This window comes from Hemiscyllium ocellatum, chromosome 39 (assembly GCF_020745735.1).
Source record: "Hemiscyllium ocellatum isolate sHemOce1 chromosome 39, sHemOce1.pat.X.cur, whole genome shotgun sequence".
Taxonomy (NCBI): domain Eukaryota; kingdom Metazoa; phylum Chordata; class Chondrichthyes; order Orectolobiformes; family Hemiscylliidae; genus Hemiscyllium; species Hemiscyllium ocellatum.
This window is the reverse complement of record NC_083439.1, coordinates 37,875,393-38,019,571: the sequence shown is the minus strand read 5'-3', so window position 1 is coordinate 38,019,571 and position 144,179 is coordinate 37,875,393. Positions and strand designations below refer to the sequence as shown.

The 144,179-nt window shown below is 41.7% G+C and overlaps 1 protein-coding gene across 1 annotated transcript; it reads left to right on the top strand.

The window, feature by feature from the left end:
* The first annotated feature begins 49,470 nt into the window (after positions 1-49,470).
* Positions 49,471-135,312, top strand: minar1 (membrane integral NOTCH2 associated receptor 1). Its single transcript, XM_060852892.1, has 3 exons — positions 49,471-51,645; positions 103,597-103,851; positions 135,115-135,312. The coding sequence occupies exons 1-3, from the start codon at positions 49,471-49,473 to the stop codon at positions 135,310-135,312; spliced, it is 2,628 nt and encodes an 875-aa protein (XP_060708875.1).
* Positions 135,313-144,179: the final 8,867 nt, after the last annotated feature.

The following is a 144,179-nucleotide window of genomic DNA, read 5'->3' as shown; positions in this document are numbered from 1 at the left end:
GTGCATCAGTCATTTCTAGATGTCTCATAGAGATGATCAAATTGGCTGAAGATCAGCATTTGGGATACATGCATATCACTCCAGGTAAGGATAGCAGATTTCTTTCCCTAATAGGCATTAGATGTACTGTTACAATAATTGATAATGCTTTTATGGCTAGCTTTTAATCATTACTACCATGTCCATGTCACCTCTATCTCTGGAATTTCCTCCTCACTGTTTCAATCTTGGAAAAGGGGGAATATTTTGGGTACTATAGGTTCACTTTAACTGGTGCTCCCCTCACATGAATCTGGGCTCAATGCAAGTGTTTAGTCACTCAGCTGCATATCTGGTCCTAGGCAGCATGTCACTGTAACTGGGGATAATGGAGTTTAGGTGCTAACTTGCATTACTTTGAAGAGGGACAGGTTGATTGTGCATTCCAATCATCCTGCCCGTTTGAAGGGGTTCTCAAAAATTTTGGCCGACTCAAGCAATAATAGCTCGTCGAATCTGAGTGCATTCTGTGAAATGTCAGGAGTGTGTAAATTTTCCAATTGGTTTTACTCTAATTTGTAGAAGCCAACAGAGACAGCCTGTGGCAATTGGTTTACTGTGATAATGCAGACAGTAGAACTGTGTGGTTGAAATGGGCTGTTAATTATATTGACCTGTGTGTGATTGTAGGAGGCAGTGGGACCAATTAGTGGGGTAAGATGGATTGCTTCTGGTCAACAGAGGTTAGGTGACACATGAAATATGACCCAAATAAAACCCATGTGGATTCAGGTCACATTGTAAGCCAGCATCAGGGCAAACTGCAGTCAAATAGACGATCTTATTATCAAGAAAAATTAAACCAGCCATTCCATCAAACAATTGCTTTCCAGCAGTAATGAGAATCTTTTATGATTTTGCAATTTCATGATATTTTTAATCCATACATAATCCTCGATTGAATTTAATTCCTTGATTTTATGGCTATATTAATTGCTTCTCTGACTGTCGGTTTTTATGACTGCTTTCTACTGCAAATAATGTCCCAACTTTTATCCCAAAGTGCTGTTTAGTTACATACAAGTAAATGGAAGTAAAAGGAAGTAAAATATAAATGACTTTACAAAGCAAAAGCCCACTATGAGTCACTGCATGAGTCAGTAACAACTGGGTAATTTAAAAAACAAGACGACAGACTGGGACAAAGAACCAGCAGCAATCACCAAATCTCTTTTTAACAATTTTGGGTGTACAGGGGATAAATTTCAATTCCAGCACCAGGTACAGAACACAATGCCCATCTATAATGACATTGGTGTTTTGGGGGGCTACACAATAGATACTTCATTGAGTTCACAATTGCAAGTCACTCCCATAGCTGGATCTAGTGTCCCTTATGATATAGATACTATTGCTTGCCAAATATCCAGCTAAATTTTGGCAAAAGTGAAATCATGGTTAACAAATTTATTAAAGTTCTTTGGGGAAGTTTGACAAACAATGGATAAAGGGGAACTAGTCAATGTAGTATATTTGGATTACCAAAAGGTGTTCAATAAGGGGTCACCTAAAATATTCCCACTCAAATTAAAAGTTCATGGTGTTGGGTGATACATCTGCATAGACAGAGAACTGGATTACTCACAGGAAACAGATGAATGGGTCATTTTCAACTTGGCAAACTGCAATTAGCGTATCAAAAGGATCTATGCTAGGACCTTAATTTATGATCTATATTAATGACTCGGATAAAGGGACAGACAAAAGTACAGACAAATTTGCAGACAATGCCAACATAGGGAGGACAGCAGGTTGTGAGAAGGATACAGATTTTGCAAATGAATGCAAATAGGTCAAATGAATGGGCAAGATATTGGCAAAGAATAATGTGGAAAAATGTAGGTGTCCACTTTGGGAGGAAAAATACACAAGCAGAATAATGGACAGACTGCAGAATGGAAGAAAGTGAGGACTGCAGATGCTGGAGATCAGAGTCAAGAATGTGGGGCTGGAAAAGCTCAGCAGATCAGGCAGCATCCGAGAAGCAGTGAATTGACGTTTCAGGCGTAAGACCTTCATTAGACTGCAGAATGTCACACTTTAGAGGAATCTGTGTATCCTTATACTCAAATCACAAAAAAGTGAGTAAGGAGGTTCAATTAGCAATTAGAATGGAAATAGAGTATTCACTTTTATTGCAAGAAGGATGGAGTTATAAAGTAAGGAAGTTTAACTATCACTGTGAATAGCTTTGGTGAGACTGCACATCCAATGCTGCTGATCTGATCTTATTTAATAAGGGACATAGTTGCATTTGGAAGCAGTTCAGAAGAAGCTGATTCTTGAGGAGGTCAGGTTGAGCAGGTTGGACCTTTACCCATTGGAGTTTAAAAATAAGGGTATTGAAATATAAAAGATTTGAGTTTAACAATTTTGGAACATGAACACCCTCCACTCTGTTCATTATCCACACCCATAGGTGCTGTTTTGTATAGGTTGTTCCCAGCACAGGAGAAAGTGAGGACCGAAGATGCTGGAGATCAGAGCTGAAAATGTGTCGCTGGAAAAGCGCAACATGTCAGGCATCATACAAGGAGCAGGAGAATCGACGTTTTGGGCATGAGCCCTTCTTTAAGACTGCAGTCCTCACTTTCTCCCAGAAGATTTTAAACTACTGTGAATCCTCTTGCAAGGATGCCTTCCTTGAAGAAGCTCTCTTGTTCCCAGCACAGCCAACCCATTTTCCACCATTTGCAATCTTGTTAGCACCCTACCCAGCACATGTCTCTCTCTTGGCTTATCATCAGCAATCCCTTTGTTTGCCTCTCCTATTTTTCTTTCTCTTGGCACTGCCTTATGTATTCTATTCACATTTTTAAAAATCCATTCACAGGATGAGGGTGTTGCAGGTTAGGCTAGCATTTATTGCCCATCCCTAATTGCCCAGAGGGCAGTTAAGAGTGTCATGTAGGCTGGACCAGGTAAGGATGGCAGTTTCCTTCCAGGTGGATTTTTCCTCAACAATTGAGAATGAATTCACGGTCATCAATAAACTTTCAATTCAAATTCAACCACCTGCCATGACCAGATTCAAACCTGGGTTCCCATTGCCTGGGTCACTGCATTAACAGTCCAGCAATAATGCCACCAGGCTATTGCCTCCCTTTATTCCCAACCATACTCTTTCCCAGCTGCTTTCAGTTCATCAGACTCAAAATCTTCATTCTGTTTATCTCTCCACAGATGCTGCCAGACTTGTTGAATTTCTCCAGTAATTTATTATTGCTCTTATTTCCAGCATCCACAGTTCTCTGTTTCCTTTTAGCGTTTAACTCACTGCCATATTTCTTCCAGGTAGGCTCACTTTGAAGCTGTTTTGTTCCTCTCCCCAACAGGTTTTTCCAATTGCATGGCTGTCATTATGGATTTCAGTTCAAGACATTTTTATTAAATTCAAATTTCACCATCTGCCATGTGGGATTCGTGCCCATATTTTCCGAAAATTGTCCTGGGGTTCTGTGTTACTCAGCCAGTGATACTACCCCTCCTCCACCACCTCCCTAATGACCCTCTAAGCTTGTTGTAAGTGCTTTTGTGTGGAGTCTGTGGCTACTATTGAACACCCCTATTGAACACAGTCTATTACTGTGAACCGCTAATATAATTCTGTAATATGTGCCATCTGCCCATTCAGCTGTCAATCATGGAGAACTTCAGTCCAACATGCATCCTGACAATTAATTAAAAATGTTCAGAAATAGTGGTTGATCAGACACTACTCCAAAGATCTATTTTAAGATTTATGATCATGCAGTTAGAATTTTAGCAGATTGTGTAGTACCCCACCCAAATTGAATAGAATGATGTCTTAAACAGGAAGCTAGACGTAATGAATAATTAAGATCATAAATAATGGTTTCCTTATGGAATCAGCTAATTAACATTTCAAACCATCATCAAGAGGCCATACAAAATGTACTGTTCTCCAACACTATTGTCTGATGGGAGCTGTTTGCTACTGTGATGACAATAATTTGAGTATTCTGGAAATGAATCGCAAAATATTCATTTTAGCAATGCAGAATTTATGTTAACAAAAGCAAACCAGAAACACTAACTCTGTTTCTCTCTGCACAGACCCAGTTTAACCTGCCTTTATATTAAAAAGTTTAACATTGACAAAATCAGTTTCACCGTTGACACATTGCATAGGAGTTTCTTCTAGGCTTTGGGACCCTGACAGCAGTCCTAAAGGGGGTGTCCGACCCCATATTTGGTGGGAGAAAAGTGCTGGTGTTATCTTCCCAAACATGGCCTCCGAATTGGCTACCTTGGTACTCACCATGACAGAGAGTAGACCTCATTGCCAATGGTACCAGGTCAATCAGAGACTGGCATCTCCAGACCTCCAGTAACCTTATTGAGAGATTGGAGTGCTTCTGAGGCAGGTAAAGACATCTCAAATCAGAGATGTCCTGGGAGGCCTAACTTTACAATAAAAATTCAGAAAGGACAAGTAGACAGGTGCCTTAGAGTAAAGAGGAAACACCTTCAGCTGTAGCATTGTGGGCTTTAGTGCAGCCTTTGTGCTGGCGAGTTCCATCTTCGAGAACCTACAAGACAGCCTGGTGTTGGCACATTGCCTGTAATGAGCTTCAGGCTTCCAATGTGATAAAGCCACCCTGGTACCAGCAACACTCCAATGGGCTCTCTATCCCCTTTATTTGAGGCTTTAATTATTGAAATATCTTGTGTTTCTCTATCAATTGATCACATCTCTGAGAAACCTTCCCTGTAGTAGGAATGAGCAGGAGATCCAAGCTGTTGCAGCTCCTTGATATTTTCCCAGTTCCTGCCTATAAAATCCACCATTCTGGGAATCATTGTCATTCGTATCTACCTTAATACTATGCTGTGATACAAATCAGGTTTGCTCACATCATAAGGTGTCTTTAGGTGAAAGCAACTCTAAGAAAGTCACATTATTATTCAGGATACACCCTGACCAGCGATATCTGATTCACTAATCTGTGTGCTCATGGTTTAGCAAATAACACATGGGTTTTCATACTAGTAGTGTTTCGTATCAGCAAGAGACATGTTCCGCCCCAAGGAGAGATGGTTTTGTGTGGTTAACATCTCAATGCTTGAGAAAGGATGCTGCTGTTGTAACATCTTTTTTCCCACTAGACGTTAAAGGACTCATGACCGCCTCACTGGCGCGTACTTTTCCAGTGCTTTGAGGTGCTTGCTATTTGTCCAATTCCCTGAAGCACATAGGACTGGACAGCTGATTCCAGAATTCCAAAATCACTGCTCAATTCAGAACTCGATCATGTAGCACACTTCCTTGTGAGGTGGCACAGTGGCTCAGTCGCTAGCTCTGCTCCCTCCCGATGCCAGGCCCTGGGTTCAATTCCACCCTCGAGTGATTGTATGGAATTTACACATTCTCACTACATCTGGATGGGTCTCCTCCAGGTACACCAGTTTCCTTCCACAGTCCAAAGATGTGTAGATTAGGTGGATTGGCTATGCTAAATTGCTCATAGTGTGCAGGTTAATTGGATTAGCCATGACAAAATATAGGATAGGGGGTTGGACCTGAGTAGAATACTCTTCAGGGGGTCAATGTGGACTCTGGGCCAAATGGCCTGCTTCCACACTATAGGAATTCAATAATTCTTCTTGCTTAGTAACATCAATCCATTCCCCTAGTGATCCTAAAATTTGTTATAACTTTACACCACATACGTAACGTGATATGAAACTGTGCAAATGGTTGATTCAATCCATCATGAATAATAATGATGTTTATTCTGTTACAATCCCTTCTCTGTTGGTTGGTTGCTCATACTCTCTCCCTGGTGTTCAACACTAGCAACTTGTGTAGTACATACCATTACTGAAGTTTTGACTTTGATTGTCCATTTGTCCATTCTCCTGCTGTTTCACTCCATTGTGGTCATTCTCAGTAATGTCGACATTTTAACGTACAATACAGCAGTGTTCTCAATCTCCTGCACATCAGTAAATTATTGATAATATTGCCTATCGTGTGGTGAGAATTAACTCAATAGAGCAAGATTTTGACCTTAATTTTCCTTCAGTAGTTTTGTTTTTTATCCAAACTCCTCACTTACTTTCTGCATTTGCTTGAGGACAGTGAGGTGACCTGGAAACATGAATGAAATCATTTTCACAAGCAAATCTCCTGAACTGCTCATTTGCGTTTTCCGGCTCAAGTGATTATTATTCTACCTGATATGAAACTGTGCAGACAATTGATTCAATCCATTTTAAATAATAATCTGTTGCAATAATGTAGATTTTTTTTCTCTTGATCTGAAATAAATCCATTTCCATGTGTTTCCATGGCCTTGATATGAAAGTTGAAGGTAACAATGATTACTTTTCTTCTGGCCATTTAAAACACAAGGAATGTAGTTAGCAATCATTTCTTTTTACTGTGTCTGTGATACCTGACCACCAGACCAATTTTCATGCCCTCATTTTGTTATCCCTAATTATCCTTGGTCAAATCTTTGAAAAATCTCAAATCAGGGAGATGTTGATTTTGTTAATCTCCCATTTGAGATTGCCAATTATCAATAATAGTGAGATGTTTGTGCTTTTCGCCCACTGTTGTAGTATGATATTGTTTATGTTCTGCCAGGGCCACTCAGCTCTTGACCTCATTACAACTTTGATTCAAACATGGAGAAAACAGCCACATTCCAGAGGTGAGGTGAGAGTGACAGCCCTTTGACATCAAGGCTACATTTGACTGAGTGTGGCATCAAGGAGCTCCCATATAACTGGAATCAATGGGTAACAGGGCAAACTCTCTGGTGGTTGGAGTCATGCCTGGCACATAAGATGATGGTTGTGATTGTTGTAGGTCAGTCATTTCAGCTCCAGTGCATCTCTGTATGGCTTCGTCAGGGTAGTGATCTCGGCCCAACCATTTTAAACTGCTTCATCAATGACCCTACCTCCATCATAAGGTGTTCCCCAAAGATTGCACTATGTTCAGCACCATTTGCAACTCCTTAGATACTGAAGCAGTCCATAATCAAATGCAACATGGCCTGAACAATATCCAGGCTTGGACTGACAAGTGACAAGTAACATTCATGTCCCACAAATGTCAAGCTATGACCATCTCTAATAAGAGACAATCCAACCACAGCCCCTTGACATTCAATGGTGTTACTATCACTGAAACTCCCCCCCCACCCCCCGTCACCCCCCGTCACCACCCCCCCCCCCCCCGTCACCCCCCTCCCCCCCCAAACTATCAACATATTGGAGGTTATCATTGATCAGAAACACAACTGGACTTGTTATATAAAGTGGAGTGGCTACAAGAGCAGGGCGGAGGCTTGGAATACTGCAAGGTGTAATACACCTCATGACTCCATCAACTACAAGACACAAGTCAGGGGTATGATGGAATACTTCCCACTTGCCTGGATTGGTGCAGCTCCAATATCCAAGATGTCTGACACCATTCGGGACAAAGCAGCACACTTGATTGGCACCTCATCTATAAACATTCACTCTCTCCACCACCAAAGCTCGTGACCAGCAGTGTGTACTATCTAGAAGATGCCCTGCACAAATTCAGCAAAGATCCTTAGAGAACACCCATTAAACTCATGACCATCTAGAAGTACAGGGCCCCTGCAAATACATGGCAACACCACCATCTGCAAATTCCCCTCCAAGCAAATCACCATGTAGACTTGGAAATATATTGCGTTTTTTTTAGAATTAGAATTCCCAGTGTGGAAACAGGCCGTTTGGCCCAATAAGTCCACATGACCGTCCGAAGAGTAACCAACCCAGACCCATTCCCCTACCCTATATTTACCCTGACATCTAATGTACTCATCCCTGAACACTATGGACAACTTAGCACAGCCAATTCATCTAACCTGGGACAAATGTCAAATTAACTCCCTAAAGGCATTGTCGATCTACCAAGGTCTCATGGACTGCAGTGGTTTAAGAAGGCAGCTCATTACCACTTCTCAAGGGCAACTAGGAATTGTAGGGTTCTGGTTTAAATGCAGTAATTTGCTGATTTTAGCTGATTTAAATCACCCCCAGATCACTGGTTCTAGATACTGGATTTATTTTAGGGAATGTGAAATGAAGAAGACAGTGGACAGATGTTTGAGGGCATAAGAATCTCCGTTTATTTAAATACAAAAAGGTAAGTATAATACAAGAAAGTAAAGATAAATGCAATAAACAGAAATTAACACTTAATTATACAGAGGGCAGTCATTGAATATACTATTAAATTAAAAATAGACTATTAGAACTTAAAGAAGCAGGTTTAATCACAGAAACTTTATCAGGCTTTCTATCCTTGGATTCCCCTGCCCTGTCATCTCCCACCTTCCCCTCCCCTGCTAGCTAGGTCTAAAACTTTGGGGTCTTGGGAGTTTAAGTTCACCACTGGGGAAAACATCATTTTGAAGAATAGGTGGCTGTTGAGGTTCTTGCCGTCCATTCGCTTGGTTCGGAATAGGCCTGTGTCTGGGAAGCTCTTGCTTGGATAGCACTTGGTTAACGTGTCCTTTCTCTCAGATGTCCTTTGTTGTAATGATGCCCTTGGTTTGGCTTCCTGATTCAGCTTCTCTGTTCGGCCTCTGTGGTTCTTGGTTCCGAAGCTGCTTGTTGTGGCTGGAAGCCTGTGGGGAAGCTGGTTACGCAGAAGCTTTTTGGTTGGAAAAGGCCCTCTCAGGTGAGATCAGGCTGGGTGGTTATATAGACTATGTACCCCATTATCTCCTCTCAATTCTGTGTTGTCCATTGTGTTTCTGGTGTTTCCTTCTGAAGTCAATTGGTTTCCCGATGATTAGAGTATGTGTGAATGGATTTTGATTGAGGTTAGAGGTCCAGTATCTCTGCAGGCTCCATATAAGCTGGAGAAAAGAGTCCCATGAAATCCGTGATTCCTGGTTTAACGGTGGTTCACTGCTGAGAAAGGAAATGAGTGAAGAAGCTACAGGAAGCTCCAGATGTGAGAATAATTTAAACCTGACCTGCGGAGCTTGATTCCTTGATACCACCATCTGACAGAATAAATGCAAGACTAACACAAGATAGAGGTGGTCAGTGAGACCACTTGGCCTGTGTCACACACAAACACACTTTACCAAGCATGCACACACACAGACTCTCACACACTCTTGCTCACGCATACATGCACACACACACATAAAAGTCTATGGGGTGAATTTGCAGCTTTATATTTGAAGATACATTCTATTTTGTTCAAAAAGTATGCAAATCTGTATACAGTCAGATCATATGACATTTTATAAATTCCTCCTTTGGAAATCGAATCAGTCTGACTCAAGGTTGGGATACAGACACACTCTAACCTTACACTGTCAGCATTGTCTGAGTTGAGATATCGCTTTCTTTAGTAAAATCTGAAGTTATCTCAGGATTGTGACTTGAAAGATGTTCTGGGATTTACAGATGAAGCAACCAAAACCTGCATCCCCATTCTAAGTGATTAAAGACTTAATAGCAATCTAGGTTTGTTGAAAACATTGTATGGCACTTTGATCTTTTACTATAAATTCTGTGTCCTATGATTCTGCTCCACTAGCTACCTGATAAAGGAAGAACTCTCTGCAAGCTCGTACTTCCAAATAAATCTGTTGGACTATAACCTAGTGTATATAACCTGGACTATAAGCATTCCTGAAGAAGGGCTCATGCCCGAATCATTGATTCTCCTGCTCCTTGGATGCTGCCTGACCTGCTGCGCTTTTCCAGCAACACATTTTCAGCTCTGATCTCCAGCATCTGAAGTCCTCACTTTCTCCCAGAAGATTATAACCTGGTGTTATGTGATTTTTAACTTTCCAAAAGAGATACCCAATTCGTCCCACTCCCCTTCTCTTTCCTCAAAATTCTGCAAAGTAATCTTTTAATGGTGTTATCATTTCGGATAGTGTGTTTTATGTGCATATCGCTGGATGTACCATCACTTATTCTCCTGAGCCCATATGCTCCTGCTCACCAAGCTAGCCATGTTCTTCTTTGTTCTTGATTTTGTTTGTTTCTTCATTTCTGTTTTGTATCAGAATTGACATTTTCTTTTTTTCTGCCACTGTGGTGCAGGAAGGCAGGTGTGATGACCAGCTGTGGCAGCAGCTTGGTGGGTCTGGATAGCTGTTGCTCGTGGTCATGGTAGCCATGGCTTGAGTGAAGACTTCATCATCAGTGACGTGGTGGGTCTGGTCGGTTCCTCCTGCCAACAGTGCAATGCTTTTAGCAGTGGCTGCAGTGGTGGTGTCGAGGTGGTTCTTGTTCATTCATCATGGCCGTGGCGGCAATGTAGCAGCTATAGCAGTGGCTAAAGTGGTGATGACTTGAGCAATCGTTTCATCATCAGGGACTTGGTGAGTCCAAACTGTTCCTCCTGGCAATGGCAGTAATACAGTACCTTCAGCAGTAGCAACATGGTGGGTCCAGTCCAGAAATCCTTGCTTTGGCGGTCTTTGGGCAGCTTTGCCAAAGTGACCCATAGCCACTTCAGAAACCCAGGAACCATGGAGGCAACAAAAAATTACCTTTGTCTTAACTTTGTTTTACAGGTTTTTCTGTATTTGGACATGGACTGCTTCAGTATCTGAGGAATTGCCAATGGTGCTTAACATTGTGAACATTCCTACTCTGACCTTATGATGGAGTGAAGTAGACCCATAATGCTGGTGTGAAGGGAATTCCAGTACTTTGACCCAGTGGCGGCAAAACATTTAGTGAGTGGCTTGTAGTGAGGGGAAAATGAAAAAAATGAGGAGGTGGAATAGGCATTTACCTGTATTCCAAAGGGACATTATTTCACAGGGACACAGGGAAAGGGTGTGAGTTTAATTTATTTACTACTGTAGACATCTGACTCATATACAGAGGGCCAAATAGCCTCTGTCTGAGCTGCTGTTACTCTGTGATTCTATGGTTGAACTGAAGTTTACTTATACCCAAATAACCAAATTTTCAGAAGATTCAAAGAAGAATTTTGAAGAGTATAGGAAGCAAATTCGCATCTTTCAATCAAAGGTCACGTGCAAATTATGTCACACACTGGGATATGAGCTCAACTCATAGTAAATGGGAGACAGAGAGTTGACTAAAAACCTGCATAAAGCACTATCAGGTATGTAGCTTTATGTATGGAGCTGAGGAAATTGAATGGTGTTGGAGGTAGTAGATTGTCATGGTTAGAGAATTGGCTAATAGACATGAAATAACAAATGAGGATAAGGGGTTCTTGTTCAGGTTGGCAACCCAGGAACAGTACTGGGACAACAACTGTTTACAATATATATCAATGTCTTAGGAAGTGAATGTAATTTAAGTAAATTTGCAGATGACACAAAACTAGGTGGAAAGGCAATTTGCGAAAGGAGTATAAACAGTTTACAAAGAGGTTGGATAGATTAAGTAAGTTAGTAAAATGCTGGCAAATGAAATACAATATGGGAAAAAGTGAGGTTGTTCATTTTAGAATTAAGAACAAAAGAACAGGGTATAATTTAAATGCAGCAAAATTGCAGAAAACTTCAATACAAAGGGATTTGGGGCACTGCATATGAAACACAGCTAGCACACCAGTGTAGTAGGTTATCAAGAAGGCCAATGGAATGTAGGCCTTTATTCAAGGGGATTGGCCTATAACAGCAGGGAAATCCCACTACAAGTGGTGAGGCCACATCCAGTGTACTGTGAGAAAATAAAATAAAGAACTACACATGCTGGAGATCTGAAACAAACAAAACATAAATTGCTGGAGAAACACAGTAGGTCTGGCAGCATCTGCAAAGAGAAAACATGATTCACCTCTTGAGTCAGTAACCCATCTTCAGACCTGAGTACTGGGAGCAGTGCTCTTGGTCCCCTTATTTAAAGAAAGATATTATTTCTTTGGAGGCAATTCAGGGAAGTTTCATTAGGATGATTCAGGTATGGGGCAGACTGTCTTATAAGCAAAGGCTGAACAGGTTGGGACTCTACTCACCGGAATTTAGAAGGATGAGAGGTGATCTCATTCAAACATACAGGATTTGTAAGGTCCTTGACAGGGCAAATGTTGAGCAGATTCATGGGAGAGTCTAGAACCAGAGGGCATCGTCTCAGAATAAAGGGTTTCCAATTTAAGACTGAGACAAGGAAGAATTTCTTCTCTCAGAGGGTTGTAAGTCTTTGGAACACCTTGCCACAGACAGATGTTGGGGCAGAATCCTTGTGTGTATTTAAGCCTGAGTTAGATTTAGGTCAGTTGGTGAATTAAGAGTTACAGAAAAAGGATGGGAAAATGTATGTGAGGAATGTTAGATCGCCATGATCCTATTTAGAGTCACAGAGTCATAGAGATATACAGCATGGAAACAGACCCTTCGATCCAACCCATCCATGCTGACCAGATATCCCAACCCAATCTAGTCCCACCTGCCAGCACCCAGCCCATATCCCTCCAAACCCTTCCTATTCATATACCCATCCAAATGCCTCTTAAATGTTGCAATTGTACCAACCTCCACCACATCCTCTGGCAGCTCATTCCATACACATACCACCCTCTGCGCGAAAATGTTGCCCCTTAGATCTCTTTTATATCTTTCCCCTCTCACCCTAAACCTATGCCCTCTAGTTCTGGACTCCCCGACTCCAGGGAAGAGACTTTGTCTATTTATCCTATCTGTGCCCCTCATAATTTTGAAAACCTTTATAAGGTCACCCCTCAGCCTCCGACGCTCCAGGGAAAACAGCCCCAGCCTGTTCAGCCTCTCCCTATAGCACAAAACCTCCAACCCTGGCAACATCCTTGTAAATCTTTTCTGAACCCTTTCAAGTTTCACAACATCTTTCCAATAGAAAAGAGACCAGAATTGCATGCAATATTCCAACAGTGGCCTAACCAATGTCCTGTACAGCCGCAACATGACCTCCCAAATCCCATACTCAGTACTTGGAACAATAAACGAAAGCATACCAGACGCCTTCTTCATTATCCCATCTACCTGCAACTCCACTTTCAAGGAGCTATGAACCTGCACTCCAAGATCTCTTTGTTCAGCAACACTCCCTAGGACCTTACCATTAAGTGTATAAGTCCTGCTAAGATTTGCTTTCCCAAAATGCAGCACCTCGCATTTATCTGAATTAAACTCCATCTGCCACTTCTCAGCCCATTGGTCCATCTGGTCCAGATCCTGTTGTAATCTGAGGTAACTCTCTTCGCTGTCCACTACATCTTCAATTTTGCTGTCATCTGCAAACTTACTAACTGTACCTCTTATGCTCACCTCCAAATCATTTATGTAATTGACAAAAAGTAGAGGGCCCAGCACCAATCCTTGTGGCACTCCACTGGTCACAGGCCTCCAGTCTGAAAAATAACCATCCACCACCACCCTCTATCTTCTATCTTTGAGTCAGTTCTGTATCCAAATGGCTAGTTCTCCCTGTATTCTATGTAATGTAACCTTGCTAACCAGTCTCTCATGGGGAACCTTGTTGAACGCCTTTCTGAGGTCAATACAGATCACATCTACTGCTCTGCCCAGCAGGCATTTGAGGGGCCGAATGGCCTGCTCCTGTTCCTATTTCTTCTGGTCTTGTGAAGCAGTAATGCTATTAGATTGACCACACACCCAGGTCTATAAAAGGGCAGTGGAATAATCAGGAGCGAAAACAAAAATTGCTGGGAAAACTCAGCAGATCTAGCGGTACCTTTGGAAAGCAAATACAGTTAATTCTTCTAATGAGGAGTTACCAGCACATTAACTCTGCTTCTTCCCATAAATGCTGCCACATCTGCTGAGTTTCACCAGCCATTTGTGTTTGTGTTTCAGACCCCCAGCATCCACAATTTTTCTTCATAGTGGAATAATCAGAATGTATTGGCTAGTTATGTATCAGCAAATTACTGAATATATCTGTAAATGTAAACTTTCTAACTGTACAACAATCTTCAACATTGAGCATAATTGATCTGATGTTAGTCTGATGCTCTTGTTCTGTTATTAAACTCTGTCCGCTCATAATATCTGGTTCTTCCAGTGTTTAACCTTTCCATTGTGGTAGAGAAATTGTCAGAGAAATGTGAGTGAAGCAGTGCTAGCTAATGCAGCTCTGTGTGTCTAGTTCAGGTATGACGAGTCTGGTAATGGATCATTTAGTTCAGTCATAACATGTTCCTACTATGATTGATGTGTTTGCTAAAGTATTCGACTGGGTAATGTAGCGCTATTCACTGGTATGTTTTACAATGACTGAAGACAAGGTAACAGTGCCACTTATCTGAAGTATGTTTTCAGAACACCTATTTTGGAATTGAGACTCAGAGCACTCAATCAATTCTTCATTCAAACAATCGGTAGATTTTTGAAATATCAAGGAGTTGCAGCTATGCAGGCTGGCACATAAGAGGGGTTTAGGCCTGGGGCAGATCAAACATGATCTCATTAAAAAGGGGCAGAATGGCCTACTCCAGCTCTTATTTCTAATGCTCTCATTCAGAGTAAAAGGAACAGGCAAGTTTCATTTTTAAAACATGGTGTCATACAACCAAGGAGGAGGATAGCAGAAGTCCAGGGATGGTATGTCCCTGTTAGGGTAAAGGTTGAGGAATCCCTGGCTGCTGAGAGGTATTGAGACTCTGGTCAGGAGAAAGAAGGCTGCATATATTGGGTTTAAGCTATAGGCTCCCTAGATGACCATAAGCGTGTCGGACCAAACTGAAGAGGGAAATCAGAAGAACAAAAAGAGGGTATGAGATGGATCTGATAGATAACGTTCAAGATAATCCCAAGAGATTCTATAGCTCTATTAAAAGTAAAAAGGGTGGCTAGGAAAAGAAAACTTGCTCTAAAAGAGCAACGTGGCCATCTGTATATGGAACCACAGGAAATGGGGGAGTTTTTTTTAATTAATATTTTCCCTCAGTGTTTACTGAGGAGAGAATCATGGATGCGAAGGAAATAAGGAAAACAAGTGGGGATGTTTTGGACTGTGTACTTATTATCAGGGATGAGGTATTTGCAGCCTTAAAATGCACTAAGGTGGATAAATCCTCTGGGCCTGATCTAGTCAATGTCAGGCCACTTTTGGTGAAAGTGAGGACTGCAGATGCAGGAGGTCAGAGTCAAGATTAGAGTGGTGCTGGAAAAGCACAGCAGGTCAGGCAGCATTCGAAGGGCAAGAAAATTGATGTTTCGGGCAAGAGCTCTTCATCAGGAATGGATTCGAAGTGCAGGAAAATGAATTTCTGATGAAGGGCTCCTGCCTCAAACGTCAATTTTCCTGCTCCTTGGATGCTGCCTAACCTGCTGTGCTTTTCCAGCACCACACTAATCTTGACAGTGATGAAGAAGGCATTTAGCATGCTGGCCTTCATCGGTCGAGGTGTTAAGCTTAGGAGTTGAGGCATTAGGTTACAGTTAAATAAGTTGCAAGTGAGGCTGCACTTGGAGTATTGTGTATTGGTTTGGTCATCCTGTTATAGGAAATGGATTTCTTACAGAAACTCAGCACCCATGGACCAGTTGAACCGGGAACATTCCTTGTCACAATGGACGTTTCCGCACTCTACACCAGCATCCCCCACAATGATGGCATTCCCCGCACCTCCACTACTTGCCTTTAAACAACCGCCAAGCCTCAAACAGATCGTTGTTTGTAGCAAACTGCCCGGCTCTCAGGACAACTCCATACAACCCTGTCACGGTAGGTGCTGTAAGACATGTCAGAGTGTGGACATAGATACCACCATTACGCATGGGAACACCTCCCACCTTGTACATGGCAGGTACTCAGGTGACTCAGCCAACGTTGTCCATCTTATATGTTGCAGGTAAGGATGCCCGGAGGCATGGTACATTGGGGAAGCCAAGCAAAGGCTATGACAACGGATGAATGGGCACCGTCCAACAATCAACAGACAGGAGGGTTCCCTCCCAGTTGGGAAACACTTCAGTGGTCCAGGACATTCGACCTCGGACCTTCGGGTGACCATCCTCCAAGGTGGACTTCGGGACAGGCAGCAGAGAAAAGTGGCCGAGCAGAGGCTGATAGCTAAGTTGGTACCCATAGGGAGGGCCTCAACTGGGACCTTGAGTTCATGTCACATTACAGGTGATCACCATTGCACTACACACACACGCAGATACTCCTACACACACACACTCTCACACACATACACACACTCCTATACACACATATACACGGACACACATACACACAGACGCGCACACAGATACCCACACACCCCCTTACAGACACACACACTCCCACACTCACACATGCACCCCCTCACAGACTTAAGACACTCTGCACTCACTACACACACACATACACTTTCTCATACTCACAACCCTCAACCCAGACAGACACACACACACACAGATAGAAAAAGACCCATATGCACACATATATTTTGTGGGGTGAATTTGTACTTGCACGGTTACATTGTACTTTGCTCAAAAACTGCATACATTCATGTAGAACTCTGAGCTCAAAATCTGCATGAATTCATGTAAAACTCTGTTATCTCACTTTTTAGATTAGAATCAATCTAAACATCATGGCATAGACAGAGAACACAGGGGGCCAACACCTTCAACAGATTCTCTAGCTATCACCATTGTTAACAGCTAACCCGAGAATGGAACTTTTTAAAAAAAGGTTTTGTGATTTACACATGAAAGAAGTGAAACTATCACTGTATTCTAACAGATGAAAGGCTTAACAGACAATCAATTTTTCAATGTATAATTTCAGTTACATCACACTGTAAATTTTTGCTATAAATTCTGTGTGTTATGATAGAGCCCTCCATTACCACCTGATGAAGGAGCGTCGCTCCGAAAGCTAGTGTGCTTCCAATTAAACCTAGGTAAAAACAATGTCTGCAGATGCTGGAAACCAGATTCTGGATTAATGGTGCTGGAAGAGCACAGCAGTTCAAGCAGCATACAGCTGTATTCCTGATGAAGGGCTTTTGCCCGAAACGTCGATTTTACTGCTCCTTAGATGCTGCCTGAACTGCTGTGCTCTTTCAGCATCACTAATCCAGAATTCCAATTAAACCTGTTGGACTATAACCTGGTGTTGTGTGATTTTTAACTCTGTTATAGGAAAGATTTGATTAAACTGGAAAGAGTACATAGAAGACTTACGAGGATGTTGCCAGGATGACTAGGCCTGAGTTATTAGATTACTTACAGCGTGGAAACAAACCCTTCAGCCCAACAAGTCCACACCGACCCGCCGAAGCGCAACCCACCCATTCCCCTACATTTACCCCTTTACCTAACACTAGGGGCAATTTAGCATAGCCAATTCACCTGACCTGCACATCTTTGGACTGTGGGAGGAAACCGTAGCACCCGGAGAAAACCCACACAGACACGGGGACAACGTGCAAACTCCACACAGTCAGTTGCCTGAGTCGGGAATTGAACCCGGGTCTCTGGCGCTGTGAGGCAGCAGCGCTAACACTGTGCCACCGTGCCGAAAGGTTGGCCAGAATAGGACTTTATTCCTTAGAATGTAGGAGAATGAGGGGTGACCTCACAGAGGTGTATAAAATCATGAGGGGCATGCATGAGATGAATGCTTGTAGTCTTTTTCCCAAGTATGGGATTTGAAAACTAGAGGGCATGGATTTAAGGTGAGAAGGGAGAGATTTAAGAAGGATCTGAGAGGCAACTTCTTCACGCAGAGAGTGGTGGCTTATATGGAATAGGCTGCCAGAGAAAGTGGTTGAGGCAGGTACAATAGCAACATTTATAAAACATTTGGATAGGTACATGGTTGGGAAGGGTTCAGAGGGAAATGGACCAAATGCAGACCAAATAAAGTTCCACATGGTAGGCTACTTTGGAAGGTTAGATCGCATGGAATCCAGGGGGAGGTGGCAAATCAGATACACAATAGGCTTGATGGTAAGAAGTATTTAAAAGATATTTCGACAAATACATAGATAGGAAAGGTTTAGAAGGATATGGGCCAAGTGCAGGCAAATGGGGTTAGCATGGATGGATATTTTGGTCAGCATGAACCAGTTTTTCCATGTTTTATTATTCTGCTACTCTATTAGTCTACATTCAGCCAACTGTATCAAAGGAATATCTTTGTAAGTCCTGTCCAGCTCGCCGCTCTCCCTTACTATTTCCCTGTAGCTCTGCCTAATAGAAGTGAGCATGGGCAGAAGTCTGAAACAGACTATCAACTGTAGTACCCATTATACATGATCTTACATGGCCAAAATCTATCCGCACTGCTGGTCCAGCCATGTCCCATATTGTTCACCCAACCAGCGCTCTGCTCCAAAATCATTTCATAAGGATGTAAGAACACTGGAACAAGGACCAGTAGTATTCAATTCAGCTCCTCAATCCTGCTCTGCCATTTAAACACATTCAGGGCTAATCTCATCTCAGCAACAATCCCATATTCCTGCCCACTTCCCACAACCTCTTAACCCATTACTAATTAAAAAGCTGTCTGTCTCCTCCTCAAACTTATTCCGTGCCTGGTATCCACCTCACTCTGTGATGGTGAAATCCATGGATTCACAGCCCTTTGAGAGCAACCATTTCAAAATAGTCTTTTACAAGAATTTGTTTCAAAAAACAATAACAGTCTGCAAAATAGTTCTTCTAAAAATACTAGATCTAAATTCTATACAGTCTTGGCAAACTTTAGAAAACTTATATTTATGATTTCCAGCATAGAACACTGAGATTTTACCATCACCCTCTTATAAACATGAACACATAGAGATCTGACTGGTAGAATTATGGACTGTCTGGAAGTCATGACAGGTGGGAGTTGGGTTTGATTCACAGTCCTGTTTTGATTTCTATTTTAGGTCTCTATGATGCTACCGTCAGGCACAAACCAAATGACGACAGCATGAAAATCACCCTATAGTATAACTCAAATATTGTGACTATCGTTGAAATATTCTGTTAACTCAGTAAACTAGTGCTAGCAAGATCCAAGAGAGAGTGAGTGCCACCTACTGGTTATCAGCATAAAGTAACTTAATCTACATCAATCACTTGAGCTCCACAAATAAGTTCCAATTGATTCAAAGAATGTAGACTATATTTCAACAATACCATTATATCTAAATATAACAAACATGAGAAGCACTGGTACTGATACATACAGCAAGCTCTTGCTGTTCTGCAATCTCTATAATTCCATACAGACAAAGTCTTTGATATTTATATAACCTTTCTTGGATATGGATTAAAAGGTAAAAGCTTGACTGTTTGAATTCTTTGTTTCAGCATACACTAGCCAATGCCTAATTTGTTTCATTTTGTCTTTTCAACATACAAGTAGGTGGGTGTATGTGAGCCTCACATGAACATCACCAGAGAATCCTTTAATAGTTTAATCATCATACAACTTGCTTAAATATACAGTTCATGAATGGTATTTATTCAATCATTCTAACTAACAAACTGCTTTGCAGTGTAAATTAATCTCTGGATAATAATCAATTCTGTAAATTATTATTTAATGAATATTTGCTTTCCACTATTGACTGACCTCCGAATTTGGTATTTTCCCATTGTTTTGTTTTCCCAATAATACAAGCACAGTAAAAAGCCCAGGATTTTACCAGAAAAATATCCCCCAAAATGGAAAAGATCATAACCTTACAGCCAAACTGTTATTTTACTATTGAATGCTACACTTGTTTTATGTAAAGTCAGACCAAGAAATCTTTCGACAACCGAAGACCAAGTCAGGTAAGTTTTATGAACCGATTTTCATTTGATTTTGACTTTTAGTCAATTGCCTGGGATTATGGTATTCCAAAAAAAGTGGGGAGGGGGCAACCATGGAGATTGACCTGGAAAGAGAAACCCCAATGACTCCATGTGATTTAGAGGGCCCTCAGTCCAATACACTTTTACCAGGCCAGATACAAGGGCACCAAAGTGAATCAGACCAGCAAAGTAGGCTGGGTGAAGGTATTGGATCAATCCTGAAGATTTATGAAGGAATTTTGTTCAATTTGTTTGAATAGTTATTTATCTAATTCCCCTTTGAAAGCTATAACCGTATCTGCTTTTGTCATTCTATCCACATCCTGACTACTCATGAAATTTGCTTTTCCTGTCCTCTCCCTGGATATTTTGCCAATTCTGTTTTTCAACTCGTCAGGCATTTACATGAGAGGATCCCAATTTTCATATTAAAATAGAGACATCACCTCAAACAGGCAGGTGATTTGGATACCCAGTGATGGGCCCCTTTCAAAATCCACATTGCCAGTGTTAAGGGAGTAGGAAGGCTCCAGATATCAACCTTAAAAAACTATGGTGAGGTGAGTGAAAGCTAACCACTTTGAGTCTTGCCATCACACTTCTGGTCCAGCCTGAGCTGTGTAATCCACTGTCCATTTGACTCACCCATTTACTGTACATTGCTGTTGATAAAGTACATCAAGTTCAGAGAGCTTGTCAAATTGGAGGTACTATCGTGCAGAATGAAATTTGTGAAATTTTCTGGTAAATTATGTTGGAAGTTCAAATAAGGATTTTACTTTGGTGAAAATATCAGTAAGTTGCAATATAAGGCCAAGTGTTTTGTCCCCTTTTCAAAGCAAATAGGGAATTTTCTCATAAGGGGCTACTTCTTAAAGGCTTCTTCAACTCCAACCAGAGGCACAGCTTAACATCCCATTCCCCATTTTCCAAAATCAGGATGCCCCTCCCCCCTCAAATCAATCACATTGCAGGCCAGTCTGTGGCCACATGTTTGGTTGCAATGCACTGTCCAAATGTCCTGACTACATAACAAGAATACAGGACTATCGTGTGAAGTCCACTCATGGGAAATCTTATCCCCATTGAACAACATCCTTACTTGGATATTACCACCACAGGTTTTTTCCCAGCAATGGTATCATGCCAGCTATCCTTGTTTATCATGTTTGGGCAGTGCTCTCAAAGAAGAGTTGATGAGTTCATGCCATGTATCTTGTAGATGGTAAACACAAAAGCAAGTGAGGACACAGGATGCCAATCAAGCTACCTACTTTGCAGATAGAATGTTAAGGTCGCCAAGTATTGACCAGGCAAGTGGAGAACATTTCATCACACTCTTGACTTGTGACTTGATCTACTTTGAGAAATTGAAAATTGGAAAACTCTACACAGACTACCAAGTTGTGCACTAAGCAATGCAAACATATAGATGTGGCATTTCGGCTTCTTGTTAACAGTGACCCTCCACCAGGTTGCTGATGGTAGGAACATCAGCAATGCTAATTATGTTAAATATCAAGAAGCAGCTGGTGAAAGGGTGGAAAATGGTGGGTGTTAGATCCTCACTTTTTGAAGATGATCATTGCCTGACTCCTGGTTACCACAGATATCATGCTAACATTGTTCAGATCTTGCTGCTTGATGACTTGGACTACTTACTTATGCAAGGAATACCAAATGACACCAAGCAGTACAATCCTCATTAAAACAGAAATTGCTTAATTCAGAGAAACTTAGTAGGTCTGGCAGCCCTGTGGACAGAAAGCAAAGTTAACATTTGTGTCCTTCTTCAGAACTTAGGTGACTAGACCTGCAATGTACCGTCGACTTTCTCTCTGCAAATGCTGTTGGACCTCCCAGTGCTTCTCCAGCAATTTCTGTTTTTGCATCTGCAGTTCTTTATTTTATTTTAATGTAATCCTCACATTCAGCCATTAAAGGGAAGAATATCATTCAGGAAAAAGCAGGCGATAGTTGAATCTGCCAACAGTGCTATGAGCTATCGTCAGCCTGAGTGGAAATGAATTCTTTGCTGAGAAAAAAAATGAATATTAAAATACCAAATAACAAGAAACAACTTATCTTCATCGGCATTTATTGCCCACCTATATTGCATTTGTTGCCCATCCCAAGTTGCTCTTGAGAAGATGGTGGTGAGCTGCCTTCTTGAACCGCATAGATATTGAGGAAGAAAGCTCTAAGATTTTGACCCACTGACAGTAAAGTAATGGCAATGTATTTTCAAGTCAGAATGGGAAGCGGTTTGGAGGTGGTGATGTTCCTGTGTAACTGCTGCCCTTGTTCTTCTGGATGGTAATGGTTTGGAAGGTGAGGTCTAAGGTATCTTGGAAAATTTCTGCAATGCATTGTGTAAATGGGACACATTGCTGGTACTGAAAATCAATGGTGGGAGGGATGGATGTTTATGGATGTTTTGGCAATCAGGCAGGTTGCTTTGTCCTGAATGGTGTCAAACGCCTTGATTGTTGTAGGAGCCACACCCATCCAGGCACAGTCCTGACTCGTCTCTCGTAGAGTATGGACAGGATTTGGAAAATCAGGAGGTGAGTTATTCACTGCAGAATTCCTAGCCTCTGAGCTGTTTTTGTAACTTCAGCATTTATATCTATAGTCCAGTTGCTGGTCAATTTAAAAGCTAGAATGTTCATGATTTGGAGATGCCGGTGTTGGACTGGAGTGTACAAAGTTAAAAATCACACAACACCAGGTTTTACTCCAACAGGTTTAATTGAAAGCACACTAGCTTTCGGAGTAACACTCCTTCATCAGGTGATAGTGCTTTGTAATGCCATTGAACATTGAGGGATGATGATTAGATTTTATCTTGTGGGGATGGTCAGTGCCTGCCATTTGTGAGGCGTGAATGTCACGAGCCTGGGTGTTGTCCAAATCTAGCTGAATTTGGACTGGATTGCTTCAGTATCTGAGGAGATGTGAATGGTGCTGAACAATTTGCAATCATTAGTGAACATACACATGTCTGACCTCATAATAGAGGGAAGATCATTGATGAAGCAATTGAAGATGGTTAGGCATAAGGCACTACCCTGAGGAACACCTGCAGGTATGTCCTGGAGTTGTGATGACTGACCTCCAACAACCACAACCATCTTCCTATGTGCCTTAGAGAGATGTCCCCAGATTAGCTGTGACTCTAATTTTGCTTGGGCTTCTTGATGCCAAACTCAGTCAACTGCAGCTTTGATGTCAAGGGCTGTCACTCTCAACTTTGGAATTTAGCTCTTTTGTCCATGTTTGAAGCAAGATTGTAATAAAGTCAGGAGCTGAGTGGCCCTGGAGGAACTCAAACTGGGCATCACTGAGCATGTTATTCTGAGCAGGTGCTGTTTGATCACTTCCATTACTTTATTAATGATTGAGAGTATACAATAGAGCAGTAATTGGCCGGGTTGGATATGTCCTGTCTTGTGTACAGTTCATACCTGGGTAATTTCCCACATTTTCGGCTAGATGCCAGTGTTGTAGATGTACTGATGTAGATGGCTAGGGGAGCAGCAAATTCTGGAGCATGTCTTCAGTACTATTGCAAGAATGTTCGCTGGCCCCATAGCCTTTGCATTTTCCGAAACCTTACATCATCCCTTGATTCCAGATGAAGTGAACTGATTTGATTGAAGATTGGCATCTGTGATGCTGGGCCTGTTCCTGAGTTTTGGAGTCATAGAGGTCCATAGCACAAAAAAAATGCACTGGTCAGAAACAACCACCTAACTATTTAAATCTCATTTTCTACCTCTTAGACCAAAGCAATATATGCTTTGACATCGCAAGTGTATATCTAAATGCTATTTAAATGTTCTAAGGCTTCTGCTTGTACCACCCTTACAGGAGGCTGAGATGGTCATCCACTCAGCACCTCTGGCTGAAGATGCTGTGAATACTTCAGCCTTATCTTTTGCACTGATGGGAAATTTTGTGGACCCTCCTCCTCCTCCAGCGAATTGTTTAATTGTCCATCACCATTCATGACTGAATGTGGCAGGATTGCAGATCCTGCCCCGAGCCATTCATTGTAGGATCTCTTAGCTCTGCCTAACATTTGTTGCTTACGCTGTTTGGCACACAAGCAGTCTTGTTTGGTAGCATCACTAGATTCACATCTCGTGTTTAAGTGTGCCTGGTGTGGCTCTTGACATGAAATGCAAGTAATATCTTGTTTCAAAAGTGTGTGTCTAGACCAGCTAAAATTACATTTTGTTTTTTTTTAATTGGTGTCAACATTTTGATCTATTTTTATACCTGGCACTTTCATGCTTCAGTGAAACAACATTGGATGAGGTTTGGGCAGGAACTAATTGAGACCAAATATCCTTGAAATGGTTATGAACCTCATTAAGTGCAGGTTTCACTGAAGTGTGTTTGCAGAATGATGTATGCTGATAAAAAAAATTGTTGTTTCATTTTTCCTTGTACTCTGACAGGAATAGTGTTAGCCGCTTAAAAGCGTGAAATTAAGCAGATCAGCCAAGGATGAAGAGCTGGTTAACTTTTTGCTGCAGGACACTCGGGCAACATAAGAGCTGCTATTTTTAAGATTCTAGGTATTGTTCATTTTTTTTCTCATGTGAGGTTCAGTTATGCTGAGCTAAATGAAAATGGATTAGGATTTGGGACCTTTATAAAACATGAGTTCAATTATACCATGTGGCCTTTAGAAATTAAATGATTTAGACTCTATTACTCATCACTGGTTCATTTCCTATGAGGCAATCAAGATGTAAATTCACCAAAGTGTAACTGGTTAGGGGAATCAGGTTTCAGCACATTGAGAAGGGCTCTTGTGGCATAGTGGTACTGTCCCTGAGGTCATCTCCTAACCTGCTCCAGAGGTGTGCATTCACACCCCTGAATAGATTGATTAGACAGTCTCTAACTGAGTTGAATCTCAAGTAAAAAAAATCCAGCTAGTTGAATCACAGACCCTGTCAATAAGGTGAAAAAACTCAAAAATTTCAGTTGTTCCTCAAAATTTGATACATAATCAAATATAATGAGATAAATAAAACTTTTTGCATTTAGGTAGGATTTTTCACAATCACCTGATGGTTCATTGCACTTTCCACTTAATGAAGTACTTTTGAAGTGCAATTTAGTTTTGTAATGGAGGAAAAGTGATTACTAATTTGTGCACAGCAAACTTTCACAGTTAACAATGTGGTAAATATAGGAACAAAAGAACAGGAGTATATCATTCAGTCCATCAAGTCTGCCATGCTATTCAATACCATCATGGCTGTTCGAATGTTTCATTGCTTTTTACCCACCTCATCTCAAAACCCTGTACACCACTGGGGATCAGAAATCTATCAATCCCTACCTTAAGAATTTCCCTGCCTTTCGATCAATGTAGCATCTGCTTTAGTTTTAAATGGTGTCCCCTGGTTCTAGATTTCCAACTAGGGGAAATATCTCACCTGCATCTACCATGTGCATCTCTTTAAATATTTTATAGTTTTCTTATTCTTTGAAACGCTAGAGAAAAGAAGCCCAGTTTGGCAATCTCCCTACAAAGGTCAGTCATGCCATCCCAGGAATACATCTGTTAACCCCTCTTTGGCAAAAATATTTTAGGTGCAGTCTAACAAAGCTCCAATACAATTAACCCAAGACTTTATTACTCCTGTACTCAAATCCTCTTGCAATAAAGGGTAACATTCCATTGTCCTTCCTAACTGCTTGCTCCACTCTTATGTCAGACTTCAGTGACTTATTAACAAAGGCATCTGGGTTTCTTTTTACATCGACATTTTCCAACCTCTTATCATATAAGAAATACTCTGCCCATCTATTTCTCGTACCAAAGTGGATACCTTCACATTTTTCCTTCTACCATACTCTTGCTCATTTGTTAATGTTGTCCAAATCCTCCCATGCTGCTTTTCATCTTCCTCACAATATTGATTTCCATTTGACCTGGAATCACTGACACATCTGGCAATATTTCATTTGGTCCTCACCTCCAAAACATTGAAAAATATTGTGAACAGCTAGAGCACAAGTACTGATCATTGTTGTACCTCACTAGTCACAGCCTTCCAGTGTAAGAAAGACCCATTTATTCCCAATTTCAGTTTTCTGGCTGTTAGCCAATTATTAATCCCGGATATTATTTTCTATCTCATAGCAACTAATCTTTTATCCAGCTTCCAATTTTGTTGATAACATCTTCAAAAAAAACTCCAACAGTTTTGTCAAATATCTTTTCCCATTCACAAATACATGTTGACGGATCAGTCCAATCAGGCATGTATCTATTTATCACAGTTTTAATAATAGATGCAAGCACTTTCTCTACTACTGATGTAAGGCTAACAAGTCTGTTGCTCCTTGTTTTCTCTCTCACCCCCCTCTTAAATAGTGGGGTAACATCTTGTATCTTCAAATCTGTGGTATTTTGGATAATAATCACCGATGCTTTAACTATCTTTATAGCCACCTCCATCAACACTCTGCAATATAGAATGTCAGGTTCTGCAGATTTATCATCTTTCAGCTCCATTAGTTTTTCCAAAACAATTTTCTTTCTGATATTAATTTCTTCCAACTCCTCACTCTCCATAGCCACTTGGATCTCTAGTTCTGGGAGATTTATTGTATCTTTCTCAGTGAAAGGATATTCAAAATAATAATTTAGATTCTCTGCCATTTCTCTGTTCTGCATGACAAATTGACCTCACTCTGCCTATAACAGACCCAAAAATGTTTTAACCAAACATTTCATTTTTATGTACCGATAGAAACTTTTACAGTCCTTTTCTTCGCTAGATTGTATTCTATTATCTCTTTCTTTATTAGTGTCTTGGTCCCCTTAGAGTCATAGAGTCAGATGGTATGAAAACAAATCCTTTGGTCCAACCAGTTCCCACTGACATTTTCCCAACTAAACTATCCCACCTGCCTGCTCTTGCCCATATCCCTCCAACCTTTCCTATTCATGAATTCATCCAAATGTCTTTTAAACATTGTAACAGTACCTCCATCTATCACATGTCTGGTTATTCATTGCACATGAACTCTCTGTATAAAAATGTTGTCCTTCATGTCATAGAGTCCTACAGCATGGAGACAGGTCCTTTGGCCCATTTCCTTGCACTTTGCTCATATCCTTCTAATCCGTTCCTATCCATGTATTCATCCAAATGCCTTTTAATGTTGTTAATCTATCTGCCTCAACCCCTCCAGCTGTCAGATCATTCCATATGCAGACCACCCACTGTGTAAAAACGTTCCCTTTTAATCTTTCCCCTCTAACCTTAAAATTATGCCCTTGAGTTCTCGATTCTCCAATCCTGGGAAAAGACCCAGTGTATTCATCCTATCCATGCCTCTCATGATCTTATATACCTCGATAAGTACCCCCCCCCCCCCCTTCAATCTCCTATGCTCTAAAGAAAAAAAGTCCTAGCTTGTCCAACTTGTCCCTAGAACTCAGACCCTCGAGCCCTTGCAACATCCTTGTAAATTTCCTCTGTCCTCTTTCCAGTTTAATAACATCCTTCCTATAACAAGGTGACCAAAGCTGAACACAATACTCAAGTGCAGCTTCACCAACATCATGTATAACTGCAACATAACTTCCCAACTTCTATACTCAGTGCACTGACTGATGAAGGCCTGCATGCCAAAAGTCTTCTTCACTGCCCTGTCTACCTGTGACTCCAGTTTCAGAGAGCTGTGCACCTGAACTCTAAGATCCCTCTGTTCCATTACACTCCTTAAGGCCGTACCATTCACCATGAAACTCCTACCTTGATTTGACTTTGCAAAGTGCAACATCTCATACTTATCTATACTAAACTCCATTTGCCATTTCTCAGCCCACTTCCTCAGCTGATCAAGGTCCTGCGGCAATTTCTGAGAACCTTCCTCACTGGCAACATTGCCGCTGATTTTAGTGTCATCAGCAAACGTACTAATCATGCTTTGTACATTCTCATCCAAATCATTGGGGGCCTATTTAGAAGGATATGAGCCAAGTGCAGGGAAATAGGGTTAATGTGGATGGACAATTTGGTCAGCATGGACCAGTTTGGACCAAAGGGCCTGTCCACTATACCTCAAATATTAGTGTCATCCACAAACTTACTATCCAAAAATGGCACTCCCCACCTCTCTTGCCACTCCTTCTATCCTTCTGATAACATCTAAAACCCAGAATACTGAGCTGCCAATCCTGTCCTTCCCGCAGCTAAGTTTCTCCACAACATCCCAGCCCCATGTTTCCATACATGCCCTCAGTTCCTCAGCCTTACCTGTAAGATCTCCTGCATTGTAATAAATGCAGTTTAATTCTTCAGTTACTTTGTTCTCTAACATGCTCTTGTGTATCTTTTCTAATTAACCTGCTCTTTTCTGATTCAGAACAATCCTCATTTTTCTTTCTATTTTCACTGTTAATTAGGAAGACCATTCACCGCTCGAAAAGCTTACAGGCTGTTGAAATAGAACAAGCTCTCCCCACCAGGATATTGGTCCCTTTCCAGTTCAGGTGAAACCCATACTTTTTGAACAGCTCTTTTCTGCCCCAGAAGAGATCCCAATGATTCTAAAAAATGAATAATTGCATATTGCACCACCTCTTCAGCTATTAATTTATCTCCCATAGCCTTTTATTTCTTCCCTCATCTGAACTTGGCACCAAGAGTAAGCCAGAGATTACTAATTTTGTTGCTTTTTTTAATCTTCTATTTAACCTGTTATATTCACTCTGCAAAGCCTTAACCCTCCCCATGCTACATCATTCTTATCAAAGTGTGGAACTAAACTTTTGGCTTCTCACTCCCCCCTTAGACAATATTCTTCAAATGTTTTGAGACACTCTTAAGCCTGGCACCAGGAAAGAAAGATCCTAGATACACACTCATTGCCGCAGAATCCCCTGAATGTGCCCCTGACAGGACAGTCCTCTATAACAATTATTCTTTTAAACTTTGACAAACTGTATTTAACGTAAGATTCAATTCTTAGTACTCAAGATCTGACTACCACTTCTACTTTCCTCTTTCAACAGTACCCAAAACAGAAGACCGGTTTCAGAGAGGAATAGCCACAGCAGACTTCTGAGCTACCTTCTTACCTTCCCAGATAGTCAATCACCTATCTGACTGATCCAATTATATAATCATTTCTCTAATACTAAGAGACATCACACTCTTTCGATGTATTCTAAAAATTCTCACTTCTCAGATTTACTGCTATTCATCTCAGCTGTGCAGGCTTTTTTCATTTTATGCATTCTCTAACTTCCTATGGTAAGATAGAACATAGAATATAGAACATTACAGTGCAGTACAGGCCCTTAGGCCCTTAATGTTGCACCGACCTGTGGAACCAATCTGAAGTCTATCTATCCTACACTATTCCATTTTCATCCATATATTCATCTAATGACCATTTAAATGTCCTTAAAATTGGTGTTGCAGGCAGGGCTTTCCATACCCCTACTACTCTCTGCGTAAAGAACTGCCTCTGACATCTGTCCTATAGCTATCACCCTTCAATTTAAAACTATGTCCCTTCGTGTTAGCCATCACCATCCAAAGAAAAAGGCTCTCACTGTCCACCTTATCTAACACTCTGACTCTGTTATATGTCTCAAATAAGTCATCTCTCAACCTTCTCTCGAATAAAAACAGCCTCAAGTACCTCAGCCTTTCCTCATAAGATCTTCCCTCCATACCTAGTAAATCACCTCTGAACCCTTTCCAAAGCTTCCACGTCCTTTGTATAAGGCAGTGACCAAAAATTGTTCTCAATGCTCCAAGTGCGGCCAAACCAGAGTTTTGTACAGCTCCAACATGACCTCGTGGCTCCGAAACTCAATGCCTCTACTAATAAAAGCTAACACACTGTATGCCTTCTTAACAATTCTATCAACTTGGGTGGCAACTTTCAGGGATCTATGTACATGGACACCGAGATCTTTTTACTCATCTACACTGCCAAGAATCTTACCACTAGCCCAGTACTCTTTATTCCTGTTTTCCTTCCAAAGTGAATCACCTCACACTATTCTGTATAAAACTCCATTTGCCACCTCAGAGCCCAGCTCTGCAGCTTATTATGCCCCTCTATAACCTGCAACATCCTTCCACAATTCTGTCACCATTATTTTCATCCTCAAATTTACTAGCCCGTTCTTTTACACCTGCATCCAGGTGATTTATAAAAATGACAAAACGCAATTGCCTCCAAAACAGATTCTTGCGGTACACCACTAGTAACTGAGCTCCAGGGTGAACATTTCCCATCAACCACTAACCTCTGTCTTCTTTCAGCTAGTCAATTTCTGATCAAAACTGCTAAATCACTCTCAATCCCATACCTCCGTATTTTGTGCAATAGCCTACTGTGGGAAACCTTATCAAACACCTTACTGAAATCCATATACACTATATCAAACACTTTACCTTCATCCACCTATTTGGTCACTACCTCAAAGAACTCAATAAGGCTAGTGAGGCACGACCTAACCTTCACAAAACTGTGTTGACCATCCCTAATCAACTTATCCCTTTCTAGATGATTATAAATCCTATCTCTTATAACCTTTTCCAACACTTTACCCACAACCAAAGTAAGGCTCACTGGTCTATAATTTCCAGGGTTGTCTCTACTCCCCTTCTTGAACAACGGGCTAACATTTGCTATCCTTGAGTCTTCTGACACTATTCCTGTAGACAATGACAACATAAAGATCAAAGCCAAAGGCTCTGCATTGTCCTCCCTGGCTTTCCAGAAAATCCTAGCATAAATCCCATACAGCCGAGGGGACTTATCTATTTATCTACCTCCTCAGACTTCCCACTACCATCCTTGATTGGCCCAAATCTCACTCTCATCGTTCTTTTATTCCTGATATAGAAAGTTTTGGGGTTTTCCTTGATCCTACCTGCCAATGACTTCTCATGTCCCCTCCTGGCTCTTATTATTTCTCAACTTAGGTCTTTCCTGGCGAGCTTGTAACTCTCAAGCGCCCTAACTGAGCCTTCATGTCTCATCCTAACCTAAGCCTCCTTCTTCTTCCCCTTGACGAGAGATTCAACTTCTTTAGTAACCACGGTTACCTCGCTTGACCACTTGCTCCCTGCCTGACTTGGCAGTAGCTATTGCTTGAATAAGGTCTACATTTCAATTGTGCCCATCCTTCCCCAGTTTCCTTCGCCATCCTATGCATCCTAAATCTTGCCTAATCACATCATAATTGCCTTTCCCCGAGTCATTAGATTTTGTCCTGTGGTGTATACCCGGCCCTTTTCCATCGCTAAAGTAAACATAACCAAATTGTAGTCATTATCACCAAAGTGTTCACCGATGTCCAAATCTAACACCTGGCTGGGTTTATTACCCACTGCGGTAATTACCCAATCCAATGTAGCTTTGAGTCTTGTTGACTTGTCTATGTACTGTGCCAGGAAAACCCTCCTGCACACATTGGACAAAAACTGAGCCAAAAAAGTACTCAAACTATAGTATTTCCAGTCAATATTTGGAACGTTAAAGACACCATAACAACCATGTTAGTTATGGTAGAGCGATCTTTTTTGAGTTTTGCATAATTACCAGAAAATTGGTTTGATTTATTATTGTTACATGTACCAAGGTACAGTAAAAAGTTTTGTTTTGTGTGCAGTACAGGCAGAGTATATCATACAAAGCTCATAAGTGTGATAGAACAGAGCAAGGAATACGAAGTCGTAGCTGCAAAAAAGGTGCACAAAAAGCAAGATCGGCATTAGATTTGAAATTTGAGAGGTCGATTCAAAAGTCTAATAACAACAGGGAAGAAGCTATTCTCGAACCTTTTGGTACATGTGTTTTCACTTTCGTATCTTCTACCTGATGGAAGAAGTTTAAAAGAGATTATAACTAGGATGGGAGGTGTCTTTCATGACATTGGCTGCCTTTCTGAGACAGTAAGAAGTGTGGATAAAGTCACGGGATGGAAGGTTGAAGGATGGACTGGACTGTGTTCACAACTCTCTGTATTTTCTTGCAGTCTTGGGAAGCTCAATTGCCATACCAAACCATGATGCAGCCAGATAGAATGCTTTCCATGCAGTATCTATAAAAGTTGGTGATTGTCCTTATACTGAATTTCCTGAGCCTCCTGAAGAAGAATATCCGCTTATTTGGTTGTTGGTTGAGATACAAATGTTGGCTATGTTCTTGAGGAAAACTGTTCTGTTCTTCTTCAAAATTCAACTGCACGAATTGGAGGCAGAGGTAAGCACCTTTCAGTCTTACTCTACCATTCAACAAATTCATGGCAAATTGGTTTGTTTTCCAAATTCCATGTTCTCATCTACCCCTGATAACCCTCCATTCCTCTGTATTATACAAATCTCTCCAATCTTGTCATAAAACAAAATACATTAGCTCTCCTCAACCAAAGTTCAAAGTTGAACACCTTCTGAGAGAAATAATTTTGCTTCATCTCTGACCTGAAAGCGAACCGCCAATTTTAAAACAATGTGTCCTATTTCTGGATTCAACCATAAAAGAAAACATCCTTTCCACATCGAACCTTTCCTGGTCATTCAGGATCTTATATATTTCAATCAAATCACTCTTTTCTCTTATGATTCTAATGTAACCAAACCCAGCCTGTCCAACTTATCCTCATAAGGCTACCAGCTATTTGACGGTATTAGGCAAGAACTTTCGTTTGACGGTATTAGGCAAGAACTTTCGAAAGCTGATTGGAAGCAGATGTTCGCAGGTAAAGGGACGGCTGGAAAATGGAAAGCCTTCAGAAATGAGATAACAAGAATCTAGAGAAAGTATATTCCTGTCAGGGTGAAAGGGAAGGCTGGTAGGTATAGGGAATGCTGGATGACTAAAGAAATTGAGGGTATGGTTAAGAAAAAGAAGGAAGCATATGTCAGGTATAGACAGGATAGATCGAGTGAATCCTTAGAAGAGTGTAAAGGAAGTAGGACTTTACTTAAGAGGGAAATCAGGAGGGCAAAGAGGGGACATGAGATAGCGTTGGCAAATAGAATTAAGGAGAATCCAAAGGGTTTTTACAAATATATTAAGGACAAAAGGGTAACTAGGGAGAGAATAGGGCTGAAAATGTGTTGCTGGAAAAGCGCAGCAGGTCAGGCAGCATCCAAGGAACAGGAGATTCGACGTTTCGGGCATAAGCCCTTCTTCAGGAATAGGGCCCCTCAAAGATCAGGAAGGCAGCCTTTGTGTGGAGCCACAGAATATGGGGGAGATACTAAATGAATATATTGCATCAGTATTGACTGTGGAAAAGGATATGGAAGATATAGTCTGTAGGGAAATAGATGGTGACATCTTTCAAAAGATCCAGATTACAGAGGTGGAAGTGCTGGATGTCTTGAAATGGTTAAAGGTGGATAAATCCCCAGGATTTGATCAGGTGTACCCAAGGACTCTGTGGGAAGCTAGAGAAGTGATTGATGGGCCTCTTGCTGAGATATTTGTATCATCGATAGTCACAGCTGAGGTGCTGGAAGACTGGAGGTTGGCAAATGTGGTGCCACTGTTTAAGAAGGGCGGTAAAGACAAGCCAGGGAACTAAAGACCAGTGAGCCTGACCTCAGTGATGGGCAAGTTGTTGGAGGGAATCCTGAGGGACAGGATGTACATGTATTTGGAAAGGCAAGGACAGATTCGAGATAGTCAACATGGTTTTGTGTGTGGGAAATCATGTCTCACAAACTTGATTGAGTTTTTTGAAGAAGTAACAAAGAAGATTGATGAGGGCAGAGCAGTAGATGTGATCTATATTGACTTCAGTAAGGCGTTCGACAAGGTTCCCCATGGGAGACTGATTAGCAAGGTTAGATCTCATGGAATACAGGGAGAACTAGCCATTTGGATACAGCACTGACTCGAAGCCAGAGGGTAGTGGTGGAGGGTTGTTTTTCAGACTGGAAGCCTGTGACCAGTGGAATGCCACAAGAATCGGTGCTGGGTCCACTACTTTTTGTCATTTACATAAATGATTTGGATGCGAGCATAAGAGGTACAGTTGGAGAGTTTGCAGATGACACCAAAATTGGAGGTGTAGTGGACAGCGAAGACGGTTACCTCAGATTACAACAGGATCTGGACCAGATGGGCCAATGGGCTGAGAAGTGGCAGATGGAGTTTAATTCAGATAAATGCGAGGTCCTGCATTTTGGGAAAGCAAATGTTAGCAGGACTTATACACTTAATGGTAAGGTCCTAGGGAGTGTTGCTGAACAAAGAGACCTTGGAGTGCAGGTTCATAGCTCCTTGAAAGTGGAGTTGCAGGTAGATAGGATAGTGAAGAAGGCGATTGGTATGCTTTCCTTTATTGGTCAGAGTATTGAGTACAGGAGTTGGGAGGTCATGTTGCGGCTGTACATGACATTGGTTAGCCCACTGTTGGAATATTCCGTGCAATTCTGGTCTCCTTTCTATTGGAAAGATGTTGTGAAACTTGAAAGGGTTCAGAAAAGATTTACAAGGATGTTGTCAGGGTTTGAGGTTTTGTGCTATAGGGAGAGGCTGAACAGGCTGGGGCTGTTTTCCCTGGAGCGTCGGAGGCTGAGGGGTGACCTTATAGAGGTTTACAAAATTATGAGGGGCATGGATAGGGTAAATAGGCAAAGTCTTTTCCCTGGGGTCGGGGAGTCCAGAACTAGAGGGCATAGTTTTAGGGTGAGAGGGGAAAGATATAAAAGAGACCTAAGGGGCAACTTTTTCACGCAGAGGATGGTACGATTATGGAATGAGCTGCCAGAAGATGTGGTGGAGGCTGGTACAATTGCAACACTTGAGGCATTTGCATGAGTATTATGAATAAAAAATGAGGTCTGCAGATGCTGGAGATCACAGCTGCAAATGTGTTGCTGGTGAAAGCACAGCAGGTTAGGCAGCATCCAAGGAACAGGAAATTCGATGTTTCGGGCATAAGCCCTTCATCAGGATGAAGGGCTTATGCCCGAAACGTCGAATTTCCTGTTCCTTGGATGCTGCCTAACCTGCTGTGCTTTAACCAGCAACACATTTTCAGCTGAGTATATGAATAGGAAGGGTTTGGAGGGAAAAGGACTGGGTGCTGGCAGGTGGGACTAGATTGGCTTGGGATATCTGGTCGGCGTGGACAGGTTAGACCGAAGGGTCTGTTTCCATGCTGTACATCTCTATGACTCTATGCTCTCATCAGTCTAGTAAATCTCGTCTGAACCACTTCCAATGCATTCATCCTTAAATCAGGAGACCAGAATTGCATGCAATACTCAAGATGTGGTCTCAGCAATGCACTGCATAACATCTTTACATTTATGTTCAAATCTTCTTGAAATAAAATATCACATTCCATTAGTCTTCATGACTACATGCTGTACTTGCATTTTAACCTTTGGTGACTCATGCAATAAAAAAAAACCTAGATCCTTCTGCACCTCAGAATTCGGAAATTCTTCTCCATTTAAGTAATACGCTGTTTTTTCAGTGTTCCTGACAAAGTAAACAACTTCATATTTTCCGCATTATATTCCATCTGACAATTCTTGACAACTCACTTATTAAATCTATCTATATTAATTAGATTCCTTGTTATGGTATATTTACAATGTACTTTCCTGTCTAGTTTTGTATCATCTGCAAATGTAGCCACCATGGCTTCAATTCCCTCACCTAAATCATTGATACAAATTATAAAACGTTGAGGGTACTGCACAGACTCTTGCAAAACCTCATTCATCACACTCTATCAATTTGAAAATGACCCATTAAGCATTTTTGGTCAGCCAGACAACCTTCCACTCAGGCTAATATATTAGTATACTAAGAGTTCCTACTTTAAGCAAAATATTTTATGTGGAAACTGATCAAAAGCCTTGCCAAAGTCCAAGTTCTACTATATAATTAGTTTCCTCTTTATTCACAGCATTTGTGACTTCTTCAAAGAATTTCAATAAATTGGTTAAACCTTAGCAAGTTTTGAGAAGATTTGTTGCTCAGGCCGAGGTTCTGGATGTAGGTTTGCTCACTGAGCTGGAAGGTTCATTTTCAGATATTTTGTCACCATACTATGTAACATCTTCAATGAGCCTCCAGATGAAGCACTGCTGATGATTCCTGCTTTCTATTTCTATGTTTGGGTTTCTTTATGTTGGTGATGTCATTTCCATTGGTGATGTCATTTCCTATGGTGATTTCATTTCCCGTTCTTTTCCTCAGGGAGTGGTAAATGAGGTCTAAGTCAATGTGTTTGCTGATAGAGTTCCGGTTGGAATGTCATGCTTCTAATAATTCCTGTGTGTGTCTCTGTTTGGCCAAACAGAGTTGACTCCTTTCCTTTCTTGTTACTTTGCTTGTTACTTTCTCTGTCACCATTTCCTCTCTCTTCTCTCTTCACCCAATGTGATTGTCTGTTCTTTCCAGTCTAGCAGTTATACAGACCATTACTCTGCCATTTTCACATTACAATCACTTAATCTAAACTATCAATATAGCACTCCAAGCATCATACCCTCTAACTATTTCATAAGTGCTATCCACTCCACATTTCACTTCAGCTCTGATGAAGAGTTATCTTGACTCAAAAAGTTAGCTTGCTTTCTCTCCATGGATGCTACCTGACCTGCTGTGTTTGCCAGCATTTTTTTGGTTTCAGTATAGATTCCAGCATCGGCAGTAATTTTCTCCTCAAATCAATGAGTATCGGAAGAAACCTTTCCACTGGTTGGAGTCATATCTGCCACATATGAGGTCAATCATCTCAGCTCAGCCTATCTCTGCAGGAGTTGCTCAGGGGAGCGTCCTAGGCTCAACCATCCTCAGCTGCTTCGTCTATGACCTTCCCTCTATCTTGAGGTCAGAAGTGGGGATGTTTGCTGATGATTGCAAAATGTTCAGCATCATTCATGATTCTTCAGATACTGAAGCAGTTCATCTTCAAATACAACAAAATCTGGACAATACCCATGCTTGGGTTTTACATTAGCAAATTATATTCATGCCACACAAATGCCAGCCAATGACCATCTCCAATAAGAAACACTATTCCTTGACATTCAATGGTGTCAACGTCACTAAATGCTCTACTATCAACATGCTTGAGGTTACCATTGACCAGAAACTCAAATGGACTCACCGCATAAAAACAGTAGTTAGAACACCAAGTCAGAGGTTCAGAATACTGTGGTAAATAATTCACCTCCTGATCCCCAAAGCCTATCCATCATCTGCAAGGCACAAGTCAGAAGTGCAATTCTACCAATACTCAATAAGCTTGACACCATCCAGAACAAGGCAGCCCAATTTATTGGCACCACATCCACTCCCTCCACCACTGACGCTAAGTAGCAGCAGTGTGTGCTAACTACAGGAAGCACTGCAGAAATTCCCCATGGCTCCTTAAACCTAGCTCCTCCCAAATCCATAAATACTTCCATCTAGAAGGACAAGGACAACAGATACCTGGGAACTTTATCACCTGTAAGTTTTCCTCCAAGCCACTCAGTATCCAGACTTGGAAAAACATTGCCATTTCTTCAGTGTTGTTGGATTAAAATTCTGGAATTCTCTCTCTGAGCGCATTGTGGGTGAACCTACAGCACATGGATGCAAATTGTTCAATAAGGAACTCACCACCACCTTCTCAAGAGTAGCTCATGACAGACAATAAATGCTGGTCCAGCCAATAATACCCTTGAATAAATTTTTAAAACCTTTATTATCAGCAATTAACTCCCCTTCTACATTCCAGAGATCCTACACTTAATTTACCTTTTTTATGATAATTATAGAAAATTGCATTATATGTTTTTGCATTTCTAGCTAACTTCTTCTCATACTGTAATTTATCAGTCCTGTTAACCTTTCAGCCATTTTCTGATGTTCTTTGTATTTTGACCAGTCATCTGTCCGGCCGCTGAGCTTTGCACACTTGTATACTTTCTCCTTAATTTTGATGCTATTTTAAAGTTATTTAGTTAAGGTGTGCCCTTCTATTTGGATATTTTCTTTAAAGTAGGCGTGTTTTTTCTTCAGTATCCTGAAATATCCCTTTAAGTTCCTGCCACTGCTTCAATATGGTGGCACAGAGGCTCATTACTTAGCAAAGATGTGCAGGTTATGTGAATTGGCCAAGTTATATTGCCCATAGTGTCCAGGGATTGCAGGCTAGGTAGACTTGTCATGGAAGATGCAAGGTTACAGGGATAGAGTAGGGGCTTGTATCTGAGTGGGATGCTCTTTGGAGTGCCAGTGTTGACTTGCTGTAAGGATTCTATAATATTGATTTATCCAATCGTCTAAAATCCAGTCCACCAGCTAGCTCAGATTTCATCACCATACAGATGACAATTTTCAACTTTAAAACATTGATCTTAGACCCACTCTTAACTTCCAACTAAGTATAAAATTTAATCATATCATGATCACTGCTATCTAAACTGACATCATTCTTTAACCTTGTCATATTGCACAATATAGTAGAGCTTGCTCTCTGATTGATTCCAGAATGTACTGCTCTAAGAAACTATCTTGAAGCTATTCTAAGACCTCCTCATTTAGATTACTATTACCAATCTTAGTCCACTTGTTTATATGTAGATTAAAATTACCCATCATTCTTACTGTCCCTTTACCATCAGCACAAATATTTCTTTATGTATGATTTGTTCTACATTATGGTTATTATTTGGGGGCCCGTAGGCCACTCCCTCTGGTGAACTCTTTCTACTATTATTCCTCACCTCCACCCCATCAAATTCTCTAACTAGTCTCCTTGATCAAATTCATTTTTAACTATTGCACTGATATCATCTTTGGTGAGGAGTATTGTCTTTACCCTATCTCCCAATTTTTTTGGATGTCATGCACCTCTCAATATTTGGAGCTCAACCTTGTCATGCTGCAGCCATGATGTCTATGAGATGATTTTGTTCACTTCAGTGTGAACTATCAATTCATTAACTGTGTGCATTCAGATATAGAGCTTTGAGTTTTTTCTTATTTTTGATATATCTAGCCTTGGCTCCTGATTTATTCCTAACATGGAGGTGCCAGCATTGGACTGGGGTGGACAAAGTTAAAAATCACACAACACCAGGTTATAGTCCAACAGATTTATTAGGAAGCACTAGTTTTCAGAGTGCCACTCCTTCATCAACCACCTGATGAAGGAGGAGAGAGTGAGGACTGCAGATGCTGGAGACCAGAGTTGAAAAATGTGGTGCTGGAAAAACACAGCAGGCCAGGAATTCAGGAATTCCTGAAGAAGGCCTTATGCCTGAAACATTGATTCTCCTGCTCCTCAGATGCTGCCTGGCCTGCTGTGTTTTTCCAGCACCACATTTTTCACCTGATGAAGGAGCAGAGCTCCAAAGGCTAGTGCTTCCAAAGAAACCTATTAGACTATAACCTGGTGTTGTGTGAATTTTAGATTTATTCTTAGGCTTTCTTATCTCTGTCCCTTCCTGCCATTCTTTGACCTTCATTTACCACATTCATATTTTGCTCTCTGGCCTCAACTCTATCCTTGATTTTTACAATTACTCATGCTTGATTCCTCAGCCTTCTTGCTTCATCTAAAGCCCTGTCTACTTCCTTAGTTATGCTTTCTGTGAGAATTCAGGTGTAGGAAGTCCCAATGGCACTGATCTCACTTTCCCCAGGGTACATTCAGTGACTCATGAACCAGAACCCACTTCTCCCACTCCAGCCTTTGAGCTACACATTCTCTTCTCTAATTTTACTCTTCCTATATTCATTTTCATGCAACTCAGACAGAAATTCAGAGTTTGTGACCTTTGTGGTTCTGTTTTTTAGTTTAGCATCCAACTTCAGCAGAAACTCTGCTGGACCACAACTACTAGATTCTTACCTTCCTATTGCAAGCAGTTATTTATTCCAGAGAAGATATTAAGAGGCTCTGGACTCGGAACATGAACTCTGTTTTCTCTCCACAGATGGTGCTAGACTTGCTGAGTTTCTCCAGCAATGTTTGTTTTTATTGCAGATATACACAATCCTAGCATCAGGCAGGCACTACTATCATCTACACTCTTGCTCTATACTGCAGTGAGCAATATCCCCCTCACAGTACCTTCCTCTACTAACAGTACATCCTTCTGCCCCCCACTTCCCTCCCCCTCTACTTGCATGGATAGCATCACAGAATTTTTTACACTCACCTTCGGTCAGATGTCATGTTTAATGTCTTATCAAAAACACAGCAAACAGAACTCAAAATTGAACCGGTCTCAGTGAGATTTGAATCCTCAGTCCCTGTGACCCCTCAGTTATGGAACCATTCTGTTGCACAAAGCTATTAAAATAACATCTAGAACCAATGGCAAACATGTTATAGACTTCATACTGAGTGTCACACAACATGTTCAAAATAGATGTCAAATCCTTGTTCCAGAAAAAAATAAATAGGATCTAAGATTTTATATCTTAATATTCATCCTTACAAGCTATTCTTTCTACACAAACGATCTTTGATAAAGGCTTGCAATAAACTCACATAAGGAATTGACAAACCTTACCATGAAATCTCTGGAATGCATAACATATCTATTATAGGTTTCTCTTATATGAAATAGCTCATGATTTATTTATCAGTTCTTATTGTTTCAGACTGAAGCTTGAAGAAAATTGCCTGAAAAATTAAATCATGTCCTGTTCAAATTTACTGGAAACAATAGTTTTGTTCTCATCACAAGTAACAGAGATGTTAAATGGGCAGCTTTCCTATGTTATGAATTTAATCTCCAATCATGTTCTTGATCTGATCTTGTCTCCTGCTGCAAATTGGTATGATTGTCATCACAAACATTGCAACTATGCTGCCTCCTTTTAATGTAACGATCTAAGCTTAAATTGTGCTCTGAGGTTAAGAAGATCACAGCATAAAGACAAGCAGAACCTCAGGAATTATTGGCAGTGGAATATGTTACAAACAAAAGACTTAGACTTAAAGGAAAATTATAATTAGATTCATCAAAACATAAGAACTGTTATGTTTTTATTCAGCAATTTATTCTGTGATTCAGTATTCTGTGTTAATCTAAGTCACCTGTTCCTGAAAGTACATGATGGTGACATTTTGACTGCAGCAGGATACTTTATCTAATGCAACAATGCTTATGTTATCTCCTGTAACTGGGTGTGGATGTTCTGGTTTTGATGAATCCAGCCAATGTTTATGATCTTTAGCTATTATCACAAAAGGAAGAATGTGCAAGGCCATTAGGCAGAGGCATAGGAATGACACTCTGAATTATTCTATGGGGAGCCAGCAAGGACATGATAGGCCAGATGTCCTGTTTTTGACCTTTAATCATTCTACTCTGTTATATTATGCTCTGTTCGTCATCACCAGCACTTAAAACTCATTCAAACATCCCACATTACCCTCGCACATACTTAATGATGTCAATCTCAACATCAACTCCTGCTGCATTCACATCCTTCCAGCTATTCAGCTTTTGCAGGCACATTTCTGAAAGATGGGTTATCAGTGATACTTTACTCCATTCCTTGCAAGACAACTTAACCCATAACTGCTGCCAAATGAGGGTAAGGAAAGCTACATTACCTGAACAAGGAGCTGGGCCTCTGTATGATATTGCTGGCTGTGACCTTCAACATTGCTGAGAGCGTGACTGCCATTCTCAACTCTTCCCTCACATTCATTGCGCTTTCCAGCATCCACCACTGATCACTTGCTTTCCACCCTTTCCACCTTCCCTCTCTCTAAACTTGCATTTTCAGGCACCCAAGCCTCCCAGCTACAACCAGGAAGATGAGCGATAAACAACACCACAGCTTAGATGGAGAGGCCACACCATTTCATGTGATAGTTGTAACCAATAGCTTCAATACTGGCAATACTTGTACTCTAGTGGGTAGAGCGACATTGGGTTTGCATGTCATGAATCATTGCTCAGGCACAGGCAGGCATGTAGGGGGAAAACTTGTGTGCCAGTTGTGACTGTGCTTCCCCTTTAACAAGGTTATGTTGACCTTTTTTTTCGAAAAGGATCGTAAAGGCAGAGATGCCAATTCGTCTGGAAATCGTTACTTTGAACAATGGCAGGAGAATGGATAGTTTTCCCAATTCAGGTTTTTTTTTCCTAGTTTGTCTTATTTTAGCAAGCAATCAGAAAATTGCTGGGGACCTAGAGAAGCAGTCACAGTGAAACGAGTTCCATGCTTCAACAGAGGTCCTGAACTTTCTTTCCGAAATGTTACTTGCCTGCAGAACCTGTGATTGAATTTATATTTTGCCAAGGGGTGTGTTTATGGGATGTTGCAGAGATTGGAACAGTTTGTTAAGTTGTAATATCGTGTCTGTTGGGTTATCAAATAAGTTGTTATTCTAAGTTCTGTTTTCTTTTGTTCATGTTTCATCTGTAATGTTTAAATACATTCTGATTTGTTTAAAGCTGAGTGGTTTGACCAGCTGCATTGCTCCTGAAATATCCACTGTACATCTGCCTTTACAAAAAATAAATTTAGGGTTTGGGCTACCTTCTTAAAATGTTTTGAGGGGGTGTGGCTGGGTCCATAACACAACCCACTGAAGGGTAAGGTCAGAGTTTGTTCTGCTTCTTAGGAGCTGCACATGCTGCCTCCACACCTACTGCAGCCTTCATCCTCTTCTCATCAATGCTGCCTTCCAAACTCAGCAACTCACCTCCAGAATACTTCAAAATACGCCCAAAAAACATTGCAGTAGCATAAAGTTGATCTAAATCATCTCCGAAAGTTAGGTGTCTTGTCATTTGAATATCACAAATGCTGAGTCCTTCCTGCAGTATGATCAATGTTTGGGAAGTGAATATAGCTTCATGGCTGTATTTGGAAGCTGCATGACAAATCAGTCAGTGCAGCTGTTTGACATTTGAATCCGGCCAGCTGGGAAGTTTCCAACATACATGCAGCCTATGCCAGTAAGAAGTGGCTGGAAACACTGTGTGCCCCGCTCTGAGGGCCTTTGTTTTCTCATGCTGTATGCACTCAATTGTTTTCAGCTAGTATCAATTCCTGTGTCCAAGTTAATAGTGGTATTGCAGATAAAGGTCCTCCTCATATGGATCCCTGCAAGATATCATTCCCACTTTTACCACTTTGGGACATTTCCTTTAATCTATTCTGATACCTGCCCCCATACTCCATAACCCTTGAACCTTGTCTTGAGTCTTTGTGGTGTCAATTTTTCAAAGACTCTGTTGAGTCAAAATAAACCACATCAACAACCTTGCCTTTGTCTAGCTTTTTTTTAAATCATTCTCATAAACCTTGAGAAATTGGTTAATCCAGTCTTCCTTTTAGAAATCCACACTCATTGTGTTGAGTAATGTTTTCCATTATCGAATTTTTTAGTAATGAATCCAGTGTATATCCTATCACTGAAGTAAACTTTGTCTCTTCCCTTTATTCATTCTGTCTCCCTCTTTGAAGGTTGGAAGTCCAGTCTCCCTGCACATTGTGCTTCACTATTGAATTCTTAGTTGCAGACAATAGTGTTATAAGCTATATTATAACTGCATGTTGTTGCAATATTGTTTACCCAGCTCCATGATCCGGCTATAACTCCACTGCATTTGCAATTCTTTCCTGTTTCACCTTATGATATTATGCCTCAACAATCCTAATTGGTCAAATAGCCATTACTCATTCTGTGACAAACAAACAAAAATATTCACTGAATATGAATATTTGTTTTTAAAATCATCATCATTATTATTATTATTATTATTATTCTGGATTATTTGCAAACATGTCCAAGAGTTTTATATTTCATTTCCAGGGACTCTAAGACACAAAGGTTTCTAAAAGAACATTGCTGAGTTTGCTATTGAAATATTGACCTCTTCACAGACGAAGTGTCCTCATTTGTACCAACCCAAGTGGTTAATAAGCAGCTTAAGATGAACAGAGCCTCTGTATTACAGCCACCTACAAGATCAGCTGGCTACTGTAAGTGTTTGCCTCGGTGATTTCTTTGTGAATTGAACAAATCTGCCTCAAGTTTGTCTAAAAACTGATAGGAAAATATAACCCATCAAATAACAAACACATTCAGATTTTTGTTATCCTCAGATTTGGAGAAATTTGAAGTCAAGATGCCCATGGAGTATGTCTCTTTAAATGCAAGATCTAACTGCAGTGCTTAGTCTGTCACTAACACAGCTTGGAATGTAAAACACACTGAAATGCATATCCCACTATCCCTCTTGAATAAATATTGAGCAGAGGTTCTGCCTGGACTGGGTGAAAATGTCACCACTGTATTGCGTATCTCATTTTGAATTTATATTGTAGCCTCAGTCTCACAGCAGCAGCTGCAGTGTCGAATGCAGGATTTTGTTTACACTCTGAGCGTTCACCTCAGGACATGGTCCTGTGCATGCCAGCTTAGACATTTACAATCATCATCTCCCAATGATTCAATAAATCCTAATAATTGTTGTGTTGCACTAGATAAACATTTGAATTCATTATATGTTTATTTAAAAATTCTCCTGAGATACATAATGCAATTCTGGTCAATTATCAGACCAAAGGAATGTCTAATCTTATTCTAAAATATTGAACATCATTCGCATTGAATCAGGACTGGCTCCTGTCCAGCTTTATGAAAGCAGTTTAGTATCAGTGTGAGGAGGAAACAATCATAGTATGTATCTAGTTAGGAACATTAGTACTGTGTGTTTTATACTGTTAATGCTACGCATCTAAATATTCTACTCATCTTCCTCTTTTTCTTAGGCAGTCACCTGAAGAAAGGGAGTGATTTGCTTCTACTCGGGGGGGGCGGGGGTGTGGTTGTAAGACAGCTGATAAGGCAAAGGCATGATCTGCTGACACTACCACATATGGGGCAACTGATACTTGAAGGGTTGGTAGATAGGTTTTTTGGAAGCTTGTGTGCACCTTCTGATGATACCTGCATTTTCCTGATTAAATTTTTGATGTAGTCAATGCTTTCCAAAGTCACTGTCTTTGGTCCCAGCCACAAACTTCAATCCTTAGTCATTGATTCCAGCTGTCTCCCTGGTAACTGTCTGAGGCTGTCTAAGGCTGAACCAAATGATTCACAACCTCAGTGTTTAACTGAGATGGTCTTCTGATCACAGATCTGTAGCATCACCAAGACCAACTGCTTCAATCTCTGAGATATCATCCACGTCTGCTCAAATGATTCTGAAACTTCTGATCTTCTGTTAACTCCAAACATGACTATTCAGGGACCTTAGAATTAACCCATCACTTTTTGCCATACATAAACTTTAGTTTGTCTAAAATACTGCCCATAGCTTGCCCACATCTCTGACATCACCCTTGTGCTGATTGACCTACATTGACTATCCAGCAATGCCTCAATTTTGCACTACCCATCCTAATTGTTAAATCCCTCTGAGATCTCATACACCTATAATCTCCTCCTCATTCCTGAAGAAGGGCTTATGCCTGAAACGTCGAGTCTCCTGTTCCTTGGATGCTGCCTGACCTGCTGCGCTTTTCCAGCAACACATTTTCAGCTCTGATCTCCAGCATCTGCAGACCTCACTTTCTCCTACAATCTCCTCCAGCCCTATCTGATATCTGAGATCTCTGTGCTTCTCTAGTTCTGGCCTGTTGCACATCTTTGACTGTAATTGATCCACTATTGGCAAATGTGCATTCAGCTGCCAAGGCCATAAGATCTGAAAGTCTTTCCCGACACAGGTACTCTGTACCTCTCCATCTCTCTCTCTCTCTCCTTTCAATAGATTTCCTAAAATTAACCGTCTTTTTCAGGCCATTGGTAACCGCCCTGACATCTCTTTATGTGACTCAATGTCAAAATCTGTTTCCTAATGCTCCATGAAGCATCTTGGGATATTGCACTCTACTCAAGATGTTGTATAAAAGCAAGTAATTTTTGCATACCTAGCTATGAACTATTAACAACGTGTACCTAGTGATAAATAATTAGAGTCGTACATGTCCTGAAAAGAGACTTGATTATGGTTTTCTAAATCATGAGGAGTCTGGATACAGTAGATAAGGGCAAACTATTCCCATTGGTGGAAAGATGAAGACCTTGATGGCACTCATCTCAGTTGATTGGTAAAACAGCTAGATGTGACATAAAGAAAAACATTTCACTCAACATGCAGTTCCAACCTGGAATGAACTGTGACACTGGCAGAGACAACCATGATTTTAAAAATGGAATTGTATAAATTCTGAAGAGAAAAAAAGGAGGGCTGTGGAGAAAGGGAAGAACTATCTGAGTAGCAATTATTAGAGAGACAGCATCAGCACAATGAGTCAAATTTCCTTTCCTTAGGTGTATGAAGTTCAAATAATTTTTGAACATTTCCATAACTCCCATCAAAAAGATCACCTACATCTCTGTAAAAGTGAGCTTTGAATAGTTTTTGAGTACTTAAGAATATTTTGTCTTCTATTCTTTCCAACAAAATGAATAATCGCACATTTTCTCACATTATTCTCTATATGCCACTTCCTCATCCATGAAGTTAACTCATGTTATATCACTTTGAAATCTCTTTGTGTCCTTCAATTTCACATCTAGCTTTATAACACCAGCAAACATATTATTTCTGGTTCATTAATTTAAGCCATCAATGTAACATTTTAAAATGGTTGAAACAGCACTGATCTATGTGATAGTTTACTCATGCCAATCCACTTCCCAAAAGTCACCATCCACTCCTATTCTGTTTTCGTTCCTTCAACCCAGCTTCTATCCATGTTAATTTATTACCATCAACTCTATTGGCCTTATCTTATGCAACAATCCCATATATGGCAACGTATTGACTGCCTTTTGAAAATCCAAAGATATAACATCTATTGGTTTCCTTTTCCAATATGGCTGATTACAACCACAAAAGACTATGGTAGATTCATCAATGTTGTGCTTTCATAAGATTATGTTAACACTGCCTGATGATATTATGAGTTTCTAAATGCCCCACTAATACCTCCTCATCTATTCTATCAAGTGTCCCCAAAACTGAAATCAGACTAAACTTTGCATTGCTGATGGCTCTTTAAATCACTCTGCCAATGATTAAGCATACATTTGTAATACATTTGTAAGGGAGATATTGTATCACAGTGAGTAGCATTCCTGCCTCTATGACAAAGCCTATGAGCTATTGTCCCACTTCAGAAGATATATTTATAATGCAGTCAAACAGGTTGAGTATCAACTTGTAAATCCTCCAACCTATGCCAATGTTATATACTAGGATCAGGAAAGATTCATGATCAGCCATGTTGTGCAAATAAATTGGAGCCTCTACCATCACTATCCCTGTCCCCAGGCTACATTGTAAAAGTGCAGATAGCCAAAAAACTAAGATTCCTTAGGAGCCACAGAGTCATACAACATGGAAACAGACTCTTCAATCCACCTCATCCATGTCAACCAACTATTCTAAACTAATACAGTCCCATTTGCCAGCATTTGCCCTTCTAAACTTTTCCTATTCATATACCCATCCAGATGCCTTTTAAATGCTGTAATTGTATCAACTTCCACCACTTCCTCTGACTGTTCATTCTGTACACGTGAAAAAGTTACCCCTTAAGTCCCTTTTAATTTTTTTCCCCTCTCACCTTAAACTTATGCCCGCTAGGTTTGGACCCACCTACCCTGGAGAACAACCTTGACTAATCACCCTATCCATGCCCCTCATAATTCTACAAACTTCTGTGAAGTCACTCCTAAGCCTCCGATGTTCCAGGGAAAATAGCTCCAGATTTGCATTGTTACAGGATTGTTGCAGCACAGCAGACACAATTCATTCCATCTGCTCTGATTCTTCATGGGCGCAATTCACATAGCATCATTTCTTCATTTTCTCCTCTGAGTCTGCACCTCTTTTCGTTCCCTCCTGAATGCCTCAATTTTAACCTGTCTTGACTACGCTATCAGGCAATAATTTCCAAATCCTTACCACTCACTGCATGAAAGGGTTTCTCATGTTGTTGCTGTGTTTGTTGACAATTACCTTGAATATGTGCATATCATGTTGATCCTTCCACAATTAGTAACTGAATAGAATTTTCTTGCTTCAAACAAACTTTCTCTCAAGCATCTGTTGTATGAAGAAAACAGTCCAATCTATGGAACTGAAGTTCCTCTAGAAGCACTCCTGTAATTCTTTTTTTCCTGAACATCTTTCCTCATGTGTGAAACCCAAAACCATAATATTTTAGTTGAGGCTAAATAGGTGTTTTATGCAAATTCAACATGATCTCATTGCTCTTGTAATCTAATTCCCTTTTGAAATGTATTATTGAACCTGCTTCCTTTATCTTTCCCTATCACCTTAACTCACTGGAAAAGAAAACATTCCCCTCAACTTGTCTCAGTCTTTTCTCAGTTACTTTAAATCTGTCTTCACTTTCTGGAAACTGGAAACAGCTTTAACCATCAAAACTCTTAACGATTCTGAACAGCTCTACTAAATCTTCACATAACCTGCCTTGTTCAGAGGAGAACTACTCAGCTTCTCCAATCTCTTAATGCAACTTATATCTCTTGTACTATTCTAGCAAATAAACTTAAGTGATGCAGCCTCGATGTTAAAATACTGATCAGCTGCAGTCTAATTAAATGGAGGATTAGTATTTGAATGCACTGACTGATATCCCCATTGTTTAGTCATTATTTCATTGCTGTTTGAGGAATCTTGCTGTGTGCAAATTATTGGCAGTGTTTCCCACATCAAGGCAGTGGCTGCACTTTAAAAAGTAATTCATTGATCGGAAAGCTCTTTCGGATGCCTCGGGGAATTACTCTATACAAATGTAAGTCTCCCATGCACCAAACAGTTATTTTATGATAATGTCACTCCATCTCACTACAAAAACTTCTAATTACACCCGGTTGGGCTTGTCCGGGAATCAGTAAAGTTTGATATAGCACACAGTTCCTCTCAGCTCGACACATTGAGCGCCTCTCGGTATGTTTCACCATGATGCTGATCCATTGGATTGAATGTTAATGACGTAATCTGGAGAAAAAACACGGTGGTGCCTAATCTTTCAGCACCTCAAGCCTGTGGACAGCTCCTTCCTTTCAACGCCTCACTCCCTCCAGCCTACGGAGAGCTTTCAGACCAGCTTCACTCCTACCAGTCCATGGACAGCTCCTCCCTCCAAAGTGCAACTGACCGACCATGGATTTTCAGCGGGGTTCGGCATTTTCGCTGCAGAACATGGTATATTTCAGCATTTGAAGTTTAAGAAAAAAAGACGAGGGGTTTAGAAAAACTGGCTGTTTTTTTTTCTGGGAGTTATTGGTCTGTTCGTATCTTTGGTTGCAAATCAATTGTTAACCGGGACTCCAGGCAGCTAAGCCACCTGCACACGGTATATACAGAGGATGTGTGGGATACATACAACAGTGGGCTCTTGGATTCAAAAGGTAACAGACCCTTCACACTCTCTTGGTCTATTTTGCGGCGACTTTAAGGAAAAGAACAATCGCTTCAAAATGTGTTTTAAGAAAAACACATGAGCTGGTTCCAAGCCAGAGTAACGTATTAGAATTAGATTTGCATTTCTTTAGAGGGAGGGTGGAAATCAATTTCTTTTCAATCGATAGAAATCGCGGACGAGGAAAATGGAAGCTGCCCCTGAATACTCGCTTTTTCTCGTCCGGATCTTGGAAGAACTGGATACGAATCACAGCACGGTTTCCTATCAGGATCTGTGTAAATTGCTTTGTGCTCGTTTTGATTTAACTCATTTGGCAAAGCTGAGGAGCCTTTTGTTTTACACTGCCTGCTTGGACCCGAATTTCCCAGCCACTCTTTTCAAAGAGAAATTGCGGTGCAATGTGGACAGCCCCCAGTCCAAAAAGATCATGATAGCCGCCGATATCGTCACCATGTTTAATCTAATTCAGATGAACGGGGGGATCGCGAAGGAGAAACTGCCTCACAGACACCAACACAAGGTGAGAAAAAACCAGCCTTTTGATTGCTGTCGATCAGATACAGAAATCTGTCGGGTTCGGTCCCCTGTATCCAGCCATGACTCAATGGACAGAGATGGTTGCAGTGAACACTCGGCAGCAGGAGGCTCGAATCTATGTCCTACAGCTGACTGTAAGGACTGCCAACGTCTCATTTGCACTTCAGATCCCAATTTTTTCCTCGGGATCAGAAATGAAGGGATAGAGGAGAATAAAGACAGGGCGGCCTCACTTGACCGACTCCAAGCATCGCCAACTTTTAACAGTATAGATCCTCAGGCATGTGTTATGCAGACAACATACTTCCCCATGGACCCCAGCCAGGATTCAAACTCAGATCAAGATTCCCCGAGCAGAAAAGCGGACAGGAATGGGACATTTGATTCCAGCGACGAAGCCTTCACTATCTCTCCCCCTGTACATGGCAGACCTATGTTCAATGGAGAGCTGCAGGACATGCTGCCTTGCATCGCCAAGTTCGTGCCAATGGACAAAGAGTCTGAGGATGAGGACAATGGCTCCCACCTTCGAAAAAGCGGGTCACGTTTCTCCACTTTTTTCAGTAACAGTTTTGAGATGCCTTACAACAATCCCTACTGTGACTCAATGCCGTTCACAAGTCAAGAGAAACGATACGTCAAACACGAAAGTTTAGATGACCTACAAGGAAGCACCTACTTTGGTCCCAGTACAATATCACAAGAGCCCAGGAAGCTCTCCTCTAAACCAAACAAGCCGGCGTCCTGGCTCCTAAAGAGCTGGAGTTTGAACAATGACACAGCTCAGGACAGTGAGCAGTATTTTGCTGGTGAGAAACCCAGCCCTCACCGTTATCAGGGCAATGTCAAGGAGGAGCTGCTGGCCGAGGCTCGCCAGAGGCAGGCGGCGGCAGCGGCGGATGCGATCAGCACCATGGACAGGGCACAGGCTTACTTCAAACAGGCGGCTGCAGGGGGCGACGAGTCGCTGGGCGCAGCAGGCAAACCATTCAGCTCAAAACTGGTGGCGTCCGGCCATTGTAACCCAAGGAAAGTGAAAGATAAGAGTGTGAACTGCACGTCGCAGGCGCAGAGCTTCGAGAAGACAACAAGCGTGGGCACCCAGACAGAACAGGCTGTCCGGGGCAAGGGGAAGGATGGTAATCATAGGCATCAACCCAAGTATGGAGACAAAGTGCCCCTGAAACATTCAGACGAGGATTCCGAGGGTCTCAGTGACGATATCAGTGATATATTTAGGTTCCTGGACGATATGAGTTTGAATGACTCCACTGGACTCTTGCAGTCCTGTTACAACAGCAGCGGTTCCCTGCCCCATCTGCCCAAATCAGACAGTGGCAGCCTGGAGCGGACCCCGGTGAATGCCAACGCCCCCCAGAAGGATCAGGGCAAAGGGCTTCTCTCCAACCAGCCCGGAGACGAGGAACTCAAGATGAGCGTCTGCAAACTGGTGCTGAGGATCGGCGAGATCGAGAAGAAATTGGAAAGTCTGTCTGGGGTTCGGGACGAGATCTCCCAGGTCCTGTCCAAACTCAATAAACTGGACCAGAAGATCCAGGAGCCGGCAGGAGAGAAATTGTCCCCTGCCAGCAACCAGGAGAGTCTCCGAGTCAAAGCCCTGAGAAAAAATTTGTTTGTCAGAAGATCTTCCAAGTCATTAACAGAGGAGAATAGCGCCACCGAGTCCAAGATTGCCAGTATTTCCAACTCTCCCCGGGACTGGAGGGTCGTGGGCAACAACAGCGAACCTGGCATCACCCTGGAGGAGGGCAAGCAGCAGGTGGTAACCGACAGCAAAGATTGGCAGCGCAAGACCAGAGAGGTATTTGCAATACTTTCTGACAAATTGGCATCTGTTTCTCACCTTGTTTCTGATAGAATCGTTTCATCTAAACCTGGTTATTTTGTCAACTGATAGCAAACCAATCACCTTAGCAGGAAAGAGAGTGAGTTTTAGAGAACTGGGGATGTTTGACTCTGATCCTGCAATCTAAAGTGAGTGATACTGCTCGCTAACTGAGCAACAGCAAAGTCAGATGGTTCAAAAACAATTAATGACTGTTCACTTGGAAATTTGAAAATTATGGGCAATATTTACAAAAACATTGGAGAAATGTGTGACAAGAGGTAAAGGTGACACATTCAGAAAACACTTGGTAAACACAAAACAACAATCCCTATATTACAGTAAATGATAGGTGCAGCTGAGGCCAGAGTCCGGTATAGAGCATTGAATGGCACACTGCCCTTCCCACAATCCCATTACTCATGATATTGTCGACGATAAGATTATAGTGAGCCTCAAAGAGCAGTGCCATGGGCAGTCTGTTTACCACTAAACCAGTAATCCAAAGATCCAGGTAATGTTCAAATCCCACCATGGCAGATGGTAGAATTTGAATTTAATAAGTAGAAAATAAATGCCAAATGTCAGTGAAATCCCATCCGGTTCAGTAATGCCCTTTAGGGAAGGAAACTGCCCTCCTTAATCTGGCCTACACATGTCTTCAGATCCATTGCAATGTGAGTGAAGTTTGCAGATGACAGCAAAATTGGAGATGTAGTGAACAGCGAAGAAGGTAACCTCAGATTACAATGGGATCTTGGTCAGATGGATCAATGGGCTGAGGAAAGGCAAATGGAGTTGAATTTAGATAAGTGTGAGGTACTGCATTTTGGAAAGGCAAATCAGGGATGGACATGTACACTTAATAGTAAGATGGTGGGAAGTGTTGCTGAACAAAGACATCTTGGAGTGCAGATTCATAGTCCCTTAAAAGTGGAGTTGCAGGTAGATAGGATAATGAAGAAGGCGTTTGGTATGCTTTCCTTTACTAGTCAGCAGATTGAGTACAGGAGTTGAGAAGTCATGTTAACAGCTATACAGGACATTGGTTAGGACATTATTGGAATACTGATCTCCCTCCCATAGGAAGGATGTTGGAAAACCTGAAAGGGTCTAGAAAATATTTACAAAGATGTTGCCAGGATTAGAGGGTTTGACCTATAAGGAGAGGCTGAATAGACTGGGGTAATTTTCCCTGGAGTGTCGGAGGTGAACTTATAGGGGTTTATAAAATCATGGAGGGCATGGATATGGTAAACAGACAAGGCATTTTCCCTGGGGTGGGGGAATCCAAAACTAGAGGGCGTATGTCTAAGGTGAGATAGGAAAGATTTAAAAGGGACCCAGGGGACAACTTTTTCATGCAGTGGTGGTGCATGTACGGAATGAACTGTCAGAGGAAGTGGTGGATGCTGGTACAATTACAACATTTGAAAGTCATTGGGATGACTTAATGAATAGAAAGGGTTTAGAGGGATATGGGCCAAATGCTGACAAATGGGACTAGATTTATTTGGGATATCTAGTCGACATGGATCAGTTGAACCGACAGGTCTGTTTCCATGCTGTATGACTCATAACTGCCTTTTGGACAATTAGGGATAGACCAGCTGGCCCAGGCAGCAATGTCCATATTTCATGAATGAAAATAAAAAGCTATACAAGATTTTGTAACAATGGCATGGCAGAAATTGGCATCAGAGGCAAGCAATGACTTGCTGATGGGTGCTAAATATGTGTTGAATAAATCAGAAATTAAAATTCCACCTGACTCAAGAGGGAAACATAAGAACTAGAAGCAGGAGTAAGCAATTCAGCCCCTCAAGCTTGCTCTGCCATTTGATATGATCATGGCCAATTTCACCTTGGCCATAGTTCCATTTTTCTGCCAACTCTCCATAATCTTTCAATTCATTACTAATTGAATAATCTGCCTACATCATTAAGTTTACTCAATGTCCCAGCTTCTGCCCAGCTCAGGAGGTAATGAATTCCACAGATTCATGGCACTTTGAGAAAGTTGATTTCTCCTCATCTCTCTTACAAATCCAATTATCCTAAAACTATGACCTTTCATTCTGGGTTGCCCCAAATAAGGAAGCATCCTGTCTTAAGCATTCTGTACACCTCCATTGGATCCCACTTTAGTCTTCTAAACTCCAGAGAGTATAGGACTAAACTGCTCAATCATTCTCCATAAGAAAAAAATCTTCATTGAACTTGTCTCCTCCCCGCAATCAATTCTAACTCATAATTTATACACATGCATTTAGTTCACTTAGATCGCTATACGTAAATATTAATGCTTATAGCATAAATACAATCAAAAAAATCCTTCCTTTAAATGGAATTGTGCAGATAATGTTTGAGGAGAAAGTGAGGACTGCAGATGCTGGAGATCAGAGCTGAAAATGTGTTGCTGGGAAAGCGCAGCAAGTCAGGCAGAATCCAAGGAACAGGAGAATCGACTTACTGCAAGTTCCTCATTCCTGAAGAAGGGCTCATGCCCGAAACGTCGATTCTCCTGCTACTTGGATACATATAATGTTTGAACCATCTACCAGTGATTTATTAAGTTAAAAGATGATTGAAACATTGTTTCCATTGTGGGTGAAATGTTTTATGGTAGACATAGTGCTACTGACACAATCATATCATTCTTACTATTGTCAACTGAGAATTTTCCAGCTGTGCATCAAACTCTTACAAAACATTTATGTTCAGGTTGAAAAAGTTGACTTTTAACAACTGCAATTACTCTGGAGTCAACATGAAACTGATTCAACATTAGTCTCTACAAGATTTATCCACGTGCAATACAAAATACAGGCCATAGATTCCTGCTGAGGGCTCCTTGCAGTGATGCGAAAGGTGTATTATAATAGAATCTGGGGGATATTTGGAAGCTTGAACCAGGCTGAGGAAAGAAGAGATAAATGATGAAACATGATTTCTAGATGGGCATCGTTTATCTTTGACATGAATTAACACTTGGACATGAAGTGTTGCAGTTTCAAATCATTCTTCTTTGCTAGTTGCTGTTACATGTACAAATTGATGTTAGATCTCAAAATATAATCCTTCTAGTTGGTCTGTAAATAAACTAGTCACTGTAGTCTCAACATGCCCTTATTTTCAATCATGAAAAATACCAGTATAAGTTTAAAACAGTAAGCAATGATATATGAAAGGGAGATCTTCAGAAAGATGTTTCTCTATGAACTGAAGATTAGGCTCTCTGGACACCAGTTATAGAAACAAAATTACCATCAATACATTGTTCTGAACAAATAATACATTACATATAGATATTTTGTGGGACATAGATATCACTCAACCGTTTTGTTCAATTCCCTAGCCAAAGAGAAAATGTAGCAACTCAACAAGGCAAGGAGGCATGGCCTGAATCCAGCCCAACTAGAATGAGGACTGAACCCATGCTGTTAGCACCAATCTCATCTTGTTCAGCCACCTGAGTTAACTGGCCCCCTAAACAATCCATGCTGTGATGGTGACACTTTTACCTGCTGCAGTTCGGAGCTACAGATAGTGATGGTGGAAGCTCCAATTTATTTATATTATATGGCTGATCACGAATCTCTCCTCCTCTTATTACCTGCTATTAGTATGTATATAAGGGATTTATAAATTGATACTCAATTTGTTTGTCCATATTTCAAATGCACCTTCCTTGACCATCAGGTTTTGGGATTAGCTTCTTCCTCAGAGAAGCTGACCCTTGCATGATAGGACCTGTATTTATCATTGAATGATACATTTAAAATGGGAGAGCTTGAAGGGCAGCCTGGACAAAGCAGGTTAATGTGATGGATTGGTTGCTCGTTTCAAGAGCTAAAGAAGCATGATGGGTCAAATGGTCAAATGCTCTTCATCCATGCTGTACGATTGTATAACTGCATGATATTGGATATCATGGTCCCAAAGTTGTTACAATTTCATTTTACATGTTTGGTAGTGTATGATATGCTCATGCATGACTCTTTGTGAACTCCACATTGCTCCATTGTCAACTCTGACATGCCCCTCCTTTCGTGTAATGCATTCCCTGTCATTCAGTCTCATGAAATAAAGATGCACCATAAGAGGTTACTGTGCCACATAAAATCAAAAGGAGCCTGAATAAAGGTGATAGGTATAGGTGATAGGTATAGGTGATAGGTATAGTGAAAGTAGGTCAAAATCCTGGAGCTCCCTCTCTTACAGCATTGTTGGTCCACCAAGAGCACATAGATTGCAGCAGTTCAAGAAACAGCTCACTACCACCTTCTCAATGGCAAAGAGGGATGACAAGTAAATGCTGGCCCAGCCACTGACGTCCATGTCCCATGAATGAATAAAAATAAAATCAGCATAGTGTGATGGCATATTTTACTATAATTAAAATATGGGATGGCTTGGCTGATCCTTACTAATTTGTACTTTCCTATTATTTTGGGCGGCACGGTGGCACAGTGGTTAGCACTGCTGCCTCACAGCGCCTGTAGACCCGGGTTCAATTCCCGACTCAGGCGACTGACTGTGTGGAGTTTGCACGTTCTCCCCGTGTCTGCGTGGGTTTCCTCCGGGTGCTCCGGTTTCCTCCCACAGTCACAAAGATGTGCGGGTCAGGTGAATTGGCCAAGCTAAATTGCCCGTAGTGTTAGGTAAGGGGTAAATGTAGGGGTATGGGTGGGTTGCGCTTCGGCGGGTCGGTGTGGACTTGTTGGGCCGAAGGGCCTGTTTCCACACTGTAAGTCTAATCTAATTAGTTAAGAAAATACATCAGATGCTAACAGTAATGATAGTAGGGGTCTTGAAATTATAATATATAAATTCACCCCATTAGTGAAAACTCATCTGGGTGTGTGATCTATTAGATTGGACAGCAACATGACTGCTACTAACTCTGTTTCCTTGTTGAGTAGATTCAAGAATACAGGAGGGTTGATGTTCTTGAAGTCCATAAATCAAAGTATTCCCAAAGGAGAATACTCAGTGTCAGCCTTGGTGGCCAGTAAACTGTATTTTGTGATTAATAGGCCACACAGCTCCATTCCATCCTTTAAATATATTGCTGATGAAAATAAGTATATTTTAATATCAAAGATAAATCATGGTAGTTCTGTCTTCTGTAGCACAAAACGTTCAATTAGACCAAATCCATCTAGGTGACACTACTAGAGTTATAGATCCACTCACCATGAAACTTCAAAACAAAATATTGAGCATCAGCAACTTTTTTAACAGAACAGACAAGTAGCTTATATATTGGATAACAGCAAATGGTGTCAGATTCAGTCTGCTTCTTTATTGAGGCTCTTTAAATTGCTGGTATCACATCTTAACTCTCAAGTCATGTATCATGTTTACAAGGCCACATCTATTGCTGATGCATAGTTTGGAACTCTGGAGCTGTTGTATCTCTCCTTGAGCTACTGTAGTCTACATATTGATGGGAGTCACACAATGGAGTTAAATAATGAATACCTGGCAATTGATTCAGCAGCAATAACCTAACATTGATACATGATCCAAGCCAAGAAGTTGTGAGCCTTAGAAGAAAACCCAGAAGTGGTGGTGTTTCCAGAACATTTCTGCACAAATTTATCTTGCTATCAAAAGGTTAAATGAAAAGGGAAGAGGCTGTTAGATGAATCCAGATGAGATATCACAATGGTTCTTGTAGATCATGCATTCTGCAGACACAGTGATGCACAAAGTGCACCAGTCAAGAAAATGGATCTATTCTTTATAATACTGAGATTCTTAAATGTTGCTGTTGTTGCACCACTCAGGGAAATAATTAGTGTTCTAAATTCCTAGCTAATGCAATAGATAATGGTGAGTCTTTAAAAAGTCAGAAGATGTGTAGAGTCTGCCATTTCTACCTAATTTCTGTAACATTTGAATTAGGAGGAGCAGAAGTCGACTATTCAGCTCCTAAAACTGTTCCACCATTTAATGAATCATCGCTGATCTGAATGTGACAATGAAGCCACATTCCTATCTATATCCCTCTTACACTCTTGTCAGTCAATAATCTATCTCCTTCTGCCTTAGAAGTATCTGCCTTTCAAGATGCATGATGGACATGATTTTCAGTGCATGACAAATCCAAAAAGAGTATATGCGACAGCACCAACCTTTGGATATGGCCTACTTTGATCTCAGAAGGGCCTTCAACACTAATAACCATGAAGGATTGTGGAATATTCTCCTCAAATTCGGCTGCCTGCTGAAAGCCATCCCCATTCTCTGTCCATGTTACAATGGCATGATCCTCACAGATGGAGGTGCTACAGATCCATTAGAAGTGCAAACTGTGGCCAAGAAGGAAAAAACTGCAACATCTCACCAATGATCTTCTCACCTTCCTCATTGTAATACTTCACCTCAACCCCATGAAGCTTACTGCTGGAGTGGAGCTAACCTACAGGATGAGCAAGAAACTGTCCAACTTTGACATTTCCAGGCTGAAACCCAGACCAAGCTAACTTCTGTCATTGAGGTGCAGCACACAGACAGCACGTGCATGTGCACACACTCAGAGGTCAAGATACACATTGTTGACATATTCACCAAGTAGCTCGAGAGAATGTGTCTCAGACTAAAGAATTGGAAAACAAAGACCAGCCCCTTCCTGTTGCATAGCACTGCCCCAACCCTAAAAGTCCATGGTGAGCTCCTAGATAATATGGATCATTTTCCAGACTTTGAAAACCTCCTCTTGATGTGAGCAGACATTGAAGATGAAATCCAACATCAACTCGAATGCAACAGTCCAACGTTTGGACACCTGAGCCATAGGATGTTCAAAGTCCAAGAATTCAAACTGTGCACCAAACCCAAGGCCTACAGAGCAACTGTGGTCCCCACCCTCCTGTAGGCAACCAGAAACATGGTCCCATATACTGCAGACACCTCAAATCCCTGGTGAGTTATCATCAACATTACCTTCACAAAATCTTACAAATCCACTGGTAGAATAAGCATACCAATGTGACTGTTCTCTCCCAAACCAATATCCCAAATATTGAGACACTGGTCATGCACGACCAACTGTGATGGATGAGCCACATTGTCCACATGCCCAACACAAGACCATAAACAAGTGGCTTACTCTAAACTCTACAATGGTAAGTGAGCACTTGAAGTGGCCTCCCTAAACAACTGCAACATTCCACTGATGCATGGGAATCACTTGTCTTAGAATTCACAAACTGAAACAAAAGCATTTGTGAAGGTGCCAACTACTTTGGGTGTCACCAAGTTAAGCACATGGAGGCCAAGTGTGAGCAGCAGTAAGAGGGTACAGAATCCACAATACCCCATCCATCTATCTGCCTCCTGGCCTGCTATCTGGCCTACCTGTGGCAGAGTCTGCCACTCCAGAAGTGTCCATAGGTACACCATTACCCCACACTGGGGTGGAAGCAATTCGTCCTTGCCCTTGAGGGTCTGCCAGGAACAACTATTCAACTATTCCACACACCCCCATTACTTTCTGAATACGATAATTCCATCGGCTCATGAACTTCTGAGAGAAAACATTCCTCCTCATCTCCATCTTAAATGAGAGCCTCCTTATTTAGAAATTGGGTCCCCTGGTTCTTGTCTCTTTCACAAGTGAGAGGCCTTTTCCAACATCCACACTATCAAATCCTCTAGGGACCTTACATGTTTTGGTAAGATCACCTCACATCCTTTTAAACTCTAATAATGTATACTCTAATAATAATAATAATATAGTACTAATAATAAAATACCTTGCAAGAACTGTAACAAACAGGCAGAAAACTAGCCACCAGGATACATGAACATCAACTAGCCACAAAAAGACTGACCCAATTCCACTAGTATCTTTACATACAAATGAAAAAGGACACCACTTTGATTGGGATAGCATATCCATCCTAGGACAAGCCAAACAGAGAGATGCGCAAGAATTTCTAGAAGCATAGCACTCCAACCAGAACTCAATCAACAAACACATCGACTTGGATACCATTTACCACCCCCTGAGAAAAACAACAGGAAATTACATCACCACAGGAAATGCCATAATCACAGGAAATGACATCACTAACCCAAGGAAACCTAAACACATAAATAAAAAGTGGGTCATACCATTATTGCTTCACTGGAGGCTCACTGATGATATTACCTAGTATGGTGCTGAAACGTCTGAAAAAGAACCTTCCGGCTTAGCGAGCAAACTTACATTGAGAATAATGAACTCTTCATAATATTAACCTCCCACCCACTCCAATTCCAGGTATCAGTCTAATGAAACTTCTCTAAACTGCATGTAACGTATTCACTTTCTTTTTCAAATAAGGAGACCAAAATTGTTCTTAGTTTTCCAGGTGTGACCTCGCCAGAGCCAAATTCAACTATCATAAAACATTCCTATGTTTATATTCCATTCCTCTTACAATAAACAATAACATCCCATTCATTTTCCTAATCACTTACTGTACCTGTATACTAACTTTAAGATTCATGTACCATGACACTCAAGTCCCACTGTGCTCCAGGGACCTGCTGTCTCTCCATTTCAGTAAAGTGCTGTTTTTCTATTCATTCTGCCAAAGGGGGCATGCTTGCATTTGGAACATTATTTGGTGTGAATAATTCAGCTCTGCTCCTGGTCAATGGTACCTCCCCAGTTATAAGTATTGGAAACTCAGTGTTGGTAGGAAACATGAGCCTGAGAGGAGTTATACTGCATAATTATGGAACAACAGTGGGATTTAAATTGTTATATTAAGAGGACCAGTTGTTTAAACTTGACTCATATTCCTTATGTTTAGAGGGTTGAGGGGTAACTTATTTTACATGATGGAGGAACTTGGAAGTATAGTTGTCGAGAAACAAATTCAGGTAGGGGAATCCTGAACAAAGAGGCAAATGGTGAGAATTTGACCTGAATCATTTTTTTGTTTCAATAGTTATCCTGGAAATCAGGAATCCTCTTCATAAGCCTATGGATGCTGGGGTTCACTAGGTTGGAAATGGGTAGTTGAGTTTTCAAGATAAAGATAACTTAATCATTGTCACATAAAGATATTGGGATAGGAAGAAAAGATAAGCAAATGGAGTTGAGAAATAGAACATCTAAATTAACCGAAGAACTGCCTCAAGAGGTTGAATAATTAATTCTTAATCAAACATTTTTATATTATTTTATATTTTGGTCTCCTTATTTGAAAAAGGGAAGGAATACATTACATACAGTTCAGAGAAGTTTCATTAGACTGATGAATCAGGTGGATGGGAGGTTTCTATATTGAGGATCCAGAGAAGGTGTCTGGACTCTTTCAAAGTAGGAGTGCTCCTTGCTGGAAAGTAAGTAATGCAAATATTGCCTGCTGATTACCAGCCCAGATTATCCAGGTCCTGCTGCAGTTGCTTTGATTTTTGAAGAGGTTATGGTTTTCTTTTCAAATTACATTTTTCTAGATTTGTAGGCAACATTATCAGGGACATATGAAGTGTCCTAATCACTAATCACTCATTCATGTCATGCAGAAAGAACTAATTTGGGTGGGCACTATTAAAATGGGGATTTTTAGGAAGAGACAGAGGAGCAATTTGTACATTTTTAGTTTTGACTAAACAAAATAAATTTATTTTAATATTGGAGTAAAAATTGCACTGGTTCCTGAGCTTGTTCCCTTCCCACTATTGATAACAATGCAGTCATTCCTTGCACAGCTTCCCTGTCATAAGTACATGGTCATGAGTTCAATGTGTGCTAACTTTCATTACCAGTGCAACCCACAAATCTATATCAGGGAATATTGCAATTTTCCTGTTTCCACACTCAGCACATACACTGCTGAAAACATATTATTTTCCTTTTTTTCACTCTGCATGTCAAAATTAGAGTCATAGAGTTATAAATAAATAGCTGCAGGGTGGTGTTGGGAACACAACCCTGTGAAAGTTCCAAACACTTTTCTTTCAATCTACCTAACAGTTTCTTAGAACGTGCCCCTTTCTTTATGAAACTATGAGATAGCTGACTGCTACTTTCCACCAATTTTCAATTTGGAGATTTCCAAATTATCCAGCATCTCTTCTAAAATTGCCATATTGTTCACACGTTTTGTTGAATGTAACTATTTCACTGGGATGTATTACTGATGTTACAATAAATAGCTATTGCTATTAAGTCCCTTTGGGGAATATATTTTCTCCTATAAAAATACCAAACCAAATCAAAAGCAAGTGTCTCAGCTGATAAGGTACTTTTTAGCATTTTACTGATCTCTCAAGCTAAAATGCAAGATTTAGAACATAGAACATAGAACATAGAACAATACAGCACAGAACAGGCCCTTCGGCCCACGATGTTGAGCCGAACATCTATCCTAGATTAAGCACCCATCCATGTACCTATCCAATTGCCGCTTAAAGGTCGCCAATGATTCTGACTCTACCACTCCCACGGGCAGCGCATTCCATGCCCCCACCACTCTCTGGGTAAAGAACCCACCCCTGACATCTCCCCTATACCTTCCACCCTTCACCTTAAATTTATCTCCCTTTCCCACAGCCTAGAGAATCCATCAGAGATTTTCATAAGAAACATCACTAAAAACAACTTTTTTAAAGTTCCAGGATCACCCAATGATGATCATTTAGAAACACAAATTCCATTTTAAATTTGTTTCAATGTTTTATTTGTCTGAATAATATTTTTCACTTTGGAAGTTTTCATTGTTGTACTCAACACTAATAGATCAAGAAGGCACCTAGTCAATTCAGCTAGTCATTTAGACTTTGCAATTCCTCCATTTCAGTTTTGGAGGATATTGTATCTTTATGTGAGATCCTAAGTGTAATCATGCCGACCTTTTCGAAATAAGATTGCTGAAGCAAAGCCACACTTGATCCATTCTATCTGACTTATAATCCAATGCATTTATAAGTCCAGAATCCTGACTTCTAATTTTGAATTCTGCTTTAAGTAGATCTCTGACAAAATTTTCAAGTTCACTGCTCTCATCCAACAAAAAAACATCTACTTGCATCACAAAGATGAGTGGAAGCTACACTCAATGGTGCTCAGTAAAAATGGCAGGATCTGCTTTTAACTGAAGAAAACTTAATTTTATTAAGAAATATCTTGTTGAGAGATACATATGTGAATGTATTATTTAGACTAAATACACATTCATTTAATTTTCAAATCTCCATGCCCTGCCCTACCCCTCACCCTGGGATCCCCATCACATTTGGTACCTCTTTGCAAAGCAAAGAAACACTTTCCTCTCAAACTGATCTACCTGCAGAAATGCAGCTTTAGTATCTACTGATCAATGCTCCAAAGCATTTATTCTTGCCAAAGCACAAAAGATTTTCAAAATTGTTTTTCTTGCCATCAGTCAATCTACTCTTATATCTTGATTCCCCAATTTTTCCTCAAAATCTCTTGCCATTAGTTTTCCTGTAGCCTTAGGAGTACCATTAGGAGATTACTTTTCCTTGCATCTCTACCTATGTGATAGGACCAGATGTCCTCTTTTTGGCACCTCTGTATTCAAAACAAATTCTCCCAGCTTTATAGCTTTTATTGTTTTCATCCTTTATTAAATTGTCTTTTGGTTTGTTTATTGGCACGTAGACTTCTAATCACATGGGCATCTATTCCTGATGGTGTTTGTACTATATTTATTATACTTATTAAGCAACACTTCTATCTTGCCTTCTGGTTCTTTCTGGATTGCAACTATTTTAACTCCCTCCCGATATTAATACAATATCATTCACCATTTCATGACTTCATCCTGGGGACAGGCAAGCCAACCTTCCATCCACTGACCCCATCTATACTTCTTGTGTCCAACATGATCAAAGACCTTCCCACCCCAGTTATACTCTCTTCCGGCCTCTTCCATTGGGCATAAGGTACAAAAGCTGAAACACCCATCCCAACAGATTCAAGAAGAACTTCCTCCCTGCTGTTAGTAGACTTCTTAATAGACCTCTCAAATTTTAAAATTTAATATTGCTGTATAATTATTACTTTTTAATCTTTAACAATAACCTTTTGCAGGCCCATCCATTCTCAAAGCCCCACTTCCTTTGTGCACCTTCTCTGCAGCTGTAATGTTGCATTCTTCATTCTGTTCTGTTACCCGGATTCATTTGTGATCTACCTGTACTGCACACAAAACGAAACTTTTCACTGTATCTAGGTACATGTGACAATAATAAATCAAATCAAATCAAAGATCCTCACAGGCAAGTTTCTGTTGCATTTTCTTACTTTTCATCTTTGTATTTTATGATCCCAATCAATGGGCCTAACTTCCTGCCCCTCATCTTGTACATTTATCCAGCTGTTGTATTTTCCAGCGGTCTTCCCTTCACTACTTACAATAGTTCAAGTTCTCCATTGACTATCCCCTTCTGTAAGTATTTCGTCAGTGTCCTTTCATCAGAAAAACTATTAATTGAGGCAAATTAATCCTTAGAGCTATGAAAATTTGGATGAGAGGTCCTGTTTCTTCATTATTTTCTACAGTCCTTTCAGAATCTGCAAATTTGTAATCGTTATCAAGCAATCTGGAATTGTATATTTGAACAGTCTGTTTCCCATTCCGTACAATTATTACTTTCTCATCTTTAACAATAACCTTTCTCAGGCCCATCCATTCTCTTAAACTAAACCATATTGCTATGATTGAAACTGGTTTCCACTGGCCTTTCCTCTTTACCTAAGGACTCTGTGAATTCTTTATGAAACTTTGGTTGAGTGAAAGTCTTTCTTCCTGCCTGCAGTGGATTCAAATATTCTGAAAAAAATACAACTAATTGTAGACCTTTCCCAATCTTGTAACAATGCAGTAGATAAAGACTCACCTTGGAGGATGAATAGCTGCTAATGGGAACTATTAGTAGCTGAAAATGTGCTATGTGTGGTAGTAGCCCATGTGATGATAAGGCTTGATGTGTGAGGCTGAGAGAAAGCATGGCAAAAGGTAGTCAAGTCCTAAAAATGTGGAACTTGATATGTGGAACAAAATGATTCAGAAAATTTTGACAGATTAGCCAAATTGTACATTATTGTCAGAACTAGTGAGAGCAGTCTTTGCTAAGAATTAATGGCAGATTCTACAGATTTTGGCGAGACTTTATTAAAGGATATAGTTCATACCAATTAATCTTTGATGGAAACCATAATGTCTGGGGACCTTGGACAGTAAGGAGGGAGGGTGTTAACAGCTAGTGTTACACATTTTGCGATTGCATGAGGAGGTGCCATGGTGGTGTGGGGAGGTGATGGTACTGGCAGAGGACTGGACCAGGGTGTCCTAGAGAGAATAGCCTCTCCAAAATGTTGACAAAGGAGGTGAGGGGAATATTTATCTGATGGTGGCTGGAGGTGGTGAAAATGGCGGCTTATGATCCTTTGGTTGTGGTTCCTAGCCCAGTGGGAACTGAGGACCAGGAGAACCCCATCAGTGTTGTGGGAGGGAGGAGAAAGGATAAGGACGGATGTGCCATAATTGGACTGGACACAGCTAAGAACCCTGCCATCCCCAGTAGTGGGGAAACCTCGGTTAAGGAGCAAGATGAATACTTCTGAGGCCCCCTGTAGAAGATGACATCATCAAAACAAATTTGAAGGATCTGGAAAAACTGGAAGAATGGGATGGAGTCTTTACAGGAAGCAGGGTGTGAAGATGAACAGTCCAGGTAAATGTGGGAGTCAGTGGGTTTGCTATAGATATCGGTGGTCAGCCTATCCCCAGAAATAGAAACAGAGGAGTGTGAGGAGTCAGAGTTGGGCAGGTGAAGGTGAAAGCAGGGTAGAAATTGGAAGCAAAATTGATAAGATTTTCCTATTCAATTCTTGTTGAAGAGGGGTCACTGGACTCAAAACATTATCTTTGTTTTCTCTCCATAGATACTGCCAGACCTGCTGAGTTTCAGGTTTTGTTTCATACTTTGAGCATTCACAGTTCTGTGTTGTATGTAAAAGAAAGCATCTATTATGGAATAATCATAGCCAGGAGACAAAAGGTGTGTCCGGCAGCAAGGTCCAGACAGAGATTAGTGACAACTGTTTGCAGTATGTATTGCACAATTAAGCTCTTGTGGAACATGGTAGTGTCCTGACTTCCAGGTCTAGAAGCTTGGGTTAAAGGTTAACTTGTCTCGTAAAGGCTGATTAAAAAAAACACCTCTAAGGTAGAAGGCCGCCTGAGGTGTGTAATAATGTCTCTGAGCAGTTTAATTTAAACTAAAGAAAACTGCAAAATGTTTAGGAAAGCATCTGGAGTTAAATTCTCCCTGAGTTTTGACAAAAAAACATGAAACTCATGAAAGAAACCATCTAACTAATCGTTAAGATCTTGAATATTATGTTCGGGGAAGAGCAGTTCCAAATATTGATCAGTAAATCAGAGAGATAACAAGAACACAGCCTGAAAAATAATATATTTAAAATGTTTCAAAGCTCTCTTGATCCACTGAACAGTTGAAATTAGCAGGGTGTTCCCCGTCAGCCTCTAACATTGCATTAATGGAAGTTGCTGACTCTTCAAACCATTATATCACTTGCACCAGATGAGAAGCTCTGTCTCTATTGCTCAAACACAGGATCTATACATCTCAACAACAGCATTGGGCCCTTGAAATCTTGTGATCTCAGGAAATATCACGTGAGATTACAGAGTATTAGGAGAGGTGGTTAGGGGGTCAGTCAGTCTTTTGTGTTTATTCATGATCTCACTCATCTCTTCTCTTACACAATGTGATCTTTGACAGAATGTAGGTGTGTCCCACTTCCAGCAGTGACTCAGCTTCCCCATGATGCTTGCATTGCTACTTACTTTAGCTGATTGAGTGTGATCATTAAAACTTTCCTAACATTGAATATTCTTGCGTTGTGAGGTCGTCCCCAACAGTACCACCTTCTGCCAAACTGTTCACGTAATCCTTTTGTAAAGAATAATGCCACAGGCCTGAGGAAGCCTTGATCTGTTGTTCTATATCTTGATTACAACTTCTTCAGGTCTTGATCACATCAGATCTCCCAGATGGTACTCTTCCTTCTGCAATTATTTCTGAAAGTCAGTCTTCCCTCAGCTTCTCTCTTTCTAATTGACCAGCCTTGTTTCCAGCCAATTCAAATGCAGTAGTAGAACCTGATCAGGTCCAGGCATCTCTGCAATACTATCCCGCATATCCATTCAGGCTCCACCAAATTGGAAAAATGCAATCGTGCATTGGGAGTTTGGGTCCTGAATTGTACAATGATCAGGCTTTACTTTCCAAACTAGGAAGCTTCTCTGGTCACTTAGCGATAGGCTTTCTAATCAGCAGCAGCTGCAGCAAGCAGGCAAACAGGACTAAGTAACACTACATCAATGTAATTGTCTTATTGCCCTCTTTGCCCTGGTCTGGGCACATTAACTTAGGTGCAGGTGCATGGCAGCCGTACAACTGTCCCACCTCTCACATCAACATTTTTTAAAATATGAGTTTTTAGAACATAGAAAGATACAGCGCAGTACAGGCCCTTTGACCCTTGATGTTACGCCGATCCAAGCCCACCTAACCTACACTAGCCCACTATTTTCCATATGCCCTATCCAATGCCCGTTTAAATGCCCATAAAGAGGGAGCGTCCACCACTGCTACTGGCAGGGCATTCCATGAACTCACGACTTGCTGAGGAAAGAATCTACCCCTAACATCTGTCCTATACCTACCACCCCTTAATTTAAAGCTATGCCCCCTCGTAATAGCTGACTCATATGTGGAAAAAGGTTCTCATGGTCAACCCTATCTAAACCCCTAATCATCTTGTACTCAACCCTATCTAAACCCCTAATCATCTTGTACTCAACCCTATCTAAATCCCTAATCATCTTGTACAAAAGCAATGACTTTTTCTTAAATCTATTCTTTTCTGGGATGTATTGCTGGCAAGGTCAACATCTAATGTCCATCTTTAATTGTCTTTCAGCCAAATGGCTTGCTTGACTACTGCAGAGGTGGTTACGAATCAGTCAGATTGTTATATGTCTGGGATTTCTTGTCAGACAACTGGGGTAGGACAGCAAATTTCCACCCCTAAAGGCCAAAAGTGAGTTAGATGGATTTTTGTAACTATCAATGATAGTTGTCATAGGGGCCATGACTGAAATGAGTTTTTATCAAATTGAACAAGAACAAAGCCAAAGAGCAAAAGCACAGGAAGAGGTCAGTAGGCCCTCAAAACCTTCCATAGTAAAAACAGGATAGGTATCCCTCTATTCCCTTCTTATTCATGAATTTGTTCAGGTGCTTCTTGAATGCTGCTATTGTGTTTGTTTCCACCACCTCCTCTAATAGCATGTTCCAGATGCTCACCACCCTTTTTGTGAAAACACTGCTTTGCACATCTCTTTTCAACACACACCCTCCACTCCCACCCTGCACCTTGAAACTGTGTCCTCGATGGTAGAGGTTGTGAGAATACTAGCGGCCTTTCCTTGAAAGTGGGCCTGGTAGATGGATTCTATAGATGGGAGGTTGGCCTTTGTGATTGTCTGGGCTGAGTTCATCACTCTCAGTCACCGTCCTTAATTTTGAATGGTACAGTTGCCATACCAGGTGGTGATACATCCAGACAGAACACTGAACCCTTCATATTGGGAAAAGCCTCACACTTTATGCTCTATACATGTCATTCAGAATCTTATAAACTTCTATCAGGTCACTCCCCAACCACTACATTCCATTGAAAACAAACCCAGTCTATCCAACCTTTCTTCATTGCTAAAATCCCCCATACCAGGCAACATCCTGGCAACCTTTTCTGTACACTCTCCAAAGCATCTACATCCTTCTGGCAGTATGGTAACTAGAACAGTACACCAATTGAATTTAAATGATAGAATTTGAATCCATGTCCCCAGACCATTAGTCCTAGGTCTCTGGCTTACTCGATAAGTGGCATTGAATTGAATTGAATTGAATTGACTTGAATTGAATTGAATTTATTGTCACATGTACCGAGGCACAGTGAAAAGTTTTGTCTTGCGAGCAATCCAGGCAGATCCCAGAGTTAAATAGCAGAGATAGGTAAATAATAGGTAAACAGCGGCAAAAACAAAAACACAGGTACAGGCGAATGTTAAGAGTTTGAGTCTTTTCAGTATTCCATCAACAGTAAGGTAGAAACTTGCATGTGTTTAGGCTTCTGTACCTTCTCCTCGATAGTAGAGGTTGTGAGAATACTGGCGGCTTTTCCTTGACAATGGGCCTGGTAGATGGATTCTATAGATCGGAGGTTGGCCTTTGTGATTGTCTGGGCTGCGTTCACCACTCTCTGTAACCGTCTCCGATCTTGAATGGTACAGTTGCCATACCAGGTAGTGATACATTCAGACAGAATGCTCTCGAAGGTGCACCTATAAAAGTTGGCAAGGATACTCACCGTCATGCCAAATTTCCTCAGCTGCCTGAGGAAGAAATGACATTGGGCTTTTGTAACCAGTGCATCCACATGAAGAGTCCAAGAAAGTTTGTTGTGCATGACCACTCCCAGGAACTTGACACTCTCCACTCGTTCCACCTCTGTGTTGTTAATGTGTAAGGGGGCATGAGTAACTCCTGCCGGAAGTCAATAATAAGTTCCTTGGTTTTGCCAGCATTGAGAGCTAGGTTGTTTTCAGTGTACCATTTTTCCAGGTTTTCCACTTCCCATCTGTAGTCTGTTTCATCACCAACTGCGATTTGACCGACTATGATGGTGTCATCAGGAAACTTGCAAATGGCATTAGTCTGGTATTTGGCGACACAGTCATGGGTATACAGAGAGTACAGTCGGGAACTGAGTATGCACAACTGGGAGGCTCCAGTGTTGAGTGTTAGTGACAATGAAATATTGTCCCCAATCTTCACTGATTGTGGCCTGTGGGTCAGGAAACTAAGAATCCAGTTACAGTGAATGGGACTGAGTCTGAGATCACTAAATTTAGTAATCAGTCTCAAGGGGAGAATAGTGTTGAAGACTGAACTGTAGTCAATGAGTAGGATTCTTACAAAGCTGTTCTTTGTGTCAAGGTGTTCGAGGGAGGAGGAACGGGCAAGTGATATGGCATCTAGCGTGGATTTGTTGGTCTGATAGGCGAATTGGAGTGGGTCAAAAGTAGTGGGGAGGCTGGAGTTGATTAATGCCATGACCAGCCTTTCAAAGCACTTCATGACCACCGAAGTTAAGGCCACTGGGCGGTAGTTATTGAGCCTTGCTGCATGAGCCTTCTTATGCACAGAAATGATTTTGGCCGACTTGAAACAATGGCCTGCTGCAGGGAGAGGTTGAAAATGTCCAAGAAGACCTCTGCCAGTTGATCTGCACTTGCTCTGAGTGCACAGCCTGGTACTCCATCTGGACCCATCACTTTCCTTAGATTCACATGAAGGAAACTGATCTAACCTCTGATGCAGTGACTGTTGGGATAGGTTCATCAGGACTTGTCAGAAAAGGTGTAAAGCGAGCACAGAAGGTGTTGAGATGATCTGGGAGAGATGTGTCATTGCCTGCTATCTTGCATTACCATTTCATCACAGTCTACTGAAATAAGAAGTTGGAGTCAAGGGTTGGAGTCAATGCAAAGATTGTTTACATGGCAGCCTCGGAGCACCAGATTGGTCAATGCCATTTCTTCCTGGGTTTATTCTTTGCTTGTTTGTGAAAGATTTAAACAGGCAACTCTAGAGGTAGGTTTGTCAACCCTGTCTGGACTTAATCCTGAAGGATTCATCGCAATGACCCCCATCCCTCCACCCCCATCCCATGCTCCCTTGCCTTTGATCACTGAATCTGTCTATTCATGTGGCACCAAACCTCAATAATGAGTATACCATTTTGGATACAGTTGGGGGCACTGAGCCTGGCTCTGTGGCTCAGAAGGGAAGCGAGGACAATAGGGGACCTTTAGTGATAGGACATTCAATTGTAAGAGGAACAGACAGGTGTTTCTGTGGTCGCGAGTGTGATCCCAGATGGCATGTTGCCTCCTGAGTGCCAGGGTCAGGGATGTCTTGGATCGCGTCTACAGGATTTTTAAGGGGGAGGGAGAGCAGCCAGAAGTCGTAGTACACATCGCTACCAATGACATACCTAGGAAAAAGAAGGGGGACCTAAAAATGAATATAGGGAATTAGGTTGGAAGCTAAAAAGCAGATGATCACAGTTGTGATCTTAGTATTGCTATTGATGTCACGGGCTAGTAAGGCTAGAAACAGAGAGCAAGTGTAGCTGAACGCATGGCTTCAGACATGTTGATCATTAGGATACCTTCTGGGGAGATTGGGACCTGTACAAGAAGGACAGGTTGCACCTGAACTGGAGGGGCACCAATATCCTGGGCAGAAGGTTTGCTAGAGCTCATTGGGAGGGTTTAAACTAGGTTGGCAGGGGAATGGGAAACAGGCCTATGGATTAGATGATGGAGTAGGTAGTGAACAGCCAGATACAGTGTGCAGGGAGTCTGTGAGGAGGGATAGGCACTTGATAGAGAAAAAGTGCAGAAAGTGCAATGGGTTGAAGTGTGCCTATTTTAATGCAAGAAGTATCAGGAATAAGGATGATGAACTTAGGGCATGGATCAGTATTTGGAACTATGATGTTGTGGCCATTATGGAGACTTGGATGTCACAGGGGCAGGAATGGTTGTTGGATGTTCCAGGGTTTATATGTTTCAAAAGGAATAGAGGTTGGAGGAGTGGCATTGCTAATCAGGGATGGTATCACAGCTACCGAAAGGGAGGTCAATGAAGATGGTTTGTCTACAGAATCAGTATGAGAGGAAGTCAGAAACAGGAAAGGAGCAGTCATTTTGTTGAGGGTTTTGGACAGCCCCCACCCCCAAACCCAATACAAAAGAGGAGCAGATTGGGAGGCACATTTTGGAAAGTTGCAGAAGTAGCACAATTGTTGTCATGGGTGACTTCAACTTCCCTAATATTAATTGGAACCTCATTACTTCAAATAGTTTGGGTGGAGCAGCTTTGTTAGGTGTGTCCAGGAAAGGTTCCTGATTCAATATGTAGATAGGCCGATAGAGGGGAGGCCGTACTGGATTTGGTGCTTGGCAATGAACCAGGCAAAATTTCAGATCTCTTGGTAGGAGAGCATTTCGGTGATTGTGATCACCAGTCCCTGACCTTTGCTATACTCATGGAGAAGGATAGGAGCAGGCAGTTTGGGAAAGGATTTATTTAGGGGAAGGGGAATTACAATGCTATTAAGCAGGAATTGGGGCACCTAAATTGGGAACAGATGTTCTCATGGAAATACATGGCAGAGATGTGGAGTTTGTTTAGGGAGCACTTGCTGATAGTGCTGGATAGGCTTGCTCCACTGAGGTAAGGAAGGAAGCTTACTTAAGGTTGAAGAGGCAAGGATCAGACAGGACTCTAGTGAGTTGCAAGGTAGCCAGGAAGGAACTGAAGAATGAACTTCAGTGAGCTAGAAGGGGACATGAAAAAGTTTTAGTGGGTAGGATTAAGGAAAATCCTAAGGCATTCTACACTTATGTGAGCAACAAGAGGATAGCCAGAGTGAGGGTAAGGCCGGTCCGGGATAGTGGAGGGAACTTGTGCCTGGAGCCAGAAGAAGTAAAGGAGGTCCTTAATGAATACTTTGCTTCAGTATTCATTACTGAGACAGACGTTGATGTTTCTGAGGACAACGTGAAACAGACTGATATGCTCGAACAGGTTGATGTTGAGAATAAGGTTATGCTGAAAAATTTGAACAACATACGGATAGATAAATCCCCTGGGTCAAGTGGGATATACCCTTGGTGACTACAGAAAGCAAGGGAAGAGATTGCTGAGCTTTTGGCAAAGATCTTGCCATCCTCATTGTTGTCTCGAGTAGTGCTAGATGATTGAACAGTGGTAAATGTTATTTGCTTGTTCAAGAAAGGGAAGAGAGATAACCCTGGGAATTACATACCAGTCAGCCTCAAGTCTGCGGTGGGCAAAGTAATGGAGAAGATTCTGAGAAACAGGAATTATAATTACTTGGAAAACCATAGTTTGATTAGAGATAGTCAGCATGGCTTTGTGAGGAGTAGGCCATGCCTCACAAAACTTCTTGAATTATTTGAGGATGTAACAAAACACATTGATGAAGGGATGTGGTGTACATGGATTTTAGCATGGCATTTGATAAGGTTCCCCATGGCAGGCTCATTCAGAAAGTAAGGAGGCACGGGATACAAGGAAACTTAGCTCTCTGAATACAGAATTGGCTGGCCTATAGAAGATAGAGGGTGGTAGTAGTTGGAAGTATTCAGCATGGATCTCAGTGACCAGTAGTGTTCCACGGAGGTATGTTCTGGGACCTTTGCTCGTTATGATTTTTATAAATGACTTGGATGAGGAAGTGGAAGGGTGGGTTCGTAAGTTTGCCAATGATACCAAGTTTTGTGGTAGATAGTGTGGAGGGCTGTTTAAGGTTCCAACAGGACATTGACAGGATGCAGAGCTGTTTCATAAGTGGAAGATGGAATTTAACCTGGAAAAGTATGAAGTGATTAATTTTGGAAGGTCGAATTTGAATGTAGGTTATAGGCTTAAAGGCAGGATTCTTGGCAGTGTGGAGGAACAGAGGCATCTTGGGGTTTACATCCATAGATCTATCAAAGTTGCCACCCTAGTTGACAGGGTTGTTAAGCAGGCATATAGTGTGTTGACTTTTATTATCGAGGCGGGTTGTGTTTAAGAGCTACGAGGTTATGCTGCAGCTGTATAGAGCCGTGGTTCAACCATACTTGGAATATTGTGTTCAGCTCTTGGTCACCTCATCATAGTAAAGGTGTGGAAGCTTTAGAGACAGTGCGGAAGAGATTTACCCTCAGTGTGGACTTGAGGGCATGTCTTATGAAGAAAGGTTGAGGCTTTTCTCATTGGAGAGGAGAAGGATGAGAGGTGACTTGATGGAGGTATACAAAATGATGAGAGGCATCAATAGAGTGGATGGGCAAAGACCATTTCCCAGGGCAGAAATGTCCATTATGAGGGATATAATTTTAAGGTGATTGGAGGATGGTTTAGGGGAGATGTCAGAGGTCGGTTCTTTACATAGGGAGCGGTGGGTGTGTGGAATGCACTGCCATGGAGCGCAGTGGAGGACAGGATGTTAAATGTCTTCAAGGCAGAGATTGATAAATTCTTAATCTCGCAAGAAATTAAGGGATACGGGGAGAGTGTGGGTAAGTGGCATTGAAATGCCCATCAGCCATGATTGAATGGAGAAGTAGACTCAATGGGCTGAATGGCCTTACTTCCATTCCTATTTCTTATGGTCTTATTAGGGACAGTTAAGCGATTCTTGGATAGTTCCATGGAAGATAGTAAAATGAAGTAATTTAATCTGTTCTTAGAGTAGTATAAAAGGCTGGCACAGCATCGAAGGCCGAAGGACCTGTACAGTGCTGTACTTTTTATGTTCTACGTTCTATATTCTAAACAACTCCATGATAAAACTCCATGATCTGATTTGATGATTTGGAGGTTTACATCAAGCAATGTTTTCTTTCCCACGATCAATCTTTTTCTAGCTAACCAAAAAAAAAGTCAAAAGGAAATGTTTTGTTTGAAATGTCTCTATTCTTCTTGTCCCAGGGAATAATCTCTAGTTTCTAGAAATGCCAAAGCAATTCCATAAATCTTATTGGACACTCAACTAAAACAAATCTCTCCAGTATATCTGTTGGAAGGAAGACCCTGCATTTATACAACACTTTTCACATCCTCAGCACTTTGCGTCTAATCAATTATGACTGTACTGTTGTTATTATGTGGCCAAACATGAAATTCACTCAGAAAACAGGGGTGAATTTGAACCAAGGACAGAAAATAACTGAAGCATTGGCATTCATGCTGATGCAAAGCCCATGTTCCAGTCCAAATGCAAACTCACTGGTGAAATATGAGCATGCAACAAGCACTCTGGCACAACTTGCCAATTACAGCAGAGCAGGGAACTGGCTGTGCCTGCAAGGAATCATCCGACATTCACAGGGCAGGGGTGAATTCAAGGTGGAAGGGGATTGGGATTCGAGTTATCAAATGAAGATTGGCATCAGATCTGCCAGTGCTAGATGTTTTTAACAAATACTTGTCTTCACAAAAGCCAATGTCAATGCAGATATTGTGTTAAGAAGATGGACTGTGCAATGTTGAATATAGAAAAGAAACATTAAGTGTTTTAGCATCTTCTGGGGTGGAAAATCAACAGCACACAACTAAATGTATTCCAGAATGTGAAGACCAAAAAGGGAGGTCAAGGCCTTTATTTTTCAATCTCTCTCTCAGCAGGCACGGGGATGGACAATTGTTGTTTTCACATCATTGTTTCAAAAGAGTTGAAGGGTTAGCCAGTGTAATTACAGGCCATTCAGCCGTACCTCAGCAGTGAGCAAATCAGTAGAGAATATTCTATGAGATTGTATCCAATATTTATAATGGCGTGGATTAATCAAGGACAATCAGAACAGACTTGTTAAACTAAGGTCATGTCTGGCTCAATTGGATTTTATGAGCAGGGAACTATCAATGAGGTTGGTGAACTTGATGTAGGCTACATGGATTATAGCAAGACTCATGATCAGGTCTCACATTCAGATTGATCTCAAAATTGAAAGCTCATACACTCCAAGGGTAAATAGATAAACTGTGAAAACAATGCTTGACATCTTATTTTTTGTTACAAAATCTCCCCCGGGATGGCAGTAAGTCTTTTTAATGGCTGCGTATGAATAAGCATTGTCAACAACCTAACAGTCATCCCCTTGATGCTGTGATAATTTATTCAGAACATCTTGTCAAAGAGTTGAAGTTGTAGATGAAGCAATGTAAAATGATGAACTGGTGCAGAACTGCAATGAGCAACTCTCAGTATTAAGTCAAACCAAAAAGCTTCCTCTGGGTTTCACAATTTAAAAAAAAATCAAACAATTTAGATGATAGCTTCAGGTTGAGCAAGAGTCAATTCACCTTGAAATACATGACAGCATGTTACATTCACAAACTTACAAGGGCGAATGGAAGAGAACAATATGCTTATAAGATGCAATGAAGTGGAGTTGGTTTATATTCACATATAAACACCAGCACAGACAAGGTGGGTGACATGGTTTGTTACATTGCTCCGTTATGATATAATTCTAAGTAATGTATAAGATTTACAGGTAAATAAATGTAATCTGTGTTTTATCATCTTAGTTATAACACATTAGAAGCTTCCTCATCATTTTAGTTTTGTCACCAAGCTTAACTTCAGCTAATTCGCAGTTGGATCTTAGACATATTTACAGAATACATTTTTATACTAAAATTCCACTCCATTCAATGAGTGAGCAGTGTCTGCATAGCTGAGAGACAGGGAGCAATAAATAGATTAGGATAGTTCCATGTAAAATTGTTCAAAAAGTACATGGGTTGATTTGATGTTCAGGATCTTTTTGTTTGAATAGCAGTGATTAAAGGGGGAATAGATGGTTAGATCAATATTGTTTAAACTATGAGGAGATAGAATAGATGCGATAGGTGGAAGGAGGTTAAGGTGAGGGAGATAGGCCAGAGAGGGGGTGGAAGCAGAGAGGTCGGGAAGAAGATTGCAGGTCAAGAAGGTGGTGCTGAGTCCGAGTGTTGGGACTGAGATAAGGTGGGGAGAGGGGAAATGAGGAAACTGGAGAAATCTGCAGTCATCCCTTGTGGTTGGAGGGTTCCTAGGTGGAAGATGAGGCGCTCCTCCTCCAGGTGTCGTGTTGCCATGGTCTGGTGATGGAGAAGGCCAAGGACCTGCATGTCCTTGGCGGAGTGGGAGGGAGAGTTAAAGTGCTCAGCCATGGGGTGGTTGGGTTGGTTGGTGCGGGTGTCCCAGAGGTGTTCTCTGAAACGTTCCGCAAGTAGGTGGCCTGTCTCCCCAACGTAGAGGAGGCCACATTGGGTGCAGCGGATGCAGTAAATGATGTGTGTGAAGTTGCAGGTGAATTTATGACGGATATGGAAGGATCCCTTGGGGCCTTGGAGGGAAGTGAGGGGGGAGGTGTGGGCGCAAGTTTTGCATTTCTTGTGGTTGCAGGGGAAGGTGCCGGGAGTGGAGTTTGGGTTGATGGGGGTGTGGACTTGACGGAGGGAGTCGCAGAGGGAGTGGTCTTTCCGGAATGCTGATAGGGGAAGGGAGGGAAATGTATGGAAAAATATGGTGGTGGGGTCGGTTTGGAGGTGGCGGAAATGACTTAGGATGATACGGTGTATCTGGAGGTTGGTGGGGTGGTAGGTGAGGACCAGTGGGGTTCTGTCCTGGTGGCGATTGGAGGGGCGGAGTTCAAGGTCGGAGGAGCAGAAAGTGGAGAAGATGCGACGGAGAGCATCGTCAACCATGTCTGAGGGAAAATTGTGGTCTTAGAAGAAGGAGGCCATCTGGGTTGTTCGGTATTGGAACTGGTCCTCCTGGGAACAGATGTGGCTGAGGCGAAGGAATTGGGAATATGGGATGGCGTTTTTACAGGGAGTGGGATGGGAAGAGGTGTAATCTAGGTAGCTGTGGGAGTCAGTCGGTTTATAGTAAATGTCCATGTTGATTCGGTCGCCCGAGATAGAAATGGAGAGTTCTAGGAAGGGGAGAGAGGAGTCTGAGACGGTCCAGATAAATTTGAGGTCGGGGTGGAAGGTGCTAGTAAAGTGGATGAACTGTTCAACCTGCTCGTGGGAGCACGAAGTAGTGCCGATACAGTCATTGATGTAGCAGAGGAAGAGGTAGGGGGTGGTGCTGCGGAAGATGGACTGTTCCACATATCCTAAAAAGAGGCAGGCATAGCTGGGGCCCATGCAGGTGCCCATGGTTACTCCTTTGGTTTGGAGGAAGTGGGAGGAGTGGAAAGAGAAGAGACCTCTCCATTTCTATCTCGGGCGACCGACTCAACACGGACATTTACTACAAACCGACCGACTCCCACAGCTACCTAGATTACACCTCCTCCCATCCTGCCTCCTGTAAAAACGCCATCCCATATTCCCAATTCCTTCGCCTCTGCTGCATCTGCTCCCAGGAGTACCAATTCCAATACCGAACAACCCAGATGGCCTCCTTCAAAGACCGCAATTTCCCCTCCGAGGTGGTTGACGATGCTCTCCACCGCATCTCCTCCACTTCCCGCTCCTCCGCCCTTGAACCCCACCCCTCCAATCGCCACCAGGACAGAACCCCACTGGTCCTCACCTACCACCCCACCAACCTCCAGATACGCCGTATCATCCTTAGTCATTACCGCCACCTCCAAACAGACCCCACCACCAGTGATATATTTCCCTCCCCTCCCCTATCAGTGTTCCGGAAAGACCACTCCCTCCGTAACTCCCTCCTCATGTCCACACCCCCCACCAACCCAATCTCCACTTCCAGCACCTTCCCCTGCAACCGCAAGAAATGCAAAACTTGCACCCACACCTCCCCCCTCACTTCCCCCCAAGGCCCCAAGGGATCCTTCCATATATGTCACAAATTCACCTGCAACTCCACACACATCATTTACTTCTTCCGCTGCACCCAATGTGGCCTCCTCTACGTTGGGGAGACAGGCCGCCTACTTGCGGAACGTTTCAGAGAACACCTCTGGGACACCCGCACTAACCAACCCAACCACCCCATGGCTGAGCACTTTAACGTCCCCTCCCACTCCGCCAAGGACATGCAGGTCCTTGGCCTTCTCCATCACCAGACCATGGCAACACGACGCCTGGAGGAGGAGCGCCTCATCTTCCACCTAGGAACCCTCCAACCACAAGGGATGACTGCAGATTTCTCCAGTTTCCTCATTTCCCCTCTCCCCACCCTCGGACTCAGCATCGCCTTCTTGACCTGCAATCTTCTTCTCGACCTCTCCGCCCCCACCCCACTCCGGTCTATCACCCTCACCTTAACCTCCTTCCACCTATCACATTCCCAACGCCTCTCCCCCAAGTCCCTCCTCCCTACCTTTTATCTTAGCCTGCTTGGCACACCTCCCTCATTCCTGAAGAAGGGCTTATGCCCTAAACATCGATTCTCCTCGATGCTGCTTGACCTGCTGCATTTTTCCAGCAACATATTTTTCAGCTATCAATAAATAAACCTTTGGTAGTTTACATAACTTCATGAACATGATTGAAATTCAAATTAAACAAAGATGAGAGTTAGCTGAAGTGAAACTTTATAATTAAATTGAAACTGGGCAAGTTGTAATGGGGTTCTAATAGTGTATTGAAATTTAAAACCAAATCTAATTATTGCTATTTAAACTTCACACTTAATTATTGCTGTAATCAGGAATGCACTGTCAATAATGTTGGTGGAAACAAATTCAACAAGAGCTTTCTTAGAGACTTGACTTAAAAAGGAAACATTCCAAAGTTATGGGGAGAAGCAAGGAAGTAAGAAATGAAATAATTTCACAGAGGCCAGTATTCCATCTCCAAGTCATTCTTTTTTTATACATACATCGTATTTCACCTTGTTGTAATCACAACAACCCTCCCCTTCTAAGCCTGAGGACAAAGGCCTGTTTGTTTTCTAGTAGCCTCTTGCTGGGATGTTTTCGAGCCAGGTCCAGTTCCTCCAGTTTAGCCTTGGATACAGGCAACAGGTAACGGACCATAGCCTACCTTTTATATTTGATGCAACTCGGAAGAAATTCATCCTTTTCTTCAGGTGGTAAAGGCATTCAGCTTGCAGTGTCCACCGTGTCCATCCCAGACACCAAGGTTTCTTCAATACGCGACAGAGAGGATGAACCCATATGTTCTGACGGCCTTTGCAGCTGATCTAAGGGGCTGAGTATGTTTTGCATTGGCCATATTTGTGAGTTTACAGCTTTCGTGCAGTCTATATGCTTGTTCAGGACTGTCTCACTTACCTGGACTCTGCGTGTCATTTGACCTGACCTCCCATCAACCATGCCTTTACTCATACAGGGCTGTGGTTTCAGCAACAAATTTTGTCCCCTGAAGTAAACTGTCTCTCTCACTTAGAGCAACCTTCTACCCAGCATTGGCAATACTGGTGCCATTTCACCATTCCCTGTGGGTCCAGGGAGATCAGATCTAACCGTTGTGGAGTCTTCTACCCATTAACAACTCTGCAGGAGTTATCCCTGTAGCGGCATGAAATGTGGTCCAATAGTCAAATAGGAACCAGGACAGCTTGGTATTGAGTGAGGTTGTAGGCTGTTTATCAAAACCTGCCTTCGAAGTTTGGACTGCTCTTTATGCCAGACCATTGGAAGATGGATGGTATGGAACTGTCCTTATATGCCGAATGCCATTCAACTTCAGGAATTATTCAAAATCTCTGCTAGTAAATGATGTTCCATTGTCTGTGATCAACGTTTTGCAGGAGCTCATGTGCTGCAAAAGATGCACGCAGCTTTTCTATCATCATTCCTGTGTTTAACGAATTAATTATATGGGTATCCAGCCACTATGAATGGACATCCACAATAACTAAGCACAGTGAGCTCATGGAAGGGCCAACATAGTCAATGTGTGACTGAGTTCAGAGTTTACCTGACCGTTCCCATGAATGTGGAGGACTGCCAGTGGTATTTTTTTGTCCTTGTTAGCACTCTGGGCATTAGCGACAAATGTGGCTATGTCTGCAACCAATCCTTAGTGCCAAACATAACTTCTCACCAACATCTTCATTTTGGACAGCCCGGATGAACCTGACAGAGTTCAGCCAGTACCCGGCTGTGACCTTTGCTCAGGACAACCACCTTTGCTCCCAATAATAAAATGCCATTCTCTGCAGTGATATTGTCTGACTGGATCCAGAAAGGTTTCAATTCTGGTTATGATGGTCCTTTTGTTATCTCCATCGCCACCGACTGTTTAAGTTTTGCCAGGACCGGATCTTTCTGCATCCATAGTCTGGTATTGTCAGCTGTGCCCTGAAGCGTGACCAGAAAGTTTAAAACCAGAACAGTCTCTTGCAGGGGAGGCACCACCAGTGGTGTATCTGCCAGTGAGAGGTGGCATCTGCATTCGCTACATGGACTCCTGAACAGTGTTCCGACTTGTAATTGTACACACTTGGAATGCAACTCAGGTCTACTGGGGCTCTTTTGCTGTCTCAGGTCCATATACTGGGAGCAATTACAAATGCTTGTCAACCTGGAAGAAAATTTTAACCATTTGGCCGAGGTTTGACTTTGTTTTGGGGTTTTGCTGTGAGCTGATCTCGAGGCCTTCTGTTCAGGATATGCCCAGAGTGAAACTATGCAATTGCCTTCACTCAAGTGGTGTCCCCCAATCACAGTCAGCCTCATGAGAGTGCCCACTTCCATTGCCATGGCCTGTAATTCACATGCTCCACGTGTCGCATTCTCTAATGTCTAAGCCAATTGTAATGCCTGTTTGAAGTCCAATTGGCCTTCAGCTAATAGGCATTTTTGTGTTTACATCATTAATCCAACGCACCAATGATCTCTCAGCATCTAATTAAGGGTTAAACCAAAGTCAGATGCCTCTGCCAGTCGTCATAACCTCGTCAAAAATCTTGACGAATTCCCCTGGTTCTCGAACTGCTGAGTAAGAGCAACAGCAACTAAGAATTAGAGGTGGTTTCAGGTTGTATTGTTCCTTCACTAAATCCATGAGCTCTTGAAAGGTTTAGCATCTTGTACCCCAGGAAATGTTAGACTCCTAATGACCAAAAAAGCTATAGGTCTACAAACTTTCAGGAGAATTATTTGTTGCTTTTCATCTGCCCCAATATCATTTGCCTGGAAAAATAACACAACCTTTCCACACACTGGGTCCAGTCTTCAACAGCAAGACTTAATGAGTCAAGCTTCCCCAGCAAATAATGCTTGCCCAACTCAAAGACTGTTGTTATGAGCTATTTTCTTCAGGAGCATTTTGTTTCTCTTCTCACACTGAAATGACTCCACAGAGGCCAGTTTTCGTCACCTAGTCATCCTCTATTTGCACTTGCATTGTCTTTGGGCCAGGTCTCAGAGTGAGCAGAACTTTGGACACTCCTGCTTTTGTCTGTCAGCCAGGGCTCCCTCATTGGACCAAATTAACAGCCCCTATGAGGAAGCTCATAGTCTCTGAGGTCGACCTGGCTGACCTCATTACAATCATTACAGGGAGGATTGGATAGCCCTTTTAAAGAGCCAGCACTAGTCAGAGGAGCTGAATGGCCTCCTTTACTACTGTATTAATCAATTTATGACCATATATGCTAACGACAAATTGGGAGCAGGGGTAGGACATTCAGCCCATCTAGTTTGCTCTGTCATTTAAGAAGACTAAATTGATTTACTTCACATTCGCACTTATAACTTCTCAAAAATCTGCTGCAAAATATTCAAAGTCTTTGTTTCCACCATATTTTGAGGAAGAGAGTCCCAAAGATTTTCAAATGTCTGTGAGAAAACAGTCTTCTTTGTCTCTGCCTTCAATTGTTAACGCAGTAACCCCTAGCTCCAGATTCTCCCATAACGAGAGAAACCTTTCCACATGCACACTGTCAGGATATTCACAGTGAAAGATACCAGCAGCATACCAGAACTTTGAGAGGTAAGTGTAGTGGCCATCACTATGGAAAAGGTGGTGAGGAAGATGAAAGGTCTGAAGATGGATAAATCACCTAACAGGATAGATAACATCACAGGGTTCTGAAGGAGATAGCTGAAGAGATTGTAGATGCGTTGGTGGTGATCTTTCAAGAATCACTGGACTCAGGGAGGGTCCCAGAGGATTGGAAAATGGCTAATGTAACAGACCTGTTTAAGAGGGGAGGGAGGCAGAAGACTGGAAATTATAGGTTAGTCAGCCTGACCTCAGAGTGTATTATTAAGGGCGAAATGCAGAGTACTAGGAAGGCTAGTAAAATAGCGCAGAGTCAACACAGCTTAATCAGAATTAAAAATCACACAACACCAGGTTATAGTCCAACAGGTTTAGTTGGAAGCACTAGCTTTTGGAGCCCTGCCCCTTCATCAGGTGGTTGTGGAGTACACAATTGTAAGACACAGAATTTATAGGAAAATTTTACAGTGTGATGTAACTGAAATTATACATTGAAAAATACCTTGATTGTTTGTTAAGTCTCTCATCTGTTAGAATGACCATGATAGTTTCACTTCTTTCAAATGTAAATCACAAAACTTGTTTTGAAAAGTTACATTCTCAAGTTAACTGGTGTCAGCCCAGATAATGTAATGAAGTTGTTAGCCCCCTGCGCGCTGCTGTCTGTGCCATAATGTTTAGACTGATTCTAACCTAAAAATGAATTAACAGAATCTTACATGGTTTCATGCAGTTTTTGAGCAAAGTACAATGTAACTCTGTAAGTACAAATTCACCACAAAAACGCATGTGTGCGTGTGTGTGTGTGTGTGTGTGTGGCGCTGGGAGTTGTGGGGGGGGGAAGGTTGGGTTTGTGAGTATCTATGAGAGAGAGTGTGTGTGTGTATAAGTGTAAAAGGGTCTAAGTCTGTGAGAGGATGCATGTGTAAGTGTGGGAGTATGTGTGTATAGACGTGTCTGTGTCTGTGTGTGTCTAGGAGTGCCTGTGTCTGTGTGTGTGTGTGTGTGTCTGTCTGTCTGCGTGTATGTAGGCATGCCTGTGTGCATGTGTGTGTTTGTTATATCCAAGTATCCAAATGACAGCTTAATCAGGATATGGTCATACTTGTCCAATCAGTTAGAATTCTTTAAAGAGGTAACAAACCCAGGTAAACAACAGAGAGCCAGTGAACCTGACCTCAATCATCATAGAATCCCTACAGTGCAGAAAGAGACCACTTGCCCCATCAAGTCAACATCAACCCTTCAAAGAACATCCCACACAGACCCAGTGACGCCATCCCATATAACTCGCAACATTTCCCGTGGCCCAACCTAACCTGCACGTCTTTGGACTGTGGGAGAAAACTGGAGCACCTGGAGAAAACCCACACAGACAGAGGGAGAACATGCAAACTCCACACAATCACCCAAGGCTGGAATAGAATCCATGCCCCTGGTGCTGTGAGGCAACAGTGCTAACCACTTAACCACCATGCCACCCCTGTACTGTTGACCAAGTCATGCTGTTATGATCAAGGCTGGAGGAGTGCTCTATTGCTCTAGTCCCACTATTCCACGTGTCACAATATAAAAGTAAAAATATATTTTCTTCAGCACCAACATGATTCATTAAATACCTTATATTTAAAAATGGAAAGTTGCATCATTGCTACTGTGCCAAAGGGCTATTCTCTCATCAGAGGGAGATGACTTAGACTGATTTAATTCTAAGATCACCACGCCTCAGGCAAAGGAAGAGGTTGAAAAACTGAGTCCTTCATGGTAATCTCAGCTGCTGCAAGAATTGACTCCACACTGTTGGCATCACAATCCAGCTGTCCAACTAAACTAACAGACTCCCACCTTACATTTATCAGGTTTTAAACAAAAAGATCTATCGACCAGGTTTCTTCACCCATGAACGCCAGGCAGAAGTTAAAAATCAGATTTCTCTTTGGAGGTTATTTTCTTCAGAAAGAAAACCACTTTGGCTAATGGTTGTGGTTGTTGGAGGTCAGTTATCTCAGCTCCAGGATATATCTGCAGGAGCTCCTCAGGGTAATGTCTGAGGCCCAACCACCTTCAGCTGTTTCATCAATGACATTCCCTCCATCATAAGGTCACTGATCAACATTCACAACTCCTCAGAAATGGAAACAGTTCTTGTACAAATGCAGCACGACCTGGAAAATATCCAGGTTTGGCCTAATAAGGGGCAAGTAACATTCATACCACGTAAGTGGCAGACAATGAATATGTCGAAGCAGTGAGAATCTAACCTTGCTCCAAGATGTTCAGTAGCATTGCTGAATCCCCTAATATCAACAAATGGAGGCTTGTGGTTGATAAGAAATGGGTCTGAAAAAAGACCCTTTGGTCCGAATCATCCATGCCGACCAGATATCCTACATTAAATGATAATGAACTGGACTAGCCGTATAAATACTGTGCTTACATCAGCAGGTCAGAAACTAAGAGTTCTGCAGTGAGTAACTCACCTCCTGACTGCTAAGTGCACAAATTAGGAATGTTGTGAAATACCTACAAGGACAGCAGCAGTACAAGAAAGTAACTAACCATCACTTTTTCAAGAGCAATTTGGAATGGAAAATTCAAGGTTCCATATTGTAAGGCATTTCCTGTAACAAACAGAACAAAAGCTCTATTGAATAAACCTGAAAGTGCTCAAGAATACCCTCAGAAGAATAGGGTATGATGCTTAACTCATCAATCACCAGTTCTGACATGCCACAGCAAGAGACCACAATGATCTCCTCAGGAGACAGACAAGGGATGCAAACGATAGGGTATCCTTCATTGTCCAGTACTTCCTGGGAGCAGAGAAACAATGAAATGTTCTCCGCAGCCTGCAACACATTATTGATGAGGATGAGCACCTTGCCAAGACCTTCCGCATGCCTCCATTCCTCACCTTTAAACAACTGCCAAACCTGAAACAGACCATTGTTCGCAGCAACCCAGCCTTCAGGACAACATCAACCACAACACCGTACAACCCTGTCATGGCAACCACTGCAAGACAAGTCAGAGTGTCAACATGGATACCACCATTACAAGTGGGGATACCACCCACCATGTAAGCAGCAGCTCCTCATACGACTTGACCAAAGTTGTCTATCTCATATGCTGCAGGCAAGGATGCCCCAAAGCATGGTACATTGATGAGACCAAACAGATGCTACAGCAGATGAATGGACACCACTTAACAATCAGCAGACTGGGATGTTCCTTCCCAGTGAGAGAGAACTTCAGCAGTCAAGGACATTCAACCTCAGATCTTCTGGTTAGTGTCCCCCAAGTTGGAGTTTGGGATAGACAGCAATGCAGAGTCACTGACCAGAGGCTAATAGCCAAGACTCTTCAATTCACTTCATCCATGCTGACTAGGCATTCTACATTAACTAAGTCCCATTTGCCAGTATTTGGCCTATATCCCTCTAATCCCTTCCTATTCATAAACCCATCCAGCCTTTTGAATGTTTCAATTGTACCAGACTCTGCCATCTCCCTGCAACACATTTCAGGCACTTAGTATCTTCTGTGTGAAAAGCTTGCCCCTTGGGTCCGTTTTAATTCTTTCCCCTCTCGCCTTAAACTTTAATTGATATTTCATCGGTGGGAAAAAGACTCGGACCCTGAAAAGAGCCTGTCCATGCCCCTCATAATTTTGTAAACTTCTATCAGGTCACTTCTCATCTTTTGATATTCAAGTGAAAACAAACCAGGTTTGTCCAATGCTTCTTCAAAACTAGTACCCTAAAACCTGATGAAGGGCTTATGCCCGAAACGTCGAATTTCCTGTTCCTTGGATGCTGCCTAACCTGCTGTGCTTTAACCAGCAACACATTTTCAGCCGTGATCTCCAGCATCTGCAGACCTCATTTTTTACCCTAAAACCAGGCAACATTTCAGTAAACCATTTCTGTATTCTCTCCTCCAAAGCCTTCACATCCTACTGGTAGTGTAACAATTAGAACTGTACACAATATTCCAAATGTGGCCTAACTAATGTCCAAGTAGATACTCCATTCACCCTGACTAAGTTCAAAATGATTCCTAGTTCCCAAATATTTACTTCTGAGCATTTCCCCTCCCAGTTAGAAGCTATTAACTTCAGAACTGTCTTTCCTGGTGTGACTTTTCATGGAGAATGATTGCTCCAGCCAAATTAAAATGATCCTTCCACACTTGCTTTAACTAGTCATGAATTTGGTCTCATCAATCCAAGCAGGAGCTTCTATCCACGTTCTTATATATTATTAATCAGGGATTTCCAGCCTTCGGTTATTTGCTCGCTAGCAAAGCCAGTCAAGCTAACCTTATCTGTATGTTTTCTGGGATATCTTAAATCCTTTCCCTTTCAAAACCAATCTGTGTGGCAACAGAAATCACATGTACCCTTAATATGCAGTTAGAAAAACACCTTTGACCACAAGTCCATCAGGAAGTGGTCAGCACGTAGTGTCCTTGAGACCCTTCGGGAAAAGGAGAGGGTGGATCCTATCGAGCGGTTCCCTGGGCAGACTGTCAAAGTCATTTGGCAGAATGCCTCATCGCCAGAACTTTCCAACATGCACCAAGACATGGCTTGGCTGCTGGTGAGAAGGGCTCTGCCTGTGAGATCCTTCATGCACGCCTGGACTCTCTGCTGCACCGCACCCTGATGAGACTGTCACACACCTCCTTCTGGAATGTGCTGATGCAAAGGAAGTCTGGAGACGAATGGTGTTTGTAGAAGCTCGTCCTGAGCGACCCCGTGATGCGGGACTCTGTGCTTTATGGTCTGTTCCCCAGGACGCACACCGAGACGAACATCAACTGTGCCTGGAGGATCATCAACTCGATGAAAGACGCTCTTTGGTCTGTCCGAAAGCTGTTGATCTTCCAGCTGAAGGAGTTGACCCCGACTGAGTGTTGCAGACTGGCACATTCTACAGTCCAGGACTACGTATTGAGGACGCACTGAAGTTTAGGGCAGCTGCCGCCAAGGCGCGGTGGGGAAAGACCACCGTGTAACATCTGCCTGCCGAAAGAAGAACAGGGGGCCCACACAGTCATTTGGGCTCCGCTGACGCCTCAGCAATATAGCTGAATAGTAAATGTACAGATTTGTATGTAGGAAAAATAAATTTCAATGTCTGTATGTAAAGCAATCCATTGTGTGCACAAGAATGGCATGACCAATTGTATAGAGATCCAAATAATTTTATGAATAAAGCATATTTTTGAAATAAAAAATAAGATAGAAATGCTGATTCGCTATGTGAGAGCTCAGCTTTTATCTTGAAAATAAATGGACAGTTTAAAGCACATCAGTTTACAATTCAGAATTCTCAACACTTTTCTAGAACTATGAAGACTTGTATTCTTTCCACTATTTTCTCAGGTTTTTTGCCATTCTCTCCAAGTGTAGCTGCCTTTACCTTCTTCTAAATAAAAGAATCTGGGCCCTCTGCAATCTCTAATAAACAAATCACTAGGCCTGTTGTCGGGCATACCTCAGAATAGATCCTATTACTCCTTTCAGTTTACCTTAAATTAAAGACACCAAGCATAACAATCTCACAATCTAACAATGCTACTATTAAAATGCTTGCAGTGCCCTTAAAAGCAATATATGTTTACTCATTAATTTTTAATTCTGTCCCCTGCAGTCTCATTAAAAGGTGCTGATGGACTGTTAATGCTCCAAAAGCTATGCACTGCTGTCCTGGTAACTTTAAATTTAATCGAAATGCAGTTTCTGCCTGGAGCTGTGAATAATTATGCAAATGAGATGACCCTACAAACTATAGTTCAATTAATAAATTAGCATTTTCACAAGATCGTTATTAGCTCTTAGCCACTTAGAACACATTGTTGTCAGGATTGAAAGTCTAACCCCAAATTGTATATCATGAAGTGAGAAGCTCTGTTTTCCCATTAAACTTCAAAACAGGAGTATGTCAGGGAATGGGTGAGGATGGCAGGCCTGAAAAAAGAGAACATAAGAGGGTTTTTTTATTGATAAATACCATTATGCCCAAACTTTGAGATCATTGTCACGTAAGACCCAGTTAATGCAATGAAATTCACTCATTAATATAGTGTATGACAACTTTTTATAAGTGTCTTTGACTGTGGGTGAGGATACCCATTGTCGGATAGCCAGAGCATTAGTTTCAATTGCACACAAATTGACAACTCCACCATGTGCAGTGAGCAGGACTATTGCCCCATCCATGCACAAACCTCACAACTAACAAAGATTAATTTTCCCATGTTTCATCAAATCTTGTTCAATTAAACAAAGTTTCCAGAACAAGTCACAGGAGAGAGAGTATGGAAAGGGTCATGAATCTAACTTCAGGCACAGCAGATAAAGGGGGCAACTATTCAAAGAGGACAGTAAATGCAGGACTGCGAGTGCCGCACTTAAATGCACACAGTATACAAACTTGTAGCATTGATTGAAATTAGCGAGTAAGATGTTATCACAGAGATGTAACTGCAAATATGATAAATCACAGAGATGTGGCCACAAAGATATCAGAGCTGGAAACTAATTATCCAAAGATATACATCCTATCGAAAGGACATGTACGGGGAAGGGAAGAGGTAGCCTTGTGAATAAAAAATGAAGTTAAATTGATAGCAAGAAACAATATAGGTTCAGAAGATGTTGGACCTGTTTAGGTAGAGTTGAGGAAGCACAAAGAGAAAAGGTAGCTCATGAGAGTTATGTACAAGCTCCCATCATTAGTCAGGATGTGAAGGAGAAATTAAAATCATGAGAAAGATAAGGCATGTAAGAAAGCAATGTTACAATAATCATAGGGGGATCTTCAATGTGCAGGTGGACTGGGAAAATCAGGCTGTAAGTGAATCCCAAATAAATAACTTTGTGTGGCATCTTCAAGATTCTGTTTGGAGCAACTTGTGGTAGAGCCCACTAGAGAATAGGCAATTCTGACTTTGATGATGTGTAATGAGTCAGGTTTGATTAAGGAACTTAAGGCGAATAATCAGTCTTAATGTGGAGAAGGACATGGAAGATGTAGAATGAAGGGAAATAGATGGTGACATCTTGAAAAATGTTCATACTACAGAGGAGGAGGTGCCTAAAATGCATAACGATGAACAAATCCCCAGGACCTGATTGGGTTTAACCTAGAACTCTGTGGGAAGCTCGGGAAGTGGTTGCTAAGCCCCTTGCTGAGATATTTATATCATCGGTAGTCACATGGTGAGGTGCCAGAAGGCTGGAGGTTGGCAAACATGGTGCCACTATTTAAGAAAGGTGGTAAGCAAAAGCCAGGGAACTGTGGAGCAGTGAGCCTGATGTCAATGGTGAGCAAGTTGTTGGAGGGAATTCGGAGAGCAGGTTTTACATATATTTGGAAAGGCAAGGGCTGATGATGGATGGTCAATATGGCTTTGTGTATGGGAAAGCATGTCTCACTATCTTGATTGAGTTTTTTGCAGAAGTAGTGAAGAGGATTGATGGGGGCAGAGCAGTGAATGTGATCTTTTAGTAAGACATTCAATACATTCCTCATGGTAGACTGGTTAGCAAGGTTAGATCACGTGGAATACAGGGACAACTAGCCATTTGGATGGAGAACTGGCTCAAAGGTAGAAGACAGAGGGTGGTGGTGGAGGGTTGCCTTTCAGGCCGGAGGCCTGTGACCAATGGTGTGCCACAATGATCAGTACTGGGACCACTGTTTTTTATCATTTATATAAATGATATAGATATGAACATAACTAGCAAGTTTTTAGATGACACCAAAATTGGAGGTGCAGTGGACAATGAACAAGGTTCCTCAGAATACAATAGGATCTTGATCAGAAGGGCCAATAGGCCAAGGAGTGGCAGAGGGAGTTTAATTTAGACAAATGTGCAGTGCTGCATTTTGGAAAGGTAAATCAGGGCACGACCTATACACATAATGGCAAGGTCTTGGAGAGTGTTGCTGAACAAAGAGACCTCAAGAGTGGTTCATAGTTATAACTAAAGAGATGATTCTGAGGAAGCTGAAAGGTCTGAAGATGGATAAAATCACCTGGATAAGGGAGAGAGGGAGGCAAAAGCTGGAAATTATAAGCAGGTTAACTTGACCTTGGTCTCTAATAAGATTTCAAAGCATGCTATTGAGTTTGAGATTGTGGAGTATTTGGAAGTGCATGTCAAAATTGGGCTGAATCACCAAGGGGATGTCAAGCCTGACAAATCTGTTAGAATTTTTTGAGGAGATAATGATCAATTTAGACAGAGGAGAACCAGTGGATGTGATCTATTTGGATTTCCATGTAGGTGGTTGCCAAATAAGGTAAGAGCACATGGTGCTAGGGGCAAGGTACTACGATGGAAAGAGGAGTGGCTGACTGGCAGAAGGCAGTGGGGAAAATTGAATTGAATTGTATTTATTGTCATGTGTACCGAGGCACAGTGAAAAGCTTTGTCTTGCGAGCAGTCCAGGCAGATCACAGAGTTAAGTAGCATAGATAGTAAATAATAGGTAAACAGTGGCAAAAACACAGGTACAGGCGAATGTTAAGAGGTTGTGAGTCCGTTCAGTATTCTAACAACAGGAGGATAGAAACTGTTACGGAACTGGCTGGTGCATGTATTCTGGCTTCTGTACCTTCTCCCCGAGGGTAGAGGTTGTATAAAAGCATTGCCAGGGTGGGATGGATCTTTGAGAATGCTGGCAGCCTTTCCTTGACAGTGGCCTGGTAGATGGATTCTATAGATGGGAGGTTGGCCTTTGTGATTGTCCGGGCTGAGTTCACCACTCTCTGTAACTGTCTTCGAGCTTGAATGGTACATTTGCCATACCAGGTAGTGATACATCCAGACTGAATGCTCTCGATGGCTCACCAATAAAAGTTGGCAAAGGTATTCGTTGTCATGCCAAATTTCCTCAGCTGCCTGAGGAAGAAGAGATAATATTGGGCCTTTGTAACCTGTGGGTCCACATGAAGAGTCCAAGAAAGTTTGTTGTGGATGATCATTCCCAGGAGCCTGACACTCTCCTGTCGTTCCACCCCTGTGTTAATGTGTAGGGGGACATGAGTAACATCCCGCTGAAAGTCAGGTTTTGCCAGCATTGAGAGCTAGGTTATTCTCAGTGCACCATTTTTCCAGGTCTTCCACCTTCCATCTGCAGTCTGTTTCGTCGCTATCTGAGATTCAACCGACTATGGTGGTGTCATCAGTGACCATGTAAATAGCATTAGTCTGGTATTTGGCGACACAGTCGTAGGTATACAGTGAGTACAATGGGGGGCTGAATATGCCCCCCCCGGGTCTTTTTCAGAAAGACAGCCAGTGACTAGTGGAGTTCTGCAAGAGTTAGTGTTGGGAATACAACTTTTCACGTTATGCATTAACAATCTGATTGAAGGAACAGGTTAAGTTGGCAGTTAGAATGGCAATGTTTGCACTTATTCCCAGAGGACTATAACACAAAAGCACGGTGTACTGCTGAGGCTATATAGGAATCTGGCCAGACTGCATTTGGAACATTGTGAGCTGTCTTAGGACTGGTATATAAGAAAGAAAGTGCTGGTGTTGGAAGGGGTCCAGATGTTCACAAATATGATCCAGAGAATGAAGGGCTTGCCATTTGAGGAATGGTTGAGAACTTGGGGTCTGATCTTGACAGGAGCTAAGAAGGTTGAGGGAGAATTTCATTGAAATTTATGGAATACTGAGAGGCCTGGATAGAGTGGATGTGGAGAAGATGTTTTCTTTAGTAGAAGAGACCAGGACCTGAAGGCACAGCCTCAGGGTTAAGGGACGACCCTTTAGAACTGAGATGAGGAGGAATTTTTTCAGTAGTGAATCTGTGAAACTCATTGGTCACAAAAGGCTGTAAAGGCCAAGTCATTGAATATCTTTAAGACAGAGATAGATGGGGTCTTGATTAGTAAGGAGATCAAGGGATAAAAGGGAGAAAAATGGGGTTGAAAAACATACCAGCCATGATTGAATAGTGGAGCAGACTCAATAGGGTGCATGAGCTAAATCTGCTCCTAGATCTTATAGTCTTATGAACGCGCTGCGTAAATCATGTATTCTGAGGAAGTTTTCCTGGACTATACTGAACCAATGTTCTCATTGTTAGTTTCTAGTATTTGCCTCATGAGTACCCTGCTGTACTTTACTTAGATCCCATATAACAAAAAATTATTCATTTTAGCCAGAGAATAATAGCCTACCATTGTGGATCCCATCGATGACAAAGGAAATATTCATTCATTATACTTTTGACAAATGTTTAATGGGATAATTGACTAGGAATTTTCTTGAATTGTTCCCACTCCACCACTATAGCCTTACTGGAAACAGGTATTTTCACTGCATTTCAGGTGAAAATTTCATTCTGAAACAGATCTGGGGAAAATCCCATGTTTATCCTGCATGAATTCCAGAGCAGACAACGCAGCGCAGAGAGCAACGGATGAGCATAACCGTCCTTGGGATTAGAATCTCATTCAAGACCCATAATAAGAGTGTCATTTTAATGTAAAGGCTTTGCAAACTTCCCCGGTGCTGTGAACATACGTTGTAAAACTGACCAAACTGCTCCATCAAAATAACAACAAGAATGTAATTATATTTTTCTTCTAATTTTGTTGCTATGTATATAACACTCTTCCCACTGGCCCTGGCAAAAGTTGTCATCATGTTTTAATTGTTCAATGGAAGAATAAGAAGAAACCCCCAGGAACTGTCTCAGTTTTGATCGCTTGTCACCATAATACAATGATACAGCAGATTAAAGTGGAAGAGAGCTGCCTGCTGGGAACACAGACCATTAAAATTAAATTTGATTTCAGGTCAGCACTCCACTCAAACACTGAAATCTGGTACCTGCTGAAATCAGCTTTCTGTCCCACAGCACCATCTGAAGCTCAGCAGTGTATGGACATGAATGTGCAATAAGTATTACAGGTCATAGTCAAACCATTATGACTGATTTAACAGTAGATTGGATGAGAGATTTTAAAACATTTCAAAGATTTGGAATTACGGGTTAAAGTTCACAAGGTTAATCTCTAGATTATTCATTGAAACCTGCAATTGTACCCAATCATACATAGTCAACAGGAATACAAAGAAGCCATTCAGTCCCTTTAACCTATCCCATTATTCAGTGGGATCACTGTTGGCTTGCACGTCACTGTCATTCATCTCCTTTGTATTGATCATTACTGTGTATCGCTGGTACCCTCTCCAAATAGAATTCTGTCATTCTCACCCTTGGAAAGCACCTATTGATCCTTCGAAGGTGAAAACTCCACATTCTTAGTATTGTTTGTGGGGTTAGGTGGCTGCTTAATTGACCTCTGGCACTCTTTAGAGATGAGGTCCCTTGTTCTGTATTAGCTTACCAAATGAAATAGTTTCTGTCTTATCTATCAAAACGTTTGACGATTTTAAACACCTCAATTAGATTAACTGACAGGAGTATTCCAGAATAGTAAAATCTCAACCATTTTGGTTTACTTCTGGCTGTTAACCTTGCAACTGCCACTGTGTTCTTCCCCTCGTGTGCTCTTACAGGAGGCAGCCAGTTAATTACCCCATTGTATTAAGGACAGCAGGCAAGCTCCAGAGTGGGGAGGAGTGTCCAGTGAGGCCTGTGAATTTGGTATCCTGGCCTTGTCTCCATGAGGATGGAGGGAGGGAATGGAACAGCAGATATCACGGTGGCATCCAACACGAAACACCTTCCTCTCCATCAAAGTTCAACCAGTCAATGACTATCTACCTCTGGATGATTCTACCAGTGAGTCCCTGCTTCTCGCACAAAAGTCATTTGCTTCTGAAGTCCTTGAAGAAGAAGCAGATTGGAAGTGTTGGATATTAAAAGATGGAGGACAGTTCTCTCTGCCCTGACAATTGATGCCTTTGCAGAATACAAATAAAAAATTGTGGGATTCATCATTAAATCATTACTGTGCTGACCATAGGCATCTTGAAGTATTGATTTAGCTGCTTAAGCAGATCCATAACTCATCTGAACATGTTAATTTAAAAAATCTACATAGAGGAGGGAGAGGGGATAGATATTCAATGCCTTTAACCTGCTCTGGCATGGAATTAGGTTCTGGATTATCTGAAGTTATAATCTGCATGGCTGCTTTGATGTTTTAAAACTTAATTCATGGGATTTGAAAACTAATGACAATGCCAAAATTAAAATGCATCCCTAAAAATATCCTTGGTAGTGGTGAGTTTCCATCTTAAAGGGTTGCAATCCATTTGGTTTAGGTACATACTTAATGATGTTTATAGAGGGAAATACAGACTCAGCAACAATGAAGGAACAGCAATATAAGGTGGAGTTTTACAGGGATTTAAATGACATGGGTTATGGCAGAATCAGGCAACAAGAGCGATGGGGCTGGTCTCAACATCGAGAGCAACTTACTCCATCTTTTATACTTCTCACAAGTGGCAAGGCCAGATTCTCACTAGGTGGTGGTGTGTTGACAAATGATGGTCATTATTGTTTGCTAAGCGTGGCCAGAGACAAGATCCTTGCTTCATAAGGGCCAGGAAACTGAATGGTGGGCAGCCCACTATCTTTCTTAACTCTTTCTGCCTTATTATGGTTTGTTTTCCTCTTGGAATAAGAGAGAGCCCAGTGTTACAAGAGACAAAAGTGGGTGGCAGTGCTGTTGGTAAAAGGGGAGAGTAGACAGCACAGAGTGCATGGAGCGTTGGTGGTGTTGGTGTTGGGGTGGGTCACAGCAAGTTAGAAAGATGTTGCAGGCAGTTGTGAGAGTGGTACAATGTAAGACTTTGTGGGAGGTGGGTACAGTAGTAGAGATAGGATGCGACTGAAGGTTTTGAGATAAGATGGTGGACCTTACACTGGCAGAATGGAAAAAGATTTCTACCTACAGTGCTGGTCATTCCTCCAGAAATTGAGACTACTGAGATGCCACCCTCGGGCCAGGCTGGCAGAGTCTGGGGGCATGCTCTCTTTTGTTGGCCCTGAGGGGAGAAGGAGGCCCCACCTCTGTACACCCTATCCAGCAGGACCACCAGGTATTTGCCCTGGTTGCCATGTCAGGAATTGTGCAGGGTCCCACTGAACGGACAGTGCTTGTCCAGGTGTACAACAGGCTTTTGAATGTGCCAGGAATGTGGGCAGCATGGTGGCTCAGGGGTTAGCACTGCTGCCTCACTGCGCCCGGGACCCGGGTTCAATTCCAGCTTCATGAGGCTGTCTGCGTGGAGTTTGCACATTCTCCCCGTGTCTGTGTAGGTTTCCTCCGGGTACTCCGGTTTCCGCCCACAATCCAAAAATGTGCAGGTTAGGTGGATTGACCATTTGAAATTGCCCATAGTGTTCAGTGGATTGGATGCATTAGTCAGTGGAAATATGGAGTATTAGGATAGGGGAATAAGTCTGGGTGGATTACTCTTCGGAGAGTCAGGGTGGACTTGTTGGACCAAGAGGCCTGTTTCCACACTGTAGGGACTCTATGATTCTATGAATGCCATTGAATTCCTGGGTATTTGCCGACTGGTGTGTGGTCCCAAGAACATGGTAAATGTGGGGCAGAAATCAGATGTCAACTATGCCTTAAGGGTGTGATAAGTTAATAATGAGGCAAGCTTCAGAAGATATGGTGAGAAAGCTCATCAGGCCTCATGGTGACAGACCCGCTGAAAAATCCTGATATGATTTGACTTAGCTGGAAAGCATAAGATGCAGCCTATTGGAGCACAGCAGGATGGTGTGTGATTCAGAGTGGGCGTTCCCGTAGGTCTGTTGATCTTGTCCTTCTATGTGCTAGAGGTCATAGATTTGGAAGATAATTTCAAAGAAGCTAGGGGAGTTGTTGAAATACATCTTACTGGCGTCACTATACTTTGGTGTGGAAGGGGATGAATTATGACGGTGGTGGATGTGGTGCCAACCAAGTGGGTTTTTCTTCATCCTGGATGGTGTGGAGTATTGTTGGAGCTGCACTCATCCAGGCAAGTGAGGAGTATTTCATTACATTCCTGACTTGTTCCTCGTAGATGGTGGGAAGGTTCCATAACCTTTAACTTAACTAAGAAAATAATATCAATTGCAATTTTGAAATTGTAAATTAAGCCCCAGTCTCAAAATATTTTGTTGGGGAAAGGTGATGCACTTGGACAGGACAGACAAGATGAGTGAATACATGATGAATGGTAGAACCTGGGTAAGCACTGAATATGAGAGGGGCCTGGGTGTGCATGTACATTGGTCCCTTAAGGTATCAGGACAGGTGGATAAAATGGTTAATAAAGAATATGGGATACTTGCCTTTATTATCCTAGTTGCTGGAAAAGCGCAGCAGGTCAGGCAGCATCCAAGGAGCAGGAGAGTCGACGTTTCAGGCATGAGCCCTTCTTCAGGAATGGGGCAAGTGTGTCCAGCAGGCTAAGATAAAAGGTAGGGAGGAGGGACCTGCTGCACTTTTCCAGCAATACATTTTCAGCTCTGATCTCCAGCATCTGCAGTCCTCACTTTCTCCTTTATTATCCTAGTCATAGTGTTTAAGAGCAGAGAGGTGATGCTGGAATTATATAAAACTTCAGTCAAAACAGCTAAAGCATTGTGTGCAGTTCTGGAATCCACATTGTAGGACGGATGTGATTGCACTGGCAATGGTGTAGAAGGGATTTGCCAGGATGTTGCCTGGGCTGGAGAGTTTTAATTATGAAGAGAGATTGGATAGTATGGGGAATGGTTCGGAATGGCTTCTGAGGAAGGATCAAATGACCCTCCAAAGAGTATCCCACCCAGACCCTTTCCTCTACCCTATTACTCTATATTTCCCATGACTGACACAACCAACCTACACATCCCTGAACGCTATGGACAATTTAGCATGGCCAGTTCGCCTAACCTGCACATCTTTGGACTGTGGGAGGAAACCGGAGCACCCGGAGGAAACCCACGCAGACACGGGGAGAATGTGTAACACACTTCACACACATGACATTAACTCTGATTTCTGTCCACAGATGCTTCCAGACCTGTTGAGCTTTTCGAGCAATTTCCACTTTCATTTCTGATTTAGCAGTTCTTTTGGTTTGGAAAGAATAGGGTTATTTTCTTTGGAACAGAGGAGACTGAGGGGAACACAATTGAAATGTATAAAATTGTGGGGGACATTGATGGAGGAAAGGGGAGGGAAATGTTCCCCCAGGGAAGGCCTCAATGACCAGGGAGCATGGATGAAAGGTAAGGAACAGAAGGTTTAGAGGAGAGTGAGGATTTTTATTTTTCACCCGGTGGAAGTCACTGTCTATAAGGGTGGTAGAGGCAGAAATCCTCAGAATATTTCAGAAGTATTCAGACATGCAATTGAGGTGTGAAGGCATACAAGGGTGTGGACTAAGTGTTGGAAAATGGGATGGCAATGGTTAGGTGCTTGTTTTTGACCAGTGCAGAGTTAATGGGCCTTCTGTGCTGAAGACGTCTCTGACTCCTCTCTATCATCTAATACCTCTCCACCAGCATATGGGCAAAAAGCAAAAATAAGCTATTCAGCCCCTCAATTCTGCTCCATAATTGATTTGGCCTTCATCTTTGTGCTGCTATTGCTGTAAATACGTCTGCATATAGAATTCAAATAGCATTTTCAAGGTGTTCAGAATTTCTCTAGTCTGGCTCTTCCCATCTCAAACAAGCATGCTGTTTAGAAATATGTAGTATGAGCAGTCAGGTTTCTGGTACTGAGACTGGCTCTGATGTAACACGGGGTACCTCAGGTTCCAACCGATCAATTGTGATAGGTTGGCACTCTTTAGTCAGGGGCACAGACAGGTGTTTCTGTGGTCAACAGCAAAAAATCAGAATGGTGTATTGCCTCCCTGGTGCCAGGATCAAGGATATCTCAGAGAGATGCAGAATATTCTCAAAGGGGAGAGGGACCAGGATGTCATTGTACTCATTGAAACTAACAACACAGGAAGGGAAAACGATGAGATTCTGAAAGGAAAATATAGAAATGTAGACAGGAATTTAAAAAGGAGGTCCTCGATGGTAGTAATATCTGATTATTCCTGGTGCTACGAGCTAGTGGGAGTAGGAATAGGAGAATAGAGCAGATGAATGTGCAGCTGAGGAGCTAGTGCAGAGGAGAAGGGTTCATATTTTTGGATCATTGGAATCTCTTCTGGGGTAGAAGTGACGTGTATAAGAAAGATAGATTGCACCAGAATTGGAAAGGGACTAATATAATGGCAGGAGATTTGCTACCGCTGCTCTGGAGCATTTAGATTAGATTAGATTAGATTAGATTAGATTAGATTACTTACAGTGTGGAAACAGGCCCTTTGGCCCAACAAGTGAGAGGCCCAGTGGCACAGTGGTTAGCACTGCTGCCTCGCAGCACCAGAGACCCGGGTTCAATTCCTGCCTCAGGCAACTGTCTGTGTGAAGTTTGCACATCTGCGTGGGTTTCCTCCGAGTGCTCCGGTTTCCTCCCAAAGTCCAAAAATGTGCAGGTCAAGTGAATTGGACATGCTAAATTGATTGTAGCGTTAAGTGAAGGGGTAAATGTAGGGGAATGGGTCTGGGTGGGTTGCTCTTCAGAGGGTCGGTGTGGATTTGTTGGGGCAAAGGGACTGTTTTCACACTGTAAGTAATCTAATCAAGTTCTCACCGACCCTCCGAAGAGCAACCCACCCAGACCCATTCCCCTACATTTACCCCTGTCTAATCTACCTAACACTACGGGCAACTTAGCATGGCCAATTCATCTAACCTGCACACCTTTGGACTGTGGGAGGAAAATGGAGCACCCGGAGGAAACCCAAGCAGACACAGCGAGAATGTGCAAACTCCACACAGATAGTAGCCCGAGGCAGGAATTGAATCCAGGTCTCTGGCACTGTGAGGCAGCAGTGCTAACCACTGAGCCGCTGTGCCACCCCAAAAACTAGTAAGGTGGGAGTTGTGGGACCCAGGGGGATATTGAGGAAAGAGATCACTGAGACTGGTCCAGTTGAAAACAGAAGTGAGTCAAACAAGTAAGAGCAGGCAGGAACAAATCAGAGAACAAGGTAGGACTGATAAATTAAACTGCATTTATTTCAATGCAAGGGGCCTAACAGGGAAGGCAGATGAACTCAGGGCATGGTTAGGAACATGGGACTGGGATGTCATAGCAATTACAGAAACATGGCTCAGGGATGGACAGAACAGGCTCGATGTTTCAGGATACGAATGCTACAGGAGGCATAAAAAGGGAGGCAAGAGAGATGGGGGAGTGACATTTTTGATAAGGAATAACATTCTGGCTGTACTGAGGGAGAATATTCCTGGGAATACATCCAGAGAAGTTATTTGCACGGAACTGAGAAATAAGAAAGGGATGATCACTTTATTGGGATTGTACTATAGACTCTCTAATATCAGCAGAAAATTGAGAAACAAATTTGTAAGGAAATCTCAGTTATCTGTAAGAATAATAGGGTGATTATGGTAGGGGATTTTAACTTTCCAAACATAGCCTGGGACTGACATAGTGTTAAGTGTTTAGATGGAGAGAAATTTGTTAAGTATGTACAAGAAAATTTTCTGATTTAGTATGTGGATGGACCTGAAAGAGGAGGTACAAACTTGACCTACTCTTGGGAAATAAGGCAGGGCAGGTGACTGAGGTGTCAGTGGGGGAGCACTTTGGGGCCAGCAACCATAATTCTATTAGTTTTAAAATGGTGATGGAAATAATTGACCAGATATAAAAGTTAAAGTTCTGAATTTGAAGGAAGGCCAATTTTGATGGTATTAGGCAAAAATATTCAAAAGTTGTCTGGGGGCAAATGTTCGCAGAAAAAGGGACAGCTGGAAAATGGGAAGCCTTCAAAAATAAGGTAACGAGAATCCAGAGACAGTATACTCCTGTCAGGGTGAAAGGCAAGGCTAGTAGATATAAGGAAAGCTGTATGACTAAAGAAATTGAGGGTTTGGTTAAGAAAAAGAAGGAAGTATATGTCAGGTATAGACAGGAGAGATCAGGTGAATCCTTAGAAGAGTATAAAGGCAGCAGGAGTATACTTAAGAGGGAAATCGGGAGGCAAAAAAGGGGACAAAAAGGGGACTTTGGTAAATAGAGTCAAGGAGAATCCAAAGGGTTTTTACAAATACATTAAGGACAAAAGGGTAATGGAGAGAATGGGGCCCCTCAAAGATCAGCAAGGTGGCTTATGTTTGGAACTACAGGAAATGGGGGAGATACTAAATGAGCATTTTGCATCAGTGTTTACAGTGGAGAAGGACATGGAAGATACAGAATGTGGAAAAATAGGTGATAACTTGAGAAATGTCCATATTAGAGAGGAGGAGGTGCTAGATACCTTAAAACACATAAAGATGGATAAATCCCCAGGATCTGATCAGGTGTACCCAAGAACTCTGTAGGAAGCTAGGGAAGTGATTGCTGGGCCCCTTGGTGAGATTTTTGTATCACTGATAGTCACAGGTGAGGTGCCAGAAGGCTGGCAGTCAGCTAATGTGGTGCCACTGTTTAAGAAGGATGGTGAGGATGGTGGCAAGTATAGGAGGGAATCCAGAGGGATAGGATTTACATGTATTTGGAAAGGCACGAACTGATTAGGGTAGGTCAACATGGCTTTGTACGTGGGAAATTATGTTTCACTGACTTGAATGAGTTTTTTGAAGAAGTGACAAAGAGGATTGATGAGGGCAGAGCATTAGACATAATCTATATGGACTTCAGTAAGGCATTTGACAAGGTTCCTCATGGTATACTGGTTAGCAAGGTTAGATCACATTGAATACATGGAGAACTAGCCATTTGGATACAGAACTGGCTCAAAAGTAGAAGACAGAGTATGGTGGTGGAGGGTTGTTTTCCAGACTGGAGGCCTGTGACCAGTGGAGTGCCACAAGGATTGGTTGTTGGTCTACTGCTTTTCATCATTTATATAAATGATTTGGATGTGAACATAGGAAGTATAAAAAGTAAGGTTGCAGATGACACCAAAACTAAGACTGTAGTGGACAGCGAAGGGAGTAACCTCAGAGTACAGTAGGATCTTGATCAGATGGGCCAATGGGCTGAAGAGTGGCAGATGGAGTTTAATTTAGATAAATATGAGGTGCTGCATTTTGGAAAGACAAATCAGGGCAAGATTTATACACTTAATGGCAAGCTCCAGAGGAGTGTTGCTGAACAAAGAGACCCTGAAGTTCAGCTTCATTGTTCCTTGAAAGTGGAGTCGCAGGTAGATAGCATAGTGAAGTAGGTGTTTGGTATGCTTTCCTTTATTGATCAGAATATTGAGTATAAAAGTTGCGAGGTCATGTTGCAGCCGTACAGGACATTGATTGGACCACTTTTGGAATATTGTATGCAATTCTGCTCCCCCTGCTCTAGGGAAGATGTTGTGACTCCTGAAAGGGTTCAGAAAAGATTTACAAAGACATTGCCACAGTTGGAGGGTTTGAGCTCTAAGGAGAAGCTGAATATGCTGGGGTTGTTTTCCCTGGAGCATTGGAGGCTGAAGGGTGACCTTATAGAGATCGATAAAATCATGAGGGGCATGGATAGGATAAATAGACAAGGTCTTTTCCCTGGGGTGAAAAAGTCCAGAACTAGACAGTACAGCTTTAGGATGGGAGGGGAAAGATTTATAAGAGACCTCAGGGGCAATGTTTTCACACAGAGGGTGGTACATGTGTGGAATGAGCTGCCAGAGGAAGTGATGGGGGCTGGTACATTACAATATTTGAAATGTATCTGAATGGTTATACGAAGAGGAAGGATTTAGAGGGCTCTGGGCCAAGTCCTGGCAAATGGGACTTGATTAATTTAGGATATCTGGTCATCATGAATGAGTTGGACTGAAGGATCTGTTTCCATGCTGTACATCTCTATGATTCTCTAACTCTATTTAGCTTGTCACACTCTTTCCCCAGCACTGTCATGCTTAGTTGTTCAGTCTTCTTCTTCAGTCCAGTCTCTGCCTTTAAGATTGGATTAAGATTCCAATTAAGTCTCATATCAGCTTTTCAAATCCACATAGGGGCTGGAAAACTGACAGCCATTCTAACTTCATATCTGGGATCAGGAGTGACTTGATCAAAATGCATAAGACCCTGAGTGCTCTTGACAAGGTGAATGTGCAAAGGATGTTCCCTCTTGTGGGTCAGTCCAGGACTAATGAATGTTGTTTCAAAATTAAGGGTCGGGCTTTCAGGACAGAGGTGAAGAGAAATGTTTTCTTTCAGAGGATTGTGTGACTTTGGAAATTTTGGCTTCAGAAGGTGATGGAGTTGGGCTTATGGAAAATCTTTAAGACAAAGATGGATAAATTTGTGTAATAGAAAGGAATCAAAGATTCACAGTGTTCAATGGGATTCAAAACATAAACAGATCAGCATGGATTTTATTGAACAATGGAGTAGGCTCAAGGGGTTGAATGGTCGACTTTTACTCTTATTATGTATGACTCACCTAGTCATTTAAAGTTCCACACTATAGATCTGCAGTCGCATGTAGGCCTGACAGGGTAAGGATCACAAATTTCCTTCACAAAAGGACATCAGTGAACCAAATGGATTTTTAAGACAATTTACGATAGATGTCATAGTCACCACTACAGAAGTTAGTTTATATTCCAGGTTTATTGATTGAATTTCTCTTCCATCAGATCCAATGATAGGATTTGACCACATGTTGCCTGGGCTCCTAGATTACTAGTCTCGCGCTGATCTTGATAGATTTTAACAGTTTGAACAATTCTGGCTCACCACGTTCCAAAAATAGATCAGAAAGCTCTACTGGCCCACACAAACCCGTTCAAGAAATACCATGTAATGTTTTCAAAACCCTTCCCTCCCCGCCAATCTAGAGAAGCTGGTTGTAAATGTTCTCTGTTGTCTCTATCTAACTGCCTTCAGATTAAGACTCCCGAAAAAGAAATATTTAAAAATCACACTACACCAGGTTATCGTCCAACATGTTTATCTGGAAGCACTAGCTTTCGGAACGATGCTCCTTCATCAGCTGCCTAAGGAGCAGACCTCCAAAAGCTAGGACTTCCAAATAAACCAGTTCGACTATAACCTGGTGTCATGTGATTTTTAACTTTGTTCGCCCCAGTCCAACACTGGCACCTCCACATCATAAAGAAGAAATAGTTCAGGTATTTCTTATGGTCTATTGATCTTTATACTGAAACCATTGATTTTATTTTAACAGTATTTCATTTATGAATTCAAACATCCTATTGAATAACTCTCTTTGCTTTTAGTGAGATGTCTGAACTGCTCATTGGCTTGAATCCTTTGACATCTTTTCCAGTTAGATCGACGATACGTCATTTCACAATCACACAGACCATCAAAGCCAGGGAAAGATTCTCTTCTGATTGAACAAGTCTTCAGCCCACACGCTTATCCCAATTCCATGAAGTCCCACATGAAAAGCAATCCATTGTACACAGACCTCCGACTGACTGAAGTCTTGGAGCAAAAGCGACCCCAGCCATCATGGACCATAGAGGAATACAACAGGAATGTTAGTGAAAAGGCCAAATCTGCTGTTTTGGATATTCAGGTAAGGCTTAGTTTCAATATCTTCCCACTTTATCTGGAGTGTTTGTTGTCACTGTTTAACCTTATTTTACAATCTTTTGTCAGAGTCAGGGAGTGGTCATTGTACAACAGACAAGGAGATTTGGGTCAGAATGCTTTAACAAGCACAGAGGTGCCCCAGGATGAAGCCTGTTTTATTTTCCCTTTTTTCTGCTTTTGGACCACTTTGAAGATCCAAAGGGGCATTTTAGCTCCTTGTACTCTCCCTGTTCCCAATGTGCTTGATGGGGCTCGGTGTGAGGGGAATTTTATGTTTAGTTGAAATGAGCAGGGGAAGTTCCTCTGGATTTTAAACCATTGTTGTCCCTGGGACAACAGGATGTTCGATGGGGATGGAGCAGAGGGGATTGATTTATTTGTTTTCTTTGATGTTGCTTGGGTTTGAGTTTATTTTTAGTTTGGGCCCTTGTGGTCACTGCCCAAAGGATGTTGGTGGGAACAGAGTCAAGGGAGAACCATTTTTTTGTTTGTTTATTTATTTTTGTTTTTCGCCAAAGTAATCGGTGAAGTCGGCGAACAAAGTCAAAGCAGCTAGATTTTCTGTTTCAAAAGAGTAGAGTGGGCTTTCCTCTGTGTTTCACCCAGTGCTATCCATCCAAGGAGTGTCTGATAGGGGGAGTTGAGTTGAATTGAGTTGAATTTATTGTCTCATGTACCGAGGCACAGTGAAAAGCTTTGTCTTGCGATCAATACAAGCAGATCACAGATTTAAGTAGTATAGATTAGTAAATAATAGGTAAACACTGGCAAAAACTAAAACACAGGTACAGGCAAATGTTAAGAGTTTGTGAGTCCATTCAGTATTCTAACAGTAGGGTAGAAACTGTTTTGAAACCGCTGGTGCATGTGTTCCGGCTTCTGTACCTTCTCCCCGATGGTAGAGGTTGTAGAAAAACATTGCCAGGGTCGAATGGATCTTTGGGAATGCTGGTAGCCTTTCCTTGGGAGTGGGCCTGGTAGATGGATTCTATGGATGGGGGGGGGGGGTTGGCCTTTGTGATTGTCTGGGCCAAGTTCACCATTCTCTGTAACTGTCTCAGATCTTGAATGGTACAGTTGCCATCCCAGGTAGTGATACATCCAGACAGAATGCTCTCGATGGCGCATCTATGAAAGTTGGCAAAGGTATTTGTTGTCATGCCAAATTTCCTCAGCTGACTGAAGAAGAAGAGACATTATTGGGCTGTTGTAACCAGTGCATCCACACGAAGAGTCCAAGAAAGCTTGTTGTGGATGATTACTTCCAGGAGCTTGACATTCTCCACTCGTTCCACCTCTGTGCTGTTAATGTGTAGGGGGGCATTAGAATCAGGGGTTCTCAGATTTTTTCTGTTTATAGCTTTCATATAAAAGCGTAGAAACAGAAGGAGGCCGTTCACTTCCTCAATTCCTCTGTTTCCTCTGTTTTGACATTCAATGCAATTGTGGCTAATCTGTATCTTAACTTCATATACCTGCCTTAGTTTAACATCCTTTAACTCCCTTGCATAACAGTACAACAGAAAAGAATAGAATAGTAATTTATTGTCACTTGTAATCATATAAAAAAAACAGTGAAAAGTGTTTAAGTCACCATACTCCGGTACTATTTTAATGTCAAATTATACATATAAAACAAATTAAGACAAAGTCCATCTTAGTTCAATTCATGGTTCCACTGCTCCTCAGATTGGGGAAACCTGATGCTCCAGCCGCTGAAAGAAATCCTGGGCCATTGCAATCTCAGGCCGGACCCACCATAATGCCAAAGCTGCCTCAAAGAATCCAGGGCTGGGCTGGATGACTCCGAAAACACTGCAATGCTGTTTCAAGGAATCCCAGGCCATTGGGATCCTCGATCCAGACCCATCACATCACTGAAGCCATTGAAGCATCCCACCACGTCGTAGGACCTTCCAGGACACGGACACAATTGCCACAAGGAATGGCCATATTTATCAAATCTATCTAACAAATACTCATCAATTAAAATTTTCAATAATCCCTTCCTCAGTCTTACACAGATGTGTAAAGTTCAAAATCATTCAGCAGTCCACAGAAATTAGGTCCAACAATAAAACACTAACATCCTTACAGAGAGTTCTTAGCTTTTGGGATTTGACTTAAACACCCATTGGAGAAGATTCTTCATTTTGATATAAATGATCTCAACACTTTCCACTCACTGTCAATGTTAACAGCAAGAACTATAAACTAAATAAATAAACTACAAATTTGCAACTTTTAACACAACCTGGAATAAATGCAAATTAATTATGTATTAACATTACTTTGTACTTCTAATCAAGCACTAACTTAATTTTAGTTAATTGATGTAACAAAAATATAATGTATTGCAACCACAAGCAGCATGATCACTCCTATTCAAACAGTCATACAGTTCCACAGTGCAGTGTTCTTTAGTCAAGCAGGGTAGCTCTGGAGGCCAATTCAACAACAGCTTTCAGCCAGAGTTTTAATTTAAGACAGACAACAACAGGGCAGCTGTCTCAAAACTTTCCTTCCTCGGGTCATGACAGTCCTGATGAGGTAACTTGAAAGAGTCCCTTTTCAAGTGATTACCCAATAGTTTGAAGATCATCACATTGTGCAATTTTTTTCCTCTTCAGGTGGATAATCTAATTTGGAGTTTAAAAGGAAGTTCAGGTCGAGATTAGATCAGCCAGGATTGTATTAAATGGTGGAGCAGACTCAGGGGGCTGAAATTCCTACTCCTGTTCCTAATTCTTATATTCTTACATTTATTTTATTCTCTTTACGATTGGCCCTACTTCCACCACCCTCTAATTCCAGATCCTCATTCATTTTGTGATTACACTTCCCAATGTCTCCACTGGTTCTTTTGCCAGTCACCTTTTAGTCTGTGTCTTCTGATTCTTATCTTTTGCCAATCAGAACAGTTGCTTCCTGTCTACCCCATCCAGCTCCTCATGACTTTTGAATACTCATATTAACCTCCCAACCTTCTCTACCTTCAGGAGGACTGACCTTAAGGGCCTGTTTCCGCTCTAGGCGATCTTATCTGATTAGCCACAATAGCCAGGCAAACTACATAGAATCATAGAACCCCTCCAGTATGGAAACAGGTCCTTTGGCCCAACAAGTCCACATTGACCATCCGAAGAGTAACCTACCCAGGCCCATTTCCAACCACCCCCCTAAAAAATATCCTATATTTACCCCTGATTAATGCACCTAATCTACACATCCCTAAACATTATGAGGGGCAATTTAGCATGGTCAATTCACCTAACCTGCACAGCTTTTGACTGTGGGGGGTAACTAGAGCACCCAGAGGAAACCCATGCAAACACAGGAAGAATGTGCAAACTCCACACAGACTGTCATTGAGGTTTGGAATTGAACCGGAGTCCCTGGAGCTGTGAGGCAGCAGTGCTAACCACTCTGGTTCTTCTTTTTTTAATATACTTAAAGAATCTTTTTGAAAACACCCTGATCTTCTTAACCAAGGGCTATCCTCCTTATATCTCCAGGGGTCCCAGCTGCCTCCTGCTTTTTACTTGGGGTAATTTTCCAAATTTTGCTGGAGTTTGGGGCAGTTCCAGCAGATTGGAAAACAGCAAATATGATGCCACTGTTTAAAAACGCAGGTAGATACAATCCCTTCCCATACATGGAGCAGGTGAATGGTCTCTCCCCAGTGTGACTGCGCCAAAGGATTTTCAGTTGGAATGCATAATAGAGTTCTTCCTTACATTTCCACGGTTTCTCCATGGTGCGAGGGCAAACGGGACTGTATGGATGGATTTCCAGTTATGCTGGATAACTGTAACCTACACTGCATTCATCACATTTCCAGCATTTCTCTACAGCTCTGGAACCTATATGCAAGATACATATTGTTTGACCAATTCATCATGTACCAATGTAAGGCAGCAGGAACAAGGTATGGGGCAACATCATTAACTGGATTGTAAACATACAGCACAGCAAACTCTCTTCCTCAGTGCCATCACCATGTTTCTATTTGTAATCTCCAGGTCCTACACAATCAAAAAATCAATACTCACTTTCCTGCATGCTATGATTTGGAGGTATCAGTGTTGGACTGGGGTGGATAAGCTTAAAAATCACACAACACCAAGTTATAATCCAACAGGTTTAATTGGAAGCACTTGCTTTCGAGGCACTCCCTTTTCATCAGGTGGTTGTTGAACAGGACCATAAGAACAGAAGTTGGAGCAAAAGGGTTACAGGGGTGTCATGGAACTGTCAGAATATATTAATCTAAATTTGATTAAGTCTTTCATCTTTTAGAATGGGATATGCTAGTTTCAGTTCTTTAATATGTACATCCCAGAGCTCCTTTTAAGTTATATCCTCAAGTTACCGTCAGCCTTTCTAACAAGAGGTGCCATCTCAGCTCAGATGATGTATTAAACGCGTGAGGTTAAAGGCTGTCTGTGTCCCAATGTTGAATCAGAATGGTTCTATTGCTAAAGTTGGACTTTACAGAATCTTAAATAGATTTATGCAGTTTTTGAGTGAACTAAAATGTAATTCTGCAAATACAAATTCACCCCATAAACTTATATATGTGTATGGGTGTGTGTGAGTGTGATGGGGTATAAGTCTGTGAAAGGGTGTGGGCATCGGTATGAGTGCAGGGGGTGTACTTGTGTGCGCATGAGAGAGCTTGTGTATGAGAGAGGCTCTGTGTGATTGCATGAGCACATAGGGGAGTGAGTGTGTGTGTGTGTGTGTGTGTGTGTGTGTGTGTGTGTGTGTGTGTGTGTGTGTGTGTGTGTGTGTGTGAGAAAGAGAGAGAGTATAGTGCAGTGGGGTCACCTGTAGTGTGACATGAACCCAAAGTCTCGGTTGAGGCCATCCCCATGGGTACTGAATGTGGCTATCAGCCTCTACTCGGCCACTTTGCGTTGTTGTGTGTTCCGAAGTCCGCCTTGGAGGATGGTCACCTGACGGTCCGAGGCCGAATTTCCAGGACCGCTGAAGTATTACCCAACTGGGAGGGAACACTCCTCTTTATTGATTGTTGTGTGGTGTCTATCCATCTGTTGCCGTCACCTCTGCTTGGTCTCGCCAATGCACCATGCCTCAGGGCATCCTTGTCTGCAGCATATGAGATAGACACTGTTGGCTGAGTACCTACCATGTACATGGTGGGAGGTGTCCCCATGTGTAATAGTGGTTTCCGTGTCGACACTGAAATGTCTTTCAGTGGCTGCCGTGACAAGGTTTGGGGTCGATGTTATCCTGAAGGCTGGGCAGTTTGCTGCAAACTGTTTGAGGTTTGGTGGTTGTTTGAAGGTGAGAAGTGCAGGTGTGGAAAAAGGCTTGGCGAGATGTTCATCCTCATCAATAATGTGTTGCAGGCTGTGAAGAACATGGTGTAGTTTCCCAGCTCCTGGGAAGTACTGGACAACCAAGGGTACCCTGTCGGTTGCAGCTCATGTCTGTCTCCTGAGGAGGTCTTTACAATTTTTCACTGTGGCATGTCAGAACTGGCAGTCGATGAGTTGAGCATCATACCTTGCTCTTAAGAGGGCATCCTTGAGCACTTTGATGAGTCCATCACGTTCCTCCTCATCTGAACAGATCCTGTGCATGCCTGTCTGTTGGGGATGGCTGTTTTAATATGTTTTAGGTGGAAGCTGGAGAAGTGTAGCATTGTGAGGTTATCTATGGGTTTGTTGTAGAGTGAGGTGCTGAGGTGCCCATCCTTGATGGAGATACATGTATCCAAGAATGAGACAGATAGTAGAGATGGTTCATGGTGAGTTTGATGGTGGAATGAAACTCGCTGATATCACTGCGTAGCTGTTTCAGTGACTCCTCGGCATGGGTCCAGAGGAAGAAAATATTGTCAATATACCTGGTGTATAACATTGGTTGGAGGTTCTGCGTAGAGAAGAAGTCTTGTTCGAATTTGTGCATGAAAATGTTGTCATATTGGGGTACAAATTTGGTCTCCATGGCTGTTCCATGTGTCTGGATGAAGACCTGGTTGTCAAAGGTGAAGACATTGTGATCGAGAATAAAGCGGATGAGTTGTAGGATGGTGTTTGGAGTTTGGCAGTTGTTGGTGTTGAGTACGGAGGCTGTTGTCGCGATGCCATCATTGTGGGGGATGCTGGTGTACAGTGCTGCCACATCCAATGTGATGAGAAATGTTTGCAATTCAACTGATCTATGGGTGCTGTGTTATAGAGTCATAGACTCATAGAGACGTACAGCATGGAAACAGACCCTTCGGTCCAACCCGTCCATGCCGACCAGGTATCATAGCTATCCAAATATCCCAACCAGATATCCCAACCCCATCTAGCCCCATCTGCCAGCACCCGGCCTATATTCCTCCAAACCCTTCCTATTCATATACCCATCCAAATGCCTCTTAAATGTTGCAACCTCCACCACATCCTCTGGTAGCTCATTCAATACACGTACCACCTCTGCGTGAAAAAGTTGCCCTGTAGGTCTCTTTTATATCTTTCCCCTCTCACACTAAACCTATGCCCTCTAGTTCTGGACTCTCCACCCCAGGGAAAAGTCTTTGTCTATTTATCCTATCCATGCCCCTCATAATTTTGTAAACCTCTATAAGGTCACCCCTCAGCCTCCGAAGCTCCAGGGAAAACAGCCCCAGCCTGTTCAGCCTCTCCCTATAACTCAAATCCTCCAACCCTGGCAATATCCTTGTAAATCTTTTCTGAACTCTTTCAAGTTTCGCAACATCTTTCCAATAAGAAGGAGACCAGGATTGCACACAATATTCCAACAGTGGCCTAACCAATGTCCTGTACAACCGCAACATGATCTCCCAACTCCTGTACTCAATACTCTGACCAATAAAGGAAGCATACCAAACACCTTCTTCACTATCCTATCTATCTGCGACTCCGCTCTCACAGGAAGTACACAGGATGGGAGTGCATGGGGTACTCTGAAGAACTGGATCCAAACTCTGATCAATGTTTTTAGTTCACGGGTGTGCTCTTTGGTTGAATCGGCCGGTAATTGCCTGTAGTGTTCCTGGTTGTTCAGTTGTCGGTAGACTTCCTTGCAGTAGTCTGTTCTATTCTGAATGACGACGGCTCCTCCTTTATGTGCCAGTTAGATGGCAATGCTGTGATTGGTTTTGAGAGCATGGATGGTATTGTGTTGTGATCAGATAATGTTCTGCTCTACCTGGTGGGTGCAGCTGATGAATCTTCGAGTAAAAAATGAGGTCTGCAGATGCTGGAGATCACAGCTGCAAATGTGTTGCTGGTCAAAGCACAGCAGGTTAGGCAGCATCTCAGGAATAGAGAATTCGACGTTTCGAGCATAAGCCCTTCATCAGGAATAGACCTGATGAAGGGCTTATGCTCGAAACGTCGAATTCTCTATTCCTGAGATGCTGCCTAACCTGCTGTGCTTTGACCAGCAACACATTTGCAGCTGATGAATCTGGCATTTACATGCTTCCTGACGCTTTGAGGATACATGTCAAGCCCAGGGCAGTGGCCCTCCAGTGAGGTCCAGGTTCACTCCTTCTTTAGTCACTCCTCTACAGATCCCTGTGATGACTGTTCAGGTTCATCAGTGAGCTCATTGGGATCACTGCTGACATCATGAAAGGATTCACAGAGTCTCATTTGTCTGATGAATTCCTCCGTGTCTGCTGCAAGACCCATGGGGTCCATTTTGGTGATGGGGCAGAAATTGAATCCCCTGCTAAGAACTTCAATCTCCTCCAGTTGAAGGGTGTGGCCCAATATGTTGACAATCGACTTCTCACTGGTGATTACATTTTCAACTCTGGTGCCAGGGTGGGCTTGGCTACTGCTGGTGGTGAGGCCATGTTTCTCCAGTTTGTTATTCTTGGTGTGTAAGGACGTGGTGTAGTTCTGTCACCTTGTCTGTTTGGCAATGTCCCATAACTGTACTGCGGTATCCTGAGTGCAAGTTGAGAGTGTGGACTCCATCTTAGTTTCAAGGTTACAGTGCCTGCTGTAGAGTTGGTGAATGAGCTGATTGAGGAGTTTGCGAGAGGTGCGGTGACAAAGTCTGTCCGCATTGCTGCAGAAACTTGATGTCTGTGTCGATATGCATGATCTTCTTGGAGACCCTCTCCACTTTGAGCTGGCAGTTAATGGTGTCTATGATAATCATGATTTGGAGATGCCGGTGTTTGACTGGGGTGGACAAGCTTAAAAATCACATGACACCAGGTTATAGTCAAAAAGAAGAACTACGCCATGTTCTTTGCAGCCCGCAACACATTATAGATGCGGATGAGCACCTCGTCAAGACCTTCCCCAGGCCTCCACCTCTCGCCTTTAAAGGGTGACGCCAGGGACCTGGGTTCAATGTCTGTGTGGAGTTTGCACATTCGCCCCGTGTCTGTGTGGGTTTCCTCCAAGTGCTCCAGTTTCTTCCCAAAATCCAAAGATGTGCGGGTGAACTGACCATGCTAAATTACTCAGTGTTAGGTGTATTAGTCATTAGTAAATATAGGGTAGGGGAATAGGTCTAGGTGGGTTGCTCTTCAGAGGGTCGGTGTGAATGTGTTGGGCCGAATGGCCTGTTTCCATACTGTAGGGAATCTAATCTAATCTAATCTAATCACCAAATCTTAAACAGATCACTGTTTGCAGCAAACTGCCCAGCCTTCAGCACAACATCTATCACAACACTGTACAACCCTGTCATGGCAACCACTGCAAGACATGTCAGAGTGTTGACATGGATACCACCATTACACATGAGAAGATCTCCCACCCATGTGACTCAGCAACGTTGTCTATCGCTGCAGGCAAGGATGCCCTGAGGCTTGGTATATTGGCGAGCAGACTCTATGACAATGGATGAATGGACACTGTGCGATAATTACCAGGCAGGAGTGTTCCCTCCCAGTCGGGGAACAGTTCAGCAGTCTGGAACAGTTGGTCTCTGACCACAGGGTTGCCATTCTCCAAGGTGGACTTCAGGACAAGAAACAATGCAAAGTGGCCGGGCAGAGTCTGATAGCCAAGTTCGGCACCCATGGGGATGACCTCAACTGGGACCTTGTGTTCATGAGACCCCACTGCATTGTATGCTCTCTCACACACACAAGTACACACACACACACACACTTACATACTCATACTCACGCAGACCCTCTCTCATACACAAGCTCTCTCTTATACGCACACACATACACACACATACACCCATCGCATTTGCATCTATGAATGCACCCTCTCACAGGCTCCATCACACTCACTCACACAGTTAACCAAGCTTACACACATACATTTACACACTCTTTCACATGCACTCACATCCACATATATGCACTCACATCCACATGTACACACTCACATGCACGCTCACTGTCTCTCCTGCACGCACAAAGATAAAAGTCTTTGCAGAATTACATTTTATTTTGCTCAAAAACTGCATAAATCCATGTATGATTCAGTAAGCACACTTTAGAAATAGAACCAGTCTGACTCAACATTGGGACACGGACTTTAACCTCACACCATTAAAGCGAGAAAGCACCTATTGTTAGAAAAGCTAAAGCTATCTTGAGGGTATAATTTAAAAGGAGTTCTGGGATTTGCATATTGAAGAACCAAAACTAGCATATCCCATTCTAAAAGATGAAAGACTTACATTTCTCACCAAATTCACAATTCTTATCTTGTCCACAAGTTACACAGGACTCTTACCCATTCTAAGTGACTGGGAGCAGATAGAATCATGTTACTCTGTGGAATGCAATAACAGCCACCCCGTGGTGGGTGCAATGCAGCATGTTCATTGCATGTAGGACTGTGAATGAAGAAACTCAGTGCAAGTTTAGATTCTTCAGGGCACTTCACTGTAGAGGGCACTGTATTAGGAGGTAGCGTGCACAGTCTCAGGGTGTAGAAGACACTGTGTTTGGATGTGGAGGGCATTGTATCAGCGTGCAGAGGGTTCTGTATCATGATGTAGAGTGTTCTGCATTGGGCTGTAAACTGACATAGAAAGAATGAATAGGAGCCAGAGTAGCCCATTCAGCCCTTGAGCTTGCACTACTATTCAATATGATAATGGATGATCATTTACTCAGTATCCTGTTCCAATTTTCTCCATACACTTTTCAATCCCTTTTGTCCTAAGAACTATGTCTAATTTCTTCTTGAAAACATTTAATGTTTTGCCCTCAATTACATTCTGTGGCAGACAGTTCCACTCTCTGGTTGAAAGCATTTCTCCTCATCTCAGTCCTAAATGATGTACCCTGTATCCGTAGATGGTGACCCCTGGTCTTGTTTCCACAGTTACCAAGAGCATCCTTCCAGCATTTACATTGACCTATCCTGTTAGAATTTTATATATTTCCATGAGATCATCCATCATTCTTCTAATCTCCATCGAATATCATCCTAAATGATCCACTTTCTGCATATGCTAGTCCTGAAATCCCAGGAATCAGTCTGGTTCATTGCATTCTCTCTGTAGCCAGAACATCCTTCCTCAGAGAAGGAGCCCCAAGCTGCACACAGTGTTCTAAGTGTGGTCACACCAAGGCAGTTACAGCAAGACATCCCTGCCCCTGTTTCCAGGTTCTCTTGCGATGAAGGCCAACATACCATTTACCTTCTTTACTTTCAAGGACTGGTGTACATGGGCATCTCTTTATTTACTTCCTGATTTTGCTCCAAATGCGGATAATCTAACCTTTATCTACAGTATACTGCAGCTGTCATATATTTTCCCATTCACACAATTTGTCTTTGTCACACTGAAGCATCTCTGCATCCTCCTCACAGCTCACCTTCCCACCCAACTTTGTGTTATCTGTGCTTGGGAGACACCTAAGTCATTAAAACGTATTGTGAATAGTTGGCGTCCAAGTACTGATTGCTACTGTAGTCCACTAGTCACTTCCTAATGCTTGGAAAAAGGCATGTTTATTTCTACTTTTCATACCTTGTCTCCCAAACAGTTCTCTATCCATGCATACACTACCCCCCAATCCCATCCACTTAAATTTTACATGTGAGTCTCCTAAGTAGAACTTTATCAAAGGCCACTGAACATTCACTGGCTCCCCTTTTTCCACTCTACTAGTTACACCCTCAAAAAGTTCTAGTAGAATTTTTCAAATTTGATTTCCTCTTTGTAAATGCATGCTGACTCTGTCTGATCTCTTTTCTGTGATTTTGTTTTCCAAATGCTCTACTATTAAATCCTTTATCATGGACTCTAAATTTTGCCTAATACCATTGTTGGGCTAACCGATCTTTAATTCCCTGGTTACTTTCCATTTTTCTTAATATAATGTGGTTACATTAATGACTTTCCAATCCATAGGAGACTGTAGAATCATGAAAGATAACTAGCAGTGCATCCAACAATTCTTGAGCCACTTCTTCAAATGCTCTAGGATGTAAATTATTGGGACCTGGAGATTTATTTGCCTTTAATCCCATCAATTTTCTGACCACCTTTTCCCTAACAATATTGATTTCCTCGAGTTCCTCCCTCTTGTTAGACACTGCGTTCATTTCTGGAATGTCATTTGTTTCCATGGTTGCAAAGAAAGACCCAAGTATATATTTAATTGATCTGTCAACTCTTTGTTCCACATTATAACTCTTCTTCTGCCTGGAAGGGAGCTATATTTGTCTTTGCTAGTTTTTTTCTCTTCAAATCCCTATGAAAGCTTTTACAATCAGTTAGTATGTTCTCCACAAGCTTACACTCAGACTTTATTTTTTCTCTGTTAATCAATCCCTTTGTCTCCCTTTGTCTCCCTTTGCTGAAAACTAACGTGCCCAAAACCTTAGGTCTGCTGTTTGGCCAATTTGTGTGTCTCTTACTGGATCTAATACAATCCCCAGTTTCTCTTGTTAACTCTAGTTAGACCACCTTTCCTGCCTTATTTTTGCACTAGGCAGGAATGAACAACTCTTGCAGTTCCTGCACATACCCTTTCACTGTTTATCGTTACCTGTCTATTACAAGTTACATTCTCCAATTTATCAAAGCCTTGCTCATATTTAAAACCATTGTAGCTTCCTCCATATGACTTCAGATGCAAGGCAATGTGGTTATCTCTTAACTGCCTTCTGGGCAATTAGGAATGTCCCAGCCAGTGATGCCCACATCCCATAAATGATTATAAAAAATTGTCAAAGAGTAGCGTGCACTATCTTAGGGAACAGAGGCTATTTTAATCAGGGTGGTAGACATACGGTATGGAGAGGAATTTGTTAGGGTGAAGAGCATGTTTTGCTTGAGGTGTAGAAGATGTTTTACTCAAGGTGTAGAATGTGTTAGTGGGCACAGTATCAAGATGTAGAGGGGCTTGTGTGAGGGTGTAAAGGCCCCTGTTTCAGAATGCAGAGGGCTCTGTGCTGGGATGCAATGAGCACTAAGGTAGGCTTTGAGGGGTTCATTATGAGTGTAGATGGCAGCATAGTAAGAGTTATGCTGCTGTCTGGAATTTAATGGCTGAATTTAAATAGGAATAGCAATGTCTTTGTAATGTAGTGGCTTTATGTTAGCCTCATATACAAAAGGTCTCAAATAAAACTGTGCAGAAACGTTATAATTTATTGAGTCTTGTAGTGCAATGGTAGCGTACCTACCTCTTGGCAGATGGACCAGGTTCAAGGCCTCATGCCCTGGAGCTATGTTTGAAGAGGTTGATTTAAAGAAAAGGGCAGCAGGTGGGGACACAGAATGGTATACATGTCTGAGTAGTCAGTAAACTGTAATGACCAGGAAATAGTGACTTGAGTTCTATTCCTTTCATAGGCACAGATCTGAATTGACCTTGTGGCAGAGAATTATTACCTAGAACGGAAGATTGGAAATTGAGTTAGTTTTCAGAAAGAAGGATTTAAAATTTGAGTTGAGTTTTTGTTTTGAGAAGAATGACTGAAGACAATTGTAAAGTATTGGGTTGTGGTTTCCTTTCAATGTTCTGAAGCTGAAAGGTTTGCTCAATGGGAGGATGAAATGGACATAGGTTATATCCTTATCAAATTGGAAACAAGGTTTGGCTTTGGCACTCTCATTTCCTGAATCAAGATCAGGTATAAAGTATTCTCAGGGCTGGAGCCTCAAGAATTGGAAGCTGTGAGGAAGGTTTGGATAATCTAAAAAAATTGGAAATCCCTTGTTCAGTGCCTACCTTTAAATTGCAAAGCATTAAATAGACTTTTACTTGTCTATCAACTTAAGTGTTAACTATGTTAGATTTTGGAAAGAATCACGCTTTTGAAACAGAAGTCTGAAGTCTTAAAAATATTTCTCGGAATACATTAATACCCACTGGCATCAATGGAGCAGCCAATGCTAACACAAGGAATGTAAGAGCCAAGGTTGTAGTAATGAGAGATCATCCAGATATAGGCAGCAGGACAAATGTAAAGTCATAACTATAAAGAGTGAGATGAGAGATATATTTGGCAATTATACCAGATGACAGGAATTGGGGAGCTATAACAAAAGAATGAATACCAGGAATGACTGGGGTATATATGTAAATCAGATGTTTTAGATGTGATTAAAATGTAATGTATCATCTTAAGAGGAATAATAATGTATTTGAAATTGCATATGGTATGGAAGTTGCAGAAGGAACAGCTGGCAATGCTGATTAGAATTAGAATTAAAATTACATTTTATTGTCACATATACTAAAGTACAAGGATTCATGAGTGCAGTGAAAAGTTTGCAAAGTCACCATTTCCAGTGCCATCTTAAGTATAAAGGTGCCTCACTACAAATCTTAGATACAGATTGGAAAAATAAAGAAATAAAGTTCAGCATTACAGTCCTTCTAAAGCAGAGAGAGAGAGAAAAAAATAAAAGCAGACGGAGCAGAAGTGTCTGCACTGAGCATCAAACTCAAGTTCAATCAGACAGAGGCAATTGTACAAGTCCCAAGGAGCCTCAGCCCAGTAATGAATGTTTTAGCAGCAGACTCATTTACTATTACTGGGTTAAATACTGGGTGAACACCCACACTGTCTGAAATGGATTGATTAAAATGATACTCAGATTATTTAAATAAAGCAGGCAGATGTAAGATTATGGAGTTTGCGAATTCCTCCTGCTTCAGATTTAGGAATGGCAACATGCTGAAAACACTAAAAAGAGCGGTGATTCACTGTAAAAAAGCAGGGATGAATAATTTCATTGGCATAGTTGATGTGTTGAGCAAGCCATCTATGCGGCAGTTTCAAAAGCAGTTTGACATAGAACATGATGAGAAAATTGTTTTTGGAAAGTTATTGGATTTCAAATTTACACAAACTCAACATTGTAGCATTCCCTTAACAAATCATAATTTTTCTCATCAAAACACAAATCAGGTGTTATTGGCATCAGAAGATTGGCATTTAAAGCAAAATAAGCTAATTATCTTCAAACTACACCAGCATCCCATCCATTTGCGTGCAGATTAAAAATCCTACTAAGGGGTGAAGCAGTACTTTAAATTTCAGAACAGCTTAGTGATAAATGCGATGTTTGTAAAAAAGGTACCACCACAGCTAAGAGTCAATCTCCCATTTGGCTGAAACTTCAATCAAGTTGTGACAATGGACTTGTGTCGTAATATTTCCATAGACCCACTCTCTCATTAGAGAGAGAAGCGACTGGTGATTATTTAACCTGAGGGTCACCACACCTCAGGTGAGGGGAGACGTTGAGAAGGAGTGTCCTTCATGGTAACCTCAGCAGTGAGGGAATTGAACCCATGCTACTGCCATCAGAAACCAGCTGTCCAACCCACTGAGCTAAGCAACCCCTACTTGTGAGTATGGGATCGAGAGAAAAAAAACACATTGTTATCTTGCACTGCATAGCCATGATAATAGACACAGCCGGTCTACAATAATGATCCAGGGTTAGGATCAGAAACTTTGTTTCCAGCTCTGGTTGGAAAATAAACTATGTTTTGATGACTTCTCATGTGTGGGGATTCCTGAGTAGTAGCTTCCTGTTTTGAAACTTGCCCAGGAATCCTCGCAGCTAGCACTGGAGAGAATTACCATTAAAATCTCACCCATGTTCACAGCAATCAGTGTGTGCTATTCCATGTTTCAATGTCTAGCAGCACAACTAGGCACCATGACAGCGACTGTAAAAGGGTGAGGGTTGTTTGGTAGGTGGTAGGAGTTTTGGGTAAAAGCAAAACACTGCAAATGTTGGAAATCTGAAAGGTTCAGAGAGAATGCTGGAGAACCTCAGTCGCTCTTGCAGCATCTTTAGAGAGAGGAACAGAGTTAACGCTTTGAATCTGGAATGAATCATTGAGAACTGGAAGATATTGGAAAATGTATTTTATAGTACTTCTGGCCAGAGGTTGGAGGACAGTGTAAAGGGCCAGGAAAGACAAAGGGGTTATTAATGGTGAAGAAATCAAAAAGGGGAATGTAAAATGGGTGTACGGTAAAATGTGAAAAAGAAATAATGGGTCTTCTCTACTAAAAAAAAATGTAAACAAGACCCAGATAAGATGAGGTTATGGGGAGAAGGGGTAAAGAACTTAAGAAAAATGGGGAGCCCACATAATCTGGTCAGTTTCTGAAGTTATGGAATTATGAAACTCAATTTCCTTGGAATATTGCAGCAATCCTAGGACAGAAATGTTAGCAAGTGGCTTATTGAAATGGGAGGTTGGAGTTAAGGTGCTAGGTGAGTAAGGGAGATAGGGTGGCAGGCAGGTGAGCTTAATATAAATCGAGGTGTGTGTCCAGTGGGGTCTGGATGGATCTGGCATAGGTTGGTTTGGGGAGGGTGGGGGCATGGTCGTGGGTATTGGGACCAACTTGGTCAAGGTGGGAGGTGCGATATTGGGGAAGTATGGGGAACATGGAGGGCAGGGCTTGGTACTGGTGGGGGAAGCGGTGGTGGATTAGAGTCAGGTGAAGGGCAGGTCTCCATTGAGGCCAGATCAGAAGGTGTGTGGGGTTGGGGGGACTTTGCAATCGGAGTGTCGGTGATGCTCAGTGGTATGGTTTAATAGTTACAAGCAGTTAGAATACATCTTTAGAATGATAGAATCTCAATAATGTTGAAACAGGCCATTCAGCCCATCGGGTCTACACCAAGCCAACAAAGAGCATTCAACCCAGACTGATCTTATCCGTGTAACCCTGTATTTCCCAAGGCTAATCCATCCAGACTGCACATGCCTGGACACTATGGGCAATTTAGCATGGACAATCCACCTAACCTGCACATCTTTGAACTGTGAAAGGAAACCAGCGAATCCGGAGGAAACCCACACAGACACAGGGAGAATATGCAAACTCCACATAGACAGTCGCCTGAGGGTGGAATCAAACCTGGATCCCTGGCACTGTGAGACAGCAGTGCAAACCACTGAGCGACCTCATTGCCTTAATTCTTTAACATTTCCCTAGATTTTTTTCATTCATTCCGAGGATGTAGATGTCACTGTCTGGACCAGCATTTATGTCCTTGAAAGGTAGGGGGCAAGTCGCTACTGAAACAGGAGTCCATTTTATATAGGGAAACCCACAATGCTATTAGGGAGAGAGTTACATTATTTTTATCCAGTGACATTGAAGGAACAACAAAATATTCCCAAGTCAGGCTGGTGAGTCAGATTCTGAGCATCGGTGATGGAGGGAGTGGAGGTTTGTGGATATTATGTCAATCAAGCGGGCTGCTGTGTCCTCCAGATAACCTTGAATGAAACAGAATACATGGGAATCTTTGTTCTCAGTCTGGTCACTAGTTGAAGAGTTAATGTAGAGAATTTACCAATCATGGATTTAGGAATATGTGTGGAAGTATGAACATTGTGCCTTTAAACACAGCAACAGAAAATTCCTTTAGGTACGTATGAAGGAAACCACACAGTAATTTTACAAAATGTTCTACAAAATCCCTGGAAGTCAACCGAAGATGTAAATTAACATTAACCTTGCCACAGACACTGCAAATGGTTTAGGCTACAGTCCATGACAATCATCTTTTTGGAAAAAAATAATCAACGACTTCTAATAAATGCTCTTCCTCCAGCTTCGGAAGGGACTATAATTAACTCCACATTTTGTGAGCATATGAATGTCTTGCATAAAGGGAGACTGAGATTTCAGAGAAGGGTAGAAAGAATGGAAAGGTGAAGGGTGGTGATGGAAAAACAATTATGACTTTGATTTTGGCAAAACAAGCTATTGACCCCAGGGGACAAACAACTGAAAGTAGGCACCAAAGTAATTATATGCCAGAAGCAATCATGGAATGGAAGAATGCCAACATTATAGAGAGAGCGGCACAGTGGCTCAGTGGTTAGCACTGCTGCCTCACAGCGCCAGGGACCTGGGTTCAACTCCAGCCTCGGGCAACTGTCTGTGTGGAGTTTGCACATTCTCCCCGTGTCTGCGTGGGTTTCCTCCAAATGCTTCGGTTTCCTCCCACAGGCCAAAAATGTGCCAGTCAGGTGAATTGGCCATGCTAAATTGCCCATAGTGTTAGGTGGATTAGTCAGGGGTAAATGTAGGGGAATGGGTCTGGGTGGGTTGCTCTTCGGAGGGTCAGTGTGGACTTGTTGGGCCAAAGTGCCTGTTTCCACACTTTAGGGAATCTAATCTAATTTGAGAATAGCATCAGTAAATGCTGAATACAGGGTTAAAGACAGGATTCTTAGCAGTGTAGAGGTACAGCAGGATCTTGGGGTCCATGAACATAGATCCCTCAAGTTTTTAAGGTTGTTAAGAAGGCGTATGGTGTGTTGGCTTTCATTAGTGGGGGAATTGAGTTTAAGAATTGGGGTTTTGCTGCAGCTCTTTCGAAGTTCTGGTTGCCTCATTATAGGATGAATGTACATGTAGAGAAGATATACCAGAATGCTGCCTTGATTGGAGGGCTTGTCTTATGATGAGAGATTGAGTGAACTAAGGCTTTTCACATAGGAGAGAAGAAGGAAGAGAGTGAATTTGATAGAGGGGAACAAGGTAATGAGAGGCATCGATAGAGTAGATAGCCAGAGATTTTTCCGCAGGGAGAAGTGGCTGTCAAAAAGGTCATAATTTTAAGGTGATTGGAGAAAGGTATGGGGAGATGTCAGAGGTAGGTTCTTTATGCAGAGAGTGGTGAGTACATGGAATGCACTCCAGTGGTGGTAGTAGAGTCAGAGACATTACGGATATTTAAGTGACTGCTGGACTGCTGGATGGGAGTAAATTGAGGGGTGTGTAGGTTAGACTGATCTTAGATTAAGCTAAATCCTTGGCACAACACATAAAACTGATGTGAAAGGTCTGAAAATGGCGTACAAATTCTAAAAATAGATCTGGAAGTGACCATTGAAATATTGATATGGAAAATGATCACAAACATGTACAAACAATTCGGGTGAAAAGAAAGAGAAATCTTGTAGTAACAGTGCAGAGTGAGTTGGGAGTATGAGTAACAATCAGAGTTTGATGGAACAGCCCCTTACAACTCAGAGATTTAGTGGCTACTGACAACTTAGAGGTATTTTGATGTAAGATGCCAAATGAAAGGAATTGGGAAGCTGAAAATAATTTAGTGTACACATGGTGTAGACAGGGAATAGCCAACCTTACCAGATAGAGAAATATGCACAAAGTGCTCCCTGCTAAGACAGAAAAGGCTAAACACCTTAGGTACTTGTTGAGACCAGTGCAGATTTGATAGTCTGAAAGGCTTCTTCTATGACCTCATGACTCTGAGTCTAACACAGAGAAAGTTGAATAAACTCAGTTGGTCTGGTGGCATCTGGAGAGTTAATGGTTTGAATCTGGTGTGACCCTTCTTCAGAACTCAGCTCAACAATTATTTCACTGTTTCTAACACATGACTCAATGTTTTCTTGCTTATTGCTCTGTCTAACAGTTTTAATACATGACCCTTCTAAACACCACTCCTGCCACTGTGTTTCAGACTATTGCTTTTCCTAATCATCTCACCTATTAATTCTGATCTTTTGAGCCAAGGTCCTTCATCACTAATGTCCTTGTATCATCCTTAGTATCAGGAACACCCACTTTCCTTTGCCATTCTGTCTTTTGGAAATATGTATGTCTTGGCATATTTATTTCCAGTCTTGGTCACCTAGTAACCATGGACAGAATTGAATCCAAGCAACAGAAACTTGCTGACTTTCTGGAGAAGCCACAAGAGCAATGTATCACTTTCCTTGGGGATCAATGACCATAGGGACAATAATCCCATTCCCTGAGATTCTTTAGCCAATAAGAGATTGCTGCTGTCAATTGAATACTGCACTAGCAGGAACAATAATAATCGCTGGTTATTTAGTCACTCGAGGCTCAGGATCACCAAGGACCCAAACAATAGTTTACTGAGGGAAAGATGAGGTTCCTGGGTGGGGGAGTCATTGGAGAGAGGAGCATGAGAGGTTAGCAGCCAGGGCAGTTTCACTTTTTTCTGATTCTGGGTCCCTCCATTAGACATTGAGTGTCTGACAACGAGGACCTCTTCCTTGAAGCTGCTTGGCAAATCCAGCAACAGACATTGGTTTAATGTGGGTAGGATGCGATGCGACCTGTAACTGTGCTTTGATTACCCACTTAAAGGTCTCAATTGAACAAACCTTCCCATGGCATGTAATTGGGACTGAGGCAGGAAGGCAGTGGGGTCCCTAATCTTCCATCTGGTTAAATGGATGTCCACCACCCCATATCTGAACACACTTTAAGGAAGGTCTTGCTTCCCAATTAAAGGCATGATATCAGAGATGCATACCCAACTCAAAGACAACAATTGTGAGTGTGTTTCTTCAGGAATATGCTTTACTTTTGTCACCACAGAAATAACACCACAAAAGCCAGTATGCTGTCACCAAGTCACCCTTTATTTACACTTACAAAGTCCTTGACACTAGTGCAACTCCCCTCAGAGCTCGCTGTCAGTGTGTCAGAATGTCTGACACTCCTCTCTTTATCTGTCAGCTTGGGCTCCCTGATTGGGGCAGTTAATTTGGTTACATCAGGGAACTTATATTCTATGAGGTCGACCTGGCTGACCTCATCACAATCACTACACTTACTTTCAGTAGGACAGATCTAACCAAAAACACCCAACCCATGATGTATCATGCAACCCATAAACACACCTATTTAATTTCCATGGCTCCCCTTCTATATCACTCACACCATTCAGTGTTCTCAAAAATATTTCCTGTTGAAAATTTTCACCGTGCAAAAATGCAGTTTGTATATTGATTGACTTATGTTTCCAGGAGCCTGGTGCTAAAAGAAACATGAAGATTTTTGATATCTCGAGCTACAATCTCGGCTTTAGATTAGATTACTTACAGTGTGGAAACAGGCCTTTCGGCCCAACAAGTCCACACCGACCCACTCCCCTACATTTACTCCTGCACCTAACACTATGGGCAATTTAGCATGGCCAATTCACCTAACCTGCACGTTTTTGGACTGTGGGAGGAAACCGAAACAAACTCACGCAGACACGGGAGAATGTGCAAACTCCACACAGTCAGTCGCCTGAGGTGGGAATTGAACCTGGGTCATGTGTTAGAAACAGTGAAATAATTGTTGAGCTGAGTTCTGAAGAAGGGTCACACCAGATTCAAGCCATTAACTCTCCAGATGCCACCAGACCAACTGAGTTTATTCAACATTCTCTGTGTTAGACTCAGAGTCATGAGGTCACAGAAGAAGCCTTTCAGACTATCAAATCTGCGCTGCTCTCACCTAAGGATGTTATGAAACTTGAAAGGATTCAGATAAGATTTAAAAGGATGTTGCCAGGGTTGGAGGATTTGAACTATAGGGGAAGGCTGAATAGGTTGGGGCTGTTTTCCCTGGAGCATCAGAGGCTGAGGGGTGTCCATATAGAGGCTTATAAAATCAGGAGGAGGATGGATAGGGTAAATAGACAAGGTCTTTTCCCTGGGTTGGGGTAGTCCAAAACTAGAGGGTATAGTTTTAGGGTGAGAGGGGAAAGATATAGGAGCAATGTTTTCCCACAGATGGTGGTGCATGAATGGAATGAGCTGCCAGAGGAAGTGGTGGAGGCTGGTACAATTGCAACATTTAAAACACATCTGAATGGGTATATGAATAGGAAGCGTCCAGAGTGATATGGGTCAAGTGCTAGCAAATGGGTCTAGATTAAAAATCACACAACACCAGGTTATAGTCCAACAGGTTTAATTGGAAGCACACTAGCTTTCGGTGCGATGTTCCTTCATCAGACACAATCACCTGATGAAGGAGCGTCGCTCCGAAAGCTAGTGTGCTTCCAATTAAACCTGTTGGACTATAACCTGGTGTTGTGTGATTTTTAACTTTGTACACCCCAGTCCAACACCAGCATCTCCAAATCAGGTCTAGATTAGATTGGGATATCTGGTCAGCGTGAACTAGTTGGACTAAAGGGTCTGTTTCTGTGTTGTTCATCTCTATGACTCCAGTATTTGGTCGATAGCTTTGTATGCCTTCGCATTGCAAGTACACATCTAAATGCTTCTTAAATACCTGTATTATAGGAGTTTCTGACTTTACCACCCTTACAGACAGTGAGTTTCAGATACCTCTCCTCTAAACCTCTTGCCACTTATGTTTATACCCCCTTGTCATTAATCCCTCCACTAAAGGGAAAAAAATCCTTCCTGTCCACCCTATATATGGTTATAATTTTACACAGCTCAATCTTGCCCTCTTTCAGTCTCTTCTGCTTCAAGGAAAAGAAAACTCTGCAACCCAGGCAACATCCTGGCAAATCTCCTCTGCACCTTGCCCAGGGTAATTGCATCCTTTCTATCATGAGGATTTCAGCGTTGCACACAATGCTCGAACTGTGACCCAGACAATGTTTTATGCAGTTCCAGCATAGCTTGCCTGCTCTGAAACTCTATGCCTCGACTAATAAAGGCAAGTATCTCAAATGCCTTCTTAACCATTTCAACCACCCACTCTGACACTTTAAAGGACTGATCTCTGTTCTTCCCAGGGTCCTGCCATTCATCCTGGATCTCCTTACTTTGTTTGTCTGCCCAAGTGCATCACTTTCCACTTACCTAGTTTGAAATCAATTTGCCACTGATCAGCCCAGCTGACTGGCTTATCGATATCCCACTGCTCATCCTCCTCACTATTTAGCATCCCAAACCAAGTTTCATATCATCTGCAAACTTACTGATCGACCCACCTATAATGATTCAGATTGTGAGTAACTCACCTCCTGAGTTGCCAAAGCCTGACCACCATCTACAAGGCACAAGTCAGGAGTGTGATAGGATACTCTTCATTTGCTTGCATGAGTGCAGTTCCAACAATATTCAAAAGGTTCAGCACCATCTGGGACAAAGCATTAGCACCACATTCAACACTGACACCTTCCACCACAGATTCTTAGTGATAGCAGTGTGTACCATCTTGAAAATGCAGAGCAGAAACTTGTCAAAGCTCCTTCAACTCAACCTTCTAAACCCACAACCACTTCCATCTAGAAAGACAGCAGATATATGGGAGTGCCACCACCTGCAAGTTCCCCTCCAAGCCACTCACCATCCTGACTTGGAAATATATCACCATTCCTTTATTGTTACAGATTGGCACTGTGGCTAGCACTGCTCCCTCACGGCACCAGGAACATGAGCTTGATTCAAGCCTTGGGCGACTGTGTGTAGTTTGCACATTTTCCCCTTGTTTGTGTGGGTTTCCTCCGGGTATTCCGGTTTCATCCCACAATCCTAAGATGTGCCAGTTAGGGTGAATTAGTCATGCTAAATTGTCCCATAGTGTTCAGAGATGTATAGGTTAGCTGCATTAGTGAGGGATAAAATGTAGGGGAATGGGTGGGTTACTCTTCAGAGGGTCAGTGTGGATCTGTTGGACAGAAGGCTAGTTTCCACACTGTAGGGATTCGATGTTCATTGGGCCAAAATCCTGGAGCTCCCCCCGCTAATGGCATCCCTACATTCCTAAGGACTGCAGTGATTTCAATCTTCTTTAGTGACATGTTTGCTGATTTCTAGACTCTCAGATCTATAACTATTATCTGTAAGAATGTACACCTCTCCTTTTAATTTGATACTGGTCTTGACTCCTTGAGTGAGACATGAATAGATCTTTCTTACTAAGCTTTTACCTCTCAATCAATGCATTTTGGTTGAGCATTTTGAGTTGTTACTTAACTCCATTTTTTTTTCATAGCCATGCCTGGTCTATTTACCCAATTAATCTGAGCCAGTTCTCCTCTCATACATATGTTAGTGACACCTTCCATCATTTTACTAAATGATTGAGAGTAGACTGATGGGGCAGTGATTGGCTGGGTAGGATTTTTCCTGATGGTTATGCACCTGGGCAAGTCTCCATATTGCTGGGTAGACAATTTAGCTGTACTGGAACAACTTGGCTCAAGAGCAGCTAGTTCTGGAATACAGGCCTCCAATGCTATTGTTGGAACGTCCTCAGGACCCATAGACTCTGAAGTTTGCAGATTCTTCAGCCATTTTTAAATATGACATGGAGTTAATCAAATTTATTTAATGATGGCCATCTGTTGTAGTACTTTATAGATAAGCACTCCTGGTACCTTGTGGTATTTGCCATCTTTCTCACATCATTTGGTATTAGGCAAGGATTTTTTGAGGACTTTGCTTTGCCTAGAGATGAGTGATAGACGATATATAGTAGCGCCTTGACTTATGAACTTAATCCATTCCGGGACCTGGTTCGCGAACTGAATCAAGTTTTCCCATTGTTCGGATAGCGTAAGAGTGCTTGGATGGCTATTCACAGCGCACGCGCCAAAGATGAACTGAATGAGATCACGCAGGGTCAAAGAAATGTTGCGTTCAACAAGCGCGTAGCAAAGCAGAACAATGAAACCACATGCTCACACACAGGCATTTTGAAACATGAAATACAAACCTTAATAACGTCTGGATCAAGGTAATTATTTTTAATTGCTATGTTATGTGACAGTTCTGGGGAATGGGGTCTTGAAAACGCAGCCTACCCTCATGTCTGTGATGAAACTATAACCATCTGGCAGCTCCTTCCACCAAATTTTCTGACATGAATGAAAAGGCAACAAGTTTTCATCAATTGTGGTCAAAGCAAAGCATCAGGAAAATCTAATGAACAACTGAGGTAAAGAAAAACAAGAAGCTAACCTTAATACAGTGAAGGAATTGTATTCTGATTAGCTTCTTGCTTCTCTTTACCTCACTCGTTCATCGTCCTGCATGATCTTGGATGTCCCAAAATATTCTGTGGCTAGCGAAGGACTTTTGAATTACATTCACTATCAAAATGTAGAAAATGTAGCAGCAAAGTGCACACAGCAAAGTTCCATGAATAACGGTGAGATAAATGACCAGGTCATCTGACTTTGTTGGAGGGTAAATATTTTCCAGGATTCTCAAAGGACTCTCTTGCTCTTCTTTCAACAGTACTGTGGGATTTTTCAAATAGCTGAGAGGCATTGCTGAAATGCTATTAATAAAAATGGAAAATTCTGGTGGAGAGAAATAGGCTTAAATTATTGTGTGTTTAATGAAAACCTTGGAATTGTGGCCAGAAGATCCCATTGAAATTGGCCTCACTGTACCCGGTCTGGATGCTCATGTGTAGCTGTTGCAAGAACTGATAAGAATAGAGTTCGTCTTCCAGGGTCCATACATGCTGATTATTTGCTTTGCTGAACAAGCCTGCCACATATGCTTGTTGCAACATTGCATGAGCAGTTTATGGAGTAGCTCTGGATCAGTGTGAGATGAGATGGTACAGGTTGCTGATCAGCTAAGCATTGATGAAGTTGAACTCCTACCTATCTCAGTCTGCCATTGTATGGATATGTGATAAACAGCCTTTGGACAGCCTTTTTACTTCATGATGTTGAACACATTCTGACAAAATGGTTGAGAGGTAATCGAGCAAAGCTGTATCAGATTGTGAGGACCATAGATAGAGGTGCAGCGGAAGGCAAGGGTTCCATTAGTAGAGGGGTATATAACCAAGGGAAATAGATTTAACACTTTGGTTGGTCAGTAGAAATGAGCAAAGGTATTGGTCTGTCTATACCTGTCTCCTAGCTGATTGACTGCTGCTCCTGTGTGAGGCCAGAACACACTATCCTCAGTGTGGTCACTCAGCAACTTATATACACTGTTACAGCAGTTTCATTTAAAGTAGAGATGGGATCTCGGATTTATAGCCCAAAGGAGGTCATTCAACCCACTTTGTTTGTACCAGTCAACAAAGATCTATCAATAAAATCCTATTTTCCAGCTCTTGGACAATAGTCCTGGAGGCTTTGGCACATCAGATGAGTCTTGAAATATTGCTTAAATATTACAACAGTTTTTAAATCAACTATTTTTTCAAGTAGTGAGTTCCAGACTCCCACCATCCTCTGAGTGAAGCTAAACTCTCATTGACTCCCCTCTTTACTTTCTACCACTTACTTTAAATCTATTTCCCTTGCTTGTTGACCCCTATAATAATGGAAAAAGCACCTTCCACTGCAACCCTATCTATGGTCCTCACAATCTGATACAGCTTTGCTTGGTTCCCTCTCAACCTTCGCTGTTCCAAGTAAATAATCTCAGCCTGTCCAATCTTTTCTCATAACTCAGGTCCTCAAGCTTAGACAGCATCCTGGTGAATCTCTTCTGCACCCTCTCAAATACAATCATATCCTTCCTACAATGTAGTGACCAGAACTGCTTACCTGCTGTTTCCTGATTGGTCCTTTCTCCCCTCCCCCCACGCCAGTGGGACTGTATATTCTTTCCAGTCTGGCAGTTAGACACACCAATGTTCTGCCATTCTCACATTCCTATCACTTAATCTGACCTATCAACATCCTTTCTCCCTCAGCACTCCACTTTCCCCACTTCCTCCACCTAACTGTTGCATAAATGCTACCCCCTCCATACTTCATTTCAGTTCTGATGAAAAGTCATCTAGATTTGAAAAGTTAGCTTGCTTTCTCTCCATGGATGTTGCCTGACCTGCTAAGATCTCCTGCACTTTTTGTTTTCAGTACAGACTCTAACATCTGCAGTAATTTGCACTGTTTTAAACCTTTTATTTTATTCATTCCTGGGATATGAGCATCACTGGCTGATCATCCTTTATTGCCCATCACTAGCTGCCCTTGAGAAGTTGGGGGTGAGCTGCTTTATGAAGTGCTGCAGTCCACATGCTGTAGGTTGCAACACAATACCCTTAGAGAGGGAATTTCAGGATTTTGACCCAGCAATATTAAAGGAATGGTGATGTATTTCCAGTCTGGGTGGTGAGTGGCTTGGAGAGGAACTTGCAGATGATGGGGTTCCCCATGTATCTGCTGCTCTTGTCTTCTAGATAGTGGGTGCTCATGGGTTTGGATGGTGCTTTTTAAGAATCTTTAGTGAGTTTCTGCAGTTCATCTTGTAGAGAGTACACACTGCTGCTTCTGAGCTTCAGTGGCAGAGGAAATGGATGTTTGTGAATATGTTTTGTCCTGGATGGTTTCAAGCTTCCTGTGTTGTTGGAGCTACACCCAACCAAGTAAGTGGAGAAGTATTCGATTACATTCTGAACTTGTGCTTTGTCGATGATGGACAGGCTTTGGGGAGTCAGGTGAGTTGCTCATTGCAGTGTTCCTAGCCTCTGACCTGCTCTTGTAGCTATTGTGTTTATGTGGTGAGTCTAGTTGAGTTTCTGGTCAATGGTAACTCCAATTGCGTTGATAGTGAGGATTTAATTATGGCAACACTGTTGAATGTAAAGGGGTGGTGGTTATATTGTCTCTTGGTGGTAGTCGCAGCCTGGCATTTGTGTGGTCCAACTTTACTTGCCACATGTCAGTCTAAGCCAAGATCTTGTTGCATTTGAACATTGACTGCCTTAGTCTGTAAGAAGTCACAAATAATGCTGAACATTGTGCAATCATCAACAAATATTCCCATTTCTGACCGTATGATGGAGGGAATGTCATTGATGACGTAGCTGAAGATGGTTGGACCTAGGACACACTACCGTGAGGAACTCCTGCAGTGATGTTCTGAACTGTAGCCTCCTTGCTTTGGTATTCCATGCCTCGGCTAATAAAGGCAAGTGTCCTATTTGCCTTCTTAACCACCATATCTATCTGCCCTGCTATATTCAGGAGTATGTCGATATGTACACCCAGGTCTCTAATTCTTAGTACTTTCCAGGGTCCTACCCTTCATAGATATGTAATCCCTTACATTATTAGCCTCCTCAAGTGCATTGCAACAACTTTTCCAGACTTTTTCTTTCAGCTTTCTATTCTCCTCAACTTCCTGGGTTAGCCATGGTTGGTTTATCCCTGTCTTAAAATGTTTCCTCCTCACAGGGAGTATTTTTGCAGATAACTATGATTTACCTCCTTAAATGTCTGCCACAGCTTGTTTACTGTCTTTCCTGCGTATCTATCTCCCCAGACCACTTTAAACTAACTCTATTCTCATTTCATTGTAATTTCCTTTATTTAAGTTAAACATAACAGTTTCCAACCCATGTTTCTCACACTCAAACTGAATATTAAATTCTTTCTAAGGGATCTTGTACTGTGAAGTCATTCATTAAACTTACCTGATTACACTTTCCCAGATCCAAAGGTCTCTTCATACCCCTGTCAAAAATTTCAGGATTAGTTCAGATATTTTGCAAAATACAATTAATCAAAGTTCACTCCAATGTTCTTTAGGGAAGGAAACTGCCTTCCTTGTGTGGTCTAGCTGCATGTGACTCCAAACCCACAGCAATGTGGTTGACTCTCTTGCTTGCTGAACAATTAGAGTTGGGCAATAAATACCCTCATCTTCTGACTGAATTATTCAGTTTCCCTGAATAGTTTCTAATAATTAATGACTCAAAAAAAGCAAACCTTATTCATTTATTGTTATAATTATTTTCCCACATACTCTTCCAAACTCTAATAAGCTTTATCCAAAATTCTCCTGCCTACGTTCAATGTCACATTGAACCTCATTCACCCATTAAACCTTTCTTCATTGATACATTCTAGTTTTTTTATTAAACCAATAAAGTTTAAAATCTTTACCTTTATCTGCAAATCTCAACGAGTCTTGCCCCATCTAAACTTCAATGTTCTCGGACTTACATTTCCTTTCTTCTGGACTCTCATTCTGGGATCTACTGGTTATTCCTTTCTCTTTTGGTATTTTGCCTTTCTGACTCAACATTTTGGAATTCCCTCTGTTATCCTTCCATCTCTCAGCTGCCCTAACTTCCTTTAAAATATGCATCAAAATTCATATCTTCAAGTGAGCTTCCAGCCACCTCTCCTAGCCTCTCAGCGACTGCCTCTTCTCTCCTCTGTAAAATGTCTACCATGTATTTTATGATAAAGTCATTGTAAACAAAATTGTATCTCTATTTCATCATGACTTCAAGAGTCCCAGTGCACAACATGGCCGATGAATACTTTTAAAGAAAGAAAGCTCTCATAAACAGTAACGAGTTACTGAACAGATAATTTGTTTGTGATGATCGTTGAGAGATTAAATATTAACAAGAACACTAAGACTTAATCTTTTTCAAATGGTGATACAGAAACTTTCACGTTCTTCAGGGAGAAAATGGGCCTTTGGTTTCAGTTCTCTGAGGGACACCTGTAACAGTCCATCAGTCCTCAGTACTGCACTGTTGTGTCAGCATGGGTCATAGGCTGAGGTCTTCAAAGAGAGTTTGAAAATATAACATTCTGACTTAGAGTGATACCATTGAGCTGATGCGTGCAAATGTCAAATTGTTGCATTGTTGCCCTTTCAACATGTTTACATTTCACTGTTGTTTTCAATGAACAAAATCATACAGTTATCTCCATTTAATTCCATGTGCTATTCCTTCTCAATCCCAATTGCTCTATTTCTCTTGGAGTCCTTGCAAACTATACTATGCTCATCACCTGATCATGCTGTTTACTAATATCAGCAAACATTTGTATCTCAACAGTTCCTTCTATACTGATTGAAAGTGCAATTTGCAATGGTCTAGAATAGATCATTGCAGACAAAGCCATTAACATAACCTGGTGATTCAGTTAATGGAAATGGTAATTATTTAGGGAGAGATGGATAATGTTTATTTTTCCCCTCTTGTTTATCAAGGATATACTATTAGAACAAGAAAAATCATCTGGATAGCTGGCAAGAGAGAAATAAGGTCATGGGCATGTCAACACAACGATCGGAAAAGCCCATACCCAGAGACTCCAGTTTAATATAGAGCAGCGAAGGTTGGAACTATTTCCATTTTCAAGATTGAGATTGATAGTTTTTGTTGTGTCAGGATATGGTTGAAGGTGGAGTGATGGAGTTGGAGTTGAGGTACAAATTATCTGTGATCTCATTGAATGACGGAATATGCTCAAGCAGTTGAATGGTGTCTTCCTAATCCTGTATTGACTTGGTAAAAGTACCACATATGCACACTGCTTTAAGCTCAGTATATTCCTTTATGACTCATACACTTTCCTACAAGTATATGTTTGAATGAATTGGAGAGTGAGGAGAAGAATTGGGCTGAGAATTTGGATGCTTTTTAGCACCAAGATCCTGAATAAGTCTTATTGCAAATGTATTTGACAGAATCCAGCTGGATTTTATCTGTATTATGTATGTCTCATCATTTGGCCTACCCATCTAGATGTCTTTGCTTTCTTTTGTACTCACCCAGAGAAAGGAATGATCAGGGTGAATTGCAGAAGTTATACGAGTAACCATTCTTTACATGTAAACATTGATAAAGTAGCTTGGCAAGCCTTTTCTACTTCCACACCATAAAGACTCACTACTTCCACCTGATCTTCACCTTCCAGTCAAATTCACTGCTCACTCATTCTCCAGGAACCATTTCCAAATCTTCAGCAGAATGTGATCATGTGATCAGCTCTGACAACCTCTGATTCAATTATTGTTCACAATTCATTCACTTCGGAAAAAACAGGTGAAGGACTTTGGAAGATCTGTCCAAAATCCTACCATCTGTCTCATTTTTCCATCATCTCATACTTTCACTGAGCACTGTCTCGTATACTACTCAAGCTGTCTTTGCACTGCACCTCATCACTTCCATAGTACGCCTATGATGTGGAGGTGTCAGTGTTGGACTGGAGTGGACAAAGTCAAACATCACAAGATGCCGGGTTATACTCCAACAGGTTTATTTGAAAATGTGCAGTTTCAAATATACTTTTTGGGACTATAAACTGGTGTCATGTATTTTTTTACATGGTAAGTCTATGAAGATGAGTTCACTTTAAATTTAGAGTCATTGATATCTACAGCACAGAAAAAGGCCCTTCAGCCCATCGTGACTACACCAGTCGAAAACAATCATCTAGTTATTCTAACTACTTCATTTCATTTTCCAGCACTTGGCCAATAGCCATAAATGCCTTGTCATTGCAATTTGTTGACCAGTAGTTCTTCCTAAAAATGACATAATGAAACGCAATCTTTGGCAGAATTTATAGATTAGAATCATTCAATCAATCAATCAATCTTACAGCACAGAAGGACGCCATTTTGCCTGTCATACTCTTTAAGGTCCTTTGAAAGACCTGTTCAACTTAATCTCGCTTTTCAGCTTTTTCCCTGAAACCCTGTAAATTATTCCTTTTCAAATAAATGTCTCATTGTCTTTTGAACACATCAGTGGAATCTGCTTCCACAAATACTGAGGGTGCCTTTCAGATCTTTATGGCACTCACTTCTCTTTATTGCTCCATTATTGTTTCACCATTAATTTTAACCTATAACCTCAATTGTGGACCCACTTTTCACAGAAATTGCTATTAATTGCTATTAATCATTCAGGTTTTATTATTGTTAGTTCTTTTATCCTTATTCTTTCACTGGATGTGCGTGCCACTGGCAAGACCTCTATTTATTGCTTGTCACTAATTGCCCTTGAACTGAATGGCTTGCAAGGCAATATCAGGTGGCAGTTAAGAGTCAGAACCTGGAGTCACCTATAGACCAGACCTTGGCAAGGACAGATTTCCTCCCAAAAGAGTATGCAAAGAATGATCTCCTGTGTAAACAGTGGTAACACCCACCTATCACGAACCAAGACCAGAGGGAAATAATAATATAAAAATAAAAGAAACAACTGACCATTGTTTTTTTCAGAATTGCATTGATTTACAGTCTTGGGCGTCTTTATCCCTTGCTTTGTGCAATCAGATATAGTTGATATTAAGATGCCTTTCTGTCTCATTTCAGAATCAAGAATCGTTAAATCCAAATAACTTAGAATACTGGATGGAGGATATTTACACTCCAGGATATGACTCCTTACTGAAACGAAAAGAGGCTGAATTCAGGAGAGCAAAGATCTGTAAGATGGCTGCTTTAATTGCAGCAGCAGTGTGTACTGTGGTTTTGGTTATTGTAGTGCCCATTTGCACTATGAAATCTTAATTGTTTTATAATTCTTGTATCAAACATTCAAATAAATATCTTAGGTCTCAAATCAATATGAGCACTTGGGGCTGATGTTCATCTTACTGTTCTGAACCTTAAATGTGTTGTATAAGTGGGTTTACAGGATCAGATACCAGATATCTTAGTCTTTGCTGGAGCACAACTTGTTAAAATCATTGCACCATCTTCCTCTGTGCACTGTTCTAAAGCCGTCATTTAAAATGAACAGACTCATGACTCCATTTCATTGTATAGTGTACAATAAAAAGTGTCCTAATAAATAATCCAGCAAGATGTCAAAATGTTAGTTCCATTTTAAAACAAACTTGTTACAAAAAGCAAAACAATTTATTGGAAAAATAACCATTGTAAATTAACTGTACAGGTAGCAGCATTTGAGGGTTAATTATGTTTTGATGATGATTGTAATTTAGAATAGGACGCTTTAGATTGTGTCAGGAATTTTAGGAATTAAACCAACCTCCTTGTCCTGGTAAAATGTGTTCTCCTTTCATTTGTCCCAGTTCTTCCAAATATAAGGGGTTGCTATGGGAACCTGCATGGGTCTCATGGAATATGTAGAACATTCCTTGTTCCAGCTCTATTCCAGCCCCCTCCCCTAACTCTTTTTTTCAGGCACATTGATGACTGTGTTGATGCCATGTCCTGCTTTCGTCCAGGACTGGAAAACCTCTTAAACTTTGGTTCCATATTTCATCCTTTTCTCAGTTTTACCTGGTCCATCTTTGAAGCTTTCCATCTCTTTTTGAACTTCTCTATCTCTATTTCCCAGGATAGGCCGTCTGCAGGTATTCATTGTAAGCCTATTGACTCCCACAACTACCTCAAGTACATGTCCTCACATCCTGCTTCATATAAGGACTTAGTTCTACTTTCCCTGTTTCTCTGTTTCCATTCTATCTTTTCAGATGATGGATCCCACCATCATAGTGCTTCCAGCATGTCAGACTTTTTCCTTAACCTAGGAATTCTGCAAGTTGACAAGGCTCTCAATAGGACTGACCAACTTCCTATAATCGTTGTGCTCACTCCTTCCTCTCCCTAGCCTTTCTGCCCTTTTAACTGCTGCTTTCATCTCTGCCACCTCAAGTATCCAGCGCCTCCATCAAGCACATCTTCCCCTTCCTCCTTCATCAACATCTTAAAGACACATATAGTACCTTCCCATAGGAGTTTTGTTTTATTCATTCACAGGATGAGAGCATAGCTGGCTCAGCCAGCATTTATTGCCCATCCTGAACTGCCCTCTGGGCAATTATAAATCAACCATATTTCTGAGAGTCTGGAGTCAAATGTTGAAAAATGTGGTGTTGGACAAACACAGCAGGCCAGGCAGCATCCGAGAAGCAGGAGAATCGACATTTCGGACATAAGCCCTTCTTGAAGGGCTCATTCCTGAAGAAGGGCTTATGCCCAAAACATCAATTCTCCTGCTCCTCGGAGGCTCCCTGGCCTGCTGTGTTTTTCCAGCACCACATTTTTCAACTCTGGTCTCCAGCAACTGCAGTCCTCACTTTCTCCTGGAGTCAAATGTTGTCCAGATCAGGTAAGGATGACAGTTTTTTTTCCTTAAATTACATTAGTGAACCAGGTGGACTTTTCCAACAATAGATTCATGGTCACCATTAGACTCTTGATTCCAGACTTTTATTGCATTCAAACTTCACCATCTACCATAGTGGGATTCAAACCCAGATCCCCAGAACATTACCTGGGTCCCTGGATTGACACTGTAGTGATAATATCACTCATCCTTCAAGGTGTAAGGTCTCAGTTCCTCATCATTCAGGCCCGAAACAATCCATCCAGGTGAAGCAGCAAGTTAAATGGACCTGTTTCAACATAGTTAACTGTTCACAATCTGGTCTCCTGACCAAATGCAGATTGAGTGACCACTTTGCGGAAAACAAGCAGGATATAGAGTATTTGGTTTCCAGTCACATTCTTCTTCACCACCTTGCTCCAATCTGTTCTCCTGCTCCTGGGTTGGTGAAGCTCAACTCAAGCTGAAGGCCAAGCAGTCATCCTCCAATGAGGAATGTTGTCATCTTTTGGATTCAACTTTGAGTTCAACAACCTCAGACCAGAATTCTGCTCCCCATTTTGTTTGTTTTCGTTGCCATGTGCCAATCTGGATCCTGTTGTGCATGTTTTTGCTGTCACACATATCTCTCCTTTTTCCAACCATTAATGCTTACCCCGTGCCAATGCTTTATTTCTTTACGACCATTGCCATCCCTTTTAGAGTCAGACAGAAACAAACACTTTGGTCCAAGCAGCGACCAACATCCCAAACTAAACTAGTCACAATTGCCTGCTCTTGGCTCATATCCCTGCAAACATTTCTTATTTATGTATTTATCCTAAATATCTTTTAAACTTTGTAACCGTATCCACATCTCTGGAAGTTCATTCCGCACACAAACAATTCTCCGTGTGAGAAAATTGATCATTGTGTCTTTTTTAAAATCATCTTCCTCTCACCTTAAAAATATACCCCCAAGTCTTGAAATCATCCATTGTTGTCCTGTGGCATCTTTATCACGTAGTCTCCTACATCTTCTGCCTGCCTGACCTTCCCTTCTGTTTTGTTTACTTTCTCCTTTTCAACAGCATGAAGTTCATTACATTCCTATTTTCCTTAGTCCTGAACAAGAATCATATTGGACTTGAAGTGTTAACTCCATTTCTCTTTCCATGGGTGCTACTAGAACTGCTGAATATACACAGACCTCTCTGTTTGTATTTATTTCTTTTACGTTCTTTTTCCACCTCTCGTAAAAGCTTCAGCTCACACATTGGGCACACCATCAATCAATCTGAGGATGTGAACTGGAAACTGAGCTAAAGAACTGTGTTCGGGCACAAGCTGAGTTAACCCTATTAAACCAGAGTCATTGAGTGCCACTGACATAATGCCTGGAAAATAAACAGTAGTTTAACTCCTGACAGTAAAACAGCACTTCACAGAGATTTCGGTTTGCCCAGCTCCAGATGAAAGTTGTTTCAGACTGCAGCTTCAGATATGCAGCTGACATTCAGGTAAATGAGGACTTGAATATGCTTGAGAGGGAATTAGATATTGTTCTCTCATATTTTAAATCTTGTTATTTCTGTGTCTCTAATTGTTGGACATGTGAGTTCATAGCAGAATAGAGAAGTGGAGCACAGGGACATTAACATCTGGTGACTGTCTGCTTAGTAGGCAGTTCACATAGCAAATAAATGTCAGTTAAAAAGAAACAAGAGAGGGAGAGAAAGAATGGATTGAGAGAGAAAGAGAAAAGAGACGTAAGGCACACTAAAGTTTCACAACACTAATTAACATCAAACAAGCTCAAGGAATGATTTATTACCTTAGGAATAAAACTCCACAATTCCAACAGTTCCTGTTCTAGATCTCCAAGATTGAGTTTTTATATTAGGATCATTAATCATTAATTCACAGGACCCTTATTAGATTAAATATCTTCACAATGCTGCAGCAATTGGCATTCACATTATGACACAGTGGTGAGGCTCACAACAAAATTACAAATGCTTTAGTTTTTGCCAGGCTAACAGCAGAATTTGTGGTGAAATAGAACTTGTTGTGTATCTGTTCTGTAGCACAAATTGTGGCACGTGGTGAACCCCCCCCAATATTTTCTGATTATTCTGCGTGGCATCCATTTTGCATTACTGTCCAAGGCAAGTTTCTACCTCAAAGCATCAGCTGAGTAGAGTGAGGAAAGGTTGGTAGCAAACTCATAACAAAATGAGGCCTAATTCTCCATTGCTTACATTATTGACATGAAGGTCCAACAGTCTCTTTCCCATGAGGTATTTCTCCCCATACTCCTCAGCAGTAATACAAATAGGTCTAACTAAAGACTCATTTCACATCTCCTTAGAGTTTTCTACAATGGTCCTAGGCCAGTCATCATCCTTCTGAACTAGACAATGTCCATGGGGTGGGGAAATGTTCTTACCTTTACAAATTGCACTGTATTTGATCAGAAAATCATGGGAGCATATCCAAAACTCCAAGACCAATTCTGAGGGGTGTGGTTCAACTGATGAAAAAAGAAATTTGGGGTGAACCAAGATCCACTTAAACCACTTTCCAAAAGCCTGGAAGTCACACTTGGCACTAGTGATGGTGTTATTGACTAAACCTAATGATCACTCTGTGCAAAGAGATAAACTAGAACAGACCCCAAATGGTTAGAAGGACAGTTGGATCAAGCTCACCTTTTCCCTCACAAACATTTTTCACTCATCACATGTTATGTCTTAAAATCTTTACCTGCTCAATCCCAAAATGTTAGTTTCTCAAACAAATCTTATTTAATTCCCTTTGTTTTCCCTTCTTTCATGGGATGCTGGTGTCACTGGCTAGGCCAGTAATTAGCATTCACCCCTAGAGGAGGTGATGATGTTGAACTGCCTTCTCGAATTGATTCATTTGATTGGATTGACATGCAGTGGAGGGATTCATAAAATTACTTCAATGACAAGTGCAACTGTTAGATGATGGCATATGTAGCAATGATTAAATATTGGTTGCTGATTTTCCTGCAATTGTTGTCATCACAAAAATGTGAAATATGAAAAATGTCCAGGTTTTGCAATCCTACCTGTGAAAACAGTGATCTATTCTAAATGAGCTGAACAATTTTGTATCTAATCACAAAATAAATACAACTGAATGTAAACATCTTTTTCAGTGTTGGTGTCTTAAAATTACTCACAAATTTATGTTTGCTGCTACCAACTGGTCCTCTTAAACCTGAGGGTATCTGTGTAAAACATCAGGATAGAAAGTGACAGGTCCACAATAGCAACAAATTTGCTTGTCAAAGATTTGAAAGGAAATTACATTTCACCAGTCATATCACTCCATCTTTCATAAGAAAAATAAATTGAAGGTTGGCTAAATTATTAATGCTGTATTCCTGTTCAATCTTGCACTCTGCCAGCAAAAGTTTACGCACCCTGAGAAAATTGCACAATATTTCTCCACAAAATATATGTTCACAGAACAGCAAATTTAATGGTTTGGAGCAGTTTTCATTCTGTCTCAGTGATGTGCTCTTGCTCTGTGAGCGTGTACATTGGAAGGAGTTCCACTATACATTGCAAGGGGAGCTCTCTGAGATATAAGATTCCAGAAGGTCCCATTTTCCCGTTAGGACTGGACAATAGCTGAAGTGACTCTGTTATAAACTTTTTTTAATTCAACTAAAAATAACTCAATGATTACATTCGTCCTTGAGAATTTAAAAGAATCTACTTTATGAGAACAACAAAATGCCAAAGGGATTAACTTGCCAATTCCAGCTTTGATGGGAATTCTGACTTCCACCCATCAAAAGCCAAGACTCATAAAATATGAGTTTGCCTCTCAGCCGAAGGAATTCTCTGAGCTCTCATGAGAAAGGAACTGTCCCACTTACAGGATACATGTGGCAGCCGCATTGAAGTGATCTTTCATCAAACAGATGCTACAGAAACAGGATGAAATAACTTCCCATTTTGATTTATTTCCACACTTTTTTGACAGGAATTGTGAAGAGTGATTTTGATATTTACACCACATTGTCCCAGATGGCAGATCTGCTCACTTTGTCAAGAATGCTTGTTGGACAATTCCAGAGCCCCACTCCTGCTCTAGTTGCAAGAGAGACTGAAGCTCAGTGCAGCTCTGGTTTCGATTCTGAGCATGGGTAGCACTGAAGGAATTTCAGTGAAGGATTTAAACATTGCTGAAAGGAGACAAAAAGTCAAGTGTCATTGTCTTCCATTCGTCAGGACAGGATGCAAGAAAGAGACGTAAGAAAAGGGAGACCAATTTATGTAGCACGAGAAGAGGGTGCTGGTTGGTTGGGCCACCTTTGGAATGAAGATGCAGCAGGAAAAGTTAACTGGTAATCTTCGTTCACAGACCAGGCATATCAATTCTGATTGGTCAGGATATCGTCATGGGTCAGCAGCAGAGATTGGCAGCTTTCATAAGTATTTTTCCGTTCCACAATGTGAAAGGTGCAATTACGAATGAATTCCCTTTGCCAAGATAAAAAAGGGATGTGTGTGATGATGTTTATAAATAACCTGAGAACTAAGACAGTTAACAGTTCCTGCTGCTTTTCAGTGTCAACAGCAGTCTAACTAATCAGCACCCTTCTGTCACACTGTTGAAATTGATGCTTGTTTTTCAAGTTTGTTTCTTGCATACTCACCCTGATGAGCTAAAAACTAAAAGCTGGGTAGGAATGTTTATGTTCCATAGTACCAGGGTTTGACGAGTGCTTGAATGGAAAGTATCCACTGAGGTTTTGCTTCAATATCCTAATCCCAATAGTTGTGATTTGACAAGAATTTTGCCTCCTCTTCAAGATTGACTGGTTTGCCACAGCTAGCTTAGAGACCTTATTCAACATTCCATGTGAAATGTCCACTTGTGGACACCATTCTGGCCTTCAAGATGTTACATAAGGAAGGTGAATGATGTCAAAGAGAGACAGGATCAAACTGAAGCAGTCATTTTCCTAAACTCCTTGTTGTATCCATCGGATTGGCAGGATAATTTCCATCACCTGATTGGGCAGAGCTCTCAAGTTTACCAATTCTGGCACCACTGCCTGTCCAGTCTATTTAAATAGCCCCAACTTCACAAGATGAGCCAGGGCACAATGGGTCACCTTCCATATCCCCAGAACAGACACCCATCAGGCAAGAGGGAAGAGGCTCCAAATTTCTGACACTCGTATCTTGGTTTCCGATGTGAAAAGAGTGAACACTGGTGTTGTGTTAAAGCCCAAGGATTAACATAAACTGGAAGGATGACTGGAATGCAATGGGAGTGTTGACACAGGGCTTACTAATTGTCTTCATGAAGATTTCCTTACATAACCTGAAACTGTTGTGTCAGTCAGTTAGCTTCAGGAGTTTTAGGTAATAAGGTAAAGTCTAAAATCAAATGGAAAAGAATAGTCCCAAATTTATATTAAACTTTTCACGGCCTCAGCATAACTTAAAGCACTAAATAGCCCATGAAGTTTTTCTGAAGTGTAGTCACTGTTGTAATCCAGGAAACACAGTAGCCAGTTGACACACAAGAAGCTTCCACAAACAGCAGTATGAAATCCATGTGAAGGAGTTAATCTCATTTTGTTCTTCCCATAAAGTAGATTCGGTTCAAATTCTCCAGGATAGGACTAAGAGGAGGAGAAACACCTTCAACCAGAGATTAGTGAGCTTGTCGAATTCTGTGCCACAGAAAGTAGTTGAGCCAAAAACATTGAATGTTTTCAAGAAGGAGTTACATATGGTTCTTAGGGCTAAATGGATCAAGGGTATGGGGAGAAAACAGGGTCGTGGCCCTGAGTTGGATTATCAGCCATGATTATATTGAATAGCAGCTCAAAGGGCCAAATGGCCTACCATTGCTCCCATGTTTTATGTTTTTCTGTTTCTATCTGCTTTTAGTAGCTGTGGCAAAGCTCAAGGAAGAATCACTTGATCTTAATGCCTCAAGATCTTTTACACTCATCCAAAAAGAGTGACTGGGCCTCATGAAAAGTCAACGCTTCCATCAGTGTATTATTGAGGGGAAGGATCAGCATAGATTGAGGATTGAATCCTTTAACCATCTGAGACAAGAATCTGACTTACTGAACCACAACTCACACCATTGTCCAACTACACAACTATAGAATCTTCCTGTGATTTACCAAATGGGTTGATTCCAATATTCAGGAGATTAGTTTTCTGCTGCTGGGGCGCTAGTGATAACTCTGGAGGCTTGGTGGCTGCTGCATTATGTTTTACCAGATCTGTTCTGGAATTCCTCGGTCCTGATGATGCAATCTAATAGTTACTTAGCTGGATAGAGTGTGGATGCCCTGGAATAGCAAACCTGACCCTCGCAGAGGAGGAGTCTACCTTACAAACTAGTTGTACCCTATCCCCCTCTCCCATCACTGCTCCATAATTGGTGCACATGGTGATTAGGAAAACTGAACTTAAGATGAGATTTTGTTAAATATTCTTGCAATAATTCTAGTCAGCACTTCAACCTAATGACTCTGCAACGCAATCATGTTGTAATATCCTACCCTCTCCTGAACAGTATAATGGGTACCCTGGTGCTACCAAAATTGGCACTGTGCCTCCCCAAATTACCTTAAAGATCACTCTATCCTCAGTCCTTATCTTCCACAAGGAGACTACCACAGCAGGTTCCAAGAAGTATTGGCAAAGTGCTGATGGAGTCAGCAGACAGCTGAGATTGAGTGAACATTGGCAATAATGGATTATTATAAATATTTATTGATAACAAAAACCTTGCACCTGAACCAAGGACTACTCTGGTTATGGTACATGGTAAAATATTAGTGCCTTCAAAGACTGTTAATTGTAAAAATAAAATAACTGGGAATGGTTGCTATTTTGAAATGGAAGCGAGTAATACTGTCTGCAGTGAATGAGACTTGGCAATCATATCAAATTCCTGGCTGTGATGAAACACACGTTCCACACTAACCAGTCATAGATCTGGTGCAGTATGATGTACCCAGAAACATGATGAAAGTAGCGTTGCAGGGTGGGTCACAGCAAGTTTCATTATTTATAGACAGCGCAGTGAACTGCAGCAGTGAGCTCAAGGTTAGAAAGGCAATGTGTGCAATCTTTCCTTTCTTATTTAAACATTGCTCTTAAGACTAGGCCCTGGATTGGAATAGGATGTTGCCCATTCACTTAAACTATGTGTGAGGAACATCAATGCGTGAAAACATTTACTGGAGGGGTTGATTTAGAGACTGTACCTATTCACTGACATGCTCAGGTGAGTTGAACAC

Coding starts and splice junctions, on each gene's coding strand:
- minar1 (XM_060852892.1), top strand. CDS start 49,471: ATGGAAGCTGCCCCTGAATACTCGCTTTTTCTCGTCCGGATCTTGGAA. Junction 51,646..103,596: donor GGCAGCGCAAGACCAGAGAG/GTATTTGCAATA, acceptor CATCTTTTCCAG/TTAGATCGACGATACGTCAT. Junction 103,852..135,114: donor CTGCTGTTTTGGATATTCAG/GTAAGGCTTAGT, acceptor GTCTCATTTCAG/AATCAAGAATCGTTAAATCC.